Consider the following 140680-nt stretch of genomic DNA (forward strand, 5'->3'; position numbering starts at 1 on the left):
GGGGGTGGGAAGGGTACGGAGACAGAGTCTCACTATAGCCCTGATTGGCCTGGAACCCATGGAGACACCCCTGCCCCCCCCCCAATCTCTGTCTCTCTAGTGCTGGGATTAAAGGCATCAGCCACCATGCTTGGCCAACACAAGCACCTTTCAAAGGAGAGAATATTATCCTATGTGAAGGATGGGGAAATCAGTAGCCCACAGGAGGTAAGTGACCTTTCTTTACCGGTTTTCTGTTGCATAACAAAAAAACCACAAAAGTATCAGGTTACAACAATACGCATACATTGTTTGGCGTTTCCATGGAATCCAAACCCAGCTGCCCAGCTTAGCTGTCTGCTCAGGGTCTCCTACGGCTGTAATCAAGGTCTCTTCCAGGCAAAAGTCGAGTTCTATGCTCACGTGAAGCTGTCAAACTCATGGTACCTTGCTTTGTGGAGACCAACTGAGTCAGGCTCACCCAGTATAATCTCTCTCTTTGCTAACTCAGGAATCAACTAATTGGAGACCTTAATATATCTGCAAAATCCTTTTTCCCATGCTATCTAACGTAACCTATTATAAACCCAGTGGCATCCTACATAATTTACAGGTCCTACACACATCAAGAGAAGAGAATTAGGGGCCTGGGAAGATGGCTCGGTGGTTAAGAGAACCAGTTTCTCTTGCAGAGGACCCCGGTTCCATTCCCAGTACCCACTTCAGATAGCTCCTGATTGCCTGTAACTCCAGTTCTGGGGGACATGATGTCTTGGGACTTTGAGGGTACTAACACTCATGTACGCATACTCACACAAGGTCTCCCACACATACCCGTAACTTAAAATAATAAAATAGGGGGCTGGGGAGATGGTTTAGTGGTTAAGAGCACTGGGTGCTCTTCCAAAGGACCATGGTTCAATTCCCAGCAACCACATGGCGGCTCACAACTGTCTGTAACTCCAGTTCCAGGGCATCTGGCACCCTCAACACAGATATACCATATATGTAGGCAAAACACTAATGCACGAGATAATTTTTCTCTTAATTATGAGATAATAAATATTTAAAAGAGAGGGAGGAGGGAAGAACTCTTGGGGCCATCTTGGACTTCTGCCTATTCTCCAGAGCTTCATAGCAAATATTGATATGGGAATATCTGTTTGACATGCAAGCTTTTCCACGCCTCATGAAAGAAATGTCCAGTGGAGGGGTCAGTGCTCCAAGAGTCTCTGGAGATTGGCAAATTGTAAGTTAAGATAGTACAATACTATATTCTTAGTTCAATTCTCAGAAATAATGTACCGATCAGTGTAAGCTTACCAGAGAAATTCCCCAGTATAAGGCAGAGGTAATGAAGGATGTGGTCACCAACCTGCAAGATCATTTCTATTTTGGTTTGGACATGAAGTGCCCACTTCCCTAAGGCTTAGGTTTTCTTTTGTTGTTTTGGTTTTGTTGGGTCCCACACACACACACCCTTTGGTTTTTTGAGACAGGGTTTGTGTCAAAATAGACCTGCCTGTCCTTGAACTCACTCTGTAGATGAGGCCTGCCTGGAACTCACAGAGATCCGCAGGCCTCTGCCTCCTGATTGCGGGGATTTAAGGCATGCGTCACCACCACCAGGCTAAGGCTTATGTTTTAAAGGCTTGATTGCCAAGTTTTTAGGAAGTGACTGAATCCTGAGGCCTCTGACCTAATCAGAGGATTAACCCCTTAGTGGATTTATAACATAGCACTACTGGGAAATGGTAAACCGTAGAGGCAGGGCCTAGTTTGAGGAAGTAGGTCACTGGCAGTGTGCCCTGGAAGGTTGTACTTGTCCCTGACCCCTTGTCTGTCACTGAGTACTGGACACCACGAGGTGAGCAACTTGCTCCAACATGCCCTGGCTCCATGGTTTGTCTCATCACGGGCCCAGAAACACAGAGCCAGATAAGAACAGACTGCCTCAAGTCAAAATAAATCCTCGCTCCCTGTGCCTCCCAGGTGTTTTGTTAGTTGTGAAAGTGTGACTAACAGTTTCCAGTAGTGAGTCTTGACTCCCCTGGCATACCTGCCTTTGTACACTTCACTGTGGTAGTCAACAGGACCGACCTGTTTGCATGACTAACGAGACGCTAGGAAAGGGAGAGTGCGTGTGACTTCCAGGGCTAGGACGTAAAAGGCCTTGTAGCTCCTACCTGGCTCTCTTGGATCACTGACTCTGGGAAGCCAGCGGCTATGTCGTGAGGACGCACATTTCTGCGTTAATCCGTGAAGTGAGCAACTGAGGCCTCTTGCCAACAACTAGAGCCAAGTTTCCAGGCATGTGAACGCACCCTGTTGGAAATAGATCCTCCTGCCCAGCCAGGCTTTCAAATGACTACAACATAGGCCAGATCTGGATGGCAACTTTCTGAGACCCGCCCCCTACCTCTAGAATTATCCACCTCAGCTGCTCCTGAGTTTCTGACTCACAGAAACCATGAGAGGTGTTTGTCATCCTAAGCCCCCAAGTCTAAGGAGAATGTTACATAGTAACAGATAGCTAATCCTTCTGGAGCTAATGTCTTACCCAAAGGATGGTACTTGTGTTGGGAGAGCCACTCAAGAACACAGTTCACCTCTGGCTTTTCCTCCACAGGCTGTAGGAAAGCAAGGGAACCGCTGATGGAAACTGAGGTCCCAAAGCGGGTGTGTCAACCTCCACTTCAACACAGACATTCTTGAACAGTGCACATATTGTGTCCACACCATCCTGTTCAGGAGCTACTAGCTACATGTAGCGACACGGAGCCACTGTGCACTTAGAAAGAGGTTTTACAATTCAATTTGTATTTTTAAAGAGTCACAGCCGCTGGCAGCTACTGTGTTGAATGAGCAGATCTGTCAGAGGAGAGTACATGCTACAGAAAAAGCAATGAGTTATAAGGTCTCTAGGAAGATCTGAGATGCCAGCTACTGCTTCAGAGGAGACTGAGGGTTGAGCATCCCTCAGTGAAGAGACTATGGGCACAGAACCCTCTGAAAGGCTCTGTGGTTATGAGTTGACTCCAGAGGCTCACTACATGAGTTCAAATCCCACCTCTGCCACTGGTAAACTGTAGATTTGGACAAGTTATTTAACCTTAGATATTCAGTTTTCCCATTTCTAACAACTGTTTCATGCTGTTGTGATAATTAATGGGTCCAAATGTGAAACATCTGAGTGGGTTCCTGTGTTATATATGACGCAAGGGTCCACCAGGGTGACTACTAAATTCCTCAGGGCCTTTCTTCCCACTGGGCCACAGGTTAGTGCCAAGTCCAAACCACGAATGTCAACAGCCCTCAAACTGAGGCTCCACTCTGTGGAGACAAGCTAGGAGCAGACTGTTGTCTTGGTGAAAGGTTCCCTACCACTTCTAAGACTTGTCAGGTTCCTGAGTGTGACGACTATGTCAGGGCCTGCAGAGACCAGGCAGGTGACATCGAGGAAATAGGCGGAAAGACAAAGGCATTTCCTCTCACCCACTCTACTTGTACAGACTTGACAGCTGACGAAGTGTAACTTTCTTCAATCCCGAAGCTAAGTGAGCTATTTGGACTTTAGTGAGAAGCATCATGTTTTCTACACATAATGACTCATTCGAAGGTTTTTTACTATTTTGATTTACTAGTATTATGTGTGTGCATCCTCCACAGTAAACATGAATGGGTGGGAGATTTTGGTGTCCCAGCAGCCACTCCCAAGTAACCACACAGAGACAGTATTAATCATAAATGATTGGCTAATAGCTTAGGCTTGTTTTTAGCTAGCTCTTATAAATTAACCCATTTTTATTAATCTATGTGCTACCCTGAGGCTCATTTACCTCATGTATGTTCTTTCCATCCTGCTCACTCTGCATCTGTCTCCTTGCGACTCTCGGGACTCCCTGGCCCACCCTTCTTCCCAGCATTCTCTCTGCCCTACCTAACCATCAGCCAATCAGTTTTTTATTAACAATGAGAGCGACACGTCTTCACAGTATACACAAGGATTATTCCACAGCATGTCCTCCTTTGTCTAATTAAAGAGGAAGGTTTTAACTTTAACATAGTAAAATTAATGTAACAAAAACGGTTATCAAGTAATTAGTTACAATATCCAGTCCATTTGTATTTGACAAAATTAGAGAAAATATTCTATTATTTATCTTATCTTTGTGAGTCTAAAGTTTTATATCTAATTTACCTTTTACTGTAACTAAGGAAAACTTTAAGTCTAATTATTTAAGTCTTTAACTCCTTCAAAGACCCAGAAGGGTGTAATGTTACCTAATGAAAGGAACATCTGACTGCCTGGACAGTCATTCAGTGTTCTTTTATATGATAAAGGAATGTTAGGGATGTTAAAGTTAAAAGACAAAAAAGGAAAAATGTGAAATATTCCTTTACACATATGAATGTATGTCACTATGGTTGGTTTAATAAAGAAGCTGACTGGCCAACAGCTAGGCAGGATAAGGTTAAGCAGGAGAACCAGACTAAGAGGACCCTGTAAAGAAGAGGACAGAGTCTCGAAGAGATGAGATGAACTTGCCTTATTGTAAAGAGGTACCGCCATGTGGCAGAGCATAAAAAGAAATATGGGTTAATTTAAAATGTAAGAGCTAGTTAGTAACAAGTCTAAGCTATTGGTCCAGCACTTATAATTAATAAGTCTTTATGTGGTTATTTGGGAACTGGCTGGCAGGACAGAAAAGTCCACCCACATACCTAAAGGTCAGAGGACAACTGAGTTGGTTCTCTCCTTCCATGGTGAAGTCCAGGAATCACACTCAGGTCCTCAGACTTACTTGACAAGTGCTCTTATCCTCAGAGCAATCTCAAAGGCCTCAGGGATTCCTGTGTTTGTTTTTAAGCCTGATGTTGCTTAATTAAAACCTGGGGAGAGACAGGATGTTCTGTCCAGACTGTCAGGGTGCATTTTCTGGCATCTTTCCTCCCTCTTACTGTTTCCCATCTATCCTTGTGTCTGGCATCTGAAAGGTCTCTTGAGCTTCACTGAGTTCAAGGGGCGTACTCCAAAAGGAATGACTTGTCACAACCTTTAAAATGACATTGGGTGTGGTGGAGCTTGCTTTCAATCCCAACACTTGGGAGTCCAGTGGACCGAGTTCAAGCCAGTCTAGTCTACAGAGTGAGTTCCAGGACAGGCAGGGCTACACAGAAACCCCATCTTGAAAAGCATAAATAAAATTAAATGACCAGATGACAATCTAGAAAGTACCAGGTTTTATTATCTTTTTATCAAAAAAAAAAAAAATCAGTAACAGACGATGGGGGCGGGGGATACAGAAAAGGTGCAGGCACCGAGGCTAGAAGAGGACCCAGCCAGCTGGGACCCTGCACGGAGGTGCTGATGGGACTTACAGGCACAGGTATGGTTGAGGGAACAAGGATCTCCCCAACCCACACGATCTCCCCAACCCACACACACCCTGGACTTTATAAGCCACTCTGTAAGAGGGAGAGTCCCAGACAACAGGACTCACTGGAACCTCCTCGCCCTCCTCCTGGTCCCCTTCCCTTGCCCCGGGAGACAAGCAAAGCTGAGTGGTGACCTGCTAAGCCAGCTTAAGTCTCTTAGCAGTGTGCCCAGTGGATGGTGGCTGAGCACTCAAACTGTGGCCAGTGCAACTGAGGAATGGATTTCTAATCGTGTGGTCCGAACTGACCTGATTTATCCAACCACACGAGGTCACTATCATCTAGAGAGCCTGGAGAAAGCAGACCCAGGAACCCTGCCGCTGGGCCCCTAGCAGAAGGCAGAGCGAGGGTTAGCGTCAGCTACCCTCAACTACTCCAGCTCAATCACAAGAAGGCACCAGGAACAGGGCAAGAGAAGGGTAAGAGGCTACTCAGCCACACGAAACTTCACTCACACAGCCACCCAGCCGACATGAAACTGGTAATACCATTCTATGTCCTAAAAAAATATATTCATCTATTCTTCTAGAGCCAAATAAGGGTAATATATTACAAGAACACATACTCAAATATCCCACTTATCCCCTACGTTATATTCTGGAATCTGCTAGAACATTATAGCTACTTCTTAGACAAAGCAGCTTCAGAAAGGGCCAAGGTCATCAACAAGAGGGCAGAGTGTTTTTTAAAAATGGTGGGGGACAGAAAAGATAAAAAGGAAGATGAAGAAGCAGCCCTGTCTGAAGCTATAAATAGTAACAAAAAATTAATAAAAATCATTATCTCCAACTCTTCTCTCATTTCAAAAAACAAACAGAACAACATAAAAACCATGACACACAAACTCTGCTGGACAGTGGAAATGTCCCACACAGAACATCTGCACACCCCACGCTCTTAGCCCAGGCAGACACTTGCACAAAGGCGTGAACCCCTTTTAAAAAAATTAGTTTTACCAATCTTCTACAAATGCATTTCAGCACTTCACCCCTCCCTCCCCAGATTTAAAAAAAAAAAAAAAAGAGTTCCCAAAGTCACTGGAAAGAGCCTAGGTCTACCACAGAGAGTCTGTAGTGTGACCCACTCGTGGGTGGACACATCAAGGTGCATCGGATTCTAGCTTCTTGTCCTAGCTCCTGACAGATGGACAGGGTATACAGCATGTGGAAGGCAGCCAGCTCAGTTTCCAGAGTCAAGGGCAGTCATGGATGAGGCACACTCAGTCAGTACAGGCCCTAAACTGGTCCTAGATTCTACTCTGGAAATTTGGGGGGGGGGACAACCCAATCCCAGGCTTGCCTTTAGAAAAGGCTATTTTAACCCCTTTTTTCTGCCAGGGCAACCGAGACACACACACCCCACCCCCCAAATCCAAGTGAGGCAGCACAGAAGAAGAGGATCTCTTCTGACACCAGGAAGGTGACCGGAGACGGAGACACTGACGAGTCAGCATCAAGGTGCCCTCCCTCTACTATACTGCCCACCGTCCAATCCTTCGACTCCCCTCCTCCCCATTAAGTCCAAGTAGCACTCATGGGAAGCTTCATGCGTAGAACTCGTTGGTGGGGGCTTTTTTGTAGATGGGTTTCTTGCCCAAGTCATAACTGCCTTCATCCTTCTTCTTCATGCGGTACACCAGCAGCAGGATCAGGAAAACGGCAAAGAGGATGCCCACCACGCCGCCCACAATCAGAGCTGGAGGAAGAGAGTTAAGAGGTGAGGGTAAGATGGTCCTTGGGACCTCAGGGTCCATGTGCTCTTCTACCAGTCACCATGACCACCCCACCATACCAAGGGAGATGATCAGCTTCGACCTTCATGACTTCCATGGCAGGATGACTAAGTAGTTAAGACCACAGCTAAAACGGAACCACAAAGCAAAACCACTATTTCATCCCACAACTGGCCTAGTCCAAAGCTCGGGCTCTTTCTAAACATCACATACGCTCTCCAGCAACAAGGGCTTAGCATTAGGCCAGGAACAAGGAAAACGGAGGCTGCAAGCAACTCACAGGCATTTCCATCCTTACTACGAGGTTCTCTATCTTTCTCTGTGTGCACAGGTCCCACCTAGACCCACACGTCCCCAGACAGGCGTCATCGTCTACAAACATGCGGGACACACTAATGTCCACACTGTTCCATCACACATAATTACTCATCATCATGGTTTGTGTTCCTGTGTCTCACGGTGATGAGTTCCACTGGCTTCTCCTTGAACCTCAAACCTTCCTCACCTACCAGTGTACCTGCTGAGGCTTCTTCCTCTCCACCCCCCCCCCCCCCGTCTCTGTCTGTCTCTGTCTCCCTCTCTCATTTCAATGTGGAAAAAGAACCTATCTCATATTTTTCCCTACAGACTAAAATAAATGAATCTACTGAAAGCACTCACAGTGGTACTTAATGTGGTGCGCGAACTCAGGCTTCCTGAGCTGCGAACCTCTGGTTTTCTTGTGTTCCCCACCTCACTGAACTCGGCCTGCACAACTGTAAGTCCAGCTCACTGAAGAACGCGTAGCTGGGGGCAGGCAGAGGTAGACTTCTCTCTCCACTTGGGTAAGCATCTGTCCATCCACCATGCCAGGTGGCCTGAATGACTCATTTCTGTTTGCCGGGAGCAGGGGTGGCTGACAGAATCCTTCCTGTGGCAGATTGAATCCCCTAATTCGGTTTTACCCAGGCTAAGAAGATTAACACCGCGCACACACACACACACATTACAAACCTACACACAGAATGGAGCAGAGCAGCCAGAAGAACCAAGAAGAATTTCTTCTAAAAAGAGAGCGCGAGAGCGCGTGCTAGCTGCTGGGGTATCAGACAGAGCACAGGCACTACCAGGCAGCTGCCTCCTTCCTGTCTCCAGCTGCTCCTTCCTCTCCAGTAACTCCACTCCTCCTTCGGGTGCTTGGTCTGTGCTGGGAAACCCTGCAGGAGCAAGGCCCTGCCACAGGCTCAGAAGCCAACTGTGCCCCGGGTCCACACATCAGTCCCACCAGGAGTCCCTGACTCTGTGACCTGGACAAGTTTTTCAGGTCTCCACTCCAGGTTGCTGGAGGGGCTCATGGGGTGCACAGGAACCGTGTGACAGACACATTTAACAGAACTCCTGCGTGTGGTCTAAAGGCTGCTGGAACAGGGCATTAAGTCTCTGCTGCCCTTCAGTGGCGAGGCCACAGGGGCTAGAGAAATGGATCTTTTCTAGAAAAGACCCTGATGTGGAAGAGTAAAGGGATGGCCTGGCATTAGTTCTTCTCTTACTCTGCGAACCAGAGCGGGACCTAAGTCTCCTCACAAATAAGAAACCACAGCATGACCATCAGTGGTTTTCGAAGTTTTCTTGAGGAAAAAAAAAAAAAACCCTACTGAACTGATCTCAAACTCCGAAGATGTAAATAAAACCTGCAGCCAGCAGGTTTTAAATATGCTAAGAGCGAAACTCTGTGGTTGAGGGGAGAGAGGGCAGTTCTCTCCACAGAGCTCGAAACTTCTAAGGCCTAACCTTTTCTGACAGACACCATCACACAGACTAGTGAAGAAAAAGCAGAATGCTGACAAGAGACCAGGGGCAGGGCTGTGCTGTGACCCAAGTCACCCGGGTGGTCCTCAAGACAAGGTCAGTGAGAGCCTGAGCAGGTGAAGGAAGGGGAGAGGACAAAGCCAGGTGGGCACGTGGCTCAGCTGGTTCCCAGGAAACAGGAATTAGCTACCCTGGGCCGGCTGCATCAACACCTCACCAGCCAGCCCGCCCAGACTGATTGCTCTCTCTGCAAAGTTTGCTCCTTCCTGACAGCCCGGTGTGGAGATGCCCCACCCATCCTGAGCTGCTAGACCAGAGCGGCACTACCCCCAACTGACACTACCCCCAACTGACACCACTACCCCCAACTGACACTACCCCCAACTGGTGTCCCCCAGTCAGGCTTGACACAGCCCCACCTAAGGCCTCACACAGGGCAGCGCATTCCCTGTCAGGGGTCTCTCAAGCCAAAATGTCCTGATTCTGTAACATAAAGCCATCTCGCGTCCTAACTACTAATGAACAACGAGAACAGCCTTCTACAATTTGCAAAGCAATCAGTATTTTGTCTTTCACGAACCAACTCAAGGAGGCGTTATCATTTCCGGTTGACAGGAGTAAACAGAGGTAGACCCTACTCCATTCAAAAGCATCCTGGTCAAGGTCAAGAGATAGGAAGGTGAAAGGGGAGCCAATCTCATTCCCCAGGTCCCCCAGGCTTTCAAGGGAAATTAACCCTTAAATAATTAACTCCAGATACCTGTCAGGAGAAAGGCTCTGAAAAATACCTGAGGGGCTTAAAGAAACAATTCCTCTTCTAGTCTTTAGAAGCCTTTGGTATGTATCGATTCTCCCTCCCATCCTCCCCTGAAGGGAGATAAAGCCCTCAGATGCCCCCAAGGTGAACTAAAGGGAAAGGAACTTCCCTGTTCACCCTGGAGAAGGAACAGGAAAGAGCCTTACCTGCCAGGACCTCGGTTCTCTCAAAAATGTTGCCGTCCTGAGCAGTGCTGGACATGGACACTTTGTTGGATATATCACTGTCCACTTCGGAGGGTGAGACCCTTTTGGGAATGACTTCATTCTCCTCCAGTTCCTTGGGTTCTGAGGGGACACGATCCCCAGGCTGTCCCCTTTCAGGAATGTGGTTATTTATAGGCACCTGAAAGGGGAGGGAGGGGAAAAACACTGAGCACACCTGAAGAGGAAGTAGGTGGAAGGGATCCCAAGAGCAGGGCAGGTGGAGAATGACATCCACCCCAAATAGGAAACGAACGGGGGGGGGGGGGACGACGGGGGACGATCACACATGTCAGCAGGCATGTGCTACAGTAACCACTACAAGTGACAATGCCCACTTGCCTTTCAGGAAGGCAACTTTTGCATCTGGAACTCTCTCCCAAGGCAGAGGGTGTGTGTCCAGCACACTTGATGCTTGGAGCAGTTTACTTTTAGGATACAAAAATTTATTGACAACTATTTCATCAATAGGAGGAACAGGAGCTGGGCAGTGGTGGCGCACGCCTTTAATCCCAACACTCGGGAGGCAGAGCCAGGCGGATCTCTGTGAGTTCGAGGCCAGTCTGGTCTACAAAGCAAGTTCCAGGACAGCCAGGGCTACACAGAGAAACCCTGTGGGGGGTGGGGGGGTGGGCAGGGAGGAATAGAATGCAGCCTGTAAAAATAACCAGCAACCATGTTAAGTGATTCAGGAAAACAGGTCCCAGTGTTTTTTGTTTTCTGTGCCCTCAGGACTTCATAGCGCCCTGAGGGCACAGAAATACACGTGTAATCTGCAAAGCGTGCTGGCAAACAGCTGCAGAGGCACAAGGAGGCTGGGGTGGACACTGATCATTTTCTCCAAGGAGGACGGCCCCCCTGTCCTGCTCACGCCTGCCCCAAAATGAGCCCAGCGCCCCAGTAAAAAACCTTCTTACAAAATGGAGTCGGCCACTGTTATTTATTCCCAGGGCTGTGTGTTCTGCCCCTCTCAGTGTGTTGTAGAGGAGCAAAGGGCGAGAAAGTAAGGGTGCAGTACTTACCAAGGGCTGAATCACTTCAGGGAAGGTCCTAGTCTCCTCCGAGCCATCTGCAAGGTTAGAGGAACGGCTGTGTGAACATGAGGTCCGTCGTGTACAGGCAAGTGACTCATTCAGCTAGTGGAGTCCTACCTCCCAAGCCTCCCAAGTCAACTGCAGTCACCTCTTCTGAAACATGAGACTCCTGGGACACCTGGCAGTAATGTCTGCTGGTGGTACACAAAGCTTTCTGCCAGCTTCAGACCCTTACTAGGTAACGTCTGGATCCAGATACAACAAAAATATCTGGGAACTGGTTAGAAATTCAGAATGTCCCTGGATAAGCGGCGCCTATCTGAAATCCCAGAACACCATAAACTGGGAATACAGGACTGGGAGTCCAAAACTATCCTGGGCCACACTGTAAGAGGAAACTCAAAGGTAGAGAACTTGGTGTAAGGCTCTAGGCTCAATCTCTATCTGGGAGGACTGACCAGCCTAGGGCCAAATTAACTAGAATTTACATTTGAACACACTCCCAGGAAATTAACCTTTGGGAAGGAAGCAGTTCATTTTAATACTAAATACTACACATTGCAACGTAAAATTAACTATGGGAGGCAAAGAGCTAGCTTCTCTGTTACAACCCTTTGTAAGCAATCCTAGAACATAAATGGATATCACAGTATACACGGCAAAATGTACTTCTGAAAATATGGAGTTACCCAGTGCTTGGTAAATTCAGTCCGCAACACTCATTCACAATCTTCCAACACTTGTTTTACAAAGTAAGAAACCAAGGTTCTGGAAGAAGGCAGTGCTGGAATTCTGGACTACGCTATGTGATGACAAAGCTTAAAGCTTGGAATTAGTAACACGTCCTGAACAGGAGAGGGGTACTTCTCAGCAGCTGTCTGATAGAGGCCAGGAAGCCCATGAAAGCCCTGGCACCTGGTCACATCCCCAGGAAACCTCCCTGCCTTTGGATCTTACGCAAAGCGGAGTCCGGCTCCCCTCTGCATCTCAGCCCACACAGACGTCTCCTATTCCACCAACTTGTGAGCCAGTACTTTTCCTTTCCAAAGGAAAGAAAAACACTCCGGGTCTTTCCCCACGCTCCCTCTATCCTCCACCAGAGAAAGGAGCCTATTGGACAGGTTCAGGCCCGTGCCTGCAAACTCAAGAGGAATGAATTCTAAGTTGTTTACAACTTACCCCGAGACCCCGGGGGTGGGAAAATGTTACTTTTGTTTCCCTTTTTGAAGTAGAGACGCAGGCGCTGTAGGAAAGTCTCCACTTAAATACATATCTCTCACAGTTGGGGCCACAATTCCCTGAAGCCCAGGTCCCCAGCCTGCCCAAGCACACCCCCATACCCAGTTCTCCAGAGCCGGACTCAAACTCCAGGCCCCCAGCATCTTCATCATCAGGGAGGGCTCCAGAGAAGTATCTGCTTTCCATGAGGTCCTGGGGCGCTCTGACCTCAGTCTCTCGAATCTAGGAAGAAAGATGAAATATTATCCCAAAGCTCCATCTCCTCCCTCTGGACACTCAGGAGGCTGGGACCCCCCACCCACCCCCCACTCAGGAGGTTGAGTCCGTGTCTTCCCCCCTCCCCCCAGCAACGTGAACATTCAGACACTAGCCTGGTTACAGAGCTGCATCAGAAGCCTTAGGATCCTGTTCCCCATTTGGTGTGTGACCTTACCAAGTCTCCGTACCATTCTGGGTTAATAAAAATATTTCAAGTAACAACGAAGTTAATATTTCTAGGCATCATTTACTGAGTCACCTGCAACATCTCAGCTGTTTATAATAGCTGTTAACTCGTTTTATAACTGAAGACACTGGGCACTAAAGGCTTTGAACCATTCTTTCCTGGTGGCACCAGTGACAGGAGGGAGGGGCGTGCAGGGCCACCTGACTTCAGGGCCAGAGGTTCCCACGCACACAGGCAGGCCCCGGATATGACAGCCTAGGGTCCTATGACAGAAGCTGATTTCCACACGGGAAGGCGTAGGCTTCTGACTCTGGATCTGCCTAGTCAAGGGACACGTTCCCCAACTGAGTCACACTGGGCTGAGACACAGGGCAGGCTCACTCACACCCCAAGACAGCCACAGAGCACAGCTCAGACCTGGTGACTCAAAGGCACACACACTCTTGAATCCATCTCTCATGCCAGTGCTGAGCAGGACACAAAGACACAGATCCTTGCTCCCCCAGACCATGTCACCCATCCTATAGAGACCCAGCTGGCCAGAGTCTAAGGTCCCACCAAACAACTTGAAAGGCAAACATTTAAGAAGTCCCCCGTAAACACCACTTTTTCTGGCCACTCCCCCACCTGTCTCCCAGTCCAGCTGGGTATCAAACAAGGCTTCTTCCGGGGCACAGGGTACACTGAGGTGCCCACTGCCCTTCTGCTAGCCTCTGGACTCAGGCTACTGTTCTTGTAAACAACAACCAGGTACAAGGGTCACTGTTCTACTCCTACAAAGCATTCTCCCGGCCAGTGGGCAGGACCTCAGGGGACGAGGCTCTACTCAGACGTTCAGAAGAAAAACTAGACTTTCAGGCCGGGGGAGGCTCTTTCCTCTTTTACAGAATTCAAACCAGAAACAAGGCTGTGATAACCCTAAGGTCACACACAGAATTAGTCACACAAGGCTTAAGGCTAGAAAGTGGCCAGGTCTGTTTCTGACAGCCCCAGGCTGTCCTTCACCCAACCAAGGCCACAGTGACACACAGCCAGGAGAGTGAGAAGGAATGCTGGTCTACCCCTAACACCCGAGACTGAGTGGCAGGAGAGGACAGGACAGGAGCAGCTTGGAGGACAGCCTCCTCCTTCACTCCTCTCCCACAGGCTTCCGGGGAGAGGGGGCAGGAGCTGACTGTGCCCTCTATCCACCCCCGTGGTCAGGAAACTAGATTCTGGGAAGGGAGCTGAGAGGAAGTTGGGGAGGCATCGCTTTCTCCCCAGGGTGGGGAAATCAATGCCGTGTGCTTGGTACGCGTGGGAGTGGGGAGCCAGCAGGGGTTAAGCCCTGCTTAGGAATGACTTCATGACTCCGGAATCAGGAGCTGTGGGGCTGCTGGTACTGGAATTCCAGCCCCCGCACAGGACCCGTGCCTGTGGCTTTGGTTTGGCAGCGCAGCAAGAGGGCTTCTCCGTGGTTGTACGAGTGCCCTAGATGTCAGGCAGGCAAGGTCCCAGCCTCCCACACCCTTCGCTTGGCTACAAATTCCCCAGGGCTCAAAATCCGAACCGGCAAGACCTCCATTGCTTACAGTGTGCCAGGCCTTAACACGCACACAGCTGGGATGACGTAGACCCTTTTGGCAGGGGTGGAAACCAAGGCTGGGAAAGGCAAATTATTTCTCTAAGGTCACACGAGCAGAAAGTGACCAACGAGACCAGCAGTCGAGCATGGAATCCCCTGGGCTTTTATCCACAGACGCAGGAACACATTTGTACTTAGGGCTACCAGCCTGCCCTAGGCTAGACAGGAACACTAAGTGGGCGTGTCTAATCCAGCTAGGGGTGGGGGCAAGAGGAGATGGGGGAAAGGCAGGACACAGAAGCAGGGAGGCTGACAGTGAGACTTTGACCATGAAAGCCTGCAAGACTGGTCACGGGATGTTAAAGTTCAAACTCCTCAGGACAAACGCCGAGGTTCTCAGCCTGGGGCTTAGATTCCAGCACAGGTCTCGGGCCTGGAGACCTTCCCTACCCCACCTCACCCCTAGGAAGGCACCTTGGAATGTTAACTCATACGCCGAACCTCCTTAATATGTGAGAGTGTTCCGGGGTGCTTCAAAACAACCCAGCAGATTGGAGATAAGCACATTCATTGGCTTTTATAGCAATTGCCTTAATCTTCCATTAGAAAAATGAGAGTAAGAAAGAAGGCTGTAATGATCTGACATTGATAAAACTGGGGCTGAAACCAAGATTTACTTCTCGCTCAGCCAGCCCCCTTTGGAGCACCTGGTATCCCCAATCCCCTACCGCTTCATTTTGAGACTTGCTAGACAGATAGATAGCCTTGGCTGAACTGACACTTGTTATGGAGACCAGGGTGGCCTCTGCCGCTCCAGCGCTGGGATTAAAGGAGTGTGCCACCATGCCCAACGCCCTACCCCTTCATCTTTATGTTAAATTCCAGAGGAAAGAAACCATTAGTCTGAGATCACACAGGGGCCCAGGGCCCAGCCAAGATCAGTAGCCCCTTTGCCCCAGATGTTGGGAAGCTCTTCAGAGGCAGTCTTAAAGACCGACAGCTAACCTCTTCACCACTTCTGAGCCTTTTGGGACAGGTGAAGGGACATGAGAAATTCAGCCTCCCGGAGCTCGGAAGATATCCTCCTTGGCCCCTTTCTAGATCTTCCTCCGCTCATAATCTCTAACAAAAGGAAAAACTCTCAAGTGGACAGCAGCCTCATGAAGGCCTAGATGTCAAGATAGAACCAAACCCAACAGGATTGCAAGCAATGGTTTGTTTGTTTGTAAGGCTGGGAAGGTACCAGGAGTCTTTCCTTCCGAGACTGTCTTTTCAAACAAGGTCCATTCAGTAGTCTGCGGTGGCTTTGAAAGGCCAGGCCACCCATCAGGCAGACCCAATTCCTGACCAGAGAGGGACCCAGCCCTACTCCTGACTACAGATATAGTCTGTTTACCTCAGTTCACCCCAACCCTGCCCAGGAACATGCATTCACATATATATGCCCACACATGCACCCCCTATGGGTCATCAGGACTCATCTTTGCCCCTTTCACAAACATACAGCAGGAGACAGACTTTAAATAAGGCTATGGTTCTGGATGCAAAGGCTCTTGCTGGCCCTGTAGCTGGTAGAGATCTGGATTCTTCCCCAAGGCATCCAGGAAAAAGAATAGAGGTAGGTACACTTTCATTTTATAGGCAGTAACACCTGCCAACATAAGGCCACTGAGCCCAACCGTCTCGCTTTATAACCTGAGACAGATTACTGTGCCAAGGTCACCCAAGCAGCTATCAGCAGAGCTGGGCTTACAACTTAGGTCTCTCAGCTCCCAGGGTGAGGTGGCCTCCCACCCTTTTCCAGGGTCTTGGCTGTCCCCAGATACACAGGCTGTTGCATGAAGAGAGGATTTTAAAAAAGCCACTGATTATATCCCAAAGCCTTACAATGCCCATCACCCCGGGAAAAGCACGGAGGCTGGGGTGAGTACAGAAGCATCCTCTATGTATCGGGCACCCGCTCTGCACAGGCTCACTGAATGTACTCAACAGCATCACAAGGTGGTCCACCTGGTTTGCAGGGGAGAAAACAGGTTAACTGAGTCATTCATCCAAGTGTCACAGCTAGAAAGGAACAACGCGGGACTAAGACCCAGGGTCTTTTTCTAGACCATGCCCTAACCGTGGCCAGGTTTCTCCCAATCACTCATTACCTCCAGCCTAACGACAGCACACTGGCCAAGCAGGGGCTCCAGGGAACCCCCCTCCCTATTCCCTTGCCCAGAAATAAACAAAGGTGAAAGTGATATTGCTTAAACAAAGACGCAGAAACTTGGCTGGAGCACCAGGGAGGAGTTCAGGGTCAGAGCTTGGTTAACTGAACTAATGAGAGCCTCCTACCTGCCTCCTCCCCAGGGAAGGCAGGGTCAAGGCCACACTTGATCACATGCTCAGGGAGAGACTATAAGGGTGACTGTGGAACAAGTACATTTAGAGACACAGGAACACCCTTGGGTGCCAAGCACTGGGCCCCACCAACCCCATTTCCTACAGTGTCAAGAGGCACAACCACTTTCAGAGTCTAGGAGTTTATTCTGGCTTTTAAGTCTTCAGTTTCCTCTTTTGTAATCAGGGCTGGTAAGCACCTAGCAGAGTGACGAAAATCCACGGAAATGTATCCACGTGTACAAGCGACGTTCCAGCAGGTGACCCGGTGCATTGCAGGTGCTCAATACCTGGTGATCATTATTAAACCCCACGTGCTTTCCTTCAGGCTAGGGGAGAAAAATGCTCGGCAGGCCAAAGAGGAAACTTGCAGACCAAGTGCTGGGCTAAGGAGGCTCTGGCCATCGGAAGGGAGATGTTCCTGCAAGCTAGAGAGGGGTGTGACGGCCAGGCAAAGATGCCTGACCGAAAAGTGGGTTTCTGCAGACTCGGGGATGGGTAGAAACCTGCCCAGTGGAAGCTCTGAGCACATTCTCGTAAGCAAACAGACACAGAGGAAATCTCCATTTTTCCAGGAGTAGAGGAAGGCACTAACCAAAGACATCTGAAATTCTTCCTGTGACCTCAATCCTCTATTTCCTGGCTTGCCTTGTGTCCCATCCCCCCCACCCCCGCCCGAAAAATCTAGAAGACAAAAGGAAGTCACACATCAATTTTCAGTCTGGTGTCCTGGTACCTGAAAGGGTTAAGAAGCAGAGTCGGAGGGAGTGGGGGTGGATTGAGGGTTCAAATGTCGGCTCTGCCCACTTCAAGGTCAAGTTACTCTGAACACAATCACCCTGTAGAGAGCCAGGCCTGGCACAGTCAGCAGCCAGCTTTTCACCAAGCCCCAGGGCAGCCCATTCCCACAAGAACTCTAGGATCATGGGGTACCAGGCAGGAATGAAGGGGATTGGTCAGGAGCCTCCAAACAAACTCCTCCCAGGGACCAATCCGGTACCCCTGTCTCTAACTACTTAGGTGGTCCTGGGTGGTGGATTCCCCTTTCTGGGCCTTGGTTTCCCCACCTGTAAAAGGTCTCAAGGAGACAAACCTCCCTCTGTCCCAAGGCCTGGTTACCAAACTGGGCATTGCTCCGATTACCAGTGGAGCCAGCTGGGAGGGACTAGCTCCCTCAAGGCCTTGAAGACAGAGGTGCATTGAAGTTGGGGCCTGTAATCTAGGCAGCAGATCCAAAATCCCCACTGGATCTGTGGCTGGCCAGGAGACACAGGACACAAACAAGCCTCCTGTGTTCTGAGAGCAGAGTCCAGGCCTACTTTGCAGCCCTGTTCCAACGGATTAGATCGACCAGAGCCTGGTTTACTGCCCCCCACCACCTCCCCGCCACACACCTCCCCCCACACTGGGGAAGCCAGCACTCCAGTCCAGGCCAGTCTGTCTCAAATCATCTCCCGGCTGGGCTTCCCCAGAGGCAAGGAGTGTCCACACTCGAAGTGCCCAGCCCAGCCATCTGCTTGCGGCCCAGAGGCTGGAGTGGTGTGGCCAGTCCCCACAGGTTGGGCCACCATAGGCCGGCTTCACCCAGTCACTGTTTCCATACACACCAGCCTCTCCCTGCCTCCCTTTCCATTACCCTGGGTGTCACCTGACCAGCAGCCTCTCCTTTGCCAGAGAAAACCGGGGCAGCCAACTCCCTATGCTAGGAGGACAGGGGAGGAGGCAGGCACTCAGTAAGAAGGGGTAACTCAGGGTGAGGATGGGAAGGAACCGGGTCCCAAGAGGAGGGGGAGAAGTAGAGGGACAAGTGACAGCTGTGGTGGCCCATGGATGCAATACCAGTACTCGGGAAAACAGACACAGGAGGAAAAGGAAGAAATTCAAGGCCAACCTCAGCTCCATATGGAATTCAGAGCCAGCCTGGGCTATATGAGACTATTTCTGGGGAAGTCAGTGATCTTTTAAGTTCTAGCTAGAGCCCTCTGAGATAAACGGTCTGAACCCCAGGAATCCTACTTAACCCATTTATGTTTCCTGCACGTATACAGACACCATGTCCCAAGGCCAACCTCCAGCAGAGATCCCAGCCCTTGTCCACAGTCGTCGCTAATAATAAATGCAACTTAAACCAGCACTTTACAAGTTTGCTAAACAACGAGTCTGGCCCTCAGGTGACACGGGTGTTTGATAGAGGACACCAGGGCTCTCACATCCACAAAGTGACTGATTAACTCACCCGGTGCCCCTGGGTGAATGGCAGAGTTGAGGCAGAGACTGAGACTTTCTGGCTCTAAGACATACCCACATTTCCAGTTTCCCAGCCTCCAGCAGACACCACCAGAGAGGCCTGCAAGGGGCAGGCATGTGCCCAAGGGTCACCAACGGGTTAATTACAGACCAGCTCTAGAAGTCAAGTTTCTCTCTCTAGGGTGAAATGGGCCCACAATGGTCCACACACGTTCTCCCAGTCTCTGGCGCATGATACAGGGAAAATGCCTTCTCAGAAGAACACTCAACTGCCTTTCTCGTCCACCAAGCCCAGAATGCTACTTGCGGTTGCTCAGCTGCCTTAAGACTGCCTCCCCGACCCCCGGGCCTCCAACAGGAGAAACTCTTAGCTTGAGCAGTGTCCTGAGAGATCGGTACCCTTGTACATTCCCTCCCCCTTTCCCTGCAAGCTGCCTGGGACACCTGCAGATCCTGGCCGAGGGGTGGGGCTGCCAGGAACTGGTTCTTGTTTAAATATAAACCCATCTGATAACCTGCAAACAGTCCACTTCTAAGATAAACAAATACAAGATTTGGGCTCTATCAGCCCCACCCCTAGGCAGGGCCCTTCCCACCTAGCCGCTGCCATTCTAGATGTGGGGGAAGGGAGAGGTCCCGGGCAAGTCAGAGAACGGTCACTGAGGGTTGTCTACTCTGGTCCATTACTTGGAGCTCTGCTCAGAGTCTCATTTGCAAGCTCATCATCTTTAAGTCTCTCCATAATCTTATTTATTTACTGGTGATAGGGAATTGAAGCCAGGGGCACAACAGACCATTAACGTTTTAACTGTCCTAACAGCCTCAGAAATGTCACAGAATCCTAGCGCAAATCAAACCTGAATGATGCTAGCTCGGCTCTGTGAATTCAGACCAGTTGAAGCCTCAGTGTTGTGTGTGTGTGTGTGTGTGTGTGTGTGTGTGTGTGTGTGCGCGCGCGCGCGCGCAGGGGTGTACCAACTCTGTACCACTGTCCAGGGTCAAAGTGCACACACAGGCACTGTGAATGTCCAGATGCCAAGATAAAAAACAAAACAAGGGCTGGAGAGATGGCTCAGTAGTTAAGAGCAGTGGCAGCTCTTCCATTGGTCTTGAGTTAAGATTCCCAGCACCCACACGGTGGCTCACAATCATCTGTTATGAGATCTAGCGCCCACTTCTGACCTGCAGACATACATGCAGACAGAACACTATACATAATAAATAAAATAAATCTTTTTTTAAAAAAAAAAAGTTCAAACAAAACCTCTCAACCCTTCATGCCCATTCCAACATTCTTACCACAGAGCTATCCCCCTATTAGCCAACAGACTGATAGGAAATGGGTGACTCAGGCAGGCTGGAGTAACACACAGTGATTCACAGAGCCCGGGCCATCCCATTCTTCTACCCTTAAGCATTCATTTGGAAATCGCACCAACTCATCCAGTCCAGGAGGTGGAGAGAACAGCTAGGGGCCAATCCCTTTCAACAGCGAGCCCAGCTCCCCAGCTCCTCATTCAGGCCAGCTCAGTACTCCAAGTCCTTGGAAAAACCTCCCTGTTTCTAGGCACTGGGGATGGCAGGAGCTGAATGTCCACCCCACTTCTGTTCTGAGACAGGGACTTGTTTAGAGCCTACCAAAGAAGCCAAGAGAACTCCCCTTTCCTCGCTCCACTGGGCTGTGCAGCAGAGACGCGCAGACCGCAATGGTCCGAACTCCTCATTTTGGAGATGGGACACTCAGCCCCAGACACAAGGTATGTTTGCTAGCAAGTCAAAAGTAGGTCCCAAGGTTATCTAATGTCACCATCATCTAGAATGTTCTCTGAGGGACAAGCTAACCCGACACCTAGCATTCTTGGTCAGACCTGACTCCTGATCTTGGCAAAATACTACATTCCTTTCAGCATCAGTTTTCTGTAAAAAGAGAGATAAAAATCCCTCACCTGCAGTACCAAACTACAGCCATACATACTAGCAGTGACTTCGATGCACCTTTTAGAACAAAGTCCCATTCTTGAGTTTATTCATTCAGAGTTTATTCACGCATACAATCACGGCCCATAAAAAGTAGGTGTTTCACTAGAACCACTAAAGCAGAGTTCTGGCCCCAGATGTGGATGGGTGGGGCTCTCTCCAGAATTTGGTGGTGTGTTTTCATTTCCTGGAGGGAATGCCTTAGATGTCTCCCATAGCTCCTTTTGAATAGTTAGTGCTTAATTATGAACTAAGTATTAGAGGACTGGAGAGATGGCTCAGAAAGAGGACCAGGGTTCAATTCCCGGTTCCACTTAGCAGCTCACAACTGTAGCTACAGTTTTGACACCTCTGAACTGACACCTTGGGCACCAGGCACAAATATGCTACAGACGTACATTCAGGCAGAATGCCCATATACATAAAGTAGCAAGGCAACAATCAAGTATGAGATCTGGGAAGGTCTTCTTTATTTAATTAATTCATTTTATGTATGTAAGTGTTCTGTCTTCATGCACACCAGAAGAGTGAATCAGATCCCATTACAGATGGTTGTGAGCCACCATGTGGTTGCTGGGAATTGAACTCGGGACCTCTGGAAGAGCAGCCAATGCTCTTAACCACTGAGCCTTCTCTCCAGCTCCCGGGAAGGTCTTCTTTGAAGCTTCCTAGCTCCATCTGATTCTGCAGAAGACCTCTAAACCCAGAGAGGTCAAAGGGGACCCTTCCTAACCCCACAAAACTCTCCAGATCATGACCCAAATATTTCTCTGGTGTGTGGTAATTCTATGGGTTCCCAAGAAGTCCCAAGAGTTCTTGCCAGCCACTCATAGGTCCTAGAACCCCCCTCTACCTCCCCCCCACTTCCTGGTCCCTTCCGTGCCATCAAGGAGAGAGTTGAAGTACACCTGGTGGGTGGGAGATACTTTCTCAGAACTGCCTGGGATTGGTGCCAAGTCAGTGGGCTGTGCCCCTGGGCAGCAACACCTCGCCCCACCTTCCCCCTCTCCAACCCCGTCCCAAAACAAGGCTGCCTTTAATTGGCCAGGGTGGGAGTGGCAGGAGACAGAGCAGGGAATGCTCCCAGCTGGACAGGAAGAACAGGTTTAGGATGGCAAGCCCGCCAAACAGAGGAGAGGGCAGCTGGGTGTTTAGCTTGGGCTCCCTTCCCCAAATCGGTGTTTAAACTAAAGGCAAAATTTGGAGAAAGGCCTTCATAACTGGAGGAAGACTACTTTATCAGACTGTCAACAGGCTGCCTGCATACTCCGTACTAAAAGGTGGCATCATTTAATCTCTCAATACACTTTATCTAGTCAAAAGAACACAATGACATAATCATCATGCACTTTTGTGTGTGTGTGTGAGGGCCTAAATGATCAGTTATCAGAAAGTACTCAATAAATCATAACAGCTGTTAGCCAAGCCTGCTCCTCAGACTTTCATTTATTTCTCCAATTCCAAGGGGAGGCAAGACAGTATCATTTCGCCAATCTATGCGAGTAAGATTTGGTCTGATTTTTTTCCGGCCTCAATTTAAGGGGAATCCCTGTGCCCTGATTAGAGGTAAGATGCCCATGACATTAGCCAGGAAGGAGAGAGCGCTGAGATCCGGCTAAGAGATTGAGACAGCGGCCTCCGGAAGCAGCTGCTTAAGGCCGGCTTCTCCCCCTAGCGAGATCAGGTCACCCACAGGCCTGGCATGACCTACCTCCCCCAAACCACATCCTCCTACTGGTCTGGGGGGACACGGCGGTCTCCTCCTCCCCCTTAAGCAAAGCACCTGCCGGCTGAGCCGAGATCGATGGCATGTGACTGGCCACGTGGTGACCTCAGCCACCTCCTAGGTCCTTTTTCCTCACACTGCCCAGCCAGCATTCCTTCGGACGCCTCCCCAAGGAAAGGACTCAACTTCACAATGCCCTTTAGCAGCTCATTTGGAGTTATTGCACCAGGGAGGCATGTAGTATGGGCTCCAGTTTCGCCGGGCCACAAACCTTTCTGCAAAGATACCTTCGCTTTAGAAGACAAGTCGTGGCCCACACTCCGGTTCGGTCCACTCACTATGCCTTGAGACTTTCCAGCCCCAGATATCAACAGATGTTAGACCAGTCTTGAGTTACGGGAAAATGGGACCCCAAAGCAGCCACCAGAACTAGAAGATAAAAAGCAGGCTTTCCAAGCCTGGCTGCCTGACTTCAGTGTGACTCAGCCAGTTATTAGCTGTGTGACCTTCAGCAAATTACTTAACCTCTCCTGCCTCAGGACTAGTTTAAAAACAGTAAACAGTGAGGTTTTCTGGAATTAAACACTTACTTAATTCCGAAGCCTTCAAAAAGCTGTTAGAAAGCCCAGAGAAAAAGGACTTTCAAAAGAATGAATACTAATGATTAAACTCCAGAGTCTCACTCCCTGTAAAACTTGGATTGAAGGTACAAATGGCCCGAGCTCCTGGGCTGGGATAGATCCCCGTTCCCAGAAACTGCCATGCCCCGCAACTTCCCTTATGTATTTGCCTCTTATAAACTCCTACTAGCACGGAGCTGTATGTGACCCCGGGCCCTATGGACGCTGGTGGGGGGACCTTTTCTCTTCCAGCTCCTTCACGTTACTCAGGTGGGTGCCTCAATTTCCCCATGCCCAATTCAACACAAACGCTTCTAGCAAAACAGTGTAACTCAGCCTCTAGCCCGCAGCTGAGTGTTAAGTTGTCCCTTGAGTCCACTCTGGAGAGAGAGGAGAGACTCAACTTTCTAGGCAGACTAAAGCAGAAAGGGTCGCCTCTGGATCCTACTGCAGCAAACTCGTTCTGCAGATGGGGAAGGTGACCACTGGAAGGAGCCAAGTGTCTGCCCCTTCCCAGGTCAGTGGCAAAGTTGTGATCAGGAGTAAGTTTTCTCCGCTCCGCTCCCGTAGGTGTGTGCAACAGGATCCCCGCACAGCTCTAAAGTTCTCCCACTCCCGAATGCACGCTGCCCACCTCGTCCCCAGGCCATCTCAGACTCGCGCCGCCTGCTCTGGACACCCAGAGAGAGCAGGGGCACTCCGCACGCGGAGCCGGCCCCGAGATCACAGAGAAGGGGTGAGGGTTCGGGAGGGGAAGAGTTGACACCAACTTAGTCACGTCTCACCCCGGAACCCCGCGGCAAAGCGGAGGCCAGGACAGGAGCGCAGAGCAGCAATCTGGGGGCGCACGACGCGTGTTGGAGTTCCCTCCAGCCTTCCCGAGACCCCCGAGGAAACTTTCCCCACAAAGTTTTCCCCGCTGTGGCTCCCAGATAAGGGTGGCGCAGCTCGTAGTGTACCCCACTCCATCCGGAACCCGGGATCTCGGGGAACAAAGGAGGCACCGCCCCCATGCGCCCCCCCCCCCGCCGCCCTAAGATATCCCTTAAAATACCTACCGACTCGGCGGGGACGGCGGGGAAGCCTCCCAGGAGCAGCAGCAGCAGAGCGAGCAGGCAAGCAGACGCCATGGTCCCAACGGCAGACCCAGGGCGGGCGCGCAGCCCTTCTTATAGGCGGCAGCCCCGCCCCGCCCCGCCCCGCCCCGCCTCGCCCCGCCCCCAGTGCCCGCCGGCACCGCCCGGAATTCCCCCGGGAAAGCTTGGGCCAGCGGGGCGCTGCGCCCGGGCGAGCTGGAAACCCCGGGGGTGACCCGCCCCCTGCGCGCCCTCCCGCTCCAGGATGACCCCGATCCGTGGCTCCCAGAACTGCAGCTTGCGATGGTTATCAGATCCGCTGCGAAGTAGTCCTCCCCCCCCACCCCACCCCCACCAACCCAGGGATCACTGTCCAACCCCGCTTTGTAGCTGGGGAAACTGAGGCCCAGAAATGGGAAGGACTGACTCAGGGTCTTCTGTTGGTATTAGTCTTCAAACTGGGGCGGTCCCCTCTCAAGTCAAGGAAGGTTTCCCAAGTGGGGATTGAATTCGGATAGTTTTGATTACAGCTCTGGCGGATGGACGAAAAGGTTCGGGCTTCTCTGGGCCTGCTGTCGGAACTCTTCCAAGACCAGGACGCCAGCGCAAAAGCAGCGGGACAAAGCAGTGGGCCTGCCTGTGTGTTAACCAATATAATTTACGAACTGAAATGTGGATTTTGTGTAATTCTCACGTGTCACGAAATACTCTATTCTTCCTACTCTCCCCCACTTAAAGATGGAAAACTCATCCTTAGCAGTGAGCCGAACAAAAACAGGCAGACGGATCTCTGTTTTGAGGGATTTTTCATCTCTCTGAAAACTGGTTTGCAACGTTTCTCTCTCTTCTCAAGTATGCTTCCACATTGGATCCAAGAACGTTGCTTCTAACACCATCGTTACAGGGAGGGGAAGGGAGAATGGTAAGAGTCTTTAGACTCCAAGCTTAGGTTCTGTTGGAATTAATAATAGCGGATTGAAGACCACCCTCGCCCACGTGATTGGGGAAGACCTCTCATCCTGGCACTTGAGATACTGAGGCAAGAGGAGAGTCTGAGGTTAAGACGTGCCAGCTGCTTACGGTATGGGACCCATAAAAGGGGGAGCGGGGAGACACACTAGAACCATCGATCAAAGTATCCATCTTTGACATGCAGATAGATTGTGCTAAGGGTGTGTGTGATGTGGCTTCGGAACGAGGGCGTTTTGGCCTGGCTTGGCATACTATAAATTCACAATCTTTTCTTTTTTCTTTTTCTGTTTGTTTGCTTGTTTGTTTGTTTCTGAGACAAGGTTTCTCTGTGTAGCCCTGGCAGACCTGAAACTCACTATATAGACCAAAGTAGCCTCGAACTCAGAGACTGCCCGCCCCCCTCCCCCAGCCTCTGCCTCCCTAGTGCTGGGATTAAATGCCTTTGCCATCACCACCTGGCTGAATTAACATACTTTTTGAGGTGGAAATGACCCTTGCCCCTTCCCCTCTTTGAAATGTCTAAACTAACCCCTAACTCACAACGTCCCAATCCACACACACATCCCCCCCCACACACACACACACACACAGACACACACACAGTGGTTTACAGGGCGTACTGTGTTCTGTTCCTTGACTTCCTTTTTTCTATTCCTTAATTATTTTCTAAGAATGAAAGCCTCTTGTGGCAGAGAGCCTTGAGAGAAAAACAATTTTCAAATACTGACCACAGTCCCCCCCCCCACAGATTTAATGGTGAGCAATTGTTTTCAACTATTTTAATACACTTCCCTAAAAATTGGGCACTGAGAAAATAAATGAATCATTCTAGCTAGAAGAAGAAATCCTTTCTTGTGATCTGGGTGTGGTGGCACACGCCTTTAGTACCAACCAGTCCTTGAGAAGCAGAAGCAGGTAGATCTCTGTGAGTTCAAGACCACAGAGTCTGGTCTGAGTTCTAGGACATCCGGGGCTGGGGCTGGTGGCGCAGGAGGGGCCAGCAGAGCCCTGAGACGGAGGACAATTTGGTCTGCATTTCAGATTCTAGGCTGACCAGAGATACACAACCAGAACCTGTCTCAAAAAAGAAAAGAGCCAGGCGGTGGTGGCACACGCCTGTAATCCCAGCACTCCGGAGGCAGAGGCAGGTGGATCTCTGTGAGTTCGAGGCCAGCCTGGTCTACAGAGCTAGTCCAGGACAAGCTCCAAAGCTACAGAGAAACCCTGTCTCGAAAAACCAAAAAAAAAAAAAAAAAAAAAAAAAAAAAAAAAAAAAGAAAGAAAGAAAGAAAAGAGAAAGAAAGGAAAGAAAAATCGTTTTGCAATTCAAATGGTTTACATTCCGCGGGCTTGAAGGAAGGCCTAACCTAGAGTCAGGAGCTTGCTCACCAGAAGTCATTTCTGGTGATAACTCAGCATGTGCTCTGTTACTTGTCATCCTGTTAATGTAACAAAACTTAAGGGAGAGAACTTCTCAGCACTTCCAGCCCACCCAGCAGCGGCAGAGGCGGGAGTGCTCCCTTTGTGGCAGGAGTGCTCCCTTGTGCCTTCTGTCTATTTCTGTGGTGTAAACACTCCCACCAGGGGATGGTTTGTTGATTTCAGCCCACCAATGAAACCTTACTGAACATGGAATTCGGAAGTGACCTGCAGTGCTTACATCACACAATAGGTATTAACATTTCAAAATCTATTTGTTTATTTTCACTTCAAGACAGGACCTGGCTAAATTGGCCCAGGCTGGCCTTAAAGTCATTACACTCCAGTGCCAGTTTCCTGAATTGCTGAGATTACAGGGCTAGGCCATGCCAGGCTGGTGCAAACCATCTTAAGAACGTAAATAATAAAAGTATGGTGAGAAAATTCAGAAGCGGTAAGTTTTAAGTGATTTCCTTTGTTTGTTATTTATTTTGTGATGACTAACGTGTTGATGGCTAATTTTATGTTTCAAAGTTTAAAAATTACTGTGCTTAGGAGAATTACACAACAAAATTGGACCTCTAAATGTCAAGGGATTTTTAGGGTTGTTTTTTCAATTGCCTGGTCCTGTACGGCTTTAACAAAACTTGCTGTTTATAGGAGGTAATAGGTCACAAAGTTAGCTGCTGCTGCTGCTTCTGTAAACAAAAGCTTGTTTTTGCTGGAGATAACCGGACACCTGCAAGGCATATGTTTAAAAAAAACAGAATGTAAAAACAAAACAAAATGGCTGAGCAGTGGTGGCACACACCTTCAAATCCAGCACTGGGGAGGCAGAGGCAGGAGGATCTCTGTGAGGTGGAGGCTAGCCTGATCTACAGAGCTAGTTCCAAGACAGCCAGAGCTACACAGAGAGACTCTGTTTCTAAGAAAAGAAAACACACACACACACACACACACACACACACACAAATAAATAAATAAATCATTTTTAAAAATGTAACTTTATGTTCTTTGCCTTTATAAACCCCTGACTAATGTGGCTAGGAGGTACCATTGTCAAGCCCAGTTCTGGGGTCAATTATTTGAATAAAAAAGCCTCCTCTTTGTTAAAATGTAATAATTGTCAGACTGGTAAATCTCTGAAGACCCCAGACCCATAATCATTTATTTTGTACTGGTAATTGAACCAAAGGCACACAAACTAAGCAAGCATCCTACCCCTGAGATGTACCGCCAGCCTTCCATTCATACATACATAGTTTAATTAGAAGTTTCTGTAACTGAACTTATAGCATTAGTTAGGTTTAACCATAGCCCACAGAGTTCCCCAGGTTTGATACTTCTGAAGCATTACTTGATGTCTGACATCTGGAAACGTCAAAATGAAAAACAGAGGTAAAGTTGTAGCTAAAATCTATCCCACCCTAGTGTGAGCAATATTCATCCAGGCTTAAAATTACCAAGTCAGAAAGACAGAAAATACCCCACTCCACAGCCAGACAGACATTTCCAACAAAAGTTCACTTTTTCTGCTTAATAAGTATTGCTCAAACTTGCTAGGACTGGTTTTAAGACTATATAGTTACTTATTTTAGTTTTGGTTTTGCTGTGCTGGGGATCACACCCAGGGCTTCATGCATTCTAGGCAGGTCTACCACTGAGCAACAGCCTCCACTCTTGACTCTGTGTGTCAAAGTGCACATTTTCAACCTTGCGTGCTTCATTTAAAGTTAGTTCTACCTTATGCTAGTCCATCCCCCATCACCTAGGTAGTTCAACAGAAATTTATGCTTTCTTTTCCCCCCAGTTAAAATGTAAAAATGGGAGGGGGAATGTTCTTTAAAATATGGGCATGGATGCCAGGCAGTGGTGGCACATGCCCCTTTAATCCCAGCTCTCAGGAGGCTAAGGCAGGTGTGAGTTTGAGGCCACCTTAATCTATAGCGTGAGCTCCAGGACAGTTAGGGCTATACAGAGACAGAAGGACAGCAAATTGAGAGTACTCTGGTCTATGTATTGACACTGTTTCAGGCAACAAGTAGAGGGCCTGGAGACATGGAGTTCTCACGTGGTGAACATACATACACACTTGAGCACACCCACATAAACACAGAAAAGTCATCAGTAAGTCTCTTACATAAAAAATAGAATATGAGGAAATTCTGTGACAGAATGTGGAGTGTAAATTCAAGTGTAAGTAGAATTGATGATAATGTAAACTTTGCTCATGTATTTTCTTAAAGATTTATTTATTTTTATTTTATGTGTGCAAATGTTTTGCCTGCAAACATACATGCCCACCACATGTGTGCCTGGTGCCTGAAGAAGCAGAAAAGGCTGTCGGACCCCCTGGGACTAGGGTTATAGATGGTTGTGAACCATCATGTGGGTCCTGGGAACCAAACTGGGGTCCTCTGCAATGGCAGCCAGTGCTCTTAACCACTGAACCATCTCTCCTGCCCCTGTTTGTATTTTTTTTTAAGGTAGACTGTTGAAAATAGCCAACTCCTACGGCATTTGATTCAATAAGATACATGTAAGAGAACAATGTAAACATTTTATTTGTAAGTGTATGAATTTACAATAAACTGGGATGTATGATCCTTACAACTATTTAAACAACTACTGAAAAATATTAGCTATTTGTTCTGGTGGGAGCTCCACCTCAGCCCCTGGCACCCTGGCATCCATATACCCAAAGAGTCTGGAATGTTCTGGTGGAAGGTCCACCTCAACTCCCTTCTCCCCAAATCTCTTTCTACAAACCTGCCCCTCAAAGCCTGCCAAACACTGGCTCCTCCCCCAGAGATGCTCAAGACCACTCCCATAGGGTATTTAAACTGCATTCTAGAAAATAGACATGTTGTTTGCTGGTCTCTCATCCCCGTCTCCTCTCTGGGGGGATGGAGAATCACCCAGGAACGCTTTACCCATTAAAGCGGGGCTTTTTCTAATTAGGTCTGATTTGGTCTGATTTGGATTGCTTCTACAGCAGAGAGGCCTATCAGGGTGCAAAAATCTTTTACTACTAACTTAAAAATGCAGTTTTAAAACAAGAGTAATTTGAGGAGAATACTGCCAGAGCAGATTGAAAATTCACAGGCCAGTTCATAGTTAGCAAAAGTTCTTTGCAAGACTGTCCCAACCACCTGGAACTATGGACTTCATTATCCCTTTTCCAAGTTCTGAGAATCTCTTGGAAGGGATATGAATATGTTTTGATGCAGTTATCCGTGGGTTTAAGGGAACTGAACCAGACCTTCTTGGATTGGGAGCAGAGAGTATGCACGAAAAATCTCAATGAAGTGTGAATAGCTTTGGCAGAAACACTGCTCTGGGGAGGCAGACACGGGTGGATTACCTAAAGCTTGCTGCTGGTCAGTCTAATCTACTCATCCAATTCCAGACCAATAAGAGACCCTGTCTCAAAAAAAAAAAAAAAAAAAGTAATGGTCCACTCCTTTAATCTCAGCACTCAGGAGTCAGAGGCAAGCAAATCTTTGTGAATTCCAGAGTAAGACTCTGTCAGGAAAAAAAGAAAGAGAGAGAGAGAGAAAGAAAGAAAGCTGAATAGCTCCTAGGGAATGACAGCTGAGGTTGACCTCTGACCCCCCCCACACACACACACACAAACACACAATTTGTAATAGCAAATTAAGGTCCCCAGTGTCCTACATGGAGCTAAAGTTTAAAAAGGCAAAACAGAAAACCAAAAAGAAAAGAAGAAAGAAAGAGCTGGCCAACACAAAACCTAGTTTTAAAAACCTCTATTTATTATTATTATTGTTATTATTGTGGTGGAATAAAGGGGTGGTGCACATGTGTGGTGATGAAAATGTGGGGGTCAGAGGGTAAGGAGGTGGACTTGGTTCTCTCCTTCAACCTTTGTTCGAGATTCTGGATGGAATCCTGAAGTCATCAGGCTTGTACAGCAAGCATTTTATGCACTGAGACATCGTACCAGCCCCTCACATAGTTCTTATAGTCAGAAGTTGGTCCCAGGAATTGCAAGGATGGAGGAAATTTGTAAGCCAGTTTGTTCCCAGGCTCCTGGAGCAATTAGGAGAACAAGGATAGAGTCGTACAGCACATACTCAGCTGTGCTGGTTTCTGCTTCCAGTTCCTTATTTTCTATCCCTGAGTTGGAGGGAGTCCAAGAAACATCATGGGCCACATACTTATGTCATCCCCTAGCTTCATTTCAAGCAAATGAAAGTGATTCCGAGTATCATGAGGCAGCCTCCTCCAACAGAACTAAAAAAAAAAAAAAAATCAGCTGAGACACAGCCTGTGGCAGGGTGTTCTTTCTTCTCTCAAAATGAGTTTAAGACTCCATCAGAGACTCCAAAGTCCAAGGCTCTCCAAACTGTCATGGGTGCTCCATCTCCTGGAAGTCCTGAATTCCACCTTCTCACTTTCATTTCTCTTCCACAACGTCTAGTGTTCCTTTTTCTGAGCAATTCTCCCCCTCTGTGCCCCATGTCCTCACATACCACTTGGGAGTCATTGCAAGAATGCGGACAGTGTGGTGCTTAGCCGGATACCTTGCCCATAAACCGCTTTTAATCAAAGACGTTTCCCGTGTAAGCATATTGAGACATTCCTCTCCCCGTTAACAGCCCCCACACAGCTAACAGGTCATTTCAACACTGTTTTCAGACAGCTAAGGGATTGGATCATGGCGTTCTCTCTCCCAGAATGGTGCCAACTCTTTCTGATCTTCCTCACTCCATACAAACCTCTCCCCAGTTCCACATAATGACAGCCTGGACTTTCCAGAATTGGTGGAATGTCCAGCCGCCGCTGCCTTGCATAACCACAGAAACTGGAAACATTCTGGTCAGAAGGTTCCTTCTAGACCACTGGGTCCAACAGTGCCCCCATTGTGAGATAGGCAAACCAAGGCCAGTCCTGGGAGTCAGCCGCCACCAGAGGTATTTGCAGGTTCTGAAAATAGCTCCTCCAGTTACTCTGTGTGCTTTGCCTAAGTTTTTCCTCATCTGACATCATGGATTTGGTTTTTCACTTGTTTGTCATCTGCTTTGCCTGTCAGATACAAGTTATGTGAGGCAGAGTTATTATTGCCTTGCCCATGGATGTATCTATCCATATCACCTGCTGGGTGTGGTGGCGCACGCCTTTAGTCCTAGCACCCGGGGAGGCAGAACCAGGTAGATCTCTGAGTTCGAGGCCAGCCTAGTCTCCAGAGTGAGTTCCGGGACAAGTTAAACAGAGAAATCCTGTCTCAAAAAAACAAACCAAACAACAGCAAAAAACATTCTGTCCTGCAGGGAAGCTCCTTAATCAGGAAGGCAAACAAGGCAAAATAGCTCCAGGAAGTCCCTGAAATTGACCAGATTCACTAGGCCAGAGTGAACAACGAAAGCAAAAGAGGAGAGCCAAGCTGCCCAAGAGACTCAGAAGATCAAAAGCTGCAAAGAGGACTCTGAGACCAGACCAGCTGTCTAGGAGAGACAGAAACCAGCTGAGCTGCCTGGAAGAGGTCTAGACCAGAGGCACTTGGAAAGGACACTCTTCCACCTGCTGAACTGTCTGCAGGCTGTGCAGTGAGCTCCAGGTTTCCCAGATTTTGTGAGCTGTCAGCCATGCTGGGGTGGGCCTTGGTTATGCAGCTGTCTTTGAGTCATTCCTGCTCCTATAAGCGACCCCTCGCCTGTGTTCCTGTAAGTGACCCTAGGAAAGCCATTGGCTCACCAAGTTAGACTTGGGTGGTGTCTGTACTTTGGTCTGTGTGGGGACCCGTATCTAGGGTGAGTGGCCATCTTCTCAGGAAACGTTTTCTCACGTGACAGCACTGTGGGCTGCACTCTGGGCTAACATCTTCTCTCTCTAGATCCAGCTCTTGGAAATGTAAGGGACATGCCTCCTCAAACACCTCCTCAAATGAAGGCAGATGCTGAAGCACACGCCTTCAACCCCAGCACATAGAAGGCAGAGGCAGGAGGATGGAGAACTGGAAGCCATCCTGGGCTGCATAATGAGACCCTGGCTAGGAAAAGAGATGGAAGAGGTGGGTGGAGAGGAGAAGTGGGTTTCAAACCAAGATTAAAGGAAAACACACTACGGCGATTTTCTGGGCTTGTAAACTTACCTATAGATTTTTTTCTTTCTTTCTCTTTCCTTCCTTCCTTCCTTTTTTTCTTTTCTCCTAAGACAGAATATCTCCACATAGTCCTGGCTGTCCTAGAACTCACTATGTAGATTCATCTGGCCTCAAATGTACAGAGATCTGCCTGCCTCTGCCTCCCAAGTGCTGGGAAGACTGAAGGTGTGCACCACCACACCTGACCCTTTTTCTTCTCTTCCTCCTCCCCCTCCCTCCTCCCTCTCCCCCCTCCCTCCTCCCTCTCCTCCCCCTCCTTCTACCTTGGGACTTGCTAGGTTCCTGCTTTCACCTGTCAGGTGTCCTCTGCGTTAACTCCAGACCTTTAAGCCTGCACAGTGTTTATTGAGAAGCTTCTCTTCCCTGGGTGTGTGCTTCTCGCCCTTCTGTTGACTTACTTGGTCTCTCTCCTCTAGTCTGTACTTAGGGGACAACTATTCCTTTTTTTTTTTTTTCATGTTTTTTTTTTTTTTTTTTTTTTTTTTTTTTTTTAAGATTTTATTTATTATGTATACAGTGTTCTGCCTGCAGCATATATGCCTGCCTGCAGGCCAGAAGAGGGCACCAGATCTCATTATAGATGGTTGTGAGCCACCATGTGGTTGCTGGGAATTGAACTCAGGACCTCTGGAAGACCAGTCAGTACTCTTAACCTCTGAGCCATCTCTCCAGCCCCAGCCATCTCTCCAGCCCTCATGTTTTTTTAATTAATTTTTTTTCATTGTATATACCAACCACAGTTCCTCCTCCCTTCCCCTCTCCCTCCACCCCCACCCCTCATCTACTCCTCACAGAGTTAGGTAAGGCCTCCCTCTCTTAGGTAGTCCACAAAGCCTAGTATAACCAGTTGGGGCAGGACCAAGCCCCTCCCCGCTGCATCAAGGTTGAGCAAGCCATCCCACCATAGGGAATGGGCTCCAAAAAGCTAGCTCATGTACCTCAGATAAGTCCTGGTCCTATTGTCAGGGGCCCCACAAACAGATGGAGCCACACAACTGTCACCCACATTCAGAGGGCCTAGTTTGGTCCCATGCAGGCTGAGACAGCTATTCTAATTGGCTTCTTCAGTAAACATCTATTGTTCCTTGGCTAGGTCTACAACTGAGACCACAGTATGCATTATCAGTCTGTTTAAAGAGTGGACATCCAGTTTCTAACATCCCCTGAGCAGAGAATGTTAACGTCACCCTCATCTTGACCTCGCAAAGTCAGTAGTTTTGTAGCGGACAGCTGTTCTGTCACTGACCTTGAAGCACCTCCGCCCCTAGAGAGGCAGCAGGTAGCTGCTCCACCTGCCCATGACCTTGAAATGCACATCCCTGGGGCGTGGCCTCTCGGTGACCCTGAAGACCCGAGAAGCGCATAGGCATCGCTCTCTTGGCTCCCTCATGGGACTTGGATGCAGGATTGATTCAGGCAGCTACAACAGTGTTCCAGAACCTGTGTCAATTCTGTTCTGTACAGTGAGTTTTTCTCCTTAATAAATTCTTTCGCCCGTTAATCAGGCTCCGTGGATTTCTCATTACGCAGTCTATCTCTTATTTTACAGGTGTGAAAGGAGAAACGACAGCCAAGCTGTAACGAAATTCCCCAGTTGACCTGCAAACCCGCTGCCGAGTGCCACCGCTGTTTACCACATCTAGGGCTGTGGTTTATGCAGCGAAAGGTGACTAGTACAGGATTCAGACCCAGGCATCTCTGATTCTGTCTGCCTTCCCGTTCTGCCCCCACTGAGTATGCAGCCCGCTTTCTGCTCTAGGTAACACACATGCACACACTCGCATCATTTTAAAGGGCTGATGCCGTAAAAGCCCTGCTTTCTCTACCGGTCTCTACCCCCGTGCTACACCTCAGGGTTGGTTGCAGTCATCCAGCAGCCGAGGAAAACAAAGCTTCCAGGAAACCAATGAGTGGTCTTGGAGGCAGCGTTTCACTTGCAAAGTCGTCCCTTGGATTCTGGCCCTGAGCTAATTCCACAGCACCCTGCTTGACACAGACCATCACCTGGGCACTTCTGTGCGATGGGCATGACGTCATGCAGTTCGTGTGCCCAGCTCCTGGAGCTGAGTGCAGTAGGGATCGTAGGATGGTGACCCAGGCATTTCGCTGAGCTTCCCTTAGCCTCCAAGTTTTCCATGTTCCCCTCAAGTCCTCTTCCCCAATTCAGCTGGTCAAAGAGGAGGCCGTGCACGTGTGCTGCAGATGTTACTGAAGCCAGAATAGGCTTATTACTAAGAGCTGTCGGTGCAGAGAAAGGTACTAGGGAAGTGAGGTGAAAATTGCAGGCGGAGAACTTGCTTGCCTAGTGTGCATGAAGCCTCAGGGTTCATCCCTAGCGTCAGACTATAGGGAGCATAACTCTCCACAATCCTTCACCTGCCTGGCTCTGACCTTCACCTTGTGCACATCCATGGTGACTCATCCCATGTCAAAGGTTCTTGCTTTTTTCTCCATCTATTTGCTGACACCCGGCTGTTAGAAACACTGACTACAGTGTCTGGCTTGTCCTTGCCCTGGCTCACATTCCTCACCTTTCAAGATGAATGTGAAATGCTACTTCCTCAGAGACATCTTCTTCTAAGACCAACTTGTTTCCCTATTCAAATTCTTTTACACAGCTTCCTTTGAATTGTTGTTAGTTTGGAGAAGGGGGCGGGATGACAGGCCTGTGACGTTCAGAAGATGATCTGGTGGTACAGTGGTCTCAGGGGACTGATCTCAGGTCGTCCGTTGGCTGGGCACAGCTAGCACCTTCACACGCTGAGCCGCTCACCAGCCCTTCACACTTACATGTTCAGAGCTGTGTGTGTGTGTGTGTGTGTGTGTGTGTGTGTGTGTGTGTGTGTGTGTGCTCTTGTCCTTGTTCTGTACACTTCCCCTCTCGCACTCTAAGGCCCCGAGGAGGAGGGGCTGTTTTCTGTTTTGCACTCAGGCTGTGTCCCTCAGCCTAGCACAGTGCCAGCTACTTAGTGAGCACTCAGAAATACTTGTAAGGACATGGCAAATGAATGAACAGATCTTCTTCCCTCCCCCACTCTCACCTCTTCCCTCCCCTCAAATTCTGTTCCTCTGTTCACGTCCCCGGTGTGTTGTGAGTTAATAGGGTCGGGTGCCTTTACCAGCTGCTCTACCTCACCAGCTCCTTCACATTTTTCATTGCTTGATGTTAGATATTATATTACTGCCCAACTTGCTTGTCTGTGGTCTTCGTGAGACTAGCACTTTCCTCTTCATTAACTTTATTCATTTATGCCATCTGAACCAGTTCTTGGCAAACAATATATGCCCAATGAATATTTATCAAATAAAGGAACAACTTTAAAAAAAGAAAAAGAAAAAGAAAAGTCTCTCTGTGAGTTTGAGGCCAGCCTGATCTACACACTGAGTCCCAGAACAGCCAGGGCTACTGGACAGAGAAACCCTGTCTCAAAAAAACAAACAAACAAACAAACAAACAACCATAAAAAAACAAAAACAAAAAAGAAAGAAAGAAAGAAACGTCTGAGTGCTCAAAGCTAAGAGCATAGAGTCATTTCTAGGTGGGGACAGGGAGTTACGCCTATGACGGGGTTAGGAATGCTAAGACCAGGCATGATAGCACATGCCTGCAATCCCAGCACCTGAGCGGCTGAACATAAAGATGAGTCTGAGGTAAACCTGGACTACATAATGAGTTCCAGGCCAGCCTGGACTATACAATGAGACCTTGTCTCAAAAACAAAGCAAAAGAAGAAGAAGAATCAGCTAAGATATCGTGTCATGAGGCGGGGAGGCAATCGTTTGATAGTATTTTGCCTCTCTTCTTTCCAAGGCGTCATCTTAGACATCAGTTATTAATGTCTGGAGTGGAGTCCTGTATTTAAGAGAAACGGTACCATCTAACCAGAGGTCCCGCCACCTACTAGCACGCCTGGCATCGCCCACCACCATGGAGAGACAGTTTGCAGAAGACTATCAGTCATCAGGCTTAGAACACAGAAACCTGTTTCTCCACTCCTCTGGTGTACAGGGAAGAACTGGGGATGCGTGGCGTGAAGGCAGATACATACAAGCCTTGAAGGCAGATACATACACACTCCCGGCGTTTCTTAATTGTGTTACTGTGGTTTTGTTTGCTTTGCAGCTCTGGGGACAGAATCCAGAACCTTGTGCTTGTTAATCTAGGACTTTACCTCTGAGCTCCACTTCTAGCCCTTGTGGTTCTTAATTTGATTATTCCTGCTGAGGAGACCCACCATACACCAGCTGACTGGGTGTTTTCCTCCCTGAGCTGCAGTTTTCTGTGAAATGGGGGCAATATTTATGCTCACCCTGCTGGGGAAAACAGATGAGGTTATGCAGGTGAGCGTTTTATGTAAACTGCAACGTCCAGTGCACTTTGTGAGGAAGAGGTGATTTCCATCCGATTGATTTGGGTTGGAGTTCAGCTCTGCCCCTTTCCGGAGCTGTGGCTTTGGGCATTTCGTGCCATTCTCTGAGCCTCGGGTTCCTTATCTGCTAAGTCTGAATATTAACAGTGTTTACTACTCACAGGCTTGTTTTAGAAGTCCAATAAGGACCAAATGAGATAACAGAAGCCTGTGGCATACAGTAGATGCCCAGCAAATGTTCCTCCTCAAACACATGTGCATACACATAGCCCTTGATGCAGCCAGAGTAACAAAGTGTTCTCAGTTTGGAGGAGAAAACAGGCAGCCAATGAGCTCGCTCTCTAGTTTCCATTCTAAGAAAGGAACTCACTGGCCAGAGGCCAGACTAGTCAGTGATGTGGAGAATAGGAATGAATGCCAGCCTCCCACATGGAGTTTCCAAAAAGTGTGAGCACAGTGTTGCATAACCCATCTCCGGAGAACTTCCACAAACTATTCCCCAAAAGGAAACGTGAGCAGAGCTATGGGGCAACCTCAGGAGGGAGGGGGGGAGCTGAGGTGTGGGACTGGGACTGGGAAGAGAAGCTGCTGGCTGCCTTCTTGGTGCAGGCCTGTAATCTGAGCTGTGCCAGAGGCTGAGACAAGGATCACAAGTTCAAAGCCTGTCAGGAGTACAGAAAGAGTTCAGAGCCAGCCTGAGCCACTTAGACTCTGCCTTAAAATAAAAAGTGAAAATAGGGCCGGGCGGTGGTGGCGCACGCCTTTAATCCCAGCACTCGGGAGGCAGAGGCAGGTGGATCTTTGTGAGTTCGAGGCCAGCCTGGGCTACCAAGTGAGTTCCAGGACAGGTGCAAAGCTACACAGAGAAACCCTGTCTCCAAAAACCAAAAACCAAAAACCAAAAAAAAAAAAAGTGAAAATAGAGCCAAGGGAACAAGTCAATAGTAGAGCACTTGCCAAGCATGAGCAAGGCCCTAAGTCCAGTGTCCAGTGCTAAGAGATGGACAAACAGACACAGAAGGAAGCGTATTTATTGAGCTCTTACTATGTACTAGGCTCCAGGTTCATTCTGTCTGATACTTATTATATAGTAAGATCCTTGTCTCAACTCCGAAAGCTTAGGTATTTCCACTCCCACATTCCAAAGGAAGAAATAACAGCAGTAATTAGTACTGCCGACATTTACACAGCAGTGACTGCTTATCAGGCCAAGCACACGTTTGGCCCTCAGTACAGCCCACAATGGGAGTACCACTGTGATCCCTGTGTTATGGAGGGGAAAACCAAGAAGACTGGGGGCGTGGGGAGAGGAGGGTGGTGAAATAAGTTCTCCAAGGTTACCCAACAAGGTTGCAGTAGAGCCAGGATTTGACTTTAAACAATCCCATGTCACCTGAGTGACTTACCAGGGTAGATCAGAAGCTGACCCTAGTACTAATTGTCCTCGCATGCTTGTAGTTAGGCCCCTGTGTGGGACTGATGTAAGTCACCAAATGACCAGACACTCGAGAACAGTTTGTCCCAGCTTGTGGCGGTTTGACACTTCTGCTTCTGACCCAAAGTCTGAATTTTCATTCATAAATTTGTAACCGCAGACTTGGCAGTGTGGGGAGGGCCCTTGGGGACCAGCTATTCTTGTCCAACCCCCTCATTTTACAAATGGAAAAAAAACCCTAACCCCCAGAGAGCCAAGGACACATCAAGGTCACAGAGAAACTTTCTGTTGGATGGAGGAGTTGGTTTGGGGTCATCTACAGATAATCTGTGGTTGCCAACTATGTAGCTCCGATTCACTCATTAAAGATGACGATGACGATTGAGACAAGATATCTCTATGTATCCAAACTTTCTGAAGTTCATGATCCTATCTCAGCCTCTAGACTCCAGAGTGTAATGATTGCAGACATGTGTCACCATGCCTTGCTTGGGATTGGCTTTAAATGCATAGATTTTTTTTTAGTGGAAGTGTCATTCAATAATAGCACAGTGTTTGTATAATGTGTGAAGGCCTGGGTTTGATCTTTAGCATTGGACACACACACACACACACACACACACACACACACACACACACACCACATGCTTTTGGAGGTCAGGGAACAAGTCACAGGAGTCAGTTCCCTTCTCTCACTGTGCAGGTCCCAGGAACTGAACTCTGGTCTTACGGCTTGGCAATGAGTGCCTTTGCCTGCTGAGCTATCTAATCAGTCCCAAGAGACTGATCTCTACGCTCTGCTTTAGTAGAGGAATCCAAATATGCCCTGTTTCTCAAGGGGTTCTGACGTCACAGGGTATTGCATTTGGAAGTTGGAATCCAATCCCTGGCTTTTCCTTCATAATTCCAAGTATTAGGGCCCATCAAGGGACTTGCCCAAGGTCATACAGCAAGCCTGTAACATTTCCTGGGCCCTTTGATCAAATTTCAAAAATAAGCTACGGAGGCTGGTGAAAACAACCATCATGGTTTTCTTAGCTCTTGGTTTCCTTGTTGGAGTCAGATTAAGACATAGAATGGTGGCAATTTCCCGGACTCAGCAAGGTAGGAATCCAAAAGCTGAACCTTCAAAGGGAAAAGGAAACAGCAGAGCAGGAAAGGATGTGGCCAGCCAGTGGGGCTTTCCCAGAGGCAAGCTCTAAGCTCCAAGAATGACATCAGATACTATCTATCTACACAGTCCTAGAGCTACCTGTGAGTCCTATTTCAGGATGACAGGGAGCACTTCCTGTGGGGGACGAGATGGGGTGGACTGAACCCAGCTGTGATGTGAAGAGGGTGGACCGAGTATGGACAGACCTGCCTGTGGGAACTACAACAAACCTCTCCATTCTGTGCGTTCTCTAGACCTCCTCTCTCTCCTCTCCCTCATTCCTCCCTCACTGCAAGGCTGAGTGGAGGAATTTACGCTCCTTTTCCTTTTCCTACAGCACCATGCTCTTTCCTCCCTTCTGTTAGCTGGAAAGAAAGTTGGTGTTTGCAGTCAGAGAGCCTTCATTTGAGTCCAGCCTCAGTTTCTCTCCCTCCCTCCCTCCCCCCCCCTCTCTCTGTTCGTTTTGTTTTTCAAGACAGGGTTTCTCTGTGTAACTCTGGTTGTTCTAGAACTCACTTGGTAGACCAGGCTGGCCTCAGAGATCTGTCTGCCTCAGCTTCCTGAATGCTGGAATTAGAGCCTTGAACTACCATGCCCTCCCTGCTCAACCTCAGTTTGTTTTCATACGACCCCGTCTTGAGCTTTGAGAATTACATAGCTCTTATGTGTACTCAGCAGTCTCACAGACACTGGATCCTGTGAGTCAGTGGACCAGAGGAGTCCAAAAACTTGTGCTGAACTGTATTGAGGTACCTAAACGATGGTTGGGCAATCTTAGGGCTAGAGTCCAAGTAAATTATTTATTTTCCAAATGATAAGCAAAGTCTGAGTAGGGCAGTGGTGGCGCAAGCCTTTAATCACAGCACTACTGGGAGGCAGAGGCAGGTGGATCTCTGTGAGTTCAAGGACAGCCTGGGCTACAGAGTGAGTTCCAGGAAAGGTGCAAAGCTACACAGAGAAATCCTGTCTCAAAAAAAAAAAAAAAAAAACAGAGAGAGAGAGAGAGAGAGAGAGAGAGAGAGAGAGAGAGAGAGAGAGAGAGAGAGAGGTTGCATACCCTGGCCAAAGCTTTGTTTCTGTACTTTTCTCTGGGGTTCTATCAGTTCAAAGTGATCACATGGCTATCACTGGCTCTTCAGAAACTCTGACGGGCAGGTATATGGGGCTTTCGTAAAATGTTTAATGGGAAGATTTAGTGCAGTGTAAAGTAGACGTTGGAAAATGTTCATGTAGTCCAACTCCTCATTTCATAACCGGGGAAGCTGAGGTTTGAAGAAGGGAGTTGCTCAGTGGTCACACTGCTAGCAAGTGGCAGAGCCAGCTGAGAGCCCACACACTTCCTAGAACCGCTCACTTCCCGTCTCTGTGCTCTTGATGCAGTTGGGGAACTTGGATCTTTGGGAACAGAAATCAAATGAGTCATGGGTTTGCCTTTGCCCTTTCTCTGCTCTTGATTCACTCAGCAAATATTTACTGACTGTCCACTATTCAGTCTCAGAGAAGGCGGGGATAAGAATGAACATGGAGGTAGGCAAAGTCAGGTTTGATGCCAGCGGTGACTTCAGGAGCAGTGTTTTCTCTCCACTGAACGGCCACCTCATCACCCACTGTGTCTGAGTGCAGGGCAGTGTCTCATGTGTCCAAATCTTCCCAGCCTCACCCGGATTATAACGCCTGTTTTGCCGGGTGTATGGAACACACCTTTAATTTCAGCACTTGGGAGGCAGAGGCAGGCAGATCTCTGTGAGTCCGAGCCCAGCCTGGTCTCCAAAGCAAGTTCCAGGACAGCCAGGGCCACACAGAGAAAACCTGTCATGAAACGAACCAACAAACAAAAAGCCTGTTTGGCACTAACTTTAAGACAGTATGTTGCCTCCCTTCTCCGGCCTTTAACCATCACTATAATGAGAAAGTGGCCAAAAGAAAGTATGTAGGAGAGCCTGAAAGTTCTGGATTAACTAAGGAAAGAAAACGGAGAATCTAACATGAAAATAGTCAATGTTTAAACTTATTTTTCCCCTTGGGGGGAGAGGTGGTGTGTGTGTGTTCAGGTGGGCCTGGAATATAGCAAGTTCCAGACCAGCCAGGGCTACATAGTGAAACTGTCTCCAAAAAAAAAAAAAAAAAAAAAAAAAAAAAGTTCTTTTTGGTTAAATTAAATTTGTTATTATTGTATTTGTGTGAGCACAACAGTCAGGTGACAGCTTGCAGGAGGGGTCAGTTCCCTTCTTCCAACATGTTGGTTCCAGGGATTGAACGCAGGTCCGGCAAACCTTGAACTCGCGGAGTCATCTCGCCATCCCTCAAACAGTGAGTGGTTTTTGTTTTTTTGTTTTTTTTTATTCCTAGACTTTCCACCCCTTTTCCTCCTAGGTAGGAACGGACCTGCTGTTTTTTTAAATCGCCCTCTAGAGGACACGCAAGATTCACGGCTTTATGCCGCACTTCCGTTTGCCTTCACCCTTCCTCCTGCGCGTGTGCACAGTTTACTTCCTGGCAGCTCTCGGGAGCCTCTTGGGTGATGTAGTCCGGGCTGCATCCACTGCGCCTGCGCGCTCTCAGTACGGCCCGTCGGCCGCCGTCCCCGGAAACGCTTCCTTTCCACGCAGCCGCAGGCCGCAGCTCTCCGGCCTCTCTAGGCCAGCAGGTCCTCCGCTCCATGGTCCGGCCTGTCAGCGCAGTTTCGGGAATCCACCGCTGAGGCCCGGCCGCGCTCGGACGCTTCGATCCTCGAGCCGGCCGCGGGTGAGTGAACCCGGGAGGAGCCCGGCGGACGGAACGGGCAGGGTTGCCTCTGACGCCGCCAGTGGGTCCGCCCGCCCCGCTTCCCCCACCTCCAGGAATGGTATCGCTCCTGGGTCCCGGGCCCTCCTCCCTCCCGCGGCGTTGCCAAGGCGACGGGCGGCCGGCTGAAGCTCCGTGTGTATCCCCGCAGGTAGCCCGGCGAGCGCGGGCCGATGGCGTGGCTGCGCTGACCGGCGCGGGCGGCTGCCGAGCCCCGCGGGCCGGCATGGCGGGCCAGTTTCGCAGCTACGTGTGGGATCCATTGCTGATCCTGTCCCAGATCGTGCTCATGCAGACGGTGTACTATGGCTCGCTGGGCCTGTGGCTGGCGCTGGTGGACGCGCTGGTGCGCAGCAGCCCTTCCCTGGACCAGATGTTCGACGCGGAGGTAGGCTTGGCGGGATGGAGTAGGAGCAGGGTTTTGTGGTCCGGTACCGCCGAGCTCTAGATCCAGCTGGGCCACGTTCTCATGTTGTGGACCTAAGAAAGAAGGGGTTCCAGCGGCGCCACCACCACCACCACCTCCAACCTGTAAAATGGAATGACTGAGGGCAGGGAGGAGTTCACTCTCAGGTGTGTCCAGTCCTGTGATAATGGGAAACGACGTACTCATTTACAAAGTTCACGCTCAGGAACTGCGCGTTCGAGTTAAATAAAAAAAAGAAAGAAAGAAAAAGAAACTCTCGTAGGGTTTTAAGTAATTTTACAGTCTTGTGTTGGGTTGCGCTCATAGCTGGCCCTGCAGCATAGCCTGAGGCTGAACACACATGACAGATATTACAGTCAACAGGCTTGTGTCCCAAGCAAACATGGTAAGCCTCCTTCCTGAGACTCTCCAGGAAAGTGACTACAGTTCTCTCGGCTGAAAATTTCAGGGGCCACGGTAGGAAAAGGACTAGATAAAAGGGCATCTGAGGTGGTACGATGGGAACTGTTAGGACTTGCTGTCAGATGGGCATCATTTAAATTCCACACTGTTTGCTGTGGGACTTGTGGTAAATGTTACCTCTCCTGTCTGCAAAATCATGCTATTGGCATTAGGTGGTAAGCGGTAGTGCAAAGAGCCTGCCTGTGTTTAGAGTCCAGTCTAGCTGAGGAAGCTGACAAGTTGTTTTACCTTTCCAAGCCTTTTCTTCTTCTAGAAAATGGGCAGAAACATCCTGTCATGTCACCCATGGTAAAATGTTAGAAGGCCCAGAGGGGCCTAGGAATAAGAAAATGCTTTGTGAGCTGTGTGTGTCTGGGGTGTGTGTGTGTGTGTGTGTGTGTGTGTGTGTGTGTGACCTTTAATCCCAGCACTTGGAGGCAGAGGCAGGTGAATCTGAGTTTGAGGCCAGCCTGATCTACAGAGCAAGTTCCAGGACAGCCAGGGCTACACAGAGAAACCCTGTCTCAAGAAACAAAAACAAAGAAAATGCTTTGTAAGTTATAGTGGAAGCCTAAGAGGCTGTTGGGAGAAGCAGCTGTGATAGATGGTGATGAGCAGCGTTCTTATTTCAGGAGATCTGGGATGGAGTCCTTGCTCTTGTGAGTTACTCTTTGCATTGGCCTTTGGATAACTAATTAATTGAGAAGAGACAGTAGTAGTGTTGTGAGATCATGAATATCAAAGACCTTTGCAAGCGGAAGTGTGGTTCAGATATTTAGTACTTAATAGTACTCTGTCCATGATAAGTATTGCACACATACTCGATGCTGAGTGGTAGCACTTTGTGGGAGCCGCCATCCTCCTTGCAAGGGTATATGGAAATCAGGCTTTGTTGCAGAGGGGCCTGATTCACATAGCCTGAGATCCAGCTCAAGGTTCAGCAAACAGTTTTTGGTTGTGGCCGTTCAGCTCTACCCTTATAGTACAAAAGCAATCATAAATAGATCAGAAAATAGTTGTGAACTGTGTTTCAATAAAACTTTATTTACAAAAGCAGATGCCTGGTCTGTGGAGCCATAGTTTGCTGAACATCCTTTTAGACTTGACTCTTGCTATTTAGTCACTGCATCACCTCGGGCAACTTCTCTGAACTCTTGAGTCTTCTTTTGTAAAAGGAAAACAGTTCTTCCCCACGTACCCTGAGGCTCAAATGAGATATCATGGTAGATGTGTGTGGAAGAACCATGTTGGAAATGGGCTTCTGAAAGGATGCGGAGGGTGTTGTCTTCTGTACTCTGGGACGGGTACCTGTGTCCTAGGCTGTTTGATAGGATCCTGGGGCTCTGCCAAGTCACTTCTCTAGCATATTTCCCTTTGTGATTCCCCTCAGATCCTGGGCTTTTCCACCCCTCCAGGCCGGCTCTCCATGATGTCCTTCATCCTCAACGCCCTCACCTGGTGAGTATCACCAGCTCTACTGTACATCTTTTGGGATCTGACCGGAACTAACTTCCTACATTTAAGCAGGAGGCAGGCTGACACTTCTTGGGAATGGTAAATGGGTGGAAGAGCCTATTTCTGTGGACTGGCCCTGTCATGGGTCTCCATTGTGTTTTGAATTAAGTTCAAAGCTCACCTGTCACTGTGTGTGTGCTGCAGCCTGATGGTGTGCCCCAGTGTGGTGTGAGTTGAGAGAAGAATTAGACCAGGAGCCAGGAGAATGGCTTCCAGGGGACTTAGGCTCGTTGTGTATATTATTCCAGGGGTTTGGACTAGGTAACATCCAAGGTCACTCATGACCACTACCTATCTTTTGAGGAACAGTTTAGCGTAGGGACCAAGATCTTAGACTTAAAGCAGACTCACCAGGCTTGGACTCTTCCACTACCTTACCGCTAGTGTAGTGACTTTAGGCAGTTTTATCTCATTTCCTCATCAGTAAAGTGGGGCTGATCTGATCACTTACCTCCTAGTTGTAAAGTACTGTGTTAATTCATAGGAAGTACTTCAATCTCTTGTACATATTATGGCTTTACATTAAAGATGGGGAAACGTCGAGATTTCTGGCTTCTCTTGAATAGTGGGAAAATGGATTGATTCCAGGCTCTAAGATTCACCTGGATGCAAGTAGCTTCTGTCTGCATTTTACACAGAACGTGTAGTTTCTGGTACTCACCAGTCCGTCCCACCCATCCCATTCCTGGGTGGCTGTGGGTCATCGAACTCGTCTTCCCCACACTGTCAGACCCGCTCTTGCTGTTTCCCAGCAGCTCCCTCAGCATGATAGGATCGCCCTCGCTTCTCACTCCCTTGCTTGCTTCTGACCGCTGCTGCCATCCTAATTGTCCCCAAGAACCTCCTGTAAGGCCAGCACCACCCAGTGACAACTCGCTGCTGTCCTTTCCCCACAGTGCCCTGGGCTTGCTGTACTTCATCCGGCGAGGGAAGCAGTGTCTGGATTTCACTGTCACTGTCCATTTCTTTCACCTCCTGGGCTGTTGGCTCTACAGCTCCCGTTTCCCCTCGGCGCTGACCTGGTGGTTGGTCCAAGCTGTGTGTATTGCACTCATGGCCGTCATCGGGGAGTACCTGTGCATGCGGACGGAGCTCAAGGAGATCCCCCTCAGCTCGGCCCCTAAATCTAATGTCTAGAGTTGGGCCCTTCGGACACTCTGCTGACATTTGGCCCCCTGTCACCTTGGGCTGCTCAGACCTCCAGATGGGGTCCAGCCCGAGTCTGAGAGGAACCCCGGAAATGTGAAGTCTCTTGGTGAGAGATAGTGAGGTCTCGTCACAGGTAGCAGACATGATCACAGCTGCAAGAATGGCCTCTGCCTGCTGGAGCCTTGATATCTGGAGGCCAGGAAGGGACCTCACTGAGGGAAATGACAGATTTGGACCCATGCCGCTCTTGAGCCATCACACTGTCACCAGCCTGTTATTTTAAAAAAGGAAAAAAAAAAAAAATCAAGGATATCTGATTGGCGCAAACCACTCTTCTGGTCGCCTGTCTTACCCTCTGGGACAGCTGGTACCTTTGCCATGTTGCCAAACCACAGTGATTCTGTGTGGAGAAACATTTGATTTCTGGGTTCGTAGTCACAGAAAGAGATGTAGGTGCAAAGTACTAGGCTGCTGACGGAGGACAGCAGATGAAGCATCAGCACAAGAGAGATGCAGAGCCTGTGCCCCGTTAGACACACACACGTGTGTGTCCAGGAACCCGTGACTGACTTCCTGCAGTTCCCTGTGGACTCGACCCTGCTGCTGGCTCTCAACACAGTGGGCTACAGGACCCAGAGAAGAATCCCAGCATCCTCCCATCCCCCAACCTAAGCTTCATAATAAAAGCCACTGTCTGCTCTCTAGGAATGACCAGGCACCAGCTCCCACTGGACCTCAGTTGTGGCAAGAGTTTCTTTTTCCTGTCTTATTTGAATTCTGCGGTGGGGGAGGGCGCCCAGCTTCCCATTGCAGGCTCCACTGATGGTGCTGGAGGAGATAGGAATTTGCTGTGAAGGCTAGAGTTTGCTCCTAGAGTGCTTTCCTCTGTGAGGGGCTGGCAGATGTCCTTCCTAGATACTTCTGCCTGTATTTACTTTATGACATCATTATTACGACCAAGAGAGATCAGGTGTGCACAAGAGCTGTAAAGAATTAGTATTCCTTCTTTCCTGCGCCTCAGAGTTATTTCTCCATTCAGGTAAAATGCTAAATGCCAGAATAAGTATGGTAGCACCTACTTGCCCTAGCACTTGGGAGGCTGAGGCAGGAGGATCATGAGTTTGAGGCCACCCTGGGCTGCATGATAAACTCAGATGTTACAATGAATCCCTTTCTCACAAAACAAGAGCAAAATACTGTGTCTTGCTCTCCAGCAGCACCTGCCTCTACGATGCCATGGGCAAATGGCCATTCCCCTGCTTGTGATTCCTGAGCATGTACAGGGCACACACTTAGGTGAAGCAGGCAGTGTGGCTGTGGAGTCTGGAGCGTGCCCAAGATAGCTGAGTCTCACAGCTAAAGATGAGTTTTGCATCCTCTCTAGGGAGCCTATCTTGCCTCTTGGCTCTCAGCCTTGTGGAACAGGGAGTCGGAGCTGGCAGAATGAAAGTCCCTGGGCAGAAGCTATGAGTGAGCCCCTTGGTAACTCAGGGCTGTGCCTACACTGGCTGCAGGGCCTAGGCCCAGCTGGGTTGATGAATTTCCTTCTAGGTAATGCCTCAGGCATATGACTACAATGAAGGGCTTTAGAAAATTCAGTGTGGCTGCTGTCTGTCTTGAGCTGTGGAGTCTGTTGCTCCAGGCAAGAACATCTCAAGCATTTTCTTCAGTTGCTCATGCCAGCTCTTCCTGCACAGCTTCTTTGATGAGAAGCCTGTGTCTTTTGACTGCTGATTTGATTTTTGCCAATTGAAAAAGCACTGAGAGGAACCAAGGTGACTTTGTTTTTCCCTTTACCCCAGTAATATAAATGGTTGAGCTGACAGTTGACTAAAAACTACATGGTCTTCCCCAGAGGGCATGGAGACAGGCATATCTCCATAGCCTGCTGGCCATCCCGCCTTGCTGAAATGACAAGTTTCCAGCTCATTGAGCTGCTCTGTCTCAAGGCAGTAGGCAGAGTGTGATAGAAAACAACATCTGGATGTCCTGCTTTGGGCTGCACACATGCACACCCACACACTCAACCTGTATACACCACACATGTAACCCACACAAAGTTATGACTTTAAGATGTGTATAATTTCTGAAGCAACAACAGGAATGGTTTCCAGAGATGAGTCCCAGTCGGTGCAGTGACGTTTTGTCAGTGTGATAATAAATGCATCTGTTGAGTGCTTAACAGGTGTCTTACCTGGCAGAGGGTCAGAGACTTGCTCCTTCTCACGTGACAACCTCAGTTGGAAGTCCCATCATCCATGTCTTTCTGTTTGTTTGGTTTTTTTTTGGGGGGGGGTGGCGGGGAGGGAGAGACAAGGCTTCTCTGGCTATCCTGGAACTCATTCTGTAGACCAGGCTAGCCTTGAACTCCAGGAGATCCACCTGCCTCTGCTTCCGCAGTGCTAGGATTAAAGTTGTTATCCACCAGCGTCCCGGGCTCCATCAGCCATACCTTAAGGTGAAGCTATGGATCTTGCCTGCAGTTACTTGTCAGCCTCAGAATTGGGCTCTGGAAGTGACAATGCCGCAGACAGGGCAGTCAGTCATGAGGGTGTGTAAGTGCTGATTGGTTCAGCAGTCTGTAACCTTAAACCTTCAAATCTCAGTCTTGGTAAGTTAGGTTGACTAGAGCTTTATAGACATAACTAGCTACTCAAGAAAAATGGATAGGCAGGATACAAATTAGGATCATGGATTACCAAGTATCGTGGAAATGCAGGCCAGGTGTTTATTTCCAGAATACGGAGCCTACATCTAGATTAGAAACCTACCTCCAGCTTCCTAGTGAAAGAACAGACCTCTGTGGAGAGCTCAAGTCTTGACCCTCCCTTTCCCTTCACTCGGCCTGACACCTGAATTCAGGCCATCTGGAGAGAAATGTGGAGAACTGTGTAATTGCCACTCAAAACAGTTTATAACGCCAAAAGCAGGGATGTATGGCTCAAGAGTACACCTCTAAGGCCTCATTCTAGGCAGCCCTGTCTAGATGAACTACATGGAAGCCGGAATGCACTGGCAGACATCTTGGAGGGAGGAGTTTTGAGGGAAGGCCCTAGACCCTCCTAAGTCCTGAAGGGCTCATAACTCAGAAAGGCTCTTCTGGAGGCGGAGTTTCTTGGCCTCTCCTCAGTGGCTTCAGAGTGACTTCCTTCTGATCAAAGGGTAGTGACATCGTGGAGCAAAGTGATAAAGGCTAATGAAGACAATATTGAGGCAAGAGAGCAATGGAAGCTGAGTCGCCTGGCACTCCCTACTTGAGTCAGTGGGAATGGTAGCAGGAGAGAGGACTAGAGAGCTGCCGAGGGTCGCAGGAGAATTGCTGGGTTGGAGGCCAGTTTGGCTGGGGTGTGCGTGTCTCACTCTCCAACCCCACCCCTGCTAAAGGTAATGGTGTGGTGTTTCCATGGAACTGTACGTTCCTTTCATATTTCAGATGGCACAATGTCAGTGTGGTGATGGAGACTATACAGTATTGTTCAGGGAACAAGGAAAGTCTGCATATTCAGTATGGATGGACATATTTACCCAGTATTTCCCATTTACAGCTGGTTGAATCCCAGGGTACAGAACACATGCATGCAGAACTAAACCCAGGGCTGTGGAGGGTAGATTGTCCTCATTTCTTTGGATTGTTGGGGGAATTTCTTAAGATATCACACTCAGCACAGTATTTGGCAGGTAGGAAGTGGTCCATGAGTCTGAGTTCCAGCCTTCCTCCCACTTCCCCGCTTTACAGTAGAGGAGCCTGCTTTCTCCTGTCTGCCGTACCGCAGGGTGGTTATTATATACTCTCGATCATGGAGGTGGCGACCACTCTTTCCTTGTTTTGTGGGCTTGGAAATTAACAGTTCACCCCAACATCACACAACTGCTAAAAAACCACACCCGTCACCTGCTCAAAAGCCTCACGTTCCATGTGTCTGAGTAAACTTGATCCAGATATTTGGGGTGTCTCAGGAAACTAACAGCTAGTCCTGTTTGCAGGCACTTAGGTAGCGGCTCTCAAGGGAGAAGCAGAACCAAGACTGGCATGTTCTGGCACAGAACTGTGAAGTAAGTTTAGGGAAAGGCTGAAGTCCCCCCAAACTGACTTCCCTACATAAGCCTCATCACTTCAAGTCCCCTGAAATGGGTGTTAGTGTCCTCATTTTTTGAGACAAGGTTTCACTATTGTAGCCTTGGCAATTGCTATATAGACCAGGTTGTCTTTGAACTCACAGAGATCCATCTACTTCTGCTTCCAAATGCTGGGAATTAAAGGTGTACTACTACTCCCAAGCTAGTGTCCTTAAAAAAAATTGAAATAGTGAGCTGTGGTGGTACACACCTTTACTCCCAGTATTCTGGAGGCAGAGACAGGCAAATCTGAGTTTAAGGCCAGCCTGGGCTACATATCAAGTTTAACACCAGCCAACGCTATGCAATGAAACCCTATCTGAATAATAATAATAATAAATAATAAAAATAATAATAATAAGCTAGGGATCTGTTTCTGCATTTGTTACCCTGTGCAAGCCTGCCTGCATGCCTGTGTACACACACATACACACACACACACACACACACACACACACACACACACACACACCAAGTTCAGAGATCCTGTGACTTAAGTTGTTGATGCTTGAGTTCAGTTTGATCTCACACACATTCACACATGTACACCCCTCCAGTTTACTGTTATAAAGCCATTTCTGGGATACCCTTTCCTCAGATAATGGATTTTACCAAACCCAGAAGAACCTCAGACTTAAGTGGTTAAATCTGGGAAAGTGGGCAGTGGGCTGTAAGCTGATGGCAGTCATGTCTAGGGCATGGGGAAGGCTGGAAGAAGTTCTGTTGGGAGGTACTTCCCACCCATGCCCTTCCTTCCCTAGACCATGTTAGACCTCAGCCTCTGCACACAGGCCTCAGTCCACCTCTTCTCTCTGGGCGCAGGGTGGAAGTTGCCAACCTTGTCCAGGCCTCTGAACAGGCTGCCATGAAGACAGAGCTTGCTGCCCTGGCCACCCACTGAGGGATGCCGATCCAAGGTCACAAGTTCATACAGGTTGATAAACAGAAGGCTGGAAGGAGATTGAGTAAAAGTTTGCCAGGGTTGATGGGACCCAGAATGGAGACCACAGAGCAGGAAGACAGCTGGAAGAGCGGTGACCGGGGAAGAGGTTGTTGGAAAGGACAGGGTGCACAGAAGGGCCACAGAGTGCTCAGATACCCTGGGCTCCACCCGTAGGAAGCAGCATGAACTGAAGGGGATGTTCTCCTCCCTGAGGCTGGGCGGAAGCAGTACAGTGGGGCAGTCCTGGTGCCCGGTTTGGCTCTGGCTGGCCCATGATCTGAGGCCGCCCCTCCAGTATAGATGGCAGTGCCAGGCTTAGTAGGAGGGGCAATGTGAGAGGATGGTCAAGAGTCCTATCTTCCATCAATCCCCCTCCCAAATGAGATCTTACACCACTGCCCTGCCTCTCTAGAAGGACTCTGTGGCCCTGCCCTTCAGTGGCTCAAAGGCGGGGTACCTCACCTGCAGGCACACCATTGCTGCTAGCCTCAGAAGAATATAAGAAAGATTTCAGTCTTTATCCAAAGAAAACCTGGGTTCCCCTGATCTGTCTCCTCAACTGTGTGGGCAAGGCCCACAGCTCCTACTGACAAATAGTGATCCCAATCAGATAAAGTTGGCCAGGGCTCAGGCTTGAGGGTGACCATGCTGGTACACCTGAGCTGTAGGACACAGTGCCAACTCCCCACCCATCCTGGTTTTTCCATGATCTGTGACCCAGGAGGACCAGTTATTGACACCACATGCATTGATAATGAGTCGTGAGCTGGATTCTGGGATGACTCCATTGGCCTAGGTGGACCCTCCATGTGACTTTTGCCTCTCTTGGGAAAGCAGGATGGAGATAAGCCAGGAGACAGAGGGTAGACTGCTCTGATGACTTTCCTCTAAGCAAGCTGGGCTAAGTCACTTGCTGTCTAGCTGTACAAGTTTCTGCCTCTCCTTGATTGCAGGGCCATTGTGAGGCACCTGCATCCAGGGACGGATGGTCTCTGACTTCATAGAGGAAGTGTGCATGGCTCAAAGGTGCCGGCTTGTGGGGGGGAGGGGAAGGGAAGTTGAAGGGTTAAAACTTGGTAGCTTTTCTGTTCTGGTTTTAGAAAGTGACTTTAGGAGCCTAGGGATGGACCAGGGTAGCAGAAACCCCTAACAGACACTCCCTCCCCACCTCCCCCCTGCACCTCCCCCAGGATGCCTGTCCTCCATGTTTGTGTGATTGCCAGCCTTAGACAGGTGAAGCCAGTGGTAGTATTGTTCAGTGGCATATGGGAGATTTTATTTGTAGACTCACGAAATTCCCTCCTATTTAGCTGATTGCAGGATTTCTACTTCTCTTCTTACACTTCAAATTGCCATCCAGGGTTACAACACCTGTCACCAGAGATCTCCATGTTAGTCATAAAAATCACCCCCAGGGGGCGCCGCTGTCCAGTGAATGGGCACAGGGCCTGGGAGCTTTGGGTTTTGTGGCAAGTTGGAGCTATCTCATGAGGAGTCGGTCACCCTCTTCCTTCCATGGGTACCCCAACCTATGAAGGGGAGGGTTTCTAGTTGTCTTTGTTTAAGAAGTTTTCTTTTTAGCATAAGTCTTATTTAAAATATGACTGAATCGAGTAGAGTTGATTTGGCCTAAGGGGAGGAGATGCAGCAAGGCCCAGTGTGGCTACTCCCCTCCTCCCTAGCTTAAACATTGAGATTCAGGGCCGCCACGGTGGGTCCCACTCTCCTGGGGTCTCCTGACAATGAGATGACACATACTGGATCCCACATTTCCATTGCACCTTCCCTAGAGCTCAGAGCCACACCAAGCTGTATCCTCACCCAGCTATTAACCTGCTGTGAGCCCTAGTCCATGGTTTCCTCTCTCTGGGTGTGGAGCCGCCCGGTATTGCCAACCACAGTCATCGAGACCCAAAGCCCTGAGTCTGGGGCTCAGATGTGGGCCTAGCTGAGTGGCTGCGTCTCCCCTTGGCCCGGCAGTGGTACCGTCATACCCACCTCATGTGGATGGTGCCTAGGCAGCTCAAAGTGACGCAGAGCAGAAACGGGTACAGGAGCGCTTGACGCAGCGTAGGGTAGACGATCTGCACATGATCCGGCGCCCCGGGAGGTGGATGCGTGTGGGAAGCCCCTCAAACCAGACCAACTGGTCAGTTACATCCAGCGGTTTCTTGTCCATCGTGGTAGTTCTGTGATGGTAGGTCTTCAGGAAGACAATTCTGGGCTTCTTAACATGTGGTTTCCTCTTCTGGGCTCTGGTATGCAAGCCACAGCTCTTGGATATCTTGGGGACTTTAGACTTTGCCTGCTTTTTTCTCTGTGGCACTACTGCAAGTGACCTCTTTGACCTTTGGTTGGACTTCCTTTGGTTGGACAACCTTTGGTTGAACGTTTTTTCCTTAGGTTCCTCTATGGATTTTGCTTTCTTAGATTCCGGTTTCTTCTCAAGGGCCCTAATCCCTTGGGGCTCTTCATTATTTTGTTTCCCTTTCTTGCAGACATCAGTGTCCCTGACAGGGAGAGGAAAGGTTATCAGCAGAGCAAGGGTCCTTCTAACCCAGTCCCGAGCAGTTGCTGTGTTGCAGTTCAGGGAGCTCATTAGTGCTAGAGATAGGCTGAGAGCAACGTCTCTAGTGCCTGGGGGTAGACGGTAAGATTAGTTTTGGTAGAATGGATGTGAGACATTGGCAAGGCAGAAGGCATGACCAGTATTTGAAGAGCCTAAGGGTATATATGTTGTTGGCATCCACTGCTACACTAGGCTTCGGTCTCAGCCAAGAGGGAAGACTGTCCAGTGTTCCTTTCCAATTATATTCTAAAAAACCATGGGGTTCTGAAGAGACTTCTCCGGGACCCTCGCCTGAGCTAGGTCAGAAGGCAGGATAAGGGCAAGGTGCCCCTCACATTGAGATTTACAATTTTTTTGTTTTGTTTTTTGTTTTTTTGTTTTTGAGACAGGCTGGCCTCAAACTCACAGAGATCCGCCTGCCTCTGTCTCCCAGGTGCTGGGATTAAAAGCGTGCACCACCACCGCCTGGCTCAGGACAAATACTTTTAAGAGATGTTTCTGTGCTTTAAGAACTATGGTGGTCTGTGACCCTCAGCCTCTGGTTTAGGGCTTCCTGGTTGCCCAGAAGCCACATCAGAGAGAGAAACCTTATGAAGGAAGGCACAGCTTTCACACACGGAAAGAGTTTGTCAGGAGTATGAGCACCAGATTGAGCCGGGCAAAGCTCCATGCTAACTGATCCTAGCTGATGACATTGAGGGCCACTGAGTGCCTATCGTCAAGATCTGCCAAGTAGGAGGCAACAAAGCTGCTATAATCTGGAGAGCAGTCTTTGGAGACAGCATGCTAGATTCACATCATCTGGATGGGGTAAGACGTTTAATCTCCCAGAGCCCGGGATCTCCATCATAAAACTTGGATAATGTCATCATAAAACCTAGGATTGCCGGGTGGTGGTGGCGCACGCCTTTAATCCCAGCACTCGGGAGGCAGAGCCAGGCGGATCTCTGTGAGTTCGAGGCCAGCCTGGACTACCAAGTGAGTTCCAGGAAAGGCGCAAAGCTACACAGAGAAACCCTGTCTCAAAAAAAAAAAAAAAAAAAAAAAAACAAAAAAAAAACAAAAAAAAAACCTAGGATTGTCAGGAAGAAGCATCTAAATGGGGTGTGTGCATGTGTAACATTCTAAGCAGAGTGGCTGGCACTTAACAGCACTTACATAAATGCTCCCCAAATTCTAGAGTAACCCTTGAGTAATCAGATTCTGAGCAAGACACAAGTATCTTCAGATTCAGAGGGCAGTCTGTGAGTCTGTCTCTGGGTTAGGCCGCCAGGCACAGGAGGAAGAGAAAGCTCTGCACACACACTCAGTGCCACAGTTATCAGTGGCCCTTAACTAGGTGATTGTGATCACTGTTACAGCCACAGCTGTGGTCTCAGGCAGGAATGACTTCAAACAGGGACTCTGCCAATTGTCAGTTCAATAAAGATATAAATCCAAGATAAATCCCTTCATCTCTTGAGCTTCAGCCCCTGTTAGTAAAACAGCTTGTATAAATAATATCCGTTGTACAGAGCCCTTGTGTAAAGTAGGCCACTGTTCCGTCACCCCTAGTCCGTCACCATAATGTCTGCTCCTAAGAGAGACAGCTGCTGGATCCATTTTGTGTGTGTATGAGGAGAGGGTGTGGACGGAGCTTACCTAGAGGAGATCTGGAGGATCTTTGGAACTCTGAGCATTGAATTCCAGCACCTTCTGGCCAGGCTATGCAGTTCTTGGATCCGGCTATTCGAGCTCTTGAGTAACTTCAAGAGGGACAATTTTTTTAATACCTGCCAGGGTCAAGAAACCAGAAAATTAGAGGCTTCAGTCCTCCTGGGATAGCCTTCCATGCCCTATCTGTGACTTGGTTCAGCTCAGGGCTGAGTCTTCTGGCTCTCATGGGTCACTGGGTCCAGTACCTGGGGTAACACTTCAAGGCTCCCCTAAGCAGGGGCTAAAATGGGACATCTCACCATTTTAAGTCGGTTCCGCTCAATTAGTTTGCTGACAGGCTGATTTATCTTGTCCTGCAGTTTCTTATCTTGCATCTGAGGGATAGGAAGAGAGGGAGAATAGCATAGAAGGAATCCCCTTGCATGCCTATACTGTGTCTCTCCCATTGGGCTGAGCATGGTTTGACCAATCCTAGACTGGAAATCTTGTCACTTTGGTTTTAGAACAGAACTGAGACCATTTTAACTCTGCCCTGAGACCATTTTAACTCTGCTGGCCTCCTTTCACCCTTCACCTTTCCCTTTTCTGAAAGGCTCCAAAGCCTGTCCTTAGTGTGGCTGGATCCTCTGGTAGGATCCATTCCCCCCCTCCCCCAGACAGGGTTTCTCTGTGTAGCGCCTTTCCTGGATCTCGCTCTGTAGACCAGGCTGGCCTCAAACTCACAGAGATCCGCCTGCCTCTGCCTCCCAAGTGCTGGGATTAAAGGCGTGCGCCACCACCGCCTGGCCGGTAGGATCCATTCTATGCCTGAGCTCCAGTACAGAGTCTGACCTTGGAAACCACTCTATTCTTGGGCCTCTTCTTTTTAGATGGGCTCATGCTGGGACTGGAGGAGCGAGACTGGACCCAGCACTGCCTGCACCCTGCCCCTCTCACTTCAGCCAGCACTTGGGCTGAGTAACATATGATGGCGCTGGAGCTGCCAGGCAGGGGAGCTGTGACATCACTGAAATGTGTGACAGCATCAGGGCTGTGTCTCTGGAGGGTCAGAAGGCCACTCCCATCAGGAGAAACACAGTAGGTAACAGGCAGCAGTGTACATGATCACAACCTTTGAGGTAAGACGGTGGATGCCTCCTTTTAGAGGAAGAAGCTAAGATTTTAAAAGATACATAGTTTACCCAGTTCACACGGCTGGTTGGTGGTAGAGCTCGGAATATAATGTAGGTCTGACAAGTCAGTTCATGAAAACTGGAGTTCCCAAACTGCTCCTTCATTCAGCCACACCACATATGTTGCCTGGCACCTGCTCCATTAGGTGCTGTTTATAATTCCTAGAATAAAGTGAGCTTCCATCAGATGAGATCAGGCACAGCTAGGTTGACATGGCTGTGAAATGACTTACACTCTAATGGAGGCGAATAGCCTCAAATAGTATGTGTGCTTATTAAAAGTTTTCCTGGTGGAAATCTAGACATAATCTTATAATCTTATAGTGCTCTTTAGTATAAATTTTATCCTTCAGTTACTGTTTTGAGTTTTAAAAACTCAATTATTTTGTTTAAAAAATAATGTGTGTGTGTACATGTGCGTGGGTGCGTGCGTGCGTGTGTGCTGGTGGATGTGTGTGTGTGTGTGTGTGTGTGTGTGTGTGTGTGTGTGTGCTGGTGGATGTGCCTGCAGAGGCCAGAGAGTATCATCCCTTAGAGTTGGAGTTACAGGCAGTTATGATCTGCTGGAAGCCAAGGGTCCTTTGTAAGAGCAGTACATGCTTTTTTTGTTTTTGGGGTTTTTTTTTTTTTTGTTGTTGTTGTTTTGTTTTTCGAGGCAGGGTTTGTCTGTGTAGTTTTGGTGCCTGTCCTGGATCTCGCTCTGTAGACCAGGCTGGCCTCAAACTCACAGATCCGCCTGGCTCTGCCTCCCAGTTGCTGGGATTAAAGGTGTGCGCCACCACCGCCCAGCAAGAACAGTACATGCTTTTAACCACTAAGCCACTGTTCCTGCCCCATTTTGTTTTTGAAAGAATTGTCTTGTTGTGTTGCCCAGGTTAGCCTCACACTCGTCCTCCTGCCGTAGTTGCCTCACTAAGTTGTGTTACTCACAACTTAGCTGATGTTTATATTGGACTTTTCTTGAGTCTTGCCTACGTCTTCTTCCTGTGTATGGCTGGGATGTGGTTATGTCTAAACAAATGTGGTACCCACAGAAGTGTTGGTGTTTGCATTCGAACTGAAGAGTCAGAAAATGAAGATGTCGAACAACAGATGCTGAAGGTTTCTCTCATCCCTCACTGACCGGACTGGCTTTGCTTTACCAGTGTTTGCTCCATGATTTTCTTTCTCACCCCCGCCCCCCTTTTTGGGTTTTTCGAGACAGTGTTTCTCTGTGTAACAGTCCTGGCTGCTCTGTAGACCAGGCTGGTCTCTAACTCAGTGCTCTGCTGCTTCTGCCTCCTGTACTAGGATTAAAGGTGTGTCCAACTATGCCCTGCCTTTCACTTACTCTCTGAAGGCCAGACCGGTGGCCAGTCATTTTCTTCTGTGAAGGGCCACTGCTGTAGGACTTTTCAGCTGTAGCTGTGACTGCCTACTTTAGTTGTATATAAAGTAGACACCCATAGTACCTAAGAGAAAGAGCAGGGTCTTACTACAGGAAAACTATTTACAAATGCAGCTGATGAGCTGACTTTGGCCCACGCCAACTGGGCCAAATCAATAAAATACACTTAAACCCACTTTGTCATGCTTACCTCTCCAGTGAAATACTCCTACTGAAGTTAATTTCAACTCAGTAGTTGGTGTCACTAGACTCAGTAGAGAGAAAATACTCAGGAGTATGCCTTTATACATCTTATCTACTGCTCTGCAGGTATGTAGGGTAAAGACTCTCAGGATGACATACAAACGATGGCTCTCATGGTTAGAAAGTGACAAGCGTGAGCATTTTTACCTTTGTGTGTGCTCAGTATCAGTCATGTAATTATAAGTTTAGTCATTTAACCTTTGATGATGGCTGCACTTAAGAACCAGCTTGAAGAGTTTCTCAACATGGAGGGGTAGACTTCCTGAGCCTCTGAGTCAGATTTAGCATGTCACTTAGAGCAGATGGAGCTAAGTGCATGGATCAAAGTAAATGGGGGTAAGAAGGATAAAGAAGGGGTATGTTGTATTAAAAAGTGTGATTGTGCAAGCCTGGAGTCCCAGCTTGGGAGCCTGGGGCAGGAAGATCAGTTCAAGACCAGCCTGACTACACAGAGAGACCCTATCTCCAAAACAAGACAAAACAGGGCTGGAGAGAGAGCTCAGTGGTTAAAAGCACATCTCTTAAAGAGGACCTGAGCAGCTCACAGCCACCTGTAGCTTCAGTTCCAGGGGCTTCTAACACCTCTGGCTTCCACAGCTACCTGCACTCACATGCACACACACATACACGTAATCTTTTTCTTTAAGGCAGAAGTCTAGTTTGGGAAATATTTATCAGATGAGATTTGGGCAGAGCCCCAAAGGAAATGGAGGCTGTGTAGTTGGCCATATCAGAATGATCCAAAGAGCTTGTGAAAAATTGCTTCTGATGTCCTACTCACCAACCAGTCTGACACCCAATCAAGTTCGGTTCTCACTCCATACTAGACTTTCTTAAATGTCCTGTATCAGTAATGTGAAGGTGTGTGGGGATGTTAATCTGCCTCAGGGCAGATAGCAAGGGGTAATGAGGAAGGAAGATATCAAAGACAGTAACTTGGTGCCCACTCTTCTGTGGATCCTAGGACTCCTTGGCCTCTCCTCCTGCCCAGGTATCCTTCTCCTTGCCAGTGCCACTGTGGTGTTTGCCAAATGGATTGTACTAGACTGCACATGCTCTGAGGCCTTGGCGCCTGGTAGCTTCATCAGCTCTGTCAACTGTGGCTGGGATCTGCAGTGGGCACCATGGACAGCAACTGTAGGCAGAGCATGCCCCCTTTCTGTGTGCTTTCAAGCCCATAGGCCAAGGAGAAAGGTCCCTCTAGAATGCAGGCTCCTCAAGGGCAGGAGTTTTTGTCTGTTTCCTTCATTGATAAACCCCCCTGGACCTAGAACTGTGTGTGTTAGGATCATCGATCATAATCAGGTTAAAAACAAAACAACTCTCCCCAAATATTTAACATTGTCTATGACTAGGGTAAATGTCTGTGGGAATTAGCGAAGGAAATATAGAAGTTAGCCAAGTAAAGGATATGAGGTGGGCAGGGCCTGCTCACAGGAGGTAATTTAGAGGTAGGTGTGCAATGGAGTCCTAAGCCATTGTGTTTTACTGGGGAAGAGAGTGGGACCAAGTGTAGCAGGGTGGACCTGGAAAAGTGAGCACGACTTAGGTGCTATGTGCTTAGGAGCCTGGCTGGAGCCTGGGAGTCAGCTCTGAGAGCACCAGGAGGGCTAGTCTGGAGACACTGGCTGGACTGCACTGGGGCAAGCCTGACAGCTTTATCATTGCTTTGTAGTTCATCCATCTTTTAAAATGTTTATAAGAGTTTACCCTTACAGGAGGTTGAGGCTTATTTCAAAATTAAGTAGCTGGATATGGTGATGCACACCTTTAATTCCAGCACTTGAGAGGCAGATACTCTGATTTCAAGACTATCCTGGACTACACAGTGAGTTCCAGGCTAGCCATAGCTATGTAGTAAGACCCTGTCTCAAAAAGAAAAAAAAGTTAAGTAGAATGCACAGTAATTTCCCATAACCCTCCCAGCCTGTATGTGAGCAGCCCCCTCCTCACCCCATCAACATTACCAGTTAAGTCTCTGACAGACATACAGTGTGATACATTAGCATTATCACCCAGAGGCCATCCTTTATATTAGGGTTCCCTCTTACTGTTATCCACTGCATGTGTTTGGATGAATGTTTAATAACATGTCCTTGATATTACATCACACAGAATTGTCTATTGCCCTAACAGTCCTGTGCTCTATTCTATTCATCCCTCCTTCTCCACCAAGCACTGGCAGACATTGACCTCTTTACTGCCTTCCAGTATGTCCTGTGATCAAATAAAAAATAAGTATCTAGCGACTTTTTATGGGCATTTCTTTAATAACAGCATTTAAGCAAACTCCATGTCTGTCCATACTTTGACTGCTCAACTCTTTTTAGTGCTGAATAATGTTGTTTTCTGTAAGCATCAGTTTATTTATCCTTCACCTACTAAAGAACTTCTGTGACTCCAGGTTTGGGCAATTATGAATAAAGCTGCCGTGAACATCTGTGCTCAGGTGTTTATGCAGACATGTGCTTTCCACTCCTTTGGATAAATGCCTGGGACTGCAACTGCGGATCACCTGCTTAGTCTTGTAAGGTAGCTCTGACCTGTCTTTGCTTTGTTTTTTCAACACAGGGTCTTGATACATAGCCCGACCTAGGCTAGAACTCACTATATAGAGCAGACTGGTCTCAAACTTGCAATCCTCCTGCCTTAGCCTCTAGAGTGCTGGGAGTGCCAGGACTCTAGATGTGAGCCTTCACACCCAGCTTAGTCAATTCTGTCACTCTATCTGCTTCCACCCCTTCTGAAGTTAGAGCCACCTGAGCAGTTCATACCCAGGAGACCAGAGTGTACAGTAACGGTGGCTCATGAGCAGTTTTCCATAGTCCACCTTGTTTGCTCTTCCCATTGACACAGGGAATATAAGCTTTCATGGGGGAGAGAAATCTACCCAGTGACATAGGCGGTAAGCCTTGAATAATAAACACAAGAAAGCTCTTAAAAATAGGAATAGTGCCAGCACTCGGGAGGCAGAGGCAGGCGGATCTCTGTGAGTTCAAGGCCAGCCTGGGCTACCAAGTGAGTCCCAGGAAAGGCGCAAAGCTACACAGAGAAACCCTGTCTCGAAAAATCAAAAAAAAAAAAAAAAAAAAAAAAAAAAAAAAAGGAATAGTGAGTGGTGGCACACACCTTTAGTCCCAGCACTTGGGAGGCAGAGGCAGGAGGATCTCTGTGAGTTCGAGGCCAGCCTGTTCTCCAAAGCTACACAGAGAAACTCTGTCTCAAAAAAAAAAAATAGGTATAGTGAAGTTGGGCAGTGGTGGTGCATGCCTTTAATCCCAGCATTAGGGAAGCAGAGACAGGCGATGTTATAAATTATTGCGCAGGGGGGGGGAGACCCCAAGGGTATCCTGTGAGTGCAGGGAAACATGCTGGGCAGATGCAGGCCATGTGGGTTTTTACATCTAGACTGCACATGCTCTGAGGCCTTGGTGCCTGGTAGCTTCATCAGCTCTGTCAACTGTGGCTGGGATCTGCAGTGGGCACCATGGACAGTAACTGTAGGCAGAGCATGCCCCCTTTCTGTGTGCTTTCAAGCCCATAGGCCAAGGAGAAAGGTCCCTCTAGATGAGGCTTTTACATCAGGACACAGGGCAGTGCCAAGAGGGTGGGATTTCAAGGTCAGAATATTAACATTCCTCCATTTTGATTATTATAAAAGAGGTGAGTTATGGAAGCAAGTGGGGGAACAAGGGTGCTGATTCTAGAGGCTACTTCAAGCTGACAAGGGGCGAAGTGGGGAAGGGGGAAACCAGGAGTCATGCATGGCGGGAGGTGGGAGTGAAGAAGCATTTAGTTAGCTGTCATCATGGAGATCTCAGGTGTCTGTTCCTTGAGGTTGCTAGGAGAAAAACTTAGGTTGTCATCATTGGCCTTATGAGCTGGGCTAGTCATGGGAAGAGTAATAACTGACAGAAAGAATGGAACAGAGAAGTGCCCTGGTTATACAGAAGAGGCAAGAGTGAATGAGTGAGACATGAGAGCAGGTACACCCTTCATTGGGACATCTTGGAAAATCAGGTTCCAGTTGCTGGGTAGGTGCCCGCCTGAGCCTGGAGAGATGGTACCAGCATGAATTGAAGGATGATGTGTTCTTTAGGAGTGCAGGAGCCATTACAGCTGCCATTTCTCTGGAGGTGGGGGTGCATCCATTTCTCTGGAGGTGGAGGTGCATCCATCCCAGTTGGCATCCTTGGAGCTGGTGCCAGCTGGTGTATCTGGAAAGCCGCTTGGCCCAGGCAGGAGAAGGAAACTGCAAAATATGCTTGAAAATGGCTGAGGTCAAAATGTCTCTGAAGACCGTTAATTTTTATCAGACCAGATTTTTTGATGCAGTAGCAGAACTTTTCCCAGGGATATGTAGGTATCTGTAAGCCAACTGGAATAGATTTTTAACAGGAAACTTATTAATGAGCTATCAAGGTGCTTGTAGTCTTAGGTCATCAAACACCATCAAATCTGAGAAGGATAAATGTAAGAAGTGAGACAGCTTTTCCTATCTTCATTTAAACAAACCAGGATATACCGAGAGCAGTCAATAGTAAAAAGTTACATTCCTAGGAGAGGGGGACCTGTGAATGTTATATAGAGAACTGAGAAAGCAGCTGAAGCAAAGCCTGGCTGTCAAATGGAATCGGAGATCTGAGAAGGATAAATCATATCTGAATGCAGACCAAGTAGCTTTCGAATCTGTTAAAAATGACAGGGACCAGTCCATGTCCAGTTAGCTATACCCTGGTCTCCATATAATTGGCAGAAGTATCAGAAGAACATCAGTCTTCAGCCCATCAGGACCATGAGGTGGGAGTTTTCCCATAGAAGAGGGACATAGGAAAGACTGACTTTATTTTATCTAGGCAAAAGGGGTGCAATCAATTCCCCGATGTCCTGCTGTTTGTCCACAGTCTGGGCCAGGTCCTGGCAGCAGGTGTCACATTTAGGCAATTTGCCCAGAGGTCAGTTTTGCCATCATCCAGATGAAGACATCTTCTTTGGAGACCTTGGGTCACTGTTAGAATCTGGAAGTCTCTGTGTGATATAATAATCTTTTTTGATTAACATTTTAAATGTCATATTCTGCAGATCTCTGAGCATTTGAGGACTGACTATTAGGTATGAATGGCTAACTGTCAGCCAGTATTCCTCAAGTCTCCCATATCTTAGCAGCTTCCATAAGGCTAGGGCTTGCTGTCTCCTTAGAAGGCAAAGAAGAGTAACGGGAAAGATCCCAAGGCCGAATGAGTACAGGAAAAAAAGGGCTAGTGAGTCAGGGTGCAGCCCAACTCTGAGAAAAGGACCCTCTGAGAAGAGGAAAAGGACCTTCTTGGTGGACCAGAAACTCCATCCTGATTGATTTATATATATTTATATAGAAATAATAATTTATTAAGGTTATACAATATCTCCCTGGTTCTGCATAAAGGTCAAGTGTCTTATCTTATTGCAGAACCATTTTAATTAACAAACATCAATGGGCATTAGATAGCCAATTAGTCCTCTATGGTAGGGGGTTTCCTTTTGACCCAGCATTTCAGCCTATTCTGGATAGGGAACACAGGACAATGTATTCTCTTTTGGAACAGCTTTGAGCTGCTATTGGGACATTGTTGTCAGGACCCCCCAAAAAATACTGAAAGGCCAGTCAAAGGCTGGGCAATGGGACATTTGTCAGAAGCATTTGGTTATCTGACCTGGCTGTAGAGACAGGGAACAATTATTTTTGGCTGGACTGGTCCACATCACATAGACAAGAATCTCTGCCAGCATCTGTAACAGGGAAAGTGCTGCAGGTTGTGGTCCACAGCTGCTGCTTCCGTGTTTCTGCCAGCCTGCTGAAAATAGACTAGAGATGAGAGTTAAAATGTATGAATTTATTTGGAGCCTTTTGGCCCATGGTCTTAGTAATTGGGAAGAGCAGGAGTCCCAAGACCAGGAGAGAGAAAAAATATCATCCTTAGAAATAGACAAGTGAGGAAAAATAAAAGTTTTAGATAAATTAGTATCATTAATCAATACTGAAATCCATATCATAGAAGAGCAGACAGTGGGTATCTGCAAGACAGCAGAAATAGACTCATACCCTTGAGTTCTAGCAGAATTACAGATTAATGTTTAAAAGTATGTATAACTGGTATTTATATCCTGAATCATTTATCCAGAGACCCAGTACATGGCATTTTAAAAAGATTTAAGCCAGGTGGTGGTGGCGCATGCCTTTAATCCCAGCACTTGGGGAGGCAGAGCCAGGTGGATATCTGTGAGTTCGAGGCCAGCCTTGTCTACAGAGTGAGATCCAGGACAGGCAACAAAATTACACAGAGAGAATCGCTTCTCAGCCTTTTGCCTAAGATCAAGTGTAGTATCTGTTCTTATCAGTTTAATATCTGATACGTCCTCTATCCGAGGACAATATACTAAATGAATTTTGAAACTAGGAGTTGGAAAAAAATTACACAGAGAAACCCTGTCTCAAAAAAACAAAAAAAACAAAACAAAAAAAAAAAGATTTAATCTCTTAAGCATTACTGTTGCCACATTATCCTGGTATAGGAGCATGCTGCCCTTAGTAAAGACGGTAGTAAGGTCATATGACCTGCCTGTTTTGACCTTATTTAAGATGGCAGCTTGGCCATGTGATTGCCCTTATTTAAGATGGCACTGCCTGACTACTGATAAAGATATGATCTCTTTTTTTTTTTTTTTAAAAATAAACTGAGCAGATAAGGAACAGATAAATTGAAGCATTTAAAAGTCCATCAGAAAGAAATATAGATGGCCATATCAATCATACATTTCCATTTGCACATGGGAAATAGACTTTGTGAAGGAAAGATGGAGAAGTAGCAGTGCAGCCAGGTGGGAGAGAGGGACCTGCCTCTGGGCTGTGGCATGGTGCGGGCAGTCTCAGGGGAGTGACCCCAAGCAGTGGTGGGGGTGGGGTGGGGCAGAGGTGCATTTTTCCACGAGGAGGTGTAAGTCCTAGTGGACTGACCTTCGGTGTCCCAGAGGGTCAGTGAGGGCCAATGATAATGGCACAAGATAGCCAAAGGACCGTCGTAACAAAGGCTATGTATGGGCAGTGGAATTGAGTGTGCACAAGCTGTCTCCATATGCCGTTCCATAGGGATGGATGGGCTTAGAGCCTGAAAGATGTGGTGCCAGCGAGCGAAGCAAGACGAATCCTCACTTGTGGGAAAATGGCCAGAAGGGAAGAGAGGAATCTTACCAGCTCGGTGGGATGAAGAGTCCCCGGCAGTGCTCCAGCCTGAAAAATGGCAGGTAGTAAGGATCCCAGAGCTCCTCAGGCTGCCTGTGGGCAGAGAAAGCAGTGGGACTGCCTGGCAACGTTGGGCACCAATGTTATGAATTATTGTCCAGGGGAAAGTGGGTGGGGGGAACCCCTGAGAGTATCCTGAGTATGCAGGGAAACATGCTGGGCAGATGCACAACATGTGGGCAAGGCAGCAGCAGCAGTGGCCAGTAATTCACAACCCATGAATGAACGCTGCATCCACGTGGAGAGTTTATTATAATAGAGAGATGAAGAGAAAGATGGAAAAGAGAGAGAGAGAAAGATAGAGAAGAAGGGAGAGAGAGAGGTCGAAGGTGCATACCTCGTGGGAGGAAAAGTGGAAGAGAGAGAGAGAGAAGGGAAGGAGTTTTTCCTTAGAATGAGGCTTTTACATCATGATGCAGGGTGGCACCAAGGCGGTAGGATTTCAAGGTGTGGTTCAGAATATTAACAGGCGGATCTCTGTGAGTGCGAGGCCAGCATGGTATACAGAGCAAGTTCCAGGACAGCCAGGGCTACACAGAGAGATCTTGTCTCTAAAAGTAAAAAAAAAAAAAAAAAAAAACAGCCAGGTGGTAGTGGTGCACGCCTTTAATCCCAGCACTTAGGCAGCAGGGGCAGGTGGATCTCTGTGAGTTCAAGGCCAGCCTAGTTTACCAATCAAGTTCCAAGACAGCCAGGAATGTTACACAGAGAAATCCTGTCTCTAAAAATAAACAAACAAAAAAAAGTATAGTGTATAGTGAATAGAACATATCATTTATCATCTTAATTCTTTTTCTATTCTTTGAAGACTTCATACACATACACAGTGTTTCTTGGTCATATCCACCCCATTGCCTCCCTCTCAATTCCCCTGGGACTCCCTCCCAAATTCATCTCCCTCCCAATTTAAACACCCTTTCTGTTCTTGTAACACATTGAGTCCACTTAATGCTGCCTAAATGCTCATGGGTACAAAGTCATCTCCTGGGGCCTGGAGCACCCCCCAGTGGCCCCTCTGGTGGATGACTGAGAATGGTTCCCATAGGCTTGTATTTTCCATGCTTAGTCCCCAGCTGATGAGCTGTTTGGACAAGATTAGGGGGTGTAGCCTTGTCAGAGAAGGTGTGTCACTGGGAGTGGGCTTTGAGGTCTCAAAAGCCCATGCCAGGCCAGGTGTCTGCTGCTGCTTGTGGTTCAGGATGAAAAACTGTCAGCTGCTGCTCCAGTACCATGCCTGTCTGCTTCCCACCACAATGGTAACGGGTGAGTACCCTCTGGAACTGTAAGCAAGTTATCTGTTATTGTAACCCCAATTAAAGGCTTTCTTTTATGAGTTTCCTTGGTCATGGTATCTAACACCACCCCAAAGGAAAAAAGACTCTTGGTCATGCATCCATGCACCATAACCCTTGTGTGGTTTGTCCTTCACTTTTGCTGAAATTAAAATATAATTACATCTTTTTTTGCTCTCCTATGTCCCCTCCCACCTTGCTCCCTCTTAAATTCATGGCCTTTTAAAAAATTATTGTTACACACTATATATGTGTATACAAAAATACAACTTGCCAGTATACGATTTTAAGGCTGACCAGTTGGTATTGGATAAACCAATTTAGGGGCTCATTCCTAGGAAAGGCTATTTCTCCCACTGTCAGCATTGCTTAGGTTGTTTTGTGTCAGCGGGCCTTGTGAGATTTGTTTGCCCTCTCCAGGTTAGCATGCCTGTTGGTGTTGTAATTCCTCAAATGTCTCTTAGGCAGCCATGCTGTTGGAGTATCATGGGTAAAGCTTCCTGTCATTTCTAGGAGACACAGTCTCAGGTTTCTGGTCCTTTGGCACTTACGATCTTGCCACCCCCTCTTCCTTGATGCTCTCTGAGTCTTTCTGCTTTTCCAGACAGGGTTTCTCTGTGTAGCCCTGGCTGTCCTGGAACTCACTCTGTAGACCAGGCTGGTCTTGAACTCACCAAGATCTGCCTGCTTCTGCATCCTGAGTGCTGGGATTGAAGGTATGCGCCATCACAGCTGGCCTTCTGAGTCTTAGGTATAGGAGTTGTGTTTTAGTGAGGTCATGGATCTTACAGAACCTATCCCACTTTATTAACCTAGCGTAATTCCCAACTGCATTCAGGACCTTTGCTCTGAACAGTATAAGACGTCTGGCAACTCTGAGAGATAATCTTTCTCAAACCAAAGAAGAATTGAAAATCTTTTCAATTTTCTTTGAATCTATAATCATTTCAAAATTTTGCAAATAACTTTAGGCTGGCAAGAGGGCTTTTGGGTAAAGATGCTCACTACAAAGCCTGACAACCTGAGTTTGATTCCTGGAACCCACATGGTAGAAAGAGAAAACTGAATCCTGCAATTTGTTCTCTGATCTCCACATGCGCACTATGGCAAGCTGTAAGTAAGTAAATGTAAATTTAAAAATATTTTTAAACAGTGAGGAAAGGCCCCTGTCTCCACAAGTCTACTGGCAGGTACAGGTTGAAAGCACCTCACCTGTGACTGAATACTGAACACACAAAGGTGGGATGATTGAGAACAGAGTTCAAGAGCAGAGTCCACAGTAGAGTGTGATGGCACACACCTGTAATTCCACAGTCTAGGGGGCAGAGGCAGGAGGATTGCTACAAGTTCCAGGCTGGCTAGGACTGTATTGCAGAACGCTCATAAAACAAACAGAACAGAGTCAAAATCCTTGTGGAATTCTGTATAGAAATCTAGCGGTGGTGGCGCATGCTTTTAATCCCAGCACTCGGGAGGCAGAGGCAGGTGGATCTCTGTGAGTTTGAGGCCAGCCTGGGCTACAAAGTGAGTTCCAGGACAGGCGCCAAAGCCACAGATAAACCCTGTCTCGAAAAAGAAACAAACAAATTTTATATATATAAAATCTGATTTTATAGGATACAGATAGTAAAACAGTGACAGTGAGGAGCGGGGAGATCACTCCGTCAACAAAGTGCCTGCTGTGCACGCATGAGGACCAGAGTTTGGATCCCCAGCCCCATGAAAGAGCAGGGTGTGGTGGCCGGAGTCTAACCCTACTGCTGGTGGCAGGGAAGGGGCTGCCATGAGTGGATTCCTGGGCTCACTGGCCAGTCAGAATAGCCAGTGTGTGAGATCCAGATCCAGAGAGAGACCCTCTCTCAAAGAATAATGTGAGTAGGTGATGGAGGAAGATACCTGTTGTTGACCTCTGGCCACACATGCACAAATCAGCAAGCACACCTGTATGTACATACTTGTATTCTCATACGTGTACACACACACACACACACACACACACACACACACACACACACAGAGAGAGCAATAGTGAAGCAAACCAGTTATCTATTTCCACATTTTAACAATTCAACACCTGTCTCCATTAGCTTGTTATTTATAGCCCTAAATATTTTTGTTTGTTTCTTTGGTTGTTTTATTCTATTTTTATTTTTCAAGACAAGGAGTCTCTGTGTAGCCCTGGCTCTCCTGGAACTCACTCTGTAGACCAACCTGGCCTCCAACTCAGAGATCCACCTGCCTCTGCCTCCAGAATGCTGGAATTAAAGGCATGTGTCAACACATCTGGCCTACATCATTTTTTACCCTAGACATGTAATTGTCTTTTTTTTTTTAAAGTAGAGTTTCATTTAGCCCAAGCTGGCCTCAAACTCACTATGCAGATGGTGACCTTCGGATTCTCCTGCCTCCACCTCCAAGTGTTGAGATAACAGGTACAGGGTACAGGCCCAGTTTTTATGCAGTGCTGGAGATGAAACTCAAGAACCTGTACATACCAGGCAGATACCCTACCTGAGTGACATCCCCAGCCCTACTGTGATTTTAACTTTTTTATTTGTTTCAGCTTAAGTAGCCTCTGCTGAATTGTCTTCAAATTCACCCATTTCTTCCTTAGCTGTGTTGAACTTATTGACGAGTCAAAGGTGTTCTTCAAATCCTGAGTATGTCTGTTTCTAGTGTTGCATATGATGTGTGATAGCTTCTTGCTCTTTGCTAAAATTCTGCTCATTTACATTGTATACATTTCCCACAAGAGCTTTCCATGAATGATCATTCTCTTAAACCTCTGTCAGACAGCTACAGCATCTGGGCCTCAGGTCTGTCTTCCTGATTACTATGACTCTTGACAAAGGGTTGTTGTTGTTGGTTTTGGTTTTTCTAGAAAGGGTTTCTCTTTGTAGCCCTGGCTATCCTGGAACTTGCTCTGTAGACCAGGCTGGCCTTGAACTCAGAGCTCCACCTCCCTCTGCCTCCCAAGTGCTGGGATTACAGGTATGGGCCACATTTTCGGTTTCTGAAGAAATGCTTCCATGTGTGCACTGTGATTTTTGACCAGTCTGTGGACATAGGACGGTAGGCACAATGTCATTTGTACCTGGAAATTGCTGTCTTGTGCTAGGCCATTGGTGTGAGGGACGGAGTTGTCTCTGTCACTGTTCTGTCGTCTAGATTCCCACAGATCATCTGCCCCTGTCTGAGCCACAATGGGCCGAAACAGTTCAATAACATTTTAGCTAGTTCTTACTTTCATGCATGGAGATTTCATATCCCCTCAGAAGGAAATCAGTGCCTGTATTCTGTGTCTTCTTAGAGCCTCCTGTCCTTTGGAATTCACGTTAATTAGTTGCTTTGCAACCTCAGTTCTCTGAAGGTTGACAAAAGCTTTGAAGATTGTCCAATTGTCGTTAGTGTGGTAATGCTCTTCCCAGCTGTCTGCATCCCAGCTGGAAGCCAGAGTATCAAGCCATCCACTTTTCACTGTTCCTTTCAACTCTCTTGGCCATTCCATTCCTTGCCAGCCTGGGTCATTCTTCTGGATGACACACTTCCAGTGTAGCTCACTGAATTAATTTCACCTTGGATGTCCCACTCTTCCAACCAGTTTTTGGCAGGTATCTGGCAACAAGAAGGGACAGACATCCCTAATCTTTCATCATCTTTGATTGAAAATAATCTGTGGACCAACTGATTGTTTACAATCAGTTATAGACTGAACTCTGAACTCCCGGTTTATACTTTCCTCCCTTCTTACTACTGCACATTATTAGTAAAAAAAAAAAAAAAAAGAAAAGAAAAGAAAAAAAGAAAAGAAAAGAAAGAAAAAGTCTCTGGAGTCCTTCTTCCCGAGATGAGTTTGAAAATGGGGCAGGGGTGGGAGATGGTGTTGTGAATCGGGGAGATGTGACTACGGTAGCTGAGCTCCAGCCCCTGTCCTCAAGACCTGGCCTGGTTTTTTCTGTGGTGGAAATGAGATCAAGTATCTACTCCCTCCATTAATGAGACTAAAACTCAAACAGGATAAAAGAGCACACCAGGAGCTGTGGTGACAGCCATCTCAGGAGGTGACCTGCCCAGGCTCACAGACTAGCTGGAGGACCTTGAACAGTTTCTCTACCTCCCGTAGCTGTTTCTCTGTATGTAAAGTGGACATACTAGCATTTACCTCCAAGGATTAAGGGTTAATATATGTAAAGCACTTATTATAGCACCTGACGCCGGTAACTCCCACAGAAGTGCTGACAATTAGGGCTCCCTTCCTAATGTCACAAGTACATGGTAGGATGCAGCTCTTTCCCTTTCTCAGAACCCATCCCAACCAAGAGAGCTAAGGCTTATGGAGCATTTCCAGTGTAGCCAGAGGCCTACACTAAGCATTTTGTATGAATTATAAGAGGGGGGATTAATTATTCCTAGTTAATGGACAGGATCGAGGATCGGAGATGTGTTTGCTGAGGTGGCCAGAAGCTTCGGTAGGTTTACAGCTTAAGAAGGGCTCTGACAGCAATCAATACCCACACTCTCAGCCTCTTCACTCACTGCGGTCCCTAAACTAGCTTGCTCTTGCGGAGGAGGAAGTTGCTTGCTGTAGTTACTTCACAGGGTTCTTCTCCAGTCACAGAAGAGCCAGTGCCTTAGGATTGCTGGAGTACGATCTCTCTGTGGGGAACCCAATCATCATGCTTTTCACAGCCATTCCTTTGCCCATGCCCTTCCTCTTCCCTGCTTTTCAAGACTTCACTTAGAAGCTGAGCACGGAAGCATACTTGGGAGGCAGAGGCAGGCGGATCTTAGTTCTGAGACCAGCCTGGTCTACCTAGCAAGTTCCAGGACAGCAGAGCTACACAAAGAAACCCTGGGGGTGGGGGGTGGGGGAGACAGAGACACAGAGAGAGACAGGGAGGGGGAGGGAGAGGAAGAGAGACAGAGAGGCTGACTTGCCACGCCAGAGCCTAGATTTTACTTTAACAAAGGAGGGATTAGAACACTTGTGCTCTGCACTGCCCAAGCTGACTGCTGTGTGCAGAATGTAGCTCAACTAAAGAGGACACAGGAGAACCTGATGGAGGCTCCTACAGTGGGAGCCAGGCCAGAGAGTGGTGGAAACAGGAATGGTGGACTGAAAAGATCCCCAGGAAACAGAACTGACATGAAATGGAGGAGTATTTTAATATGGGCTTTAAAGGAGAGGGAGATGATGGCTTCCAGACAGCTTGACCCCCAACACAGATTTCTAATGAACACACACAGACAGACCTACAGACAGACAGACAACAAGGGGATGGGTGAGAGAGTAGAAGAAAAAAGGGAACAGGCTTAATCCAGGAGCTGCTGCTATGCTGGACACTGCTAGCACTGGTCTGAGCCAGGAGGTGCTGTAAAGTGGGCAGTTTCCATCTGGACCGCCCACCCACGCCTGGCCGGACGTCTGGCATCTCTGCTAACACCTCGAGGTGTTGGCTCCCTGCCGGCGTGTAGGGTGCGGCACCGGCTCATCCCCTCCAGCCCAGACCCGCCTAGTGTGCTGACCAGTAGGGCGGCGGCTCGGTGTGGTCCTGAGGCCAGCTGAGGGAATCCAAGGTCCCGGGGTCGTTAGCCGCAATGCACCTGTCTCATTGGGCGGCAGCCGACCCTCGCTTCCCCATCCCGCACCTCCTGGAAAAGTACGCGCGTAAGCGTGGCCAGGTTGTTCGAGGTGCGGAGAGGCGGGCAATGGGTGCGTGCGCATGGTCGTTGCGTGGGCGCTGCTCGCAAGTCGGAGCGCATCAAGTGTGCGTGGGCCGGAGCCGGCGCGTGTGCCCGCCGCCGCCGTGCGCTGGGCGGGGGTGCCGCAAGCGCTTCGGGGCGCGCGCAGCACCGCGCAGGCGGTCGCGACCGCCCGAGCAAGGAGGGATGCGTGCGGGAACTTTTCGCCCGCCCCGCAAGTCCGGGTCGCGGCGTTCCGTGGGGCTGTCCCCCGCCGCCGGCCCCGAGTGCCCGCCCCGCCCCCACTTCCGCCTCCCGCCTCTTCCTCGTTCCCGGCTCCCAGGGCCGCCGGTCCCCAGGGAGCCCCGCAGGCATAGCCCCACCCGGCCGGCGCTGCTCGCTCCCACGCCCCCGCCGCCGCTTGTCGGGAGCGCTTCCAGTGAGCCAGCGGGCTGCGGGCGCTGCAGGTAGGGGGTGCGCGGGTTGGAATCAGGTGTGGCGGACCGGGGCCACGCAGCACGGGAACGCGGGGCGCCCTCCTCCGCCCGCCCCGTCTTCGCCCACGCGCCGGTCCCCTTTTAGGGAATTCTTTGCCTCTTTCCTCCTCGGGCGCGGGTGGGGCCGGGGCAGAGGGCGTTCTCCATTTTCCTGGCTCCTGCCTGGGTCTCAGCAGCCTGTCTCCAAATCTCCACTCTTCCTAGTACCTATGGTCGCGTAAACAACTACCTAGCTCCGGATCTCAGCTCCGCGGCCCCTGGTGGGCAATCTCTTCAACCTGGTAAGACCACAGCGTCAGGGGGAGGGGAGAGGAGAGAGGCGTCCGAGTGGCCCCGGTCCGTGGCAGCTCGTCTCCCCTCCCCGCAGCTCCGCAGACCGCCCCTGGGGCCCTGGGTATTTTTAGCGTTGTGACCTGGGCGGCAGCTCTAAGAGTCTTTCTCTGGAGTCCGCGTCAGCGTCTCCCTTCTCCAAGGCCAGCCGCGGCCACATCAGCTCCTGGCACTTCCTTGGCCGTGCCTGGCTCATTGATTTTGGGTTCCTCATGAGTTACCCCAGTGCTTGAAGACCTGGCCAAGAGCTGGGATACACTGTGTCCAGATGAGGTTTTTGGAGGATGACAATTTGGTCCTCACCCTAGACATTTTCCTGCTCCTGGTGATGGGTTCAGAGCAGTGTACCAGGAATGAGAGGGAACGAACAGGGCTGTGGTGGTCTGCAAAATTCAGCACTGGGAGTCCAGAGGCCTGGTCTGCACTACCCAGGCCCCACCCTTCTAGTTGGTACTTGGGGAAGGTGATAAGCCAAACAGATGTGTGAGAGAGGAGAACAATCTCACAGACCGGAGGAAAGGTGGCCGGTTCTCCAAACAGCTTTCCTTCACGGAGTCTTGCCATGCAGTGTTACAAGTAGGTAGATTAATGCCTTCAGGTGGGAAGCTGGGGCCAGAAAGATGGTTTTCTCAGGGGCAGAGGCAAGCCAGGAAGTTTAGGTCTTTGCCTTTAGAGAAAGGATTTGGAGATATTGAGGATCATGGTGATGGTGTGTGTGGAGAAAAAGAGAAGTGTGGGGGAGGAAAGCTTCTGGAGTCTTTCTTTGGGTTTTGAAGGTGTGGGAAGAACCAGAGCTGCAGCACCCTGTTGTTCCCTGGCCTTCTGAGGGGAGCGGGGTCCATGAAGTGGCCAGCCTCTCCCAGCCTCTCAGAAGGGCATTGTCGGCAGTTAGGCAGCCATTGGCAGCCTGGATTCAGCAGGCTCTTGTGGTGCCTGGAACTGACATCCCCTTTGTGGAGCTAGGGCCGGCCCTTCCTCTATCTGAGCTTGAAGTTTGTGGGATGAGTTTTGTTTCACAGACGGGAAAGAGGCTGCCCAGGCCAGCGCTCTCCAGACTGAAAGCAAAGGCCGGGATGCCGGCTCCCACGGGGCTCCTTGTGCCTCGGCCCCCACTTCTTTCCCTCTCATCCCCACAACTGTCTTTGTCTTGCTTCTTTACCCCCCAGGGGCTGACATGGACCCGAATCCACGAGCAGCCCTGGAGCGCCAGCAGCTGCGTCTCAGGGAGCGGCAGAAATTCTTCGAGGACATTTTACAGCCAGAGACAGAGTTTGTCTTCCCGCTATCCCATCTGCATCTCGAGTCACAAAGACGTGAGTTTCGAGTCCTGAGGAATAGAATTAGGGTAGGTTGGGGAAGATGTCCCTCTGGCTCTCAAATCTTGGGGGCTATCTCCCTTCCTGTTTTTGTGGCCCAGTAAACTGAAATGAGGACCTTACAGGCAAGGCTGACCGTCCTCTCAGCTTAGCCTGGTCTGCCTGCCCTAAGGCCTCTCTCATCTGCAGCCCCCATAGGAAGCATCTCGTCCATGGAGGTGAATGTGGACACACTGGAGCAGGTGGAATTTATTGACCTTGCGGATCAGGATGGAGCAGATGTGTTCTTGCCTTGTGAGGATTCTCCACCAACTCCTCAGATGTCTGGTATGCCTCTCTGCTTTGGGGACCCGGGTACCATTTGGCCAGAACTGGATATTTGGGCCCAGAAATGAGGTTGCACATCTGAGTTAGGAAAGACTCTTAAGTAGAAGCTGGAAGTGTGTGTCTCTGCTAGAGAAACAGCCGGCTGTTCTGATTTAGGGAAGTTGACTCTCAGGAGGAACTGGTCTAGGAACGGCTAATTAATCTAGCTTTTAAATTTTTATATTTGCGAAATTCATGTAGTTACCATAACTAAAATAATGTAAAACATAATGATCATGTTAGACAACCTAAGCGATTTTAGTCATAATACTAAATTTTACCAAACAGTTTACTAGGTTCTTAATATTGCGCATATTTTCTATCTTTTTTTAATGATTTATTTAAATTCATTTTATGTGCATTGGTGTGAAGGTGTCAGATCCCCTGGAACTGGATAGTTGTGAGCTGCCATGTGGGTGATGGGAACTGAACCCAGGTCCTCTGGAATTGCAGCCAGTGCTCTTAACTGCTGAACCATCTCTCTAGCCCCTTTCTCGATCTTTATAATGTTCTATGAGGATAGGGAGTAGACTCTTCATTTCATAAAGAAAGAAGTTAGAAGCCGGGTGGTGGTGGTGGTGGTACACGACTTTAATCCCAGCACTCGGGGCAGAAGCAGGTGGATCTCTGTAATTTTGGAGGCCAGCCTGGTCTGCAGAATGAGTTCCAGGACAGCCAGAGCTACACAAAGAAACCCTGTCTCCAAATTAGAGGCTAGGGATTGAGTTCAGAAGCATAATATACACAGTATGCTTGCCTGGCAGGTACAGGACCCTGAGTTTGATTCTGGCACTGAAAAGAAAAGAAAATTAGGCTCAGAGAAGTTCACTCACATAGGCAGGAAGTGGAAAAGCTGGTATTCAAACTCTTATCTGGCTCCCAATCCTGGATCCTTAATGTGTAAGACACATACTCTTATTTAAAACTGCTACCGAGACTTCTAGCTTCGTCTAATGACAGGCTTCAGGAAACAGAAGCAGGATGATGGTGAGTTTGAAGCCAGCTACAGAACAAGAGCCTGTCTGCAAAAAAACAAATTGCTATTATTTTCTGATGGCCTCAGATGTTCGACAGGCATTCTTAAGATTTTACCGTAAAAACTTAGAAATGTAGGTGTCCTTTTCACAGGAAGGACAGAGTCCTTCCTTGGTAGGGAAAATGACTTGCCTACAGCCATTCAGGAAGAAGTGAGGTAGAGCCTGAGCTCTTGGGTTGATTCCAGCACATAGGATGGTACAGTGATATGGAAGGGGCTGGAGGTCCTATCCTGGCTCCTTACTGCGTTGGGAAGTAATTCTGGACAGGTGCCCACTCTTCTTTGTACTTCAGTTTCTTTGGCCAGATACATCTCTGAGTTCTCTAAAGCCCTGTGTGTGGTCCTAACCAACTCTTCTCTCTGGGTAGGAGTGGACAGCCATCCAGAGGGGCTGAGCCTGCCGGTACCCACGCCAGACAGGACCACATCCCGAACCTCCTCCTTGTCCTCTGACTCGTCCAACCTGCGCAGTCCAAATCCAAGTGATGGGGGAGCAGACACACCCTTGGCACAGTCTGATGAGGAGGACGGGGATGATGGAGGGGCAGAGCCTGGACCCTGCAGCTAGCAGTGGACCTCTTGAAGACTGATCAGTCTGGCTGTTCTCAGTGGGAGGAGGTCCCAGGCCCAGCAGAGCACATGGAGAAGACCGGACCCTTTCTTGGCCATCAGCACAAAGGGAGGAGAGGATGGCCGACGGTGGACTGAGAATTAGCCTTCCCCCGCTTTCTGCTAACTTTCTCCTGCTACAACCCTCCCACCAGTGGTTTTCTTCTGTGGTAGGACTTCCAAATGAGAAGCGGGAAGATGAGGTAGGACAAGATGCCACTGCTTTCTTAGTACCCCTCCTGCCCCCAAATGACCCTGTAGTCTTCCACTAGAGTCTCCTAAGTCAGTGTCTCTGAAGGGAAGTTCTGAGGAGTTCCACTTGGCACGCTGTGAGGTTGTACTGCAGTAATCCTGCCTCTTTAAGTCCTTTTCGGAAGAGGGTATAGTATAAATAATAAACTATAATATACCACTCATTTCAGCTCATTCTTCATTGCAAAGTTACCAAAGCTGCCGTCCTTAACTAACCTCTGCCACATCTCCATCATTCATTTACTCCATCTAGTCAAGAAAAACTTAAGACTTTAATATCTCTGCGAGGCAGTTGGAATAGAGGTCTGAGTAAGATGAAATACTTCATTGTTTTCACAGTTTACTGTCTGTGGTGGAGAAAATCAAGAAAATCAGGTAAATATAACTCACAGTATAGTAAGTAACATGATCAAGTCCCCTTCTAGTATCAGGAAACAAAACTGAAGAAATAATTTAAGCTGAGATCTGAAGGACAATTGGGAGTAGCCAAGCTGGGCATAGGGAGAGGAATCCCATCCAGGGAGAAGCTGCAGCTTGTAAAGACTAAATGGAAAGAGAAACTGGATGTGGGGGCACGCATGTATTCTCAGCACTTGAAAGGTGGAGGCAGGAGGATCAGGGTTCAAGGACAGCTGTGGTTTCATGACATTTGAGGCCAGCCTGGGTTTCATGAGACCCTGTTTCAAAAATAAAAAATAAAATTAAGCAGAAGATGAAAAGACTAAGAGACTAGCGTAAAGAAGCTAAAAAGTATTTAGTTTGGATAAATTGTTGGATTTGAAAATATACAAGGAGAGGTAAACTTGACAAAGGTCAGATTGTGAAATGCTTTGAAGCCTGTATTAGGTTTCAGTTTGACAGCTAGTAAAAGATCATGACTTAAGATACAAAATTATTTCCTCATACTAAAGAAGTCCAAACCACGGGGCTGTGGGGAAGCTCCATAGGAACTGAGCACTGAGCTGCTTTTTGGGTTGTTTCCCCTAGCCACCCAAGGCACATGACATCAGTTCTTGCCCTTGTCTCATATTTAGGATGGCTGACAAAGCATCAGCCAGCATGGCTTTGAAAATGGCAGAAAACAAGAGAAGAAATGGCGAATGGGCCAAGAGGGCACAGCCTGGGGTCTGTTCTCACCTGAAAGCTGTAAGAAATGGTACCCCTTCTGTTTCATTGCTCAGAATTTGGTAACAGAAAATGTTTGCGTTTAGACATTTTATAGACACTTTGACACAGCATTTTCTAGAAGAGAAGATTCTAGCTTTTGGAAAGACAGTAACTTTTTCAAATCACTGAGTTGCCAGTGCGTTTAGATTCCAGTACCAGCTGACATCTCTGAAAAACACATCTGGGGAAGCCTAGGTACCCCTTTTTCTAGGACACTCTACTGTCTCAACCAGTCAGGGGTTTGCTACTAAGGAGCAAGAGGATAGTAGCCATTAGCAGTGTGTGTGGTAAGAGGTCATGTTAAAGAGTTTGGACTTTATTGGGAATAATGAAGGATTAGAAGTGGTTGTGTTAATCTCAGAGATGTGAGGAGAGCCGGGCGGCGGTGGTGCACGGCAGAGCCAGGCGGATCGCTGTGAGTTCAAGGTCAGCCTGGTCTACAGAATGAGATCCAGGACAGGCACCAGAACTACACAGAGAAACCCTGTCTCGGAAAACCACACACACACACACACACACACACACACACACACACACACACACCCAAAAAAAAAATTGAGAAAGACCACCAACCTAAATCATCATGGCCAAATTAATTAAAGCAAGCAAACAATTAAAGCAAACTTTTTCTATTCGTGTATACAGGCTGTCTCTCCCTACAGGAGGGGTTCAGAAGGTCAGTTTTGGACATGGGGAAGATAAGGTTTTTAATAGCTCAGGGGTATGGGGTTTCCAAAGGGAGTTTGGCAGGCAAAGACCATAACTAACAAGGTGGTCATAACAAGGTAATCATAACAACAGGTAGTGATTGCAACCTTTGAAACAAAAGTAGGGTTGCAAAAATGGTCATTACAACTTTTTGAAACAAAGACATGGCTGCCATTTCCTGGATCAGGCAGTGCAGAACCATTTGTAGTTAAGGTTACAGGTGGGGCACAGCCCAATGCTTGAGAGACAGGTTTAATCATAAATAGGAATGAACCTTACTTGTCTTTACTTTAAGATGGCTTTCAAGCCTAAGATGGAAGCAGGCTGGTTCATCAGTTGGACTTGCTTGTTTAAAAGGTAATTCTGGCTGCAGTTTAGAAAATATACTGGAGAAGGCAGGCTCTAGACAGACAAATAATAATACAGTAATGTATGAAAGCAATAATGGTGGTCCAGTAGGAAGTGGTGATTACCTTTTTTAGTCTGGAGCAGGATGTAAACAAACTGTCATTAATCATTCCATAAATATTACATACTGGCATTTAACAGCTGTAAAACATAAATACAGTATTGGCCAAAAAGAGAAGAAAAAAAGAAAAAAGAAAAATTGGATTCTGTCGCAGAGCTCAGTGTAGTGGAGCCCAAATATAAATTTGCAGCTATGACTAGTGCCACAAAGCAGCCGGCCTATTCAGAGAGGTCACCAGGGAGTCTCCCTTGAGGAAGTGACACTGGAGCTGAGCTCTGAATAACAAGTAGGAATAAGCTAGTGAAGAAAGAAATACTGGAGGCCCCTTGTGGCATACTGATTGGAAGGGATCAATGCCTGGAAAGCAGATGATTGCATTCACCTAAGTAAGAGACAGGAGCCAGGGTAGAAGTGCTGGGGTAGACGGAGGTGGAAGATTCAGACTTCAGAGGCTAACCTGGAAACCTTCCTAATGGGTGAATTAGAAAGGAAGGAGACAAAGGTACCAGCATTGTGTATATCTCATCCTCTAGGACGGTTTGCAGGGTTTGGGCTGAAGATTGTAATAAATTTGTTTTAGATGTATTGAGTTTGAGTGTTTTTGATACATCCAAGACAACATGACAAGCAGACACCTGGGTCCATGAGTGTGGAATTTGAGTTAAAGGATTCGACTGAAAAACTAAACATAACAAGTATGCATTCATCAATGCATGGGTGGGAAGTGAGGCCATAGTGAGAATGAACTTGCCCAGGAAATGTCGAATGGAGAAATTTATTTATTTGTTTGTTTGTTTGTTATGTATGCAGAAGAGGGAGCCAGATCTCATTACAGATGGTTGTGAGCCACCATGTGGTTTCTGGGACTCGAACTCAGGACCTCTAGAAGAGCAGTCAGTGTTCTTAACCTCTGAGCCATCTCTCCAGCCCAAATGAAAGAAATTTTAGGACACAGTCTTAAGGATCTCTAGTTCACTTTTTACATTAAAAAGTCATTAGACATGCCTCCCTTCACATATCAAACTACTACCTGCAGGACCAGTGACCTTTAGCCTAAATCCCAAAGCTCTTCCAGCTGAGGGACAATTGCTTACAGTTTCATTTTTTTTTTCCCTCCAGGAAGCCATTGTAAGTTACTATTCCTAAGGATACTGAGAAATTGGTGGCATTTCCAAAGAAGCTAAAGTGTCCTTCAGCTTTTCCCTGTTTCTATGAACTTGTAGCATAAATACCCTCTGCCCAAAGTTCTCTGGGTCCAAGCTGAGATCATCTATTAAGTTAGGCCTTAGGTTAACCCCTAGAATTTCTCTAAGTTGTCTATGACTTTGCTGCATACAGACAACAGTCCCTGTTTGTGCCCACCTTCCCTGAGCATAGCAAAGCTCTATCTCTCTTGAAGGGCCTCTGAGCCCAACCAAGCTCTGACAGGGCTTTTTGGGACCACCACCACTCTTCAGGATGAATGGTGAGAAGCTGTACTTGCTTGGTTACCATCAACATTCCAATAAATCCTTTAGTTCTCTAGACACAATGCTAAGATTGTGGAGTTTGGAGCAGGAGCCTTCTTGGGGGGAGGGATCTCTAGCACCCTTGAGAAATAGACTTGTTTGTAAGTCCCTGGGAAATCTCCAGTTGAGCTAGTATGAGTCCCAGCTCTGTCTGGAAAAGACTAGGGTCAATGGGACCACAAGACCACTTCCTGGTTGGGACAATGACCTCTCCTTCTGCCAAACCACAGGGGTCTGGCTAGCCTTCAGAGGCTTCATCTACAGCTGACTGTTTCCTCAGGCTACACAGTATCCTTGGAGACAACATGCTGATTTAGGGCCAACTCCAAATTAAGGAGCCCAGCGTTCAGTCTTCCAAGCCACAGTGTGGCTTCTTTCTGTTGCAAGGCTTACTGGGTAGATATCCGAACAGACTCTGGAGAGGGAAGAAGACTAAACTCATCTCTGCAGAACCTTGTGCTATGGAGGAAACACAAGGGGTCACAGGTCAAGAGAGTCACTAAAACCTCACCTTGTAACAGTCCTCAGGAGTGTGCAGAATCCTGCCAACAGCATGGTAATGTGAGGTCAACAGTACTGCGGTATCATGTCTGATTGTTCATTTAGATATGACTGAGTATCCCTACAATGTGCTGGCATTTGTACAGACAACAAAACTACCAAGGCGACCAAGAGCTCTTCTAGAACAGACATGCCCCAGATAGTGGAACACAGTGAAGGCCACAGTACAACTGCACGGATGACTGGCCTGCTACAGGAGCAGGACGAGTCTTCGCAGGAGGTGCGTGGGCTCTGACGATGGGGACAATTTCAGGAGGAAACAGCATAAACTGAAATAACCATGATGGCAGCTTCCTTTGTAAGAAATCGTTTGGAGGCTGGTAATGTAGCCACTTTTCCTGGCTCCATCACACACTGTGAGCTTAAATTATTTCAGTTTCCATACTTTAGTTTCCTTATCTATTAAATGAAGATGGCCCTCAACCGATAAAGTCATTTGAAGAGATAGGGCTATTAATCTCCAACATGTTAACAATGACCCTGAAAGGTAGGGTTGTTTTTTGTTTGTTTGTTTTTAAATAATTCCTTTTATTTGTTTATTGTATCCATGGAGGCCAGAAGAGGGCACCAGATGCCCTAGAGCTAGAGTAGTAAGCAGTTGGGCAATCAGGGTGGGTGCGGGGAACGGAACTCGGGTCTTCTGCCAAGAGCTGTAAGTGCTTCCAGCCACTGAACCATCTCTCCAGCCCCCTGAAAGTAGGTTTTTACAGATGAGGAAAAGTGACCCTCAGGTTGGTTGGTTCATACTTACACAGATTAGGGCTCTAAACCCTTCCCTGACACCTAGTCTCTCCCTTGCTACTGCAAGTCTAATGGAATCGGAAATGCCAGATGTGGGAGAATGAAGTCATTTTTTCAATAATTATATATTTTTAGTTATGTATGTGTATGTGTATGCATATGGACTTGTGCACATGAATTCAGGGGCTCTCAAAGGCTAAAGGCATTGAGTCTGGAGCTGGAATTAGAGGTGGTTGTGAGCCATTGTGGGTGCTGGGAACCAAACTCAGGTATCTGGAAGAGCAGTGAATACTCTTAGCCAACAAATCATCTCTAAAGCCCTAAAGTCATCTTTTAACAATTCATTTCTTATTGGAGTCTATCTTGGCAGGCCTTCCTATGACCAAGTTTGGGCTCTTCCTGGAAATATAGTTGTGAGATTCACCCAAGAGTCTGTTGACAATCCTTCATGAATGTGTTTTCCAGAGGGCAAGTGGAAAAAACAAATCAGTTTAATATTGGAACAGCCACAGATCAATAATAAAGTTTTAAAAAAAGGTGTACAAAAAAGGTAACATATCTTTCATGAGAGAAGATACATGAATGAATGACAAGAATATGAATGCAAAGTGTCCCACAGTGAGACCATCCAGATAGCTGAGTCTAAAACCTAAAAACACCAAATGTATAGTAAGATGTGGAGCAACCAGAACTTGGTTTTTGGGTTTTGTTGTTGTTGTTACTTATTTACTTATTTACTTTGGTTTTTTTGAGACAGGGTTTCTCTGTGTAGTCCTGGCTGTCCTAGAACTCCCTCTGTAAATCAGGTTGGCCTTGAAATCAGAGATCCGCCTGCCTCTGCCTCCTGAGTGCTGGGATCAAAGGTGTGCGCCACCACTGCCCAGCTAACTTGCATATTTTTAATAGACAAATAAAATGACAGATTTTGGAGAAAGGACCATTTCTTACTGAACATTAAGCACACTTTCTTTTTGATTCAGCCATCCTGCTCCTAAATATTCTTCCAAGGGACATGATAGACCCAAATTTACAAAGCAACTTGTATAGACTATAATCAACGTTGTCCACTATAACCCAAACTGCCAAGAACTCTGAGGCCCACTAACAGGATGGAGAAACTGGCCTATCTACACGTTAGCACAGCATAGCAATAAACAGAAAGTCTTAGACACGTGGGAACATGAGGCCACATAGCACTGTGTCCCTGGAGACGACAGGATGATGCAGAGCCAACTCCCATGAAGCTATGCTTTCAGTATGCACAATGTGGTTTCAAATCATTTCTTTTGAGAAAGAACAGACAAAAAGTTACTACGTTTAGTCCTAGAACAGATCAATCTATTACAAGAACATTAGTTGCCTCTAGAATGTGTTCTGGAACTAGACATTGACAAGGAAAAGGTATTAGCCCCTTTCTAGGAAGTGGGACTTTTGGCTGTTATGTTTTAAGTTTGGGGGTTCCCTCCCAACACACACTGCTATGCTGGGTATGAACTCAAGGTCTCATGCATGCTAAGCACTCTACCACCGAGTTAGTTACATCCCCAGTCCCAGGTCTAAGGAACATTCTATATCTTGTGTAAGATTGGGGGTTACAATGGCATATTAATCCAAACCCCAGCTGATTTTACAAGAGAGAAATGTGAATAAAACAGAACTCTTGAGAATGGAGTACATCTGTGTGTGACATTTACTCTGTAGTGGCATCAAAGCTAAGATAGGTGAGTGGACTTGTTGATGTTCACCCATAATGTGTTAATGGAATGAATGTACATGGTTGGAGAAAAATGTTTAACAGCTGCTCATTCTTTCAACTTTGCCATACAGTTTAAATTATTTATAATAAAAGACCACGGGGATGGGGTTGTAGGAGTTGCTCGACACGACGTTCGCAGCTCACACCTGTAATCCCAGCCCTCGGTCCTGGGGTTTCTCAGTACGTTCCTTCAACTACGAAATGGCCACACTGCACACTGAGCACTCCCTAGTGGGTGGAAACACCTCGAGGTGCGTGGGCCCTCAGGCCAGCCGCCTCTCCCCGCCACAAGCCCACGCCCCTTCACGCTGGGTCGGCAACATCCAGGATTTGTGGCCGGGTCGCAGTGTCCCTCCGGTAACCGCACTGCGGTTTCCGGGACGTCACCGGAAGTCCTTCCTCACACGCTCTTCCTATTGGATGCCGGCTTTGGTGGGCGGGGTGCTGCTGGGAGGCGGAAGCAGCCGCAGGCATGGCGGCGGCCATGCCGCTCGCTGTGCTGTTGCTGCTGCTGGTGGTACGGGGCTGCTGGGGCCACGCGGAGCGCCCACGCGACAGCCTGAGAGAGGAGCTTGTTATCACTCCGCTGCCGTCTGGCGACGTGGCCGCCACATTCCAGTTCCGTACGCGTTGGGATTCGGATCTGCAGCGGGAAGGCGGTGAGTTCAGGACCTGAGAAAAATTTCTGTGACTCCTTCCTGAGTTGGTAAAGCGAGCGGTGTCTGGGGGCGGGGCCCGGCTCGCCACTCACCTGCCCTGGTTTCTTCAGTGTCTCACTACAGGCTCTTCCCCAAAGCCCTGGGGCAGCTGATCTCCAAGTATTCTCTGCGGGAGCTACACCTGTCATTCACGCAAGGCTTTTGGAGGACCCGATACTGGGGGCCACCCTTCCTGCAGGCTCCATCCGGTGCAGAGCTCTGGGTCTGGTTCCAAGACACTGTCACAGAGTGAGTTCCCATCTTGGCGACTGTTACAGGCCATGGAGGGAGTGTGGCAGGGGAAGGTGTTGTCATCTTGCTGTGCCCTTGGGGATTAGCTGCTGTAACGGCTGGCGATCCCACCAAGTTGATTTTGGAAGTAAGGAATGGTAATACAGGGCTGGGGAGGTGCCAAGTCATAAAATATTTGCCACTCAAGCTTGAGGGTCAGAGTTTAAGTTCCAGAACCCACCTAAAAAGCCGAGCTGATGAAGCAGGCCTGTAATCCCAGAACTGAGGAGGAGGTGGAGACAGGAGGAACAGGTTTGCTGGACAAGTCAGTCTAGCTGAATCAGTGAACTCCAGGTTCAATAAGAGACTCTAATCACCACCACCCCCCCCCCCAAAAAAAAAAAAAAAACTAGAGAGGGAATGAAGACGACAAATGTTGATCTCTGGCCTCTGCAGCTGTGTGCATCAGTGTGCATGCACGTGCAACACAAAGAAATTAACACAGAGTGATGTTCTTTACTTTGCTGAGTGAATGTTCTATCCTGAATACTTTCAAGTCTGAGATACTATATGCATTTCTCTAAAGAGGCAAATAGCAAGTGATTGGTGCCTATTATTGGCATGTAAAGCCACAAATAATTGGTAAACTAGGTGTTTTTTTAGACAAATATTCATTTGTATTTTAAAAAATAATATCCGTGCCTAACAAAACATTTGTGGGATAGCACACTGACGGAAGGAGTAAAACCACTGATGAAGCACCGGCATGAGAAGGGTGTTTCAGGATGTTTCATTTGCCCCTTAACTACCCTGTCGGGATCCATAGCACAAATATTACCAGGTTTAGAGCAATGACAGGGAGAGGTAGTGTCGTGGCAGACCCAAGAAAGAGCCTGTGTGACAGTCTGAAGTGGACAGCCACGCTCACTTCCTGTGGATTGCTCCCATATGACAGCAGAGGTCTGATGTGCTCAGACTGTCGCTTTCAAGAGAGATCAGACTTCAGCATGAAAATTGACTTTCAAATATCAACAAGTAATTTTGAAATTTACTGAATGCTATATGGGTTGGTATTACGCACACCAAGTGAAGCATGGCTCTTAGGGCAAGAGGCTGCCGCCAGCTAGCCATCTCCTAAAAGGGAATTAGGTAGGGGTCTTGAGTGCTCAGACACACAACAGAGCAAAGGAACAGTGTGCTTGAGGAGAGCAGAAAAGGCTTTTTGGAGGAGGGGGACAAGAATGGGGGCAGAACTTTGAAGGCAGTGGAAATCCATGAGCAGAGTGTTCCCAGGCAAGATGAACCACTTGAACGAAGACCTGAGGAGCTGCCAAGATGCCCAGAGAAGAGGCTAAGGAGGTAAAGTGAGGCAGGGGCATCACTGAGCAGGGGTAGTGACGTTCTGACTCCCATCGTCTGGTCACGGTGGAGATGACTTGGCAGTTAGCTGTGGCTGTAGGAAGGAGGTCACACAAGATCTGGAGTTACAAAGGTATAACCATGGGACAGTAAGTCGGTGTGTGTCTCTGTCTAGTGTGGACAAATCTTGGAAGGAGCTCAGCAATGTCCTCTCGGGGATCTTCTGCGCATCCCTCAACTTCATCGACTCCACCAATACTGTCACTCCCACTGCCTCCTTCAAACCGCTGGGGCTGGCCAATGGTGAGATAGCCCTTGAGGTCTTTCTTCCTTCTACCTTCTACCCCAACATTTGCCTCCTTCCCCGCGGGCTCCTCTCCCACAGCTGGCCTAGATCCTAGGTCCCATGGGTGTGCAGGTCGCCTCCCGAAACTGCTGTCTGCATTGCCTACTCTGACTGGAGGTGGGACCACTTGGCAGTGGTACTAGAGTGGCACAGGGAGAAGATGAGGTCACCCACATCTTTGGAGGGTGGCTCCTGGAGAGCAGAACCGAGGTATACTCCCAATACACCTCTGTCTCCCTCAGACACCGATCACTACTTCCTGCGCTATGCTGTGCTACCTCGGGAGGTTGTCTGCACCGAGAACCTCACCCCATGGAAGAAGCTCTTGCCTTGTAGTTCCAAGGTGAGTGTGGATGGGTGAGTGGGTGGGTGGGAGTCCCACAAGGGGAAGGGAGTTGGCGGGTGTCCCTTCACAGCCTGGCGGCCAGGGTGTATTTAAGAGAATCTGTGCCCCATGTCAAGTGCTCCATGGAGGGTACTGACCAGCCCTGTATCTCTTCCTGTCTCCTCCAGGCAGGTCTCTCGGTGCTACTGAAGGCAGATCGCTTGTTCCACACCAGTTACCACTCCCAGGCAGTGCATATCCGTCCTATCTGCAGAGTAAGCCATGGGGGATGGGCATAGGTGTAGTCCAGAGGCTCTGAGAGACAGTGCAGGTCAATCTGGCTGATTCTGGCTGGGTGAGTAGTGAGAGGCAGAAGTGGGACTCATTGCGTGGGGCATTGGCTGTGCACCAGGGTAACTGAGTGGTTGCCTGGGAAGCACTCAATAAATCTCTGTTGTGGAGCACAAAGTCAGGAACAGCACTGTGTGATTACAGCTGCTGGCTCAGTCACTCGCCAGCTGGCGTGACCTTGAGGACATCATTTCATTTCCTTGAACTCACTCTCATCTGTCACATGAGAATAATAGATTCTACTTTGGGGGTGGTTGTAATAGTTCATCAAACTGATGCTCATAAAGCTATTGACATGGGATCTGGCTCAGGGTCAAGTGCTCCATAGGGAACAGTAGCAAGTCAGTAGAAGTGAGGATACACAGACAGACAGGGATTATGTCCAAGTTAGTCATTGGGGCTGTGTGGATGGATGACGGCTACCATCGGCCCTTATGACAGGATGCTCACTGCACCAGCGTCTCCTGGGAGCTGAGGCAGACGCTTTCAGTTGTGTTTGATGCCTTCATCACGGGGCAGGGGAAGAAAGGTAAGCTGCCTTGGCACGTCGTCTCTGCCCACCTGTCGCGGTCCTGCTCTGTCTGCACGGGCCCAGCCACCCCAACCCTGGTTCAGCCCCGTTCTTTCTTCTCAGACTGGTCCCTGTTCCGCATGTTCTCTCGGACTCTCACCGAGGCCTGCCCACTGGCATCGCAGAGCCTAGTTTACGTGGACATCACAGGCCACAGCCAGGTACCCAGGTGTTCAGCTGCACACTTACTCCCCAACGTCAGCCTGCCCCTCTGCTTGTTTCTGAGCGCGGCTCTTGTGTTGCCAGGACAATGGAACACTGGAGGTGAGCCCTCCTCCCACCTCCACGTACCAGGATGTCATCTTGGGCACCCAGAAGACCTATGCTGTCTATGACTTGTTTGACACAGCTGTGATCAGTAACTCCCGCAGCCTCAACCTCCAGCTCAGATGGAAGAGACCTCCAGAGAATGGTGAGTCGATGAGGGGAGGGTGCAGACCCTCGAGGTTTTATGTCTTTTCTTCAAGTTCATAGGGGTTTAGACCCAACTCTGCATTCATGTTACTGGTTCTAAACCCACCTCTTCTGAACTTAATGACTGGGTCAGTTCCTACCTCCGCTGGGCCTTAGTGTCTATAACAAACAGGGACATTAATGCCTAGTGATGGGATGTAATAATAAATGTAAAATACAGAGTTCATTCGTATATTTAGCTGGTGAAATAGTTTTGAATTTGTGCCATGTACTAGGCATAGAGGGATAAATAATGCCATCTTATTTACCACTTTTACGCTGTAAAAGAGTAGCATTAGTTCATTACACTTGTTACCAAAAGGAAAGGGAGAGACACCCTGAGAGTGCTGCTGTGGGCAGGAAGGGGACACAGTGTTGGACACGTGAGCACGAGGTAGTAGTTGTCACCTTATCCCTGTGATCGAGGGAGGCTGGGTGATTGCAGAGCCCATGCGTCCCAGTTCCTATGGCAGAGCTTTTCCCACCTTTCCCTGCTCTGGGACTCTGAGTCTGGCTCAGGGATCTGGGGAGGGAATTCAGTGTTGGTTCTTTTTCTCCTAGCGGAAGCCCTGCCCGCGCCTTTCCTGCACGCGCAGCGGTACGTGAGTGGCTACGGGCTGCAGAACGGAGAGCTGAACACACTGCTGTACAATTCCCACCCTTACCGGGCCTTCCCCATGCTGCTGCTGGATGCTGTGCCCTGGTACCTGCGGTTGTATGTGCACACCCTCACCATTACCTCCAAGGGCAAGGAGAACAAACCAAGTGAGGAGCTAAGCCCCAGCCATTACACACACACACACACACACACACACACACACACACACATACATACACACACACACACACACAAACCTCAGTTCACCTCAGCTCCTTCTCTCTTCAGGACCGACCTCCACACTTCCTTCTCAGTACTTCCCAAAGTTCCCCTGAAGGCCTGTGAAGGCGGAAGAGAGGGTTAAGGACCGTTTTTAAAATACAGCAGAAAGCTCCCAGAAGTAACTTACAAAGCAAAAGCCATACTTTTGTACTTCTGGAATTTGTGCTGCCGATGGTTCTAAGAGCATTCCAAGGGCAGCAGCTTGATTCCTTCTCACTTCCTCCTCCCTGAACCTGTGATCACGTCCTTCTGATTCATGACAGACAGAGTCTAAGACAGACTGGGCTGTGGAAGCTGAGAAGCTGGCGGGGCCGGAGTCTATGGTCTCTTCGCTTTCTTGGGAGAGTCAAGGGCTTGACCCCTTGTCATCTTGATACACAAACATAGCGCTGTTAAGCCAGAATCTCTTCTTTCTTGTTCTGCCCCTAAATCATTTATTAATATCAACATTCCAAATTTGAAAGGTCCCAGACATTTAAAAATTCCATCTCTCTAAAATAGCCAATTTCTTTTAAATTTCAAAGTCTTAGCCAGGTGTTGGCACACACCTTTAGAGTTTCAGGCCAGCCTGGTCTACAGAGTGAGTCCGGTACAGCCACGGCTACACAGAGAAACCCTGTTTTAGGGGGGAAAAATTTAAAGTCTTTCAACTGTGGGCTCCTATAAAATCAAAAATAAATTAAATACTTCTCAATTCAAGACAGAAGAACCAGACATAGTCACAATCTGAACAATGCAAAACCAAACTCCAGCAGTATAAATAACACAATGTCCAATGTCTAGGATTCACCCATAGTCTTCTGGACTCCTCTAAAGGGCTTGGGTCACTTCCCTGGCTCTACCCCTGCAGCACACAGCTTGTCCTCTAGGCTCCAGCTGCTCCCCTCCACTGCTGCTGCTGTTCTTGGTGGTCAGCCCATGGTGCTGGCATCTCTAACGTACTGGGGTCCTCTGCTGACACTGGACTACACTTCCACCAATATCTTCTCTTGGGCTCTCTTCAGGGACTTCAACCTGGTCACATAGTGCCAAGCCTCAGGTGTTCTCTGTGACACCTTCATACCTTCGAAACCAGCACTACCTAGGTGACTCTTTGGTTTTTCGAGACAGGGTTTCTCTGCGTAGTTTTGGTGCCTGTCCTGGATCTCACACTATAGACCATGCTGGCCTTGAACTCTCAGACATCCGCCTGGCCCTGCCTCTCAAATGCTGAGAGTAAAGGCGTGTGCCACCACCACTCGGCATCTAGGTGACTTTTATATGACCAAACTTAGTTGCCTAGCACAAGGTACAACTTTGGCTGCCTCTGGAACACAGCTTCTGTGTGCTGACTCTAAGAAAACACTTCCTAGAAGATGTCAGTCACCTCCATGATGCTGTCGCTTCTTAGTCACTGCTAGTTCTTCAGCCCCGATGGCCAGCATTTATTGTCCCAGAAAAGCAAAGGCGTTACTTTAGTGGCTCTGGTCTCTTGTTACTCACGGTCAGTTCTTCAGCTCCAGCTGACCAGAACACAGATTCTTCACACGAAAGGCCGGGTAGAGTCTTCGCTTCCCCTGAAACCTCACCAGCCAGGCCTCCATCGTCTGCCCTGCTCTCAACCTTCTTATCTTCCAAGCTCCCACAGAACATCCCACTGAGCTCTCAGAACTCAGTGACTTTTCTAGCCCAAAGTTCTTCCACAGTCCTCCCAGAAATAACACATCTGTCACAGCAATACCTGACTCCTGGTACAAACTTCTGTCCTAGTTTAGGATTTCTGTTGCTGTGATGAACACCATGACCAAAAGCAAACTGAGGAGGAAAGGGTTATTTGGCTTACACTTCCACATCATAGTCCATCACTGACAGGAACTCAAACAGGGCGGAGCCTGGAGGCAGGAGCTAATGCAGAGGCCATGGAGGGGTGCTGCTTACTGGCTTGCTCATGGCTTGCTCAGCCTGTTTTCTTATAGAAGCCAGGAGCACCAGCCCATGGATGGCCCCACCGACAATGGGCTGGGCCCTCCCATCCATCTCTAAGAAAATACCCTATAGCCCGTTCTTATGGAAGCATTTTCTCATTTAATGTTCCCTACTTTCAGGGAACTCTAGTTTGTATCAAGTTGAGATAAAACTAGCCAGCACAGAGGGAAAGTTTAGAATTTGTTATTTTTTTTGCCGAGTGTGGTGGTGCACACCTTTAATTTCAGCACTCAGGAGCCTGAGACAAGCAGATTGCTGAATTTGAGGTCAGTGGTCTATAGAGAAAGTTCCAGGACAGCCAGGGCTACACAGAGAAACCCTGTCTTGAACCCTGCCCCCAAATAAATAAATTAAAAATTTAAAAAAAAAAAAAAGAAATTTTGTTAATTTTTTTTTTAAGGAAGTGTTGACAGTTGCTGATATTTCCTTCTGGGGGCCTGGCATAGCACCAGAGCGCTGTTCTTCTTTGGAGTCAAGCGATACTGATGATGAAGGAGACGGACATCAATCCCAGAGACAAACTGAAGAACTTTGTTTTGGTTTGGTTTTTTGAGACAGGGTTTCTCTGTGTAGCTTTGGAGCCTTTCTTGGAACTAGCTCCATAGCCCAGGCTGGCCTCAAACTCACAGAGATCCATCTGCCTCTGCCTCCCAAGTGCTGGGACTAAGGCATGCTCCACCACTGCCCGGTCTGAGGAAATTTTAAGTCATGTTTCCTATATTTTCAAAACTGTATTTCAGACACCCTATGTGGATGTTTTTTACATTCCTCAGGGGGAATTTTGTGCCTTTTTTTTTTTGTTGTTGTTGTTATTAGAGTATTGGGAATCAAATTTGAAACTAGGGCCTTATACATGCTAGACAAGTGCTCTCTGTTAAATTATACCCCCAGCCCTCTTTGTTTTGTTATTTTGTGGTTGTTATTTGTTTGTTTGTTGAGATAGGGTCTCCCTGTGTAGCCCTGGCTGGCCTGCTAGGATTGCTGTTATGCTCACCTTTCTTCTGACTTTTACACTTGGAAACAGAGTCTTGTGAAGCTGCTCACACTGGCCTAGAACTTTCATCTATCTGCTTGCCTTAGCCTTCCAAGCAGCTAGGAGCATAGGCCTATTCTTTCAGGCTCGGTTGTGTTTTATCTTTGCCTCTAGAGAATTTTGAACACACCCAAGCACAGTAGGTTCCCACCTGCCTATCACACCTTTAGTAGTCTCCAACTTCCTATCTTTTTTTTCTCGAGACAGGGTTTCTCTGTGTAGCCCTGGCTGTCCTGGAACTTGCTCTGTGGACTAGGCTGGCCTTGAACTCACAGAGATCCACCTGCCTCTGAGTGTTGGGATTAAAGGCATTCTCCACCACCACCCAGCTTTTCCTTTTAAATATTGATGCTGGTGGTGGAGGTGGCTGGAGAGATGGCTTAGCAGGTGGAAAGCACTCACTACTCTGGTAAGAAGAGGACCTGACTTTGCTTCCTAGCATTCACTTCATGCAGATCACAACCACCTCTAACTCCAGCTCCTTGGGGAATCTGGCGCCCTCTTCTGGCCTTTTTGGGTACCACACTCATGTGCACATACCCACTCACAGACATACATACATAAATCTAAAACAAAACAAAAATTAAATAATAATTAAAAAAGAACTACTGAAAAATATGATTGTGCTGGAGATTGAACCCAGAACCTCATGCTTGGTAAGTGCTAACACCAGTCTATAACAGTTGGCAGCTTTTTGTTTTAATCTTATTTTTTAATTCACTTACAAAGTAAGAGGTCTTCTTATGGCTCTCTCATACATACTTTTTAAAAAGTGCTCTTTGCTAAAACTGGGTCGTCTGTTATATAATGTGTGTAAGTAATGTTCGACATTCTGGATTTGTCCTTGTGCCGCTATTTAGTGTGAGCTGGTGTTAGATTTAGAAACTTGATTAGATTTATGGCCTATATTTTTGGCAAGAATTCCCAAATGACTCTGGACTTCCTCTTGTATTACATCAGAGGGTGATATCTGGTGCCCCAGTTTAATCAATTATTTACTTATTTATCTATTGGTGATTTATGGGAGGGTCTTTGTTCTGGGATGTGTGTGAAGAGGTCAGAGGACAGCTTGCAGGAGGTGATTTTCTCCTTCACCATTGGGTTCCAAGGGTCGAAGCAAGCAAGGCTGTTGGGCTCAGTAGCAGGTGTCTGTCTTTACCCATGAGCCTCCTCGCTACCGAGATGCCCCAGTTTTAGTGATGTGAAGATTGATGGTCTGCAGCGTTCGTGGCAGCAGCCTCTTGATATCCTGGAGTCGCTGCCTGGAAACAGGCTCTCCCTTTTCTGAGAACCCATTTCTTCCCTGGCTTGACTTCCTTTTGGTCCCATGGCAGAGGGGGAGGAGGTGTAGGTAGTGTGATTTTAGGAACAGAGTCTAGGTGGCTCTTGCCTCCATCCAGGTTACATCCACTACCAACCTGCCCAGGACCGGCAGCAGCCCCACCTCCTGGAGATGCTGATTCAGCTGCCAGCCAACTCCATCACCAAGGTCTCCATCCAGTTTGAGCGGGCCCTGCTCAAGTGGACGGAGTACACACCAGACCCCAACCACGGCTTCTATGTCAGGTGGGATCTACCCCAATAGACTGTGTGCCCCCACTTCTGCTCTGACCCTTTGGTGGAAGGAGCCAGTAAAGAACCTAGCCCGTCTGTCTGCTTCTCTGCAGCCCATCTGTCCTCAGCGCTCTTGTGCCCAGTGTGGTAGCAGCCAAACCAGTGGACTGGGAAGGGAGTCCTCTCTTCAACACCTTGTAAGTGTGACCACACCCTCCTGCTGCCTACTGGGCCTTCCAAAGTCATGTGAGATTTAATCAGCCCTTGTGAAAATCATAGTGGTCTGTGAAATGTGTGAAGGTGTAAAAAAGGCTTCCAAGTTGCTGCTGCTTAAACAAATGGGAGAGACTAGTCGCATTAACAGCAGGAGAACTACTTACTGAGTGGCAGGGACTTTGGAAAGCACCTGATGTACAGCCTGGCTCATAGCCCAAAGGGTAATTGTTCTAAATTAGGGTGGTGCTGGTGGCGGTAGTATAATAAGTTACTTATTTTTGTGAGGACACCTGCTTAGGCTGAGACTAGGCTAAGGCAGTAGGCAGGGCAAGCCCTTCCCTTCAGTGCTGGTGGCTCTCCTTTGAGCAGGTGCGTGTGTGTGTGTGTGTGTGTGTGTGTGTGTGTGTGTGTGTGTGTGTGTGTATGTGTGTGTACACGTACGCGTGTACACGCGCATGCACGCACTTTCCTGTGAGATGCTTCTTTACAAGGTTACGAGACTGGGATCTGGAAGCTGGGACTGTGGTAGAAGCTGGGACTCAAGGTGGGGAGCAGGCAGGGAGGGAGGAACAGCCAGTCCATCTCACCTGCTCTTTCCCATCTAGGTTCCCGGTGTCTGATGGCTCCAGCTACTTTGTGCGACTCTACACAGAGCCCTTGCTAGTGAACCTGCCTACCCCTGACTTCAGCATGCCCTACAATGTGATCTGCCTTACATGCACTGTGGTGGCCGTGTGCTACGGCTCCTTCTACAATCTCCTCACCCGGACCTTCCACATTGAGGAGCCCAAATCGGGTGGCCTGGCCAAGAGGCTGGCTAACCTCATCAGGCGTGCCCGTGGTGTCCCCCCTCTCTAAGACTCTCCTTCTTTAGCAGCTACAGCTGCACCCCCCACCCGCTCACCCCGTCCAAGGGAGCAGGGGCAAGACTTTTTCTGCCATTCCTTCTGTCTCCAGAGCTAGCTTTTGAAGCACACTCCCCCTAGCCCTGGCCAGGGCCTAGAGCTGTGGTGTCTGTTATGGTAGCCTCGAGCCAAAGGTAGCATTGACATGCACATTTCCCTTCTTCACCTGGAGCAGCCACACTTCTGCCCACAGGTGGCTAGTGCTGCTCTACGTTGGACAGCCTGGTGAGACGTTTTCATCATTGCAGGATGTTCTGATGGCCCAGGTAATGGGATGCAGAAGAGCTTGTGTTACTGTGTGGAGGGTTGAATTTACTGTGTAATAAAGTGGCTGCCTTCCTAGGTCGTTGCTTCCTCCTTGAGGCTTGGGAATAGTTCTCGGCTAAAGCTTCTATGAGTGCTCTGCCCACCCCTGCCAGAAATTCCTCCTCATCTTGTGTATTCTCTCCACCCCTCTCAAAGTAATTCTCCAACTCTGGGTTTGGCTGGGAGGTTTTCTGTAAATAGAATCTATGATCATGAAAATGAATCCTATCAGCAAGGGCAGAGGCAGGAACGGCTAACTGCAATGTGTCGGAATGACTGGGACTCACCCTGGCGCTTGGAGATGTTTGATGTTAAGGACCACTCAGACCACCCACAAGCTCTGAAGTCAGCCCATTGGCTGCAAGCTTGCCCCTGCCCACCTCCCCTTGTTAGAGAACTCTGGGTTCCAATAGAACAGGTCCTTAGGCATTGAGCCCCCCCCCCCTTTTCCTCCAGCACACTTGAGCTAACTTGTTCTCTCCACTCTACCCCACTTTTTTTCTCCCAACATGGCATAAATGCACTGCTCACTAACCATGCACCCCTTAACTGCCTGGTACACTCTTCCAAAGCCAAATGAGACATTGCTTCCTCTGGAAAGTCTATGACATGCCAGGATGTCATCAGTGCCCTCTGCTTGTCCCACAGGCCCTTGGACTTATCTTGTCCCTTGTTATCTGCTCATGCCTGTTGACTCCATTAGACAGAGTATGCTGCATGGGGTCTTTCAGGAGGATGTGGCCTATCTCAGCAATGGCGAGCATCTGCGCGAATTCTGGTCAGGGCCACTGGCTGAGCCATTTTGGGTCTTTTGCCAGCCTAGGCAGGTGAAAGGAGGGGAAGGTGCTGGGTTAGTCCAGACCTGGGCAACAGCAGCTTGGTCTAGACGTTTTTCCTTGCCCTTTCTCCCCAAGTAGCAAATAAGGAAGCTGTGAAAGGCATGAGTGTAGCTGGGCCAGGAGCCGTGCTTACAACTTGTAATCTCAGTGCTCCGTGCTGGAGTAAGGATTGTGAGTTCAAGGATCAATCCGGCTACGTAGACCCCATCTTTAGGAAACGTAGAAAGAAACAAAGGCTGGGCATATTCGCACACATCTTTTATCCAAGCGCTAAGGAGGCAGAGACAGGTAGACTAGCTAGTAAGGAGGACCCTAGGAAGGACACATGGATCGCCCAGTGATGGAGAAATGGATGAGATCTACGTGAGCAAACTGGGGGTGAGGGAAGGTAATGGAGGGCAAGGGACAGGGAATGAGAGCTTAGGGGAGCTGGAAGTTTGAGCTGGAACAGGAACAGAGTGGGGGAGCAAGGAAAGGGATACCATGATAAATGAAGACACCATGGGAATAGGGAGAAGCCGAGTGCTAGGGAGGTTCCCAGGAATTTACAAGGATGGCTCCACCATAGACTACTGGCAATAGTCGAGAGGGTCCCTGAGCTGACCTACTCTGGTGATCGGATGACTGAATACCCAAACTGTCATCATAGAACTCTCATCCAGTGACTGATGGAAGCAGATGCAGAGATCCACATCCGGGTCCCAGACAGAGCCCCAGGAGTCCAATCCATGAGAGAGAGAGGAGGGATTCTATGACCAAGAGACCATGATTGGAAAAAGTACAGAGACAACCAGCCAAACTAGTGGAAACGCATGAACTGTGGACTAATAGCTGACGAGACCCCATGGTACTGGACTAGGCCTTCTGGATAAATGAGACAGTTGTTTAGCTTGAAATGTTTAGAGGGACCCCAGGCTGTGGAATCAGGACCTGTCCCTAGTGCATGAGCCAGCTTTTTGGAGCCCAGTGCCTATGGTGAGACACTTTGCGCATCCTTGGTGCAGGAAGGGGGGGCTTCGACCTGTGTCAACTGAATGTACCGGGCTCTGCTGACTCTCCATGGGAGACTGCCTTAGAGGAGGTGGAAGGCTGGGGAGTGGGAGGAGGGAGGACAGGGGAATCTATGGTTGGTAGGAAAAATGAATAGAAAATCTCTTATTAAAAAAGAAAAGAAATGGACTTCTCAGCACCAGTCAAAAAGAAAAAAAAAAAAAACCAGCCTGGTCTACCGAGTAAGTTTCAGGACAGCCAGGGCTGGCATAGCAATACCTTATCTCAAAAAACAGAAAAAAATTCAGGTGAGTGGCTCTCAAAAACTAAATGGTCTTGGCAGCCAAGTGGTGTGGGATGATGGCCAAGTCAGAAGAACATGATGTAGGCCTGATTCATCATTAGAAATGACCTCCACACGCTGACGGCACCTGTATGTCGCGTTCATTTCTCCAGCAGCCTTCATCTGCTGCCCTTCTCCATTTTGACAGCCGGAATCCCCACAGCTGAACTTCTAATATCCCCTGTTCTATACCAGATGTGTTCACCCATAGTCCTCTATATCTGTCGGTGACATTCGTCCTCTTTCTGTCTGTCCAGCCCCTTGAGTTGTCTTTGATCTCCACATCCAGTGTGCACTTCAAAATAAATTCAGAATCTGACGCCTTTGTGTGTGGGGGTGCTTATCGAAGCTAGATGTCAACAGCAAGTGTCATCTTGTGCTTTTTTCTTTTAATTATTTTCATGTGTGTGAGTGTTTGGCCTGCATGGATGTCTGTGCATCACATGTATACAGTGCTCACAGAGACCAGAGGAGGGTGTCATATCCCCTGTGGTGATTTATGGATGATTGTGAGCCACCATGTGGGTGCTGGAAATGAAAGCCAGGTCCTCTCAAAGAACAGCCCGTGTTCCTAACCCTTGAGCCATCCCTCCAGCCCACCACCTTGTTTTTTGAGACAGCGTCTCTCACTGCCCCCATGAGATCTGCCTGTCCACATCTCCCCAGCACTGGGATAACACATACATGCCACCATGCCTCTCGGACATGTCTTCTAGGGACTGAACTCTGGTCCTCACGCTGACTCCGCAAGCCCTTTACCAAGCCAGCCATCTCCCAGCCTTCCGGCCTTCTTTCCCCTTCCACTATCACGTCTTCTAAGGGGTGTTCCTGGTCACGCCCTATCTCCAGCTCCTCCTTAAGCCCCAAGCTTGTTCCTTTCCTGGTTATTTCCCACTCCAGCTCTCTCTGCCTTGTCACATATGGGAATGACCTAAGGTCACACAGAAAGCTCCCTCCTAAGCAAATCAGGCCAAACAGTTGTCTGTCAGCTTCGGGGTCTTGGTGTATGCTTCGGGAAGCCTTGCGTGAATATGTAAGGAGTGGGTCAAGTCCTGTGTGAATGTGTATTATTGACCAGGATCAATACCTCAGGGTGGTGGGAAGGGGCAAAGCCTTCCCCTGGTCCACATGTGAGTGTTGACTGTGCTAAAACTAGCAGCTGCTGCTTCCTCCTCCTGGAGGACTGCAACCTGAGACTTCTCCCCTACAGAGACCTCCTACCGAGACAAGCTCACCCCAACTGGTTCTGCCCGGGATAAGCAGGCTGAGGTTCTGGGTTGCTGCTGTGTAGTTGATGCTGCTGCATGCCTTGCCCACACAACCCTAGCTTTCCTGTACCTGTGTCTGCCCTTTCTTTACTCCCTTGTTGCCCAGGCAAGTTTCCAGGCCCAAGCCGAGCCGCACATGGCACCCTGGCATGCCCGCTCTGCCAATACCGGAATGACCATCCATCCCAGCGCTTGGGGCAAGAGCCTTTCCTTTAAGCTCACTGAGGCTTCTGGTGTGGGCCTGACGATGGCCTTCTCCAACAGAGTTGGCACAAGGCAGTGGCATCTGGGGAAAGAGCCAGAGGTGCCCAGTCAGCCCCTTGGCGTGTAAGATGGGGTGGCTGGAAGCGTGAAGGAAAAGTGCTTCTAGCCCTGACAACTCTTCAGAAAGGGTTAGGGAATAAGTGAGGAGCCGGCAGATATGAAGCTGGTAGAAGCCTTTCACAGCTTTCCCCACGCCTTGTAACCCACTTCCATTCTGTTTATCAGACATCAGCATTTATTACATGCCTGCCAGGCCCCTTGCAGGATGCAAAGCGGGTACTTTGTGGATTATAGGAGTTCAGGGAACTCTGCCTTGCTAGCCTAGCACCCCCCAGCATTAAGAATATAAGGAGTACTAGTTAAAAAGCAAACAAAACATTCTGTGTTACACACCGTACGCCTTGGAGGAATTAAGCTGCCAGGCCAGGGTCGTCAACAAGTCATGACACATGACATGCCTCTTATTGAGCATACGGTGACCAGGTCCTGCGCTAAGGACTTGACATGGACCTTTGTTCTCATAACAATCCCATGGGGTGTGTTTGTTTACAGATGAACCTAAGGGCTTAGGGGCCCATAAGCTGTGAGGGATGAGACAGGAATTAGAGCTCAGATGGCCTGATTTGTAACCTGTGCTCATGCAGTAACCCTTTCGGGGCAGTGACCCCTGTCCTTTGTAGAGAGCAAGCTGACCCGGCAGATGAGAATGTGTTGAGTTAGGAGCTCCATCTGGTCGGAAGGAGGCATGGAGAACTGACCTGGGAGGCCGGCTGCTGGCAAGAGCTGCCCCTGCTAGGTGCTCTTAGGCTCACAGGGAGCGGTACAGGGTCCTGTGTACCTAGGGGCTGGAAGGGCCTTGCCCTGGCCCTTTCCATCCACAGAACAGGAGGCACAGAAGTCTGGGTTGAGGCAGAGCCCCTGCCTGGAGCAGGAAGCGCAGGAGAGGGAGGAAGGGCGGGCCCACCTTGCTTAGATTATCTCATATTTTCCAGTCTCTGCTTGGGCCTGTGCTCTCGCCTCCACTGCCCAGCTCATTTTGGTCTGCGTTCATGAAGCCCTCACTGACCCTTCCCACTCCTTAGGTGATCGCATCTCCAACCTGGTTTCCACAGTCGCGAAATAATTAGTTCACTCACCGCTGATGTATTTCTTTTTCCTATCCAGTCTGTTTTCTTTTTTTTGTGAGTAGGGGGGATTGTTTTGAGACAGGGTTTCTCTGTGTAGCCCTGGCCGTCCTGGAACATGCTGGCCTCAAACTCAGAGATCCGCCTGCCTTTGTCTCCTGAGTACTGGGATTAAAGGTGTGTGCCACCACCGCAAAGCCTCTGTCCATTCTTCTAATCAGTCAACAAATACTTTATCTAGCACCGACTGTGGGCTAAGCATTGTTCTAGGCACTGGGGACCCGACCAGGAACCACAAAGGGAACTTCCACACTCAAGTTCAGCAAAGGAGGCAGATAATACACACAGGTGTTATAAAGAAGAATAAAACAGGATTCGCATGAGAGGGCATGTAGGAAAGGCCTCTGAGGGGGTGACCGGCGAGCAGGGATGACCAGCAAGCAGGGATGCTCCTGTCCGTTTGATTTAAGGGTTTCAGCTTGGGCTAAAGCCACAGTCCAGGTTCCATTCACTTTGCTTCCCCACTTTAAGCCTAGGCCACTGCTCACTACTTGCTTAACATGTTCTTCTTGGTGTGATTTTGCAGGATTCAAATTGGTCTTTGTAACATTGAAGTGTGTCCCCAGACACCAGTGTTATCCCCAAGGACAAGAGTGTCATGGAAATGGCAGTGTGGAGTCCCTGTTTGTGGCTTCTGTCTGATCCTACATAGCTGTTTCCCTTACAGTAAAAGCAACTGTCTATACTAGGTGCAGGACCAGAAGCGCTGATTGGGCACGGGAGGGCTCCCCACGCCAGGGCAGGGCAGACCCCCGGTCATTGTCAAAGAACGTAACAAGGGCGCTTGTTCGACCTTCCAAAGGAAGGAAGCTGACACATGGATGAGCCTTAGGGACCTTATGCCAGCTGTGGGTGGGGGTGGAGTCCCACCCAGGCTCGCGGAGACTCCTGACCTTCAGGCACTCCCTCTGCACACTCTTCTAGCGCATGTTTCCTGCTAGGCAGGAAGAGCCTTCGGGGGCTTGGAATGGAACCGCAGGTGGCAGAGAACAGTAGGCCAGGCTCAGGGGACAAACAGGCAAACTCTCCAGAGCGCCGCCGTTCATCCTGGCTCCTGGGAGACACCCCTGCCCCGCCCCTGTGAGGAGGGAAATCTGCCTTTTTGTTGTCCTCATCTTTCTGAGGACACAGGACAGTGGCCTCGAGCTCACAGAGGTCCGTCTGCCCTGCCTCCTGAGTGCTGGGATTAAAGGCGTGGGTCACCACTGCCAGGCCTATTTGAGGGCTTTTCTAATACTGTCACACCTACCTGGCAGAGAGCAAGTTGCTGCTGAACTCTGGGGTATCAGTGGCTCATAGTTCCGGGCCGGGGTTAGGGGGCTGGGACACACACCTGCAGCTGAAGGAGAAGGGGCCCCATTTCAACCAGGCCTCTGGGAAGAACCTTGCTTTGCATTTCCTAGATGAGCAAGGGGATATGAGCAGAGTCAGAAGAATGGGACTCCTTGTCTTGGAGGTGGGGTACTCCCTTTGGAGGGGCTTGCGGGGGCTACTGAACAAGTTTCATATGCCAGCGCTGCCTTCTCCAGAATCCCAGTCTTAGACTCACGACTGTAGATGAGTCCGGGAGATCTTGAACTGGTGACTCCTTGAGGCCTTGGTTTTCTGCAAAGTGAGTGGGATGATGGACGGCATGGTCCCTGAGGGAGACAGAATGCCTCCTCTCCTGTTATTGTTGGTCTCCAGCCAGAGCCTTCCAGGCAGTTGTCTCAACATCCAGGGAGAGACAGCAGCCCTTTGTCTTGGTTTATTTATTTAATTCGGGAATAATGTGTTTATTGTCTTGTATGAATGGCTGCGCTTATTTTAAAGGCTCCAGCCATACCGACGGGTATAAACAGAAGCACCAGCTGTGGGATGGCACAGATCTGCTCCGTGGTTTCCTCTCACCGAGCTCATGTTCAGGATGGGTACCTGCCCTGTCCATTTTCCTTCTTCCGTTGGTGTCGATGTGTTCGCTTTGATTTCTCTCTCCTGAATCTGAGATCTGTTGTTCTTAGCCCAGCCCCACAGCGCAGTCTGAGGTTGGCTCCTGCACGCTGCTCTACAGCCTGAAGGCACTCTGGCTGTAAATCTCAGCTTGGTCAGATTTAGAGCCATCTGGGAGACACACGTCTGGATGTATCAGTGGCATCAGGGAGGGCATTTCCCGAGAGACTTAACTGAAGCAGGGTGACCTGCTCTAATGCTGTAGTGGATGACTGTGACGGTGGAGGACCCTGGGGTCCTTGATGGCGCAGACAGGAGAAAGTGAGCTGAGCACTAGCATCATCACTGATTCCGGACTGTAACTGTTACACGATCAGCCACCTCACGCTCCCACCAGGCCTTCTCCATCTTGACAGACTGCATCCCTTCAAAGTGTGAGCCTGAAGAACCCCTTCCCTGGGTTGCTGTTGCCAGGCACTTCGTCACAGAAATAAGAAACACTGAACAGTGCAAAGGGGATTCCACTGGTGCGTCTTTTTACTGTGACGTGCTGTCTGGGCTGTTCTCGGGAGAGCTTCTTCGATGTTCATTTTTTCAGTTGGCTGCTTTGGGCTGTGGACTATGTGTTTTCACAGGAGTTCCCTGGCGCTTTGACTCATTCAGTCCAAGCCTCTAGCCCTGGGAAACCACAACCCTGTATCTTTTATATCAAAGCTGAGACATTAAAAGATTGGATGGTAACAGGGGCTGGGATTTTCTAAGGACTCATCTTTTTGCACTCAATCAACCGACACTTTCCTCTGGCTTAGGGGCTTTCCTGTGGAAACTATACTGTGTTCACTTTCTGTCTGGAGCTCTGAGCTGATATGGGACCAGTTCTCGTTATCTTGGGACCAGCATGCTCTGAAAGTTACACAGCTGGCCGAGGCTATGTGTAGGTGTTTCTGGCAAGATTATTGCTGTTTTTAATTCTAGGGACCAAATCCAGGGCCTCCAACATACTAGGTGTAAATTCCACCACTTACGCACATCTCTCCTCTCTGTAAAGATCACGAGGGTATATTTTATAGTCCTCTGTGTCAATAAGAAAGTCTTTTAAAGAATCTTTAAATTGGTTAAAGATTTATTTTTTAAGGGTGTGCACATGAGTGCAGTGCCCACAGAGGCCACTAGAAGGAGTCAGCTCCTTGGAGCTGGAGTTACTGGACGGTTGTGATCAGTGCTGGGATCCGAAGCAGAGCCGGAGCCCTCTCCCTTTCCACTCCCCCTACTCCACCCCCACTCCCACCCCACCCCATTTTAAGAATCTTCACAGTCGCTGCATACTCAGAGGGGCCTGAAAGTGGAGATGAGCCCTTCTCTAAAAGATTTTTGCTGTGGCTTTTGTTTAATGGGTAGAAGTTGAGTAAGATTCACAGAAAACTCAGCAAACTCTAAGAAGCGTTTATGGAAGAGCTGACATGTTGGACTAAGCATTGGAACCTTGGAGGCCCAATGGACTCTCTTGGCTCTACTAGGTGCGAGCTGTCTAGGCGCTTTCTAATGCGGGGTGAGGTTTGCCGCCCCCTCCTGGTCTTACGGTGGAATGGCAGTGTCTCAAGCTTTGCCAGGCGCGCTAAGGAAACCAGAGGCTGTCAACCATCACCAAATTGGCCTTTCCCGCCATCAAAGGAGTGCTTGGGCTGGCTGCGCGCCATCTCGGCGGCCTCGGTTTCCCATTTTTGGTAGAAGTCTCACGTTTCCATCCGTAGCTGGTTGGTAGGCGGCTCGGAGGAATAAGGTAAGAGGTGGTTATAGCTCAACTCACAGAACAGGTGCAGGTTCTTTGCCCCATCTGCCGGGCAGAGAAAAGAGGCCTCCTCTGTCGGCCTGAGATAAGATGCAAACTTTTCTCTCGGGGGCTGTGAATTATTTATCGTTTTCAACTCTAGTCCTCTGTGTTCTGTAATCTCAAATACCTGCTTTAATGTTCGGAGAGGGGCGGGGGGCATGTTGCTTTTTTATAAATTCCGTTTTGCACACTCAGAGATTCAGGGCCCAGGACACTAATTTGCCCAAACCCCAGGTCCACTTGACTGTGGAAAATGCTCTTTTTCCTTTCTTTTTTTAAGTTCCAGGACAATTTTGTTAGAGTTTGAGACTAACAACAGGCAGGCAAGCTGTAAGCCTTGGCAGCTGCCCAGAGGAGGGAAAATCACGTGACTCAGAGCAGCCTCCTTGAAGGAGGTGGGAGGGGGTAGCTTCAGAGAAACAGTGAGAAAACACAGAGCTCTGGAAGAAGACCGAGAAAGAAAAGTAACTCAGAACCATGGGCGGCCTTAGCTGAGCAGAGGCAGCCCAATAAGTGACTGATGAAACCCTTTGACATGGTGGCCACCATCTTCATACTGTGAACGAAAGTTCCTGGAAGGAATTGCACATTCCTCGAACCTTCTGCAAGGCTGATGAGCTGATTAGAACTTCTACGATGTGGAGAGGTTGGAATGTTGCAAGTCCAGGATCAAAGTCTCTTGGAGCATCTTTTGCTCCCTTAATGGCCATCTATTGCACTCCTCTGCACACGACTTAACATCTCTGTGACCATTAGGTAAATCCTTTGGAATGTATGAACAGACCTCTACCTAGTTTCCAACCAATCACAGGGCTAAAAAAGTCAGCAGCTAGCATCTGAGGCCTATAGCAAAATCCCCCTGTTTTGCTGTACCCCCTTCCCTAATGTCCCTACCAATGCCTTTGGAAAGCACTTTGTTTTGTTTTGCTTTTAAAGATTTATTTATTTATTTTTGTATACAGTATTCTGCCTACATGCATGCTTGCAGGCCAGAAGAGGGCACCAGATCTCACTACGGATGGTTTTGAGCCACCAGGTGGTTGCTGGGAATTGAACTCAGGACCTTTGGAAGAACAGCCAGTGCTCTTAACTGCTGAGCCATTTCTCCAGCCCCTTGAAAAGCACTTTGCTTTATGACTTTTTTGTTCTGTGACTATAAAAACATCACCAGACTGTTACTATGTTGAGTAACTGGCCCCCAGAAATTAGCACAACTGACGCCATGTTAGAGGCACCATTCTGACCTTAAAACCTAGCACAAAGGCCCCTAACACCTGCCAAAATGGGAACAAAGGCCTAATCAATCAAACAACTGGTCCATAGTTTAGGAAAGTCCCTTTTGGCTTCTATAGTTCTGCTGCTTGAAGTGTGACAGCCAGAAGGTGGCTTTTGTGCATAAAAGACCAAGGGCTGTAAGGCGGTTTGGGCAAATTCCCCATGCAGCCACCGGCCGGCAATAAGGACTTTCTTTTCAGCTTTAGGAGTGTCCAGGTCGTGGTCTCTGGTGGGCTTACCTCATATAAGTTGGAACATGGAATTTGGGGTAACCTGAGTGTGTGTGTTGTTGGGCTACGGTCACTTGAATTTGGCTCGATAATAAGCTACCTTTTTTTTTTTTTTTTTTTTTTTTTTTTTTGAGATAGGGTTTCTCTACGTAGCCCTGGCTGTCCTGGAACTCACTCTGCAGCACTCTGTGTCCTCAAACTCACAGAGATCCACCTGCCTCTGCCTCCCGAGTACTGGGGTTAAAGGCAGATACCACCACATCCAGTAATGAGCTACCTCTTCTCCCTTTTGAGATGAGGACGGTGTTTGGTGTTTACAGTACTAACCTCCACAGCCTGCAAGAGTGTGTTTCTAGTTAGGATAGGAAAGTGTTTCTCTCTCAGATATAAGCTGGTGAGTTTGCTGCTTGTTAATGGGTCCTGTCAGTTTAATCACACCAAGACTTGAAGGCACTAAGCCAGGCAGTGGTAGCAACAGCAGGCAGAGTTCGAGGCCAGCCTGGTCGACAGAGCAAGTTCCAGAACAGAAAAACCCTGTCTCAAAAAACGAGCCAACAAATGAAAAAGGCTTGAATGCACTAGGTGTAGAGGCACACACATGTAATTCAGCCACTTAGGGGCTGAGGCAGGAGGATCATGAATTCTAGGCCATCCTGGATATCACTGTGAGGCTCAGCAGTGTGTGTCAAAAAGCTCAGGAGACACGTTCTTCCTAAGCAACGATAGCTGGTGGCCTGGTGGCTCTCGGGAGCAGGTTCTGCTCTGACAGGCCTGAGCAGCTCCCTCTCCGTCAGCTGCTCCTGCAGCTCCCTCTCCTGCAGCTGCTCCTGCAGCTGCCTCTCCGGCAGCTCCCTCTCCTGCAGCTCCCTCTCCTGCAGCTGCTCCTGCAGCTGCTCCTGCAGCTCCCTCTCCTGCAGCTGCTCCTGCAGCTCCCTCTCCTGCAGCTGCTCCTGCAGCCCCCTTTCCTGCAGCTCCAGCTTTCTCTTAGTGACAGCACAGGGCAGTCTTTGAGCAGCAGGACTGAAGGAAACCTCATCAGTGATGACAAGTCTACAGAAAAGATGCCTTTCCCATGGCTTGAGGAACTGCAGGACCCTGGAGCCTGGGAGAGCAGCAGAGGACACACACATACACACACACACACACACACACACACACACACACACACACACACCTGGGCAGCGTTGATGGGAACTGCTGGGTAGGGTGACATTAATAATCACTCCCATTAACCAGTGCACAAAGTGTGGGTCAATGCATTGGAGTCTATGCAATAAGTCGTGTGTGTGTGTGTGTGTGTGTGTGTGTGTGTGTGTGTGTGTGTTGTGCATCTATGCGTGTCTTTGTGTCATTCTTACAGAAGTCAAGTGACCTGCACTGAGATGCAAAGAGGCATAAAGCTGGAGTTCAGTTGGGTCTTTCTGTGGGGTAGCGGCATCTTTGGTTTTGGAGGCTTGCCTCCTTCTGGTCTTGTCCCCTCTGCTACTTGGCTAGGCCCCAGAGTCCAGCACTTCCTGGAGGTGTGGGGAAAGGCACCTTCTCCCTGCCCTCTGCTTCTTCTAATCCTGGTATGCAAAGCTCTGCTCAGTGCTGACACCCCAGAAGAAACTGGACAGAGAGGCACCCTTGCAAAGACTGCTGCTCAGGCCCCTCCCACATCTGCAACGTGAACCTGCAAGGTCAAGGATGGCTTCTCCAGAGCCCTTTGACCCCAGCAGCCAGCAGCCTGAGCCAGGAAGAGACAGGGCAACAGAGATGTCCAACCCCAGCTCCTCTCCTTCCCCAGCCCCCTCGCATCATGTCAGTTCCCTCTCTGCTTAGGTCTGGAAAGCCTTGGCAGCTGTCCGCTCTCAGGTGTCAGGTGACACAGAGCCTTCCCAGGTGAGCTTTTGCTGGGCCTCTGCATAGTTCTTGTCCTTTTGCTCACCCTAGTGGCCAGCTAGGGTGACATCAGCAACTCTTGGGAGGTAAATCTTGGCTCACCTCTGGGGTCAGGAAAATGAGGATGTTTCTTGGAGGGACTCAAGAGGCAAGGGGGAGATTGAGTAGAGCCAAGCTCTGTCTGGACATTTAAACTCTTATTAATTGATCCATCCATCAGTTAATTCATTTTGAAGAGTACTCTTTTTCTGCAGCCCAGGCTGGCCCTAGACCTCCAACCTTGACCTTGGTCTCCAAGTGCTGGGATTCTAGGTATGCACCACCCGGCCAGCTTCCCTCTGGAGTTTTCCTGCCTCTGGGGGAAAAAAAAAAAGGAGGTTTTAGCTCTAAGCACACTTCAGGACTCTAAAAGGTTTATCTTATCAAATGTTCCTCAGAAAGCTCTGTAGGACCCCAGCTTCCATCTGAGGCTGTTGGTATTCTCTGTCGCTGCCCATCCATGGCCACAGCCCCTTCCTTGAACCTCACTGTGGTATGATGAAAGAAATAAAATAAAATAGAAGAAAAACAAGTATTGGGTCTCTGCCACAAGTTCCCAGAAAGGTTCTCCGAGGACTCACCCTTTTTACTGATTTGCGTATGCTAATGAGATGACTCAAAGCTTGAGCCCCACAGACAGTCGCATGTGGACTGGCTGCTGGAAAGCCTGGCCAGGTGATTAAAGCTTTTGCAATTTCAGGCCTGCCCTCCATGATCTCCAGGAAGGCCAGTGGGTCCCTGAGACCGAGTTCAATTACCAAGGGCCAATGAGGGACTCAGGCATGCCTACGTAACAAAACCTCAATAAAGCCCCTAGCCTGTGGGTTTGGAGAGCCTCCAGGTTGGCAAACACATCCCTGTGGTTGGAGGGAGGTGCACCCTGGAGATGGCCATCCGTTGCCCCATGCATCTCTTCGCTTGAGCTCTTTTAGAGCTGTGTCCTCTAATTGTAACCTTGACACTAAGCCGGTGCCTTCCTGAATTTGGTGAGACGGCTTGTGGAATCCCAAATCCTCAATCATTCAAAAACTCAGAGTAGCCCCAGAAACTCCCAGTGGTACCTTGTGAAACATCTGGCTTCCCAGTGGCTCAGTTTTCATCATCCAAGGTCGCAGCACCGTGCGGTGACCACTGCATCAGAGAAGGAACAGTCTACGGGTTCCAGATGCTCCTTGAGCCCTCGTGGTGTGGGATAGGAGCCGTGGGGACAAGCTAATAAGCGGGCTGGACATGTGGCTCTGTAGTCCATACCCAGGGACACACCCAGAGCAGTTTGCTTTGGTATGACTTCATTTAAAAGTGAAGCCTGATGATTACAAAAGGCCCAAAGCCACATTCTCATAAATAACATGGATTTTATTTTATTTTATTTTATTTTATTTTATTTTATTTTATTTTATTTTATTTTATTTTATTTTATTTTTTTGCTTTTTTCGAGACAGGGTTTCTCTGTATAGCTTTGCGCCTTTCCTGGAACTCACTTGGTAGTTCAGGCTGGCCTCGAACTCACAGAGATCCACCTGCCTCTGCCTCCCAAGTGCTAAGATTAAAGGCGTGCGCCACCACCGCCTGGCTGTTAACATGGATTTTAGTCCTTACAAAAAATAGGATGTCTTCACAGTACACTGCAGCCATTTCCCCAATGGCAATAAATAGTTCTCAAAACGTCATTTATCTGCTAAAGCTGTGGTCTGTCCTATAATAAATATTTATTCACTTAAAAGCATCATTTGTGTGTATGCACGTGTGTGTGCATACATGTGAGTGTGTATACATGTGCATGTGTGTATACATGTGCGTGTGTGTATACATGTGCGTGTATGTATACATGTGCGTGTGTGTATACATGTGCGTGTGTGTATACATGTGTGTGTGTATACATGTGCGTGTGTGTATACATGTGCGTGTGTGTATACATGTGTATACACATGCACATGTGTATACATGTGCACGTGTGAAGCACAGCTCTGAGGACTTAGTTCTCTCCGTTCACTGTGGGTCCTGGGGTCAAACCCAAGTCGTGAGGTCTTTGTGGCAAGCCTCTTTACTCCCGAGTCATCTCATTGGCCATCTTTATTTAGTCGTTTGAGTTGCAAGAGGGAAATATGCTTTGGACAACTAAAGGAAGGATGGAAAGACTCATAAATAAGGTTTTAGACTCCCCTCGCTGTTCCGTCGCCCTGTCTCTGCAGGACAACCAGAGTGAAGAAGAGAGAGTGTTTTCTCTCCTCCACAAAAGCAGGGTTCTGTAGAGTTTCATCTTCCAAGTGGAAAGGCACAAGCGTCCATGTGAGAAAGAGAACAGTGTTCCTCTGGCACCCACCAGCTGCCTCCTGCCTACCCGCTCCTTCCAGAGTCCAGGCAGGATCCTGTGCCCGGATTCTTCTTAGAGGCCAGCTCTGGGCTCTGTGAGACGTTCACATATGGGGGTTGCGGACGGAAGGAGGACCCATTTGGGGGCTGTGGTGGTTTGAATAGGAATGGCCCCCAAAGATTCATGTGCGTGAATGCTTGGCCCATAGGAGTGGTGCTATTATGGGGTGTGACCTTCTTGGAGTAGGAGTGGCCTTAGAGGAAGTGTGTCACCGTAGAAGCGGGCTTGGGGGTCTCATATGCTCAAGCAGTCTCCTGCTGCTGCCTGCGGATCGAGAGGTAGAACCCCCCCCCCCCGATTTTATTCACTTTATTTTTCTTGTATAAAAACTCTTATGTGGTGGCCACAGCTGGAGCCTGGGCCCTCTGAACAGAGACTCTGGTGTGGGTTTTCACAAGATGGTCAGTGAATTCCTGATAAGGAGACTTGGTCTCTTTCCAGAGGTCGGGGGTCAGGTAGCTGTAGGTCTTGGAGATGGCATCAAAGGTGGCCTTGGCAAAGTTGCCCAGGATGGCAGTGCAGCCCCTGGCTGACGTGTAGCAGTCATCAATGCCGGCCACCATCAGTAACTTCTTGGGCACAGGAGCAGAGACGATGCCAGTGCCTCTGGGGGCAGGAATGAGACCAACACAGAGCCACAGCGGCCTGTCACTTTGCACAGAGCAGTGTGGGGCTTGCCAATCTTATTCCCCCAGTAGCCTCTCCGCACAGGGACAATGGAAGGATTGACCAAGGTGGTGGCCCCTCAGATGGCAGTGGCTACTTCCTTGGAGCACTTAACACCAAGACCAACGTGAACATTGTAGTCCCCAATAGCAACGAAAGCCTTGAACCTGGTCCGCTGGCCAGCCCGAGTCTGCTTCTGCACTGCATGATCTCTAGAACCTCATCCTTTAGAGATGCGCCCAGGAAAAAGTCAATTATCTCGAATTTCTTAATGGGAAGGGAGGACAGGTAGATCTCCTCCAGGGACTTGAACTTCACCTCCTTAACCAGGCGGCCCAGCTTGGTGATGGGGATCCCCTTCTTGTCTTCAGCTTTACCTCCACGAGCCCCGACCATGGCCATGGCCTCTACCATGACCCCGGCCCCTAAGACTGCTGCCCAATCCTCCATGGAAGCCGCCTTGGCCTCCTAATCCTGGGCCCCTGGGTCCTCCGGGCCCCTCCTGCTGCTCCTGCTGTACCGGGGGTCATCCACCATTTGGTGTTTTTCTGAAGAAGAAGCAAAATTTAGAACTCTTAGGCTCCTTCTCCAGCACCACGTCTGCCTGACACCACCATATCCTGCCATGATGATAATGGACGAAACCTTTGGACTATAAGCTAGCCTCAATGAAATGTTTTCCTTTATAAGAGTTGCTGTGGTCATGGTGTCTCTTCACAGTGATAGAAACCTTAAGAAGTTGGGGGAGATGGGTTTAGGGGAGCAGGACCTGGAGTGGCTGGAGGGAAGGCCTAGGAAGAATGGAGTCCAACTCCATCTGCATGGAGTCGCTCAGATACCAAGGGAAGTTCTCCTGCCTTGGGAAGAGGAAGTGGTCATGTGAACTGCGAAGCTATAAAATGTGACAGCCAGTCAGGAGGCCAGTTCTGGATGTGATCAGAGCCATCTCACACTCCCTCCTTACTGGTGGACACAGAGGCAGCTGCCCTGCACAGGGAGTCAGCCATGCTCCCAAGTCTTTCCCATCCAGAACTGGATTCTTCCATGTCAGCCCTGGCGGCTGCACTGGGACGTGAGGGTCCAGGTCAAGGGCGTGACAGTCCCACATTTCTTTCCCTTGCAGAACCTTGACACCTGTGCTGCCATAGATGCAGAAGTCCAAAGCCCCAGGCCTGGCTGTAAGTGTCTTCTGCAAGGCCCAGCCTTTCTCTGCCTCCTCTTCAAACTGTCCTTCCTAGCAGACCCTGTTTTTCTGTTTTCTCCAGGTGATCACTCCAGGGTTTGTTTGGTTCACATTGTCTTATCCAGTGTATTCCACGTATCATGAGAACAAGAGCCATGTGGCGCTCTCTCTCTCTCTCTCTCTCTCTCTCTCTCTCTCTCTCTCTCTCTCTCTTTCTCTCTGTGCACGTGTGTGTGTGTGTGTGTGTGTGTGTGTGTGTGTGTGTGTGGTGTTGCATACGTGTATACCAGTCCTCCTCCATGCAGGTGCAGGTGGAGACCCGAGACTGAAATCAGGATGTCTTCTTTAATCACTTCTCCACATCATTTTTTTGAGAGAGCCCCTCATTGTCCTAGTTAGCCCTGTCAACTCAGCACAGCCTAGAGTCATCAATTTGGGGGTGAACATGAGCCTGGGAACAAGCCAGCAAGCTTGCTCCTTCACGATTTCTACTTCAGGTTCCTGCCCTGACTTCCTTCAATGACTGGCTACAACCCGGAAGTGAAAGACACATAAATCCTTCCCCCCACTTAAGTTGCTTTTGGTCAGAGTGATTTTATCTCGACAACAGAAAAGAAATCGGACCATCCACCGACCCTGAGAATCACTAATGAGGCGAACTAGACTGGCAGGCCAGCAAGCCCCAGGGACCTGCCTGTTGCTGACTCCCAGGACCAAGGCTAGAGGCACACAAGCCACACAACACTTCTGCTGAGAATCCCAACTTGAGTCCTAATGCGTCATCTCCTTAGTCCCTGGGTGGGTTTAAAAAAATAATATTTTTTCCCAGCATAGTTTTAGGCACAAATAGTCCAAAAGTTTGTTTGTTTTGTTTTGATGAATGCAAGCATAAGCAACACTCTTAGCACAGGGCTAACTGTGGCGTTAGGGGTTTGTGGCCAGGACTCTAGCCCTGGTTCTCATCCTCGCCTTCATCCTCCATCTGTGCCCTTCTGGTGTTGGCAGAAGTAGATTTCTGCATCCAGTTCTGAGCATCAGCCACACCCATCACATCAGTGTTGGTCTAGGTGTTTCTCTGGGGCTGAGGCTCTTCCCTCTTTCCTACCTTCAGTCCGAGCTCAGGCTGGCCTGGAACTCAGCACCGAGCACAGACTGGTCTTGAACTTCTGATCTTCCTGTCTCTACTTCCCAAGCGCTGGAACTATAGGCATGTTCCCCCATTTCTAGCTTGGACTCTAGTTTCACTCCATTTTCATTCATTTTGTTTTTTTAAAGAGAGAGATGGAGTCTCTGTAATGCAGACTGGGTTTAAAGTCTTGGACTTATGACATGCTCCTGTTTCCACTTCCCCAGTAGCTGGGGCTACAGATCCAAGGCACTATCCTTGGCTTCTCCTGTTCTCTAAAGGAGAAAGGAACCAGTGTGAGGCTCAGGGCGAACAGAGCCTCGATGACCACACAACAGGCTTCATGAAGAGACATCACTGCTCCCATTTTACAAAGGCATACGTGGAGGCATGGGTATGTCACAGAGCTGGCGTACAGTTTTCTCAGGACTGCCGCAACAATGCATTATTAACTGAGTGGCTTAAACAATGGGGATTTGTTCTCTCACGATTCTGAACACACAAGTCCGAGATCAAGGCACGGAGGTGGTCATGCTCCTTCATACACTGTGTTCTAGTTTCATTTCTGCCGCTGTGACTAAAATACCCTCACAAAAAGCTACGTAGAGAGAGGGTTTATTTTAATTTATAGCTCCAGGTTATAGTCCACCACTTTGGGGGCAGGCAGAGAGATAGGGTCAGGAAGCAGCTAGTCACAGCCACACTCAAGAGCAGAGAGATATTAATGCATGCATGTCACATGCTTGCTTGTTTATGCTTAGCCTGATTGCTCCATTCTGATACAGTTCAGGATTCCCTACATAGGGAACGGTGCAGCCCATGGTGGGCTGGGTCTCCCCACATCATTGTCTTAATTAAGACAATCTTCTACAGACATGGCCACAGGCCAACCCAGTGTAGACAATCCTTCATTAAGGCTCTCTTCCCAGGTGATTCTTGGTTGTGTTAAAGCTGTCTTACTACTAGGGAAAGTTGTGTTCCAGGAGTCTCTCCTAGCTTCTCAAAGTCTGTTGATTCATAGCAACATAATTCCAGTCTTCACAGAAGTGCCTTATTTGTCTCCCAATTTGCCCCCTCCTTTTTTTTTTAATTAGGACAGTGCTAGGGTCCACTGTAATGAGTTCACTGTAATAGGATTACTTCAGTGAAATGTAAATAAGGTCAAATTATGACATCTAGAGATAAGGACTCCACTGTGTCTTATGGGGGGCATGGGGATACATATCCGTCCACAGTAGCTGAGAAAGGCCAGTGTGGCAGACTGAGGTCTTTGTCCTCCGGTGCAAGGAAGATCGGGTGGTCTGGGAGCTCATTCTCCAGCCATGGTATAAGTGTTCAGTGTGGGGTCTGTCTTATCCCGGGGTTCCCAAGAACGGAAGGCAAAGGCATGGAAAGGCGGCCTGCCGAAGCTGTAACTGGGGCTTAGCCCTCAGGCATGCTGGGAGATGAGCAAGACACACCTGTGTCGGGGGCATTTTCCTTTTCTGTAGCGTAGAATCCTGGGCCCCAGGTCTCACAGGCTCAGGCATCTTAAAGGTCTGTGTTGATGATGCACTGACACACTTTGAACACTGTAAACCACAGCACCAGCTCCGGAACCCACACTTGGACATTTTCCCGGTGTGTTGTGTACTCCACTAAAGAAATGAACAAGGTGCATTTTCTGTAATGTCACCTCCTGGAAGTAGGCCAAGGAACCCTGCCCCCACACACCAGGCACGCTGCACTCTCTTCTGAATGTGGATCCCAGACTTCCTTGGGGAGAACCCTGACATCCTTTTGCTTACAGGATAGCCTCACCTGGCCAGGCCTGGAAAAGCCCATCCGTCCCACACTGTCCTTATTTGACCCTAGCCCTTGCTGTTTTAAACTCTGCTTGAGAAGGCCCCGCCTGCCCTCTGGTGGCAGTGGATGGAACTGGGCCTTCACCGTCACCTACTGGCATCTTCCCCATTACAAGGGAAGTTTAACTCTTTGGATACCTGCTATTTGTGCACCCTCCCTTCCTGCCTCCTCTCTCTCTCTCTCTCTCTCTCTCTCTCTCTCTCTCTCTCTCTCTCTCTCTCTCTCTCCCTCCCTCCTTCCCTCCCTTCCTTCTTCTTCCCCTTCTTATTTTATTTGTCAGTGCTGGGACTGGATTCCAATGCGTTACACACACCAGGAAGCCTTCTAGCGTCAAGGCTAGTGTTTTTTTTCCCCTTTCTTTTGCTGAGAAAGCAAGTTTCTAAAATGCAAGCTAATGTTAGCATAAATATTATGTCATCAGTTCCTGCAGCGAATGAGCCAGACCCAGTCTCCTGTCCATTGCAGTGAACTTTCTTGCAGATATTGAATGTGTGGTGTGGGTTCAAGTGGGGAGGTGAGGCAGGAGGATACAAGACGTGACATACTGAGCCCCGAGGGGCAAGCTAAGGGTTTGGGGTATTATCCTAAGACCAAGGCAAGTGCCAGGACCCCTGGGAGGGAGTGAAGGGGGCAGGGCCTGAGGCAGACAGTAGTCTCTGCTCACCAGAGAGCAATTAGGGATGTTTCACTGGGGGAGGCAGGTAAGGGACAGAAAAGGCAAAGGGCAATGGCTTTTCTGGCCTGGGCGATAAGGGGAGTGAGCAAAGAACACGTCTTTGCAGGAAGGACCTGAGTTCATATGTGTAATGTTGAGACTAAGGTACCCCAAGGAACATCCACGTGGGGACATTCATAGACACTGATCCATCCGTTCACATGCTTAGGACCCTTTATTAGGAAGAGCACACATGTGAGGGCTGAAAGAACAGCCAAGGCAATGCAGTGGTACCCACCTGCGGACCAGCTCCTTGGGAGGCTGACGTCACAGGTTTAGTTGATCCTAGGTATTCAAGACCAGCACGTGCAATGTGGTGTTATTTGGCTCAAACACACACACACACACACACACACACACACACACACACACACACTCTCACACACACACCCCAGGGATTCCAGCTTGACTGGCAGGGGCAGCCAAGCCACCGGCCCACAGTTTCTGCCTCACTATAAAATGGAAGCAATGATGTGAGCACCTGCTTCTTGGGTTGTGAGGACCCCAGTGCACTTTACAACTCAGTCCAGTCAAGAATTTAACAATGGCGCCGGGCCTGGGCAGGTGTGGGAGGGTACTCAGTGGCCATGTTTCAGGTGAGCACATCCCATGTGTCCTGGGCACTGGTTAAGTCACTGGGTCACAGTGGTGAGCATAGGACCTAGTCTCCTGCCTCTGCTGTCCCAGAACTGATGGCCTAGCTAGGGCAAGAACATAAGCAGTGAGGGTAAGATACATGTTTCAGATTGTGGTTGTTGTTGTTTTTAAAAAAATGATAAGCGGTGCTGGTTACCGTGCGGAAAGGTCATGAGGCACGAGCCACAACAAAACCCAGTATCAGAGCTTTATTAGGAAGTAGGGGTGGGGGATGGGACAAAAGAACCAGGCCTGGGAAAGAGGCACATGCAGAGAACAGAAAGAGAGAGACAGAGATAATGAGGGGAAGAGAGAACAGAACAGGGAGAGGGGAGAGGGGAGGAGTCTGTGTCTGACTTTTTAAGGTGCAGGTGGGCTTAGGGAGCTACGCCACGCATGTGCAGATTGCGCGACTGCACTGTGCACGTAACCACCAGTGCACACTGATGACGTAAGATGCAAGACCCCTTGCTCAGCTCCTGAACTGCGCATGTGCGGTCATGCAGCTGGAGTGGGGGCAGAATCCTAACAGTGGTAGCTACCATGAAGAAAATAGTGCAGGCCCCGCACTGGAAAACAAACAAACAATCAAACATGAAATTCTAGGAGGCTGACAAATGAAAGCCAATCATGGAGTAGATGAAAGACAAGGAAAAAAGAACAGTGACAGAAGGGTTCTAAAACTCATTTGTTTCTTTATTCAGACAGGGTTTCCATGTGGTCAGCCCAGCCTCATGCTTGCTGTGTGATGAGGGAGAATGACCTTGAACTCCAGGGCCCTGAAGATAAGGAAGAGTGAATACATAAAGCTTGGAAGTTCCTCATTCTTCAGTGTAGGAGAAAGCAGGCAAGGGCTAGATCCCAGGCCAGGCTCAATTCCAGATAAATCAAGAAGCCACACAGGGCCTGGGGATCACATGATCTTGTTTCAAGGCCTTCCACTGCTATGAAGGTGAAGGCAATGTGGCACCCAGAGAATGGAAAATGGTCTGTCAGCAGCAGGGCTGCCTGCTCTTCAGAGGGACCCACACCAGGCAAACCACAAGCGTCTGTGACTCCAACTCCGGGGGATCTGGTATCTCTGGCCTCCGCAGGCTCCGGCACTCATGTGCACATGCCCACATACAGACATTACACATAATTAATACATAATTACAGTACATCTTATAGGTTAAAAGAGAGAGAAAGAGACCTGGAGTGAGGATGAGCAGAGGTTCTTTTTCTTCTTTTATTCTCAGTCCTAAAAATTTAACCCTGGGTCTTGAGGTGATCTAAGGTCTCCCAATAGACTAATGTGATGTAATGGATGCGTGTGTGGTGAGGGTGGGTGGAGTGTGTGTGTGTGTGTGTGTGTGTGTGTGTGTGTGTGTGTGTGTATGGTTTGGTCCCTGTTATATACAAAACAGCAACTGAGCAAAGAATTCAAGGCTACCTTGGGTTCTTTTTCACAACGAAGGTGGTGTTGGACACGATAACTTTTGCAGTTGGGTAGTAATGCAGACACTTTGCTCTAAAGGCCCATTTTATTACTTATGCTCCTCAGGCTCTCTTGTGAAACAGCCCACAGTCTTCCCCAGCTGTACCCTGCCCCAGGGGACAGTGCTGAGCCACCCGCTCTCAGAAAGCATGAAGCCTTTTGTTTTTTTCCTCTGTGATGTGGGTTGATAAACTGCTCTGCTCAGTGTTCTGAGACCACAAGGAGAATAACCATACATATAGACAGTATTCAGGAAGAGAGAGGAGCTTAAGTTTTTTGTTTGTTTGTTTGTTTGTTTTTGTTTTGTTTTTCGAGACAGGGTTTCTCTGTGTAGCTTTGCGCCTTTCCTGGGACTCACTTGGTAGCCCAGGCTGGCCTCAAACTCACAGAGATCCGCCTGCCTCTGCCTCCCGAGTGCTTGGATTAAAGGTAAGTGCCATCACCGCCCGGTGAGTTTTTTTTTTTTTTTAACATAAATTGAAAAATATATTTTGCAGTCAGGCAGTAGTGGCACATGCCTTCAATCCCAGCAGAGTCAAGTGGATCTCTTTGAGTTCAAGGCCAGCCTGGTCTATAGATCGAGTTCCAGGACAGCCATGGCTTCACAGAGAAACCCTGTTTCTGGTGCACCAAGTTTAGTAGTCTGCAAAAATCTGGAGTGGCAGTGCACACCTGTAATCCCATCACTTGGAGGGCAAAGGCAGGGATATCAGTTCAAGGTCACCCTTGTCTGTACAGCAACTCAGAGGCCAGGCTGGGAGTCACAAGGACCCCATCTCCACGGTAAACTGAGGGGCTGGAGAGAAGACACAGCAGTTATGAGCTCTTGTTTCTCTTGCAGAGGACCTGAGTTCAGTTCCCAGAACCCATAGGGTGGACCACAACCACCTGTAATTGAATTCCATGGATCCAGCACCCTCTTCTGACCTCCATGGGCACCAGGCAAACCCATTGTGCTCAGACATGCATGTAGGCAAAACACTCATACATGTCAAACAAAATAAACAAGCCTAAAGAAGTTAAAGTAAAATAAAAACACCCCTAAGTCTTTGAAGAAAAACCTTCACCTAGCCCAGCAGTGGTGGTGCACACCTTTAATCCCAGCACTCAGGAGGCAGAGCCAGGTGGATCTCTGTGAGTTCAAGGCCAGCCTGGTCTACAGAGAGAGATCTAGGACAGGAACCAAAACTACATGGAGAAACCCTGTCTCAAAAAAATATTCATAGTCTTAAAAAAGAAAAGGAAATGGGTATAGACTGCTGAGATGAAGTCATATATACACAGCCAAGAAGAATGGACAGCTGAATTCAAAAACTGTCAACAATTTCCAGAATTTAAAATCCTGAATCATGACAGGACACTAGTGGAATTCAGGTGTTTCTGGTACATGGACTGCTCTCACCCTTCCTTCTGCAGTGGTCTTAGCTTCCCGAAAAAGAGCTATTTCCCTGTGTGTAAGTCGTTTCATAGTCATTCTGCCTTCTCATTGGTTGTAAACCCAAACACGTGACTGCCTCGTCACTGTCTGTATGTACAGCCCCCCAGGTCTTAAAGGCGTATGTCTCCAATGCTGGCTGTATCCCTGAACACACAGAGATCTACGGGATTAAAGGCGTGCACCACCACGCCACACTCTGTCTATAGTTCTAATAGCTCTGACCCCTGAGCAACTTTATTTATTAACATACAATCAAAATCACATTTCAGTACAATTAGAATACCACCACATTTCCCCTTTTCTATTTTAATAAAAGAAAAAAAGCAAAAGGTTATAACTAACAAAAGAAAACTATATACAAAAGTACAATAACTATATACAATATATACAAGTAATAAATACCTAAACAGGTATTTGACAAATCAGAGAAAATAATTCCATTATCTATCCTATTTTGGTAAATCCAAGGTGTATCTAATGCACTTTCTATCCTAATTAATTTTCAACTATAACTAACTAATTTTCAACCATAACTAACTAATCTTCAACTCCCTCAGAGACCCAAGAAGGAAATAATATTAGATAAAAAATAAAAACAGGAAGTGCATGCAAGCAACTTCCAAAAAATTTGTGAGTTGACAGAAACAGCCAGCTGCCTGGATAGTCACCTGAGGTTTCCGCAGTGTTGTGGCTATCTCTTTTACATTGGTTCTGTGTTTCTTATTTAATAAGATGGTTGGTTACATCTACAATAGACAGCCATAAAAATAGTTTATAAATAATAAATAGTCTTTAAAGAGAAAATAAAATAGTAATATAAAAGGAACAAGCCACAGAAAGATGGAAAATACATAGAGAGTCTGGATCCTATATGGTGTCTTGTTGACTTTGAATTTTTTAATTGCTGATGAGCAAATGAAAGCTGCTGAGAGACATGGGATTATAAGAGGGACTGCTGAATTAAACCAACCTAGGTACTTTAGGGATGTCTTAACTTTAAAATGGAAGTCAGAAAATGTATTGCTTAGGGGAAGAGGTTACGCTTTTGTTTTCACAGAAAATGAAAGGCTGTGGATTCCTTCAAGATTGATCAGGTTTGATCGGGGAAGACTCCTGAAAAACTTGGCTATAGACATAAAGAAATAAACTTAGAAAAACCACAAGATAGGTGATATATATTTTATCTGCTCAAACATGAAAAAAAAATCTTTGACTGGCTTGTGCATAACACACAGTTCATACTTGTGTTTATGCAGATTGTATGTTCTCTTTAAAAATTTGTGTGTTTTCAGAGCAAGGGGACCAGACACAAATGAAAATGCATGGCCCAGGTGATCCAGTCTCTCAGATGCCTCTGTTGCAGTTTCCTTAAAGTTCTACACCCAGAACAGCTTCAAGCTGCTGGCTGGGATGGTCCAGCCTCACAGACAACTCTAGCCAGGACTACAGATAAGTCTTGCACTTTCCCATTGCACACAGACTGGACAACAAATGTTATGACTAAGTCTCCCAGGACTTAACTATAGTGTTGGAAGTTGCTTACTCTGCACTTCTGTTTACTCAGGTAATATTATATTGCTCGGGGGTCTCTGATGGGGCTGAAGATTAGATAGTTATAGTTACTGTTTCTCTTAGTCTTAAAAGAAAGTAAATTAGACGCAAAACTTTGGACTCATCAAGAGAGGATAGATAATGATTTTACCAAATACAAGCGGACTGGACATTGTAAATGTAATTCTTACCTGGTAATTGTACTTATTGTTTACAGTTTTATTATGTTAGAGTTAAAACCTTTCCTTTTAGCCAGGCGGTGGTGGCACACACCTTTAATCCCAGCACTGGGGAGGCAGAGGCAGGCGGATCTCTGTGAGTTCGAGGCCAGCCTGGGCTACCGAGTGAGTTCCAGGAAAGGCACAAAGCTACACAGCGAAACAGTGTGTGTGTGTGTGTGTATGTGTGTGTGTGTGTGCATGCAGGCACAATCACCTGTGAGTGCACCATGGAGACCAGAAGAGGAAATGGAGTGTCCTGTTCTGTCACTGTTCTGCCTAACTCCCTTGAGACAAGAGGTTCTTCATTTTATAGGAGGTCCTGGGGATCCTCCTGTCTCTGATCTGTTCCCCTAGTACTGAGGCTATGGGAATGAATAGCATGCCTAACTTTTATTTATTTATTATATAATAAGCACATAAGCCGATAACATAGCTGTTTATTGTCAGTATGAAGTGTAATGTAGTGTACATAATTGTGTGTGGTATACTTTTAAAATTATTATTTTATGTAAATGGTGTTCTGCCTGCGTGCATTTCTGCATACCACATGCACTGCTGGTTCCAGAGGAGGTCAGAAGAGAGTGTCTGATCCCCTGGAACTGGAGTCACAGATGGTAATGAGCCAACCTGTGAATGCTGGGGCTTGAGCACAGGTCAGCCAGTGCTTCTAACCATTGAGCCATCTCTCCAGCCTCAGCCACGTTACTTTGGTTGGCTATGTAGAATTTGCTACATAGACCAGCTCAGGTCCTTGTTCGGCACAGCAAGAGCTCTTACCCATATCTGCCCAGCTTTTACCCTCCACTTTACACACTCTGTCTCGGGCCTCTCAGCAGAGCCCTGGCTTGGTGTTAATGAGATCAATGGTCAGTGTCTCACCTGAGCCTCCTATTCCCCCACTTCCCCCTCACCTGGCAAGGTGGCAGCACACAGGTCTTCCTTCAACACTTAGCATCATCTGGGGCCTGACTCCTTCCTCTGAGGGGGATTCCATAGTGATGTAGCACAGTAGCTGGAGGCATGGGCTGGACAGAAGCTGAGGAGTGACTCCTGGCCTTGTGGGTGCTGACCTTGGGACTCCAGCAAGCTGCCTTCTCTCTGCCACCTTGGCTTTGTGGTCACATGAGAGTTCTATATAAGCTTCTTGGGCAGGTGCCTGCCACAGGGGGAGTAACTGACTAAAATCATCCCTTTTATCCTGCTCCCATCTCTCACGAAAATTCACTTTTCCTGACAAGTGCTGAGTTAGCACAGGTGACTTCTACCCCAACCCTGTATTTCTATGCCACAGAAGAAAAATGGACCATCAGAGTGTTCTGGCAACTTATTAAAGTCACACAATGGTAAGAACCTGGACAGAGTTCCTAGGTTCTTCCTAAGTCAGTTTTTTTGGAGGGATTGAGCAAAAGCAACTTAAGGTCTTAGTTATGGCCCAGAGAACCTTGGGGTAGGCATGGGAGTGTTCTAGCTGGCTGGGTCTCTCAGGGCATGCAGAGAAGAGACTAAGCATCCAGGAGCTGAGGGTGTCCCCATTCCCTATGCCTCTGAATTCAAGTTGGCTCTCCTATGGGTTGGGAACTCTGGAGCAAACCATAGGCTTATCTGGAAAGCCTTGAAATGCATGTTTGGTTTAAAGAAATCCAGGGGAAGGTGGGTGTCTTAGAGTTTCTACTGCTGTGAAGAGACACCATGACCATGACAACTCTTATAAAAATAAACATTTGACTGGGGGCTTGCTTACAGTTTCAGAGGTTTAGTCCATTGTCATCATGGCAGGGAGTAAGGCAGCATGCAGTCAGACATGGTGCTGGAGAAGGAGCTGAGAATCCTACATTTTGCAGGCAACAAGAAAATGGTTTCAGTGTCACTGAGTGGTATCCTGAGCATAGGAAACCTCAAAGCTGGCCCCCACAGTGACACACTTCTTCTAACAAGACCATAACCACACCAACAAAGCCACACCTCCTAATAGTGCCACTTTCTATGAAATTATAGGGGCCAATTACATTCAAACTACCATATTCCACTCCCTGGCCTGAAGGCAGACTTTTTTTGGGGCCACCAGCTCACAAAAAAATGACATGGAGACTTATTATTAATTATGAAAGCTTGGCCTTAGCTTAGGTTTGTTTCTAAATAGTTCTTATAGCTTAAATTAACCCATATTTTTAAATCTTAAAATTTTTCCACCCGCTCATTGCCTCATCTCCATTATGCCCATCCTGGTTATTCCACACCTGGCTGGTTCCACCTTTCTTCTTTTTAATGAGGTCTCCTTGTCCTCAGAAGTCCCTCCTAACCTCTTGCCTAGCTGTTGGTCATTTAGATTTTTATTAAGCCAATCAATAATACAACTCCACACAGTGTAAAGGAATATTCTGCAACATTTCCCTATTTTTGTCTAAATAAAAAAGAAAGTTTTTTACGCTAACACAGTAAAACTATATACAATAAGAACAATTATCAGGCAAGAATTACATTTACAATGTCCAGTTTATTATTAGTATTTGGCAAATTCAGAGAAAATACTCCATTATCTATCATACCTTAGTCCCAAGTTTTATATCTAAACCATTTTTGTCATGCTTGTATTATCATCCTAACAATATTATTTTAGACCTTAAAACATCTTTTTAGATAAACAATTTAAACTTTTATGTTTCTCAACCTTATAAACTTTATATCTCTTATGTAAATTTCTTTTCTGAATTTGGTAACAATTAAAACTGTAAAACCCAGCCAGGCGGTGGTGGCACACGCCTTTAATCCCAGCACTCGGGAGGCAGAGCCAGGCGGATCTCTGTGAGTTTGAGGCCAGCCTGGGCTACCAAGTGAGTCCCAGGAAAGGCGCAAAGCTACACAGAGAAACCCTGTCTCGAAAACAACAACAACAAAAAAAAAAACTGTAAAACCCTAACTATCTAGTATTCAACTCCATCAGAGACCCAAGAAGGATGAAATATGACTTGAATAAACAGGAAGTACAGAGAAAGCAACTTCCACAACTATAGAAATGACAGAGACATCTGGCTGCCTGGACAGTCACCCAAGGTTCCTCTGTGGTGTTGGGGGATCCATCTTCTGCCTACTGGTCTAGAATATCTGAAAGACTTTTTTTGTAAAGCAGGAAAATTCTGAAGGACTATCCTACCCTGTCTTGGCAAAGTTCAGCAGTCACTTTTGTTTGTGTCCTGCTTGTCCAGTTTGACTGTCAACAGTCAAAGCAAGGGCTAGCTTTTGCTACAAAGAAAGCAAATTCCATACAGAGGTTCTTTGTTGCCCATTATGCTTTTATGAAGGAGATTGGTGCTGATAGAAACAGACGTGTCTCACTGTCACGAAAAGCCCTATGTTGTTAAAACATTAAAATGCCATATTCTGTAGGTCTCTGACATGTTTGAAGACCATTTATTTATTTAAAATATGTCTCTGATTGACCTTGAAAACATACCTAGCATGACTATAAGTTTGATTGTTGTAGATGACTAACTATTAACCTGTATTTCTTTATTATCCTAAATAGCTTCAAAGGACTAAAACTTTACATTACATTTTTTTTTCAGAGCTGAGGACTGAACCCAGGACCTTGCTCTTGCTAGGCAAGCACTCTACCAACCTTTACATTACATTTTTAAATGAGCTGTATTGGTACAATACCTTAAACAAGAATAGAAACATATACATGGTATAACAAAAATAACCTTAAAATTTTATAAATATAAAAAAATCCTTACCAATGTAAAATATTTGAGACTAGTGGTTGTTCAAAAGTAGACCAACAATCCACTCTTTTATTCCATCATTTCTATACTATATTTCCCTTTTTTTCTCTCCAGAAAGAGATCTCTGAATCTAATCTACTTTGTTTAGGTTTCTCCCTGACTATGAGCAGTAACAATTTGTAACCAATACCTCTAAATGATGACAAACATCCATAACCCACTGAATGACCAAAAACCACCCACCCCACCTCTTAGGAATGTAGGTGTTGTGTTTTCTAGACTGCTTCCTGTTGTCTGGGAGTGATGACATCTTTATGGAACCTGAGGAAATTGAGATAATGGTCAAGTTCCAGGAGAGCTAGCCATAACATTTGTTGTCCAGTCCGTGTGTAATGGGAAAGTGCAAGGCTTATCTGTAGTTCTGGCTGGAGTAGTCTGTGAGGATGGACCATCCCAGCCAGCAGCCTAGAAGCTGCTTGGGATGCAGAACTCTGAGGAAACTGCAACAGAGGCACTCTGAGAGGCTGGACCACCTGGGCCACCCATTTTCATTGGTGTCTGGTCCCCTCACTCTGAAAACATACACACTTTTAAAGATAACATACATACCTGTATTAATACAAGTATGGAATGTGCAGTGTGCACAAGGCAGTTAAAGATGAGTTTTTGAGTTTTTGTTTTATATTTGAACAGGTAAAAGGCATCTGTCAATTTTGTAAGTCCATTTGGTCTGCATAACTAAATTGTAATATAAATCTCTGTCCATGTCATATGAAAGGATGGCATGTAATAATAAGTCATGAGGACTCTGTAGTCAACAAGGTTTATCATGTCTCATCTTTTCTCTGAGCTGTTCCCATGCAGAGGGATCAGCTTACATGTCACCTGTCCTGTAGTCTTTCTTGGCTTCCTCCCCCATGTCTGTAGCCAAGATACTTAGGAGGTCTCCCCTAGTCAAATCTATTAACCTGGATATCTATTAACCTGGAAGGAATCTACAGCCTTCCATTTCCTGTGGAAACAAAAACATAGCCTCTTCCCCAATGTAATACATTTTTTGACTTCCATTTTATAGTTAAGGCACTTCTAAAGTATATAGGTTGGTTTAATTCAGCAGTCCCTTCCACAATCAATATCTCTCAGCAGCTGTTGCCTGTCCATTAGCATTCCAAAAATTCAAAATCAACGAGGTACCATATAAGATCCAACTCTCTGTGTTATATTTCCCATCCTTACCTGTTTTTTTGCTATTACTTTACTCTTTCTTTAAAGACTTTATTATTTTTAAACTCTTTTCTTTCTGTATTTTTTCCTGTGCTTTACTGGGCACCTGTAGTATTCTCTGACTGCAGGAGTCAAACCTTAAACCCACTGTGCAGCTTAGCTCAAGCCCACAGGTAGCAGCCAGGAGACCTGTCTCTGTGCAACACAGCCCGCCTGATAGACTGTGGAACTAGGAAGCCATATTTGACTCCATGTTTGTGTCTTTGGAACTTTTCTTTTTAAGCTTTGTTAGGTCCTTTGTGGAAATACATGTCCCCACCGTGGATGCCATATGTAAACAGATTTTCTTTGGACCACCAGCTCACAAAAAAATGACACAGAGACTTATTAATTATGAAAGCTCAGCCTTAGCTTAGGCTTGTTTCTGACAAGGTCTTGTAACTTAAATTAAGTCATATTTTAAATCTACGTTCTTCCATGTGCTTGTTACCTCATATCCATTATGCCCATCCTGGTTATTCTGCTGGTGACTCTGCATTTCTTTTTCCTAGTGAGACCTGTCTGTCCTCAGAAATCCCACCTGACCTCTTGCTAGTTATTAGCAGGTTAGCTCTTTATTAAACCAATCATAGTGACACATTTTCACACAGTGTAAAAGAATATTTTACAACATTGGCCCCCATAAACTTGTAACAATATTGTAATGCAAAATGCATTTAGTCCAACTTTGAAAGTCCCCATAATCAATAGTTTCAACAATGCTTAAAAGTCCAAAATTTAAAGTCTCTTCTGAGATTTATGCAATCTCTTAACTGTAATCTCCTATAAAATCAAACTTAAAAAAAAAACAGATCACATACTTCCAACGTATAATGACACAGGATACACATTACTGTTCTAAAACATAGGGAAGGGAACATAGCGAGGAAATACTGGACCAAAGCAAGACTGAAAACCAGCTGGACAAACTCCAAACTCTGCATCTCCATGTCTGCTGTCAAAACACTCTTCAGATCCCCAACTCCATTCAGCTTTGTTGACTGCAACAGACTTCTTTCTCTTGGACTGGTTCCACTCCCTGTTTGCAGCTCTCCTTGGCAGGTATCCCATGATTCTTGCACCTCTAACATCTTAGGTTCTCCAAGACAAGCCAGGCTTCAACTTCACAGCTTCATGAAATGACTTTTCTAGGCTTCCATTCAGGAACACCCCTAACACCTGCCTGGCCTCAGTGCCTTTCCTTAGGTGCTGGGGTAAATTCCATAACCCTTCTCTTCTGTCCTTAACTCTAAAGCCAGAGCCTCATGGCTGAAGCTGCTGAGTTCTGCGGCTAGCTGGGGCTGGAACACGGCCCCTCATTACATCTTCACCAGCTGTTTTTGATTGTCACCTCTACTGCCTCAGCTTGGGTGTCCTGAAACTTGCCCTGTAGGCTAGGCTGACCTCAAACTCAGCTTCACCAGATTTCTGTTTTCCATATTTTCTTCACTGTCTAAGCTTGTTCTTTTTTTTTTTTTTTTTTTTTTTTTTTTGAGACAGGGTTTCTCTGTGTAGTTTTGGTGCCTGTCCTGGAGCTCACTCTGTAGCCCAGGCTGGCCTCAAACTCACAGAGATCCGCCTGCCTCTGCCTCCTGAGTGCTGGGATTAAAGGCGTGCGCCACCACCGCCTGGCTGCTTGTCTGTTCTTGAATTTGGCTGCTTGTCTGTTCTTGAATTTGCTCTATAGATCAGGCTGGCCTCAAACTCAGAGATCCACCTGCCTCAGCCTTCCCAGTGCTGGGATTAAATGTGTGTGCCACTACACTGGGCTCTAAGCTTTTCTTTAGTTCCTTTTCACAAGTTGGAAACTTAGCTGGGTGGGATCTTGCCCTGAGGTCACCACTCCCTTTACTCAATTTCTTAATCTGTTTATCCCTTGAACACAGGGTTTAGCTCCACACAGGAAACACAGAAAAAGACTTCCTGGTGCTCTTTTCCTCCTCAAAATGTACATTTTGTAATTTACCCAGCTCAGCTTGCTCCTTTTCATTATAAATCTTTATTAGAATTGCCACTAATAACCACATAGCAGAGTCTATACTAGGCTGTTTTGAGATTTCCTCTGCCAAAGGAATTAATCCAAAAATTTTCACTTTAGCCTCAGACAGACTCTTCAGACAAGGCCAAAAGGAAGTCACTGAAATATCACAAGAATAGTCTCTAGTTCACATACCAACATTCTTCTCTTCTGAAACCTCTTGAGTCAGCCCCCACAATTTATCAAATCACACTCAGCACCACTGTCTTTCATGCTCCTACTAGTATTGTCCATTTATTCCTTAAAGCATTCCATGGCTTTCCTAACCCAAACTCCATGTTACTCCAAACAAAACATGGTCAGGCCTATCACAGCAATACCCCAGTCCTTGGTACCAACTTCTGTCTTAGTTAGGGTTTCTATTACTGTGAAGAGACACCATGACCATAGCAACTCTTTTATTTATTAAGAAATTTTTTTAATTCATTTTATATATCAAGCAAAGATCTCCCTCTTCCCTCCTCCCACCCCCAGTCTCTTCCTCCCAACCCACCCCCACTCCCCCCTACAAGAAGGCAAGGCCTCCCATGGGGAGGCACATCCAGTAGAGGCAAGTCCAAGCCCTTCCCCCTGCATCAAGGATGCATGAGGTGTCCCATCATAGGTAGTGGGCTCCAAAAAGCCCCCTTATGCACCAGGGATGGATTCTGATCCTACTGCCAGGGGTTTCCCCAAGTAGATCAAGCTACACAACTGTCTCGCCATGCAGAGGGCCTAGTCCAGTCCCATGCAGGCTCCACAGCCATTGATCCAACTTTCATGAGTTCCTTCTAGTTTGGTTTGGTCATCCCTGCAGGTTTCCCCATCATGATCCTGATGCCCTTGCTCATAGAATCCTTCTTCTCTCTCTTTGACTGGACTCTTGGAGCTCTGGCTGGAGTTTGGCTGTGGAGTTCTGCATCTGCCTCCATCAGTCATTGGAGAAAAGCTCTGTGACGACAGGGTATTCACCAATCTGATTACTGGGGTAAGCCAGTTCAGTTCAGGCACCCTCTCCACTATTTCTAGTAGTCCAAGCTGGGGTCATCCTTGGGGATTCCTGGCAACTTCCCTAGCACCAGGTTTCTCTCTATCCCCAAGAGATCTTCTTCTATTATGGTATCTCTTTCATTGCTCTCCTACTCTATTCCTATTCCAGCTCAACCATCCTATTTAATTAGGTTTTCATCCCCTGTCCCCTACCATCCATTGCCCACCCCTCACCCCCAGTTTACTCAAGGAGATCTCATTTATTTCCCCTTCCCAGGGCAATCCATGTGTCCCTCTTTGGGTCTTTCTTGTTAGCTAGCTTCTCTGGAGTTGTGGGTTGTTATATGGTTATCCTTTGCTTTACATCTAGTATCTACTTATGAGTGGATACATACCATGTTTGTCCTTCTGAGTCTGGGTTACCTCACTCAGGATGATATTTTCTAGTTCCATCCATTTGCCCGCAAATTTCATGATGTCATTGTTTTCCTCTGCTGAGTAGTACTCCATTGTGTATATGTACCATATTTCCTTAATCCATTCTCCAGTTGAGGGGCATCTAGGTTGTTTCCAGGTTCTGGCTATTACAAATAATGCTGCTATGAACATAGTTGAGCATGTGTTCCTGTGGTATGATTGAGCATTTCTTGGGTATATGCCTAAGAGTGGTATCATTGGGTCTTGAGGAAGCTTGATTCCCAATTTTCTGAGAAACTGCCACGCTGATTTCCAAAGAGGTTGTACAAGTTTGCACTCCCACCAACAGTGGAGGAGTGTTCCCCTTTCTCCACATCCTCTCCAACATAAGTTGTCTGCAGTGCTTTTGATCTTAGTCATTCTGACAGGTGTAAGATGTTATCTCAGAGTCATATTGATTTGCATTTCCCTGATGACTAAGGATGCTGAGCAATTCCTTAAATGTCTTTCAACGATTTGAAATTCTTCCTTTGAGAATTCTCTGTTTAGTGCCATAGCCCATTTTTAAATTGGATTGTTCATTATTTTGATGTCTAGTTTCTTAAGTTCTTTGTATATTTTGGAGATCAGCCCTCTGTCAGATGTGGGGTTGGTGGAGATCTTTTCCCATTCTGTAGGCTGTCATTTTGTCTTATTTACCATGTCCTTTGTCTTACAGAAGCTTCTCAGTTTCAGGAGGTCCCATTTATTAATTGTTGTTCTCAGTGTCTGTGCTACTGGTGTTATATTTAGGAAGTGGTCTCCTGTGCCAATTTGTTCAAGATGACCACAGCAACTCTTACAAAGGAAAACATTTAATTGAGGTGGCTCACTTACAGTTCAGAGGTTTAGTCCATTATCGTCATGGCGAGGAGCATGGCAGCATGCAGGCAGGCATGGTGCTGGCAAATTAGCTGAGAGTCCTACATCTTGCAAGCAACAAGAAAATGGTTTCAGTGTTACTAGGTGGTATCCTGAGCATAGGAAACCTCAAAGTCAGCCCCTACAGTGACACACTTCCTCTAACAAGGCCATACCCACTCCAACAAAGCCATACCTCCTAATATTACCACTCCCTATGAGATTATGGGGGATAACTGCATTCAAACTACCATAGCAGGTTTCCAGAAGCAGCAGAAACAAAACTTCTTTGGATGGATTCACCCTTTAGGTACTCAAGAATCCTCATAGACAAAGCTGGAAGAAGCCTGGCCAGGTTCACTGTAAAAAATACAAAATAGAAAGGAAGCAAGGCATGATCGAGGAGAGCCAGGAGTGGCAGAGGGGGAGCAAACACCCCAAATACTTAATGTTTTAGAAATGTCAGAGAAGCTGGGAGAATAAGAATATGTATGTTGAGTATCATTCAGCAATAAATACCTGTGTGGTTAAACAGGATCCTAGTAAGCACAAAACACAGGTTTGGCTGTGAGGGGGAGGGAAAGGAAAACCATGAGAGGCACCAAGAGTCTCAGAGATCTTCCCAGCAAACACTGCAGTCCACTGCCCATGCTGGCTTCACAAGGGCTTCCTGTGCTGTTTTTCCTCTGTATTTTCAATATATCTTTTAATTATAAATGGTATTGTACCGCCTACCACTTTATAAAAATAGTAGCAATGTAGTCCAGGCATGGTTCCTTCTGATTTGTTTGCATAAGCAAGTCCACCTTTTCTCCTCCTCCTGCTCCTCCTCCTCCTTCCAAGCTAGTGGAGAATATCCCCCACCCGCGCATGTCCCCCAGTGTTTCTACACATTCCCAGTGAATTCAGATGCTGTATCATCAGCGTGTACATTTCCAAGGCAGGTGGAGTAGTCCTATTCATCTTCCATCTCCCCCAGCCTCCTAGGATCCCCCAAAGGCCCTTCAAGCCCATCTCTTAGGACTATTTCCTTCCCCCTCCAAGCCATCAGACCTTAGGGTCAGGGTTTACGCCTTAATCACAGCTCCTGTCCATAACACCAGGTCTTCTGTAGGACTCACTGTTAGCCCAGTGACTCAGAGAGCCACTGCGCTCTCCTGAAGCCTCGAGGTAAAACGTGTTGGTTTCTGCTTTCTTTAGGTTCCAGGCTTTAGGATCCAGAGTGTCCTTATTAGACCCGGGTGTTCAGTAGCTCTCCAGTAGCTGTAGCTCCTAGCTGAGCCTAGGCACAGGAGGAGAAATGGTTTTCAGAACCAATTAAAAAGACGTTTGTTCTTTAACACCTCAAATTTAGCCATCCAGCCAGGTGTGATTGGCTCATGCTTGTAATCTCAGCACTCAGGAGGCTGAGATGGGAGGACCATGAGAATAAGTCCATCTTGGGGCTATGAGTGCTGTGGGATGGTCTGTATGGCAAATTGCCCTGATTGGTCAATAAATAAAACACTGATTGGCCAGTGGCCAGGCAGGAAGTAGGTGGGACAAGGAGAGAGGAGAATTCTGGGAAGTGGAAGGCTGAGGAGCAGAGACACTGCCAGCTGCCGCCATGACCAGCAGCATGTGAAGACGCTGGAAAGCCACCAGCCACGTGGCAAGGTATAGATTTATGGAAATGGATTAATTTAAGCTATAAGAACAGTTAGCAAGAAGCCTGCCACGGCCATACAGTTTGTAAGCAATATAAGTCTCTGTGTTTACATGGTTGGGTCTGAGCGGCTGTGGGACTGGCGGGTGACAAAGATTTGTCCAGACTGTGGACAAGGCAGGAAAACTGTAGCTACATATGAGACTCTGGAAACAAACAGAAGAAGATCCCCCAAAGCAAAGACCAACAACTAAAAGGCCCAAACAAATGACTGAATGTAGAACATACCCCTAGCCTCCAATTCAGCCATTTTCTCTCTCCATGGCCACTGCCTCAGCAGCTCCTGTCGCCAGAGCAGCCTCCTGGTCCTCTGATTCTATCTCAGGAATGCATCTGAACCAAGCTCCTCCATCACCTGCCTCCTCCCCGGCCCCATCCCCTGGCCTCATTTCTCCTTCCATGGCTCTTTCCCTTCATCCCAAACTATCATGAAGCCCTCTGAGCTTCTCTGAGCTGCTGAGACTCAGTCCCAGCTCAGCACCCCTGGCAAGCCCCGCCTGACTTCCCCCTAGTGCCTCAGTTCAGGGCCCTTTGGTCCCTTCCCCTACAGGAAGTACAGAGCCTCACTCTCTCTCTGTTTTCTTGTCCACACGGGACAACAAACTCCTAGCGGCCAGTGTCTGTGTCTCCTGCACACAGGAGGGACTCACCAATGAGGGTTAGAGCAGACTTGTGTCAGGGACCGGGTCAGGCAGCCATCGAGGCTCTGTTGAGTCTCTAGGCTTGGGAGATAGAGCATGAAGTGAGCTCACTATTGTGATTCAAGCCTGTGCCCTGTTCTTAGAGAGCCCTGAGGCCAGTGGAGAAAGCAATCCTCTAAATGTAATTGCTGGCCCTAGGATGAGTGATGCTATTTGGCAAGAGGCAGAAAATGAGGCAGGTCCTGGTGGAGCAGGACTGGACCTGAGAGCTCCTCTTCTCCCTTAGTTCATCAAAATGACCTGAGGCTGCTGCCGGGAGAGGAACCAGGCCAACCCTGGAGCTTCCAGGGAATTTGCGGAAATTACCTGAGCTGAGAACACACAGCAGGGGGTTCTGTTACAACTTGAGTTGTATTTCCCTGTCTCTGACTCTTATTTTGAAGTTCAGGAGCATAGAATAGGAGCTTATTCAGAGAGAAGATGTTTAATAGAGGTAATCAAGTTAAAATGTGGCTCCAGAGTGGGCTAGTCCAATCAGAATTGGTGCCCTTATAAAAAGAGGAAGTTTGGAGAATGACATACATGGGAAGGCTTTTTGTTACAGCAGCCTTAGGGAACTAGTACCTCTCTATCTGACTTAGGAAAGCATTGAACCATGGGAAACCTGATCATGTATGAGATAAGTAAAGGGTCTAATTGTCTTGTATACAAAGCACTCTAGGGTAGATAGATGGTCTACATCTGGCATTTTCTCGGTAGAACCAGGAATTTCTAAGTTTCTAGCTCACAAAGATTCTGTGTTCATGCTTGTCACCTTACGGTCATACAAAAGAGGCTCTCTACACATTTTGTCTTCTCAATAAAATGGAGGGGCTTAAAACTTTCTTCCTGTGAGTTTTCACATCTTTGATTGGAGGTGGGCATCCTCATTTGGGAGGTACAGCCTGTGTTCCAAGGGCAGAGCTGAGAGCCATAAACACCCCAGCTTCAGGGGAACCTGGAAGATCCTGAATGAACTTTTCTGCAAGGTACTTGATGCTACCGCCCAAAATGAGGCTTTCTTTCTTCCTTCCTTTTTCCCTTCCTTCTTCCTTCCTTCCTTCCTTCCTTCCTTCCTTCCTTCCTTCCTTCCTTCCTTCCTTCCTTCCTTCCTTTTCTTCTTCTTCTTCTTCTTCTTCTTCTTCTTCTTCTTCTTCTTCTTCTTCTTCTTCTTCTTCTTCTTCTTCTTCTTCTTCTTCTTCTTCTTCTTCTTTAGCAAGTGTCTTAGTTTACTGAGAGTGGGCAGTTTATAAAGAAGAGAGTGTTGTCTTGGCTCTCAGTTCTGGACAATGGAAAGTCTAAGATCAGATAGCTGTGTTTGGTTGCTGCTTCAGCTCACAGTAGGAAATGGAAGGGGGGTGAGTCCAGGGAAAGGGGTGGACCAGGGCAGGCAGCCTTGCTGTATACAACTTGATCCTGTGGATTAACCCAGTCCTGCAGGAGGAAGACTCCCTCCAAGAGAATGGGCATTGATCCTTCTTCTTCTTTTATTATGATTATCCTTATCATTATTTTGGTTTTTTTGAGACAAGGTTTCTCTGTGTAATAACCCTGGCTGTCCTGGAACTCGCTCTGTGGACCAGGCTAGTCTCAAAATAAAAAAATCCTCCTTCCTCTGCCTCCTCAGTGCTGGGATTACAGACATGTGCCTCCACTGCATGGCTGCATTGATCCATCTTAATGACTTAATCCTTTTAAAAAGTATTTATTACTATTATTGCATATGTATGATGTATATGTGTGGTTCGTGTCACAGTATGCACGTAGAAGACAGAGGACAATTTTGTCAAGTTGATTCCTTCTGCTTTTTTGTGGGTTCTGAGGATGGAACTCAGGTTTCTAAGCTTGTGGAGCAAGCTGAGCCATCAGCCAATTTAATATCTTTTAAGGCTCTACGTAAGGTTTCAGTGCACAAACTTTAGAGGGGAAAGTTCAAGGAGTATGATGCTAACAAGAGTAGCAATTGGGTGCCTAGGACTATCTATTAATCTGTGTCCCCTGGAGACAGAGCCAGAAGTCAATACAAAGAAAAAAGTATGTCCCGGGCACTGTGAACTGGTCGGCTGTGTATGAACAAGTATCTTAGGTCTAGGCCTGAGGTACCTGCATTGCAAGCAGATGAGGGCTTAGAGGAAGCCAGGCCAAGAAGGGACACGGGACATTTACAAGCTTTTTGATTTGTACATTTTCAAGTCACATTTATTTGTATGTTTGTTCATTTATGTGTATGTGTGTGTGTGTGTGTGTGTGTGTGTGTGTGTGTTCATCCATCTGTACCACCTCAGGTGGAGGTCAGAGGACAACTTTTGGGTGTTAGTGCTCTCCTTCACCATGGGGGTTCCCGGGGGACTCAGGGTGTCAGACCTGGAGGTGGCAAGTGTCTTCTCACCTGATGAGCCCTCTCTCCAGCCCCCACCACTCCTTTAGACAAAAGCTGTTAATCAAGTGTGAGATACCATTTGATTGCTTTGAAAAAACAACAACTCACTATTTATTGACCTCATGAGGCCAGAAGAAGAAACTGAGGCCTAGGGAGCTCAAATAACTGGCCAAGGGCCATAGAGCTAGAAAGTAGAGCTGAGCCAGCACTGGGGAGGCAGAGGCAGGTGGATCTCTGTGAGTTCGAGGCCAGCCTGGTCTACAGAGTGAGTTCCAGGAAAGGCTCCAAAGCTACACAGAGAAACCCTGTCTCAAAAAATAATAAAGAGAGAGAGAGCGAGAGAGAGCACTAAACTCAAGAGAGAGAGAGAGAGAGAGAGAGAGAGAGAGAGAGAGAGAGAGAGCTAAACTCAAGACCCCAAGACCTAAACTTCAGTCTCTTACCTTCCCCCCCCCCCCCCCCCCCCCCAGAGCTGAGGACTGAACCCAGGGCCTTGTGCTTGCTAGGCAAGTGCTCTACCACTGAGCTAAATCCCCAACCCACTCTTACCTATTTTCATGGGATGTCACCCTAAAACCAGTGTCACACAGCACTGTTTGCCTGCTAATGGGTCTAAGGTGAGCATTTGGGGGAAAGCATGCTTAGCTCCTCTGCCTCGGAAGACTCCAATAGCTACAAGGGGAGGGCCCGGAATCCTTTAGCATCTTCTTCACGCATCTGCCTGGCACTGGGGTGACGGGAAGACGAGGCTCGGCTCGGTGGGAGCTTTAGACTAATTCCATGCAGGCTCAGGTTCCAAGAACTAGTGTTCTGGTGAGAAGAGTAGGGACTGCCCTTTTGTGAGCCTTTGTGAGTTAGCTCAGAGTCACTTGCACTAAGCTCAGCAGTCACAAACCTTGAGGCAAGGAAAGGGGAGACATTGTCTCCCTCCTCTCTCTCCCCCCCTCTCTCTGTGTCTTCCTCTCCCCCCATCTTTCTCTCCCTCTCTGTGTGTCTCCCTCTCCCTCCCTCCCTCCGTCCCTCCCTCCCTCCCTCTCTCTGTGTGTCTCTCTCCCTCTCTTGCCCTGTGTCTCCTTCTCTCCCTCCATCCCTCCTTCCCTTCCTTGCTCCCTACCTCCCTCTCTTTCTCTCTCTCTGGCAATGTTTCATATATCTCTGGCTAGCCTCCAACTCTCTACGTAACTCACCTTGAAGTTCATAGCCTCCTGCTTACACCGCAGGCAAGTACCACACCTGGTTTGTACAATGCTGCAGATGCGACCCTGGGCCTCCTGCATGCTAAGCAAGCAATCTACCAATCAAGCCCCACCCCTAGTCCTTAGCCTTCGCCTCTCACATCATCGTACTTGCATTTAAAAACTCCCACATCACTCTTGGGCATAGGAAATCTCATCGGTCCCCAGCATGCTTCCTTTTATTAAGGTTGTGGCTTTTGCGAAGTTACGTGTGTACCCAGCCTCTTCATCAGAGGAAAGGCTAACAGGATGAATTGGCACACTGGTAACACACAGATAAGCAACCACATCCTTGTAACTTCATCTTAGGGTGGCAGTCCAATGCAGTCAGATCCGTCTTCTAGACGTAACAGACTGACCAGCACCAAATACTTCCTGTTCCTTTGGCCAATGAAAAGGCTTATTGCCATCAATCCTGTGCTAAGACACAACCAAAAGCTCCTTACGATTCTCCTCCTGGGCACTCGCTTCTCTCTTGTAATTCATTCTTTAGAGCAACCATATGATTTTCAAAACTTACGAACTGGACAATTTTGTAACCTCACTTCCCAGTTGAAACCAGCCCGTGACTTCCCATTGCGTGTAGAAGGTACCTGTATGGTTCGACATGGCCCTCCGAGCCCTACACAGCCTCGTCCCTCCCTCGTCCACAATTTCGTCTTCTGTCTCTCTCTTCCAGCCACCCTTGTTTCTTGCTGCCTCTGTAGCCTGGAAGATTTTGTACTTGTTTTATCCTTTTGTGTCACACGGAGCCCCTCCCTAGATGGTTGAGTGTTTATTTGGGGCTCAGATCAAATGTCACCCTCTCAGAGATTCCTTTCCTGGATTTTTCACCCCCAACTTACAGTAATATGACTCAGTTTGTTTTCTTTATGGCATTTACCCATGTCAGCGATGCTGATCTCACACAGTATTTTATTTGCTGATCTTCATGGATCTGTGGTCCATGGGAGCAGAGATCTTATCTGGTTTATCTCGGTTGTATTTATGGCTGTGCAATGAGACACCCCAGAATGTTGTGACATATAAAAGTTTGTAAAAATTATGTTCAAATGCCAGGTGGTGGTGGCATACTTCTTTAATCCAAGCTCTCGGAAAGCTGAGGCAGGCAGATTTCTGTGAGTTCAAGGCCAGCCTGGTCTACAGAGCAAGTTCCAGGACAGACAGGACTACACAGAGAAACCCTGTCTCAAAAAAAACAAACCAAAAACAAACAAACAAAAAAACCCAAAACCAAAATAAACCAAAAAAAATTATGTCCAACTTTGTGGTGATATTTGTTCCCCAAGATACTGTGCACCCTAGTAAACTTATCTGGGGTCAGAGAACAGAACAGCCACTAGATATAGAGGCCAGAAAATGGTGGCACACACACCTTTAATCCTATCATTCCAGAGGCAGAGATTCATCTGGATCTCTGTGAGTTCAAAGCCACACTGGAAACAGCCAGGCATGGTAACAAGAGCCTTTAATCCCAGGAAGTGATGGCAGGAAGCAGAAAGGTATATAAGGTGTGAGGACCAGGAACTAGAACCTGGTTAAGCTTTTAGGCTTTTAAGCAGCACGCAGTTCAGCTGAGATCCATTTGGATGAGGACACAGAGGCTTCCAGTCTGAGGAAACAGGATCAGCTGAGGAATTGGCAAGGTGAGGTGGCTGTGGCTTGTTCTGCTTCTCTGATCTTCCAGCATTCACCCCAATAACTGGCACTGGGTTGTTTATTATTATTAATTATTATTATATTAACAAGACCTTCTAACAATCCGTGCTACACCAACTGAATTAGTCTCTTTTCATTCTTTGGGTCATGTCTTCCAGGGCTGACTATTCTGTTGAGGTGATGTAGCCTCAGACTCCTCATTGTCTCTTGCTCTACTGAGGCTCAGGATTAAAGCTTTGGTTATTTCCTTTTCTATTCCAGTCTCAGAAGCAGTTTTAATCACAGAAGTCACTGAAGACAGTTGTAGCCGCCGATCAGCTCTGTCCCACCAGCCGCTTTCCAAATAACCCATACGGAGACTTAATATTGATTATAAGTGCTCAGCCAATAGCTCAGGCTGGTTACTAGCTAACTCTTACATTTAAATTAACCCATTTGTATTCATCTACATTCTGCCACGTGGTGTTGCCTTTATTTCATCTTGTACCTCCTGTTTCCTCTCTGTGTCTGGCTGGCAAATCCTCTGATTCTGCCCTTCTTCTTCCCAGCATTCTCTCTGCCATGAAAATCCTGCCTAGCCAACAGCCGATTTTATTATTTTTATTAGCATTTTTATTAACAATGAGAGCAATGCATATTTACAGTGTACAAAGATTATTCCACGGCAGTTTTATTCCTCCTCTCTGTCATCCACAAGTTTCCTGATTCTCCAGGACTCTATGGGGGTGGATAATTAAATAAGAGGCATTCCCATAGAGAGTTTATTCGTTTTATTTAGTTACTTGATATGAGTATGGTGTGCATTAGTGTTTACATGGGCATGAGTCTCTGTGTGTGTGCGGGTGTATGTGCGGGTGCATGTGCGTATGGGGGAAGCCAGATGTTCATGTTCAGCGTCTTCCTCAATTGCTCTCCACCTTGGGTATTGAAGCAGGGTCTCTTACTTGATCCCATAGCTTGCCAATTTGGTTAGTTTAGCTGGCCACCTTGCCCTGCGGTCCTCCATCTCCAGAGATTAGAGGCAGGCTGCCACACAGGCCCAGCACTCACATGGGTGCCGGGGACCAGAACTCTGGTCCCTCTGCTTACATGGCTAGATGCCCTTTATCCGCCAAATCATTACCCCATCCCTTCAAATGGCTTTAAATGTATTTTGTTTCTACAAATTACCTTTTCCCTTAAAACCAGTGTCTCTCTCCCCAAATAAATCACAGTCAGAATAAAGGAGAAACTCAGGCTAAGTGGTGGTAGTGCACACCTTTGAGCCCAGCACTTGGGAGACAGAGGCAGATGGATCTCTGTGAGTTCAAGGCCAACCTGATCTACAAAGTGAGTTCCAGGACAGAGAAACTCTGTCTTGAAAAAGCAAAGTAATAGTAATAATAATAATGATGGAGAAACTCAAAATGACATCGGTCCCATTTGCCTTAAGCCCTGGTACCATATGGATGAAAATCAGCTGCCAGTTAGCATGGCAGACGATAGATCCAAAGCGATTGCTGGATCTGCTTCATTTCCACTTCTAAACCACCCCTAAAGAGTCGTATTTGGGGCCACACCATCCTCACGGGCATCAGTAGAGCAACCATGCCGCCTGGTAACTGTTGGCAAGAGCTGAGGTTTGCTCTTCCTTTTTCTGGCTTCTCTTTTTCCAATTTCATCTTGATTGATTTCCTGTCATGCCAGGCATACTTCTCAAGGGCTCCTTGTGTGAAGCTGGTTTTCTACGAGTGATGGATGATTCATGATTTCCCTGTGAGTGATGAATCATGACTTCAGCATTTGATCACCGTGACTCAGTGTTTTCATCCTTGGGGCTTTCAGCAGTAAGAGTGCCAACAGCAAGTCACCTGCGACACCCCCGCCCCGCTGATCGCTCTCCTCCAACAGCAAGCAAGTCACCTGCTTCTTTTGTGGCCTTTCTAGACAAGACAGGGTTTCTCTGAGTAGATCTGGCTGTCCTGGAACTTACCCTGTAGGCCAGGCTGGCCTTGAACTCAGAGATCTGCCTGCCTCTGCTTTCCAAGTGCTGGGATTAAAGTTCTGCCACACCATGCCTGCTGGTCTCTTGCTTCTTATAAATGAGAGGACATATATGTTAATGAGGTTTCAAAGGCACAGGTCACAGTGATTCTAATGTGTGGTCATGTTAGAGAACTGTTAATTGCTAATCCTAGCCATCAAGTCTTGAATATTTAATGAATTAGGTTTTTATTTTTTTCCAGTGTGTGGGCTCAAACACTGGGTCTTGACTATGCCAGGCAAGTGTAAACAAGCCACACTCCAGACCTACTGCCCTGGCCTCTGATTCTAAACAGGCAGAAGACACACCAAGATTCTAGGAATGGGGACATCAGTTTTACTTGCTAAACAAATAAATAAAAACTGTTTTCCTTTTTAAAAAAATGTTTTACAGCTGGGAAGTGGCGGTGTACACCTTTAATCTCAGCACTCGGGAGGCAGAGGCAGGCGTATCTCTGTGAGTTCAAGGCCAGCCTGGTCTACAGAGCGAGATCCAGGACAGCCAAGGCTACACAGAGAAGCCCTGTCTAGAATTCCCTCCCCCACAAAAAAGTTTTAGTTATTCATTTATGTGTGTGTGTGTGTGTGTGTGTATGTGTGTGCACTATTACCCACACATATACAAGTGTGTGCATGTGCCATTGGGATTCGTGAGGCAGTCAGGGAGCAAGTGAGTCCCACCATATGAGTTTCATCATATGAGTCCCAGGGATTTCACTCAGGTCTTCAGGCTTCACAGCAAGCACCTTTACCTGCTGAGCCATTACACTGGCCCCAGTTCCACCTCTTAAAGGGTGAACAGCTAGGTCATACTGCAAAAGAACTATGGGATGGGAGACGTTGTTGCCATAGTCTTTAGAAAACACAGTCTTGCACGTTGCAGCTTCAACAACCTTTTCTGTATCAGAGGTGTTAAGGATACAATAAATATTTGTTTAATGAGTGAATTAAATGGGGAGGGAAAGCTTCCCATAAGAAAATACTTAGCACATAGGTTTGAAACAGTTTTGCTTTCTTAACCCTGATCTTCAGGGTTAGAAAATTAAAAAAAGAAAACTTCACTGTGGCATATAACATAAATTCTGTATCCCAGACGATCTGACTGACTGCAAGTGTGTAACAGACTCGTTTGTAAAAGAGGATTCTGGTGTCAGCTGGGTTAGGAGACCTTTGAGAGGACAGCTACCTTCTAGGGAGGTCTGTACCTCACAGAGCAAGGGCTGTATCTGGGAATAAAGTCAGGATGGCACAAGAAATTGGACTAAGCCTGGAGAGGTGCCTCCGAGGTTAAGAGCACTGGCTGCTCTTCTAGAGGACCCAGATTTGATTCCTAGCCCTCATGTGGTGGCTTGCAACTGCTGTTAACTATAGTCCCAAGGGATCTGGCACCCTTCTCTGGCCTCCTTGGGCACCAGCCATGCCTGGGGTGCACAGACACACATGTAGGTTAAACACGCATGCACATACAATGTTTAAA

The 140680-nt window shown here is 47.9% G+C and overlaps 5 protein-coding genes and 2 pseudogenes across 8 annotated transcripts; 4 read left to right on the top strand and 3 right to left on the bottom strand.

Annotated features, from left to right (window-relative positions):
* Window positions 1–5208: 5208 nt before the first annotated feature.
* Window positions 5209–24346, bottom strand: Sdc4 (syndecan 4). The gene is made up of 5 exons (XM_028868449.2): window positions 24254–24346; window positions 12333–12453; window positions 10981–11027; window positions 9902–10100; window positions 5209–7113 (listed from the first exon to the last, which is right to left on the bottom strand). Exons 1-5 carry the CDS (start codon window positions 24323–24325, stop codon window positions 6962–6964), a joined length of 591 nt encoding a protein of 196 aa, XP_028724282.1. The 5' UTR covers window positions 24326–24346; the 3' UTR covers window positions 5209–6961.
* Window positions 24347–42303: 17957 nt separating this feature from the next.
* On the top strand, window positions 42304–74475 carry Sys1 (SYS1 golgi trafficking protein). Of its 2 annotated transcripts, none has more exons than XM_028868451.2 (4): window positions 42304–42492; window positions 42683–42919; window positions 44790–44857; window positions 74393–74475. In XM_028868451.2, exons 2-4 carry the CDS (start codon window positions 42758–42760, stop codon window positions 74397–74399), a joined length of 237 nt encoding a protein of 78 aa, XP_028724284.1. In that variant the 5' UTR covers window positions 42304–42492; window positions 42683–42757; the 3' UTR covers window positions 74400–74475. The 2 variants fall into 2 exon arrangements, with proteins under 2 accessions (XP_028724284.1, XP_028724283.1); XM_028868450.1 differs by lacking the exon at window positions 74393–74475 and adding an exon at window positions 45811–46796 and having other exon boundaries at window positions 42308–42492.
* Window positions 52372–56317, bottom strand: Tp53tg5 (TP53 target 5). The gene is made up of 5 exons (XM_028868453.2): window positions 56179–56317; window positions 55647–55721; window positions 55333–55463; window positions 53121–53632; window positions 52372–52493 (listed from the first exon to the last, which is right to left on the bottom strand). Exons 1-4 carry the CDS (start codon window positions 56224–56226, stop codon window positions 53146–53148), a joined length of 741 nt encoding a protein of 246 aa, XP_028724286.1. The 5' UTR covers window positions 56227–56317; the 3' UTR covers window positions 52372–52493; window positions 53121–53145.
* On the top strand, window positions 64473–64616 carry LOC114692719 (annotated as a pseudogene).
* Window positions 72698–76969, top strand: Dbndd2 (dysbindin domain containing 2). Of its 3 annotated transcripts, XM_037205531.1 has the most exons (5): window positions 72698–72866; window positions 73101–73177; window positions 74393–74539; window positions 74732–74869; window positions 76313–76969. In XM_037205531.1, exons 3-5 carry the CDS (start codon window positions 74401–74403, stop codon window positions 76510–76512), a joined length of 477 nt encoding a protein of 158 aa, XP_037061426.1. In that variant the 5' UTR covers window positions 72698–72866; window positions 73101–73177; window positions 74393–74400; the 3' UTR covers window positions 76513–76969. The 3 variants fall into 3 exon arrangements, with proteins under 3 accessions (XP_037061426.1, XP_028724289.1, XP_028724288.1); XM_028868456.2 differs by lacking the exon at window positions 73101–73177 and having other exon boundaries at window positions 72701–72866; XM_028868455.2 differs by lacking the exons at window positions 72698–72866; window positions 73101–73177 and adding an exon at window positions 73274–73802.
* Window positions 76970–84150: 7181 nt separating this feature from the next.
* Window positions 84151–94944, top strand: Pigt (phosphatidylinositol glycan anchor biosynthesis class T). The gene is made up of 12 exons (XM_028868458.2): window positions 84151–84374; window positions 84485–84662; window positions 86179–86306; window positions 86592–86692; window positions 86863–86949; window positions 87467–87554; window positions 87660–87757; window positions 87843–88008; window positions 88611–88814; window positions 93328–93493; window positions 93595–93678; window positions 94303–94944. Exons 1-12 carry the CDS (start codon window positions 84188–84190, stop codon window positions 94553–94555), a joined length of 1740 nt encoding a protein of 579 aa, XP_028724291.1. The 5' UTR covers window positions 84151–84187; the 3' UTR covers window positions 94556–94944.
* Window positions 94945–109677: 14733 nt separating this feature from the next.
* On the bottom strand, window positions 109678–112252 carry LOC114692684 (annotated as a pseudogene).
* Window positions 112253–140680: the final 28428 nt, after the last annotated feature.

The sequence above is a fragment of the Peromyscus leucopus genome, chromosome 4 (genome assembly GCF_004664715.2).
Source record: "Peromyscus leucopus breed LL Stock chromosome 4, UCI_PerLeu_2.1, whole genome shotgun sequence".
NCBI lineage: Eukaryota > Metazoa > Chordata > Mammalia > Rodentia > Cricetidae > Peromyscus > Peromyscus leucopus.

What these genes read in the sequence shown, in the direction of transcription:
- Tp53tg5 (XM_028868453.2), bottom strand. Translation starts at nt 56,226, where the DNA reads ATGAGCCCATCTAAAAAGAAGAGGCCCAAGAATAGAGTGGTTTCCAAG. An exon ending in AGAATAGAGTGGTTTCCAAG is followed by an intron (nt 55,722 to 56,178) that starts GTCAGACTCTGT and finishes CCTATCCCTCAG; the next exon opens with ATGCAAGATAAGAAACTGCA. An exon ending in AGCGGAACCGACTTAAAATG is followed by an intron (nt 55,464 to 55,646) that starts GTGAGATGTCCC and finishes TGACCCTGGCAG; the next exon opens with GTATTAAAAAAATTGTCCCT.
- Sys1 (XM_028868450.1), top strand. Translation starts at nt 42,758, where the DNA reads ATGGCGGGCCAGTTTCGCAGCTACGTGTGGGATCCATTGCTGATCCTG. An exon ending in ACCAGATGTTCGACGCGGAG is followed by an intron (nt 42,920 to 44,789) that starts GTAGGCTTGGCG and finishes GATTCCCCTCAG; the next exon opens with ATCCTGGGCTTTTCCACCCC. An exon ending in ATCCTCAACGCCCTCACCTG is followed by an intron (nt 44,858 to 45,810) that starts GTGAGTATCACC and finishes CTTTCCCCACAG; the next exon opens with TGCCCTGGGCTTGCTGTACT.
- Dbndd2 (XM_028868455.2), top strand. Translation starts at nt 73,706, where the DNA reads ATGTGTGAGAGAGGAGAACAATCTCACAGACCGGAGGAAAGGTGGCCG. An exon ending in GCATCTCGAGTCACAAAGAC is followed by an intron (nt 74,540 to 74,731) that starts GTGAGTTTCGAG and finishes TCTCATCTGCAG; the next exon opens with CCCCCATAGGAAGCATCTCG. An exon ending in ACCAACTCCTCAGATGTCTG is followed by an intron (nt 74,870 to 76,312) that starts GTATGCCTCTCT and finishes CTCTCTGGGTAG; the next exon opens with GAGTGGACAGCCATCCAGAG.
- Sdc4 (XM_028868449.2), bottom strand. Translation starts at nt 24,325, where the DNA reads ATGGCGTCTGCTTGCCTGCTCGCTCTGCTGCTGCTGCTCCTGGGAGGC. An exon ending in GTCCGGCTCTGGAGAACTGG is followed by an intron (nt 11,028 to 12,332) that starts GTATGGGGGTGT and finishes CTAACCTTGCAG; the next exon opens with ATGGCTCGGAGGAGACTAGG. An exon ending in GAGAACCGAGGTCCTGGCAG is followed by an intron (nt 7,114 to 9,901) that starts GTAAGGCTCTTT and finishes CTCTTCCTCCAG; the next exon opens with CTCTGATTGTGGGCGGCGTG.
- Pigt (XM_028868458.2), top strand. Translation starts at nt 84,188, where the DNA reads ATGGCGGCGGCCATGCCGCTCGCTGTGCTGTTGCTGCTGCTGGTGGTA. An exon ending in TTCCAAGACACTGTCACAGA is followed by an intron (nt 84,663 to 86,178) that starts GTGAGTTCCCAT and finishes GTCTCTGTCTAG; the next exon opens with TGTGGACAAATCTTGGAAGG. An exon ending in ACATCACAGGCCACAGCCAG is followed by an intron (nt 87,758 to 87,842) that starts GTACCCAGGTGT and finishes TTGTGTTGCCAG; the next exon opens with GACAATGGAACACTGGAGGT.